The 144179-nt window shown below is 43.5% G+C and overlaps 6 protein-coding genes and 1 pseudogene across 16 annotated transcripts in view; 2 read left to right on the top strand and 5 right to left on the bottom strand.

Annotated features, from left to right (window-relative positions):
* Nucleotides 1-37270: 37270 nt before the first annotated feature.
* LOC133906098 (uncharacterized) lies at nt 37271-43084 on the bottom strand. 4 transcript variants are annotated; one of them, XM_062347880.1, is made up of 11 exons: nt 42900-43084; nt 42263-42572; nt 41817-41894; nt 41159-41721; nt 39833-40414; nt 39592-39746; nt 38980-39185; nt 38746-38879; nt 38371-38669; nt 38152-38255; nt 37271-37830 (listed from the first exon to the last, which is right to left on the bottom strand). In XM_062347880.1, the coding sequence occupies exons 2-11, from the start codon at nt 42546-42548 to the stop codon at nt 37760-37762; spliced, it is 2478 nt and encodes an 825-aa protein (XP_062203864.1). In that variant the 5' UTR covers nt 42549-42572; nt 42900-43084; the 3' UTR covers nt 37271-37759. The 4 variants fall into 4 exon arrangements, with proteins under 4 accessions (XP_062203864.1, XP_062203867.1, XP_062203868.1 ...); XM_062347883.1 differs by lacking the exon at nt 42900-43084 and adding an exon at nt 42122-42189 and having other exon boundaries at nt 41159-41728; nt 42263-42393; XM_062347884.1 differs by lacking the exon at nt 42900-43084 and adding an exon at nt 42122-42189 and having other exon boundaries at nt 42263-42393.
* Nucleotides 43085-44816: 1732 nt separating this feature from the next.
* On the bottom strand, nt 44817-47803 carry LOC133906593 (transcription termination factor MTERF15, mitochondrial-like). Of its 5 annotated transcripts, XM_062348539.1 has the most exons (3): nt 46068-47803; nt 45319-45443; nt 44817-45171 (listed from the first exon to the last, which is right to left on the bottom strand). In XM_062348539.1, exon 1 carries the CDS (start codon nt 47594-47596, stop codon nt 46610-46612), a length of 987 nt encoding a protein of 328 aa, XP_062204523.1. In that variant the 5' UTR covers nt 47597-47803; the 3' UTR covers nt 44817-45171; nt 45319-45443; nt 46068-46609. The 5 variants fall into 5 exon arrangements, with proteins under 5 accessions (XP_062204523.1, XP_062204521.1, XP_062204520.1 ...); XM_062348537.1 differs by having other exon boundaries at nt 45319-47803; XM_062348536.1 differs by having other exon boundaries at nt 44817-45443.
* A 20837-nt stretch (nt 47804-68640) lies between these two features.
* On the top strand, nt 68641-69955 carry LOC133906597 (uncharacterized protein At2g34160-like). The gene is made up of 5 exons (XM_062348543.1): nt 68641-68922; nt 69259-69307; nt 69495-69557; nt 69674-69738; nt 69857-69955. Exons 1-5 carry the CDS (start codon nt 68641-68643, stop codon nt 69953-69955), a joined length of 558 nt encoding a protein of 185 aa, XP_062204527.1.
* Nucleotides 69956-71387: 1432 nt separating this feature from the next.
* Nucleotides 71388-87653, bottom strand: LOC133906410 (ubiquitin C-terminal hydrolase 12-like). Of its 3 annotated transcripts, none has more exons than XM_062348299.1 (32): nt 87412-87653; nt 87183-87258; nt 86866-87016; nt 86601-86758; nt 85023-85288; nt 84722-84940; nt 84547-84655; nt 84345-84460; nt 83153-83251; nt 80993-81102; nt 80512-80586; nt 79876-79954; nt 79625-79771; nt 79454-79534; nt 79251-79370; nt 78724-78846; nt 78134-78211; nt 77932-78020; nt 77738-77846; nt 77430-77498; nt 77225-77335; nt 76710-76765; nt 76449-76626; nt 76242-76343; nt 76091-76162; nt 75858-75923; nt 75620-75685; nt 75399-75482; nt 75167-75283; nt 72660-72734; nt 72479-72565; nt 71388-71944 (listed from the first exon to the last, which is right to left on the bottom strand). In XM_062348299.1, exons 1-32 carry the CDS (start codon nt 87439-87441, stop codon nt 71903-71905), a joined length of 3360 nt encoding a protein of 1119 aa, XP_062204283.1. In that variant the 5' UTR covers nt 87442-87653; the 3' UTR covers nt 71388-71902. The 3 variants fall into 3 exon arrangements, with proteins under 3 accessions (XP_062204283.1, XP_062204285.1, XP_062204284.1); XM_062348301.1 differs by having other exon boundaries at nt 75167-75280; XM_062348300.1 differs by having other exon boundaries at nt 87183-87255.
* A 12820-nt stretch (nt 87654-100473) lies between these two features.
* LOC133906016 (uncharacterized) lies at nt 100474-103252 on the bottom strand (annotated as a pseudogene).
* A 4804-nt stretch (nt 103253-108056) lies between these two features.
* On the bottom strand, nt 108057-116908 carry LOC133906205 (small ribosomal subunit protein eS6-like). The gene is made up of 6 exons (XM_062348026.1): nt 116819-116908; nt 116643-116707; nt 109433-109490; nt 109232-109340; nt 108848-109120; nt 108057-108605 (listed from the first exon to the last, which is right to left on the bottom strand). Exons 1-6 carry the CDS (start codon nt 116822-116824, stop codon nt 108361-108363), a joined length of 756 nt encoding a protein of 251 aa, XP_062204010.1. The 5' UTR covers nt 116825-116908; the 3' UTR covers nt 108057-108360.
* A 22582-nt stretch (nt 116909-139490) lies between these two features.
* The window catches only part of LOC133906445 (pumilio homolog 12-like), a 4751-nt gene continuing 62 nt past the window's right edge, over nt 139491-144179 (top strand). The window contains exons 1-6 of one of the 2 annotated variants that reach the window (XM_062348357.1): nt 139491-139626; nt 140164-141819; nt 141912-142074; nt 143186-143349; nt 143445-143703; nt 143776-144179. The exon at nt 143776-144179 is cut by the window's right edge and continues 62 nt beyond it. In XM_062348357.1, the coding sequence (XP_062204341.1) occupies nt 140282-141819; nt 141912-142074; nt 143186-143349; nt 143445-143703; nt 143776-143895 (2244 nt within the window). In that variant the 5' untranslated portion in view covers nt 139491-139626; nt 140164-140281 and the 3' untranslated portion in view covers nt 143896-144179. Of the gene's footprint in view, nt 139627-140093; nt 141820-141911; nt 142075-143185; nt 143350-143444; nt 143704-143775 lie in introns of those variants that run through there. The other variant, XM_062348359.1, reaches the window with a different exon arrangement.

Genomic DNA, 144179 nt, shown 5'->3' with positions numbered 1-144179 from the left:
CAGAAGTATGCAAAGGTAGTAAATCAATAGGAGCACGGGGATTAAATCCATACACTACCTGAAACGAACTTACCTTGGTGGTAGAGTGTACTGACCTGTTGTAACTAAATTCAATATGCGGCAAACACTCTTCGCACATCATAAGATTCTTCTTTAGAATAGCCCGTAACATGATCAATAATGTGAGGTTGACAACCTCTGTCTGACCATCAGTTTGGGGATGACAAGTAGTAGAAAACAGTAGCTTCGTCCCCAATTTGTTCCAAAGTGATCTCCAAAAGTGACTCAACAATTTTGTATCATGATCCAAGACAATTGTATTAGGCACTCCATGTAGGCGAACAATTTCCTTGCAAAACAAATTAGCTATGTTTGTAACATCATCACTTTTGTGACAAGCTATAAAATATGCCATTTTAGAAAATTGATCCACAACCACAAATATGCTATCCCTCCCTTCTTTGTTCTAGGAACCCTAAAACAAAATCCACGGAAATATCCTCCCAAGGTACACTAGGAACAGGAAGAGGCATATAATGACCATGTGGATTTAAGCGATACTTAGCTTTATTGTAAGTAGTGGAGTGTGACACGTAATGTTTAACATTGTGTCTCATCTTTGGCTAAAAGAAGTGGGCAGCCAGTACATCTTTAGTCTTCTTTGCTCTAAAAATGTGTCATCAATCCTCCTCCACGCGCCCTATGCGATAACAAAAGATGAACGGAGCTAGCTGGAATGCATAGCTTGTTAGCACGATAGAGCAAACCATCATTTAGCACATATTTATTCTATGTTTTTCCTTCTTTACAATGTTCAAGTACTTTTTTAAATCTAAATCAGCAGCAGATAAGTCTGTAATGGTCTCTAAACCAAAAATCATATGATCAAGTTGAGATAACATGGTATAACGCCTAGAAAGCGCATCAGCAATCACATTATCCTTACCTTTCTTATGCTTTATGATATATGGAAATGACTCAATAAATTCTACCTATTTAACATGTTATTTATTCAGTTTAGCTTGACTCCTAATATGTTTCAATGATTCATGATCAGAATGTATAATGTTGGCACAAGAAGATATCTTGTATGAACAAGTGTGGCGAGGGCTCACTCACAGGAGTGGCTCAAGCTTGGAGAAGAAGTCGAAAGAGAGGAACACCAAATATGTTAATGGTAAAAAGGATTGGTCCTTGGCTTGATGGCTAGGGGTTTGTATTTATAGTACCAATAGTGTGTGAAATGTACAAGTATGCCTCTACAGAGATGGTGATACAAATATCACCATATCGCATGGGCCTAGAACCAATCGAATCACACAGCATGGGTCAAGGTGGAATGCACTTACTCCTAATCAGAAGATATTCTCTACTATGGCAACACAATGGTGCAAGTGGTTGGGGCGTGGTGCATAGCCGATCGCCTATTGCGGTGCCATACTACCAAGATGTCAGGACGGTCTCCACTTGCGCGGGGGATGTCAGGATGGCCTCCACTTGCATTGCATTAAATGTAGGTCACTTCCTTGCAGGTGGAGGATGGCTGGTGGGCCCCCTCTGGTTGATCTTTCTCTAAGGTCTGACGACTCACCCTCGGGGCTTTGAAAAGCCTGTCTAGACTCTATAGTGCAGGGGCTCCAAAGACTGAGGCTCTGGAAGGCGTGGGCTCCAGAGGGTTCTGCAGCCTAGTGATCCGCAAAGCTTCCAGGGGCCCGTTTGTCCGCAAGCACGGGCTGATGGTGCCAAGAGCATCAGAGGTCCTTAATGACGACCCTCAACAGTAGCCCCTCACGAGGACAATCATCGAAGTGGCTGGCCCTACGGTTTTTTGGGAGTAGGGCCCCTAGCAGTCCCTGGCTCTACAGTCGATGGCTTGTGGCTCTTTGTCTTGGCATAAATTGTTTGGAAGATCCCGTCCAACTGGGTTGGAATTTGACTGTTCGATGACACCTGTGAAAGGGGTATTAAATGCGGCCTGCGATTAGTAGGCGGTGGTGCCTTGTCAGGTGATAGGGGGACATGTGGAACCTCGTCGTAGGATTGTCGTGGGGAGCAGTTCCTCTCCCCCATGATTGTGGCCTCGTGGGTGGAAGGATGGGGGTGTGAGCGGGTTTCCGCAGGAGTAAATAACTTCCCCTTATCTTTATAAGGAGAGGGTCTTGACCGAGCGGCGGTTTTTCTCAGCACCTTGTTCTCATCTTCTTTTGCATTCGCATCCACTCGCCTATTCTATTGCAATGCTTACAGTCTCCACCATTGTTCCACGTTCCTCACCACCTCCTTGGGGCTCTCATGGCTAGTTCCAGCGATCGAGGCAGAGACGACATGTCATCGAGGGGCGAGGCCGATGAGGCACATGGGGTGGCAGTGCTTAGAAGGTGCTGATTCCTCCACCACTGCCCGGGCCGCCGCCGGGCGTGGAGCTACGCTGTGCCAGCAAAAAGTATCTCTAGCAGACTAGCATGCTGGGGGAATCTGTCATTGATGACGTTGTGCTGGATCGGATTGTCGAGGAGGAGAAGATCCCTTCTAGATCCATCATCCGGGATCCTGGGGGAGAGGAGATTCTGGAGCCTCAGGGTCATGAGACCGTGGTGTTCGAGGCCTTCCTTGATGCGGGTTTTGGATTTTTAGCCGTGCCGCTCCTTGATGGGGTGCTTCGCTACTTCTTCCCGGAGCTCTTGTAGCTCCATGCCAACGCCATCGCTCTCATGTCCATCTTCGAGTGGGCCATGAGAGCAGAGGGGTGTGAAGGAAGAGCGGTCCTCTTTGCCGCCATACATTATGCGAGCTGTCAATCGAAGATGCAGACAGAGGACAGGGTGATGAAGGCCCTTAGCTTTAGCAGTGTCAACTTCCAAATACGACTAGAGTATCATGACCTGTTTCCGACAAAAGCCATTAACAGTCGGTGGTATGCCGGGTGGTCAGAGAGGTGGTTTTACTATGATGTTGGCTTTAGACCCCCCCCCTCCATTCTACAAACCGTGACATCAAGTATTTCTCGACTTCGGTGATCGATATCTAAGATGCCCAGCTTGTTGCGTGGTTGATGCTCCTCCAACGGGTGGCTCGGAGGATGAGCATGTGTGATGTCGCAAAGGAGTTCACCATGCTGCGCGTCTGACTCCTTCGGGTTCACTGGAAATGCGTCTTTGAACAAGGTGTGGAGAAGGAGCTGAATGTGTACTCTGGGCCCACCATCATTTCTGGTAAGTCCTCATCGTTGTTTTTGTTTTGAATCCACAGATGTGAGAGCCTCTCCTTTCTTTTTTCTTCCAGAGGATTGCCTTCAGTTGGAGCGAGCGGCTGATATCGCGGAAGTGTTCTCGGGTCCACCTACTGCTGCGGAGTGGGACCAACGTGTGGGTTTGGTCGGGAGCTGGGAACAGTACAACCGCATCTACCGCTATCTTGGAGTGGATGCTCCGGCGTGGCTAAACCGTTCGGAGCCCAAGGTTGCTGGGAAGCGAGGGCGTGCGGCTTTTGGTGCCACAACCACCGTGATTCTTGCGAACCTACTCTGGGCCCAACCCCCACCTGCCTCTAAGGGCTGCAGAGCAGCTTAACAGCTGAGTCGTTTGGAGCACTGTTGGATGACATGAAGCATCAGAGGCAGCTAGGAGTGCAGGCAGCGTTGCCGAAGACGAGGCCCAACTCGGAGGGGGCGACTGGGGAAAGGGTCCGGTTCTTCAGGACCTCACCGGCCATGGCCAAAGCCGAAGAGGGGGAGGCCTCCCTGGATTTTTATTGGGTTTCATTGACTCAAATGATGAGGACATTATGAGCGCCTCTGCTAGAGGAACCAAGATCCTAGGTGAGACATTATTGCCTCGTCAGTTTATATCCTGTCATAGAGATGCACTAGGATCCTAACTTATGCTCTCAGGGTGTTTTAGTGGTTATCGAGATAGGTCCGTTCTCGGCCCCCGTTTCGGAGGCCTTAGAGTCCCAGCAAGAATTGATGATCTCTCCTGAGGTGCCCCTGATAGCCACTCTGGAGGGCGTGGTTCTTCCACCACCAGAGGCCGAGCTGGTTCATGTTTTGGCTTTGATGGCCGGTGCCGGCGGAGTTGAACCCGTTATGTGGGCCGACTCTGCATCTATTGAGGGGGGCCTCGGCCTTGAGGCCTTGACCCAGGACGACTTTGCGCTGTGCCCGGAGGCATTAAGGGCCTTCGCCTCGGCTTCTTCTCTTCTCAGGAGCAAAGGGATAGAGCAATCGGTGGTCCGGGGTCCCCTCGAGGGCTTGGAGGCGCTCCTGGAGGCAGTCCTGCAGGTAGGGAGTTGACCAAAGCTTCGCAAACCCAGTATCTGTTTCTCGGTGGCTCATCTTATCCTTCCTATGTTGTGCCTAGCAGTAGTTGATTTTGACGTGGGCGATGGGGTGCACGCGGTGCCAAGCCTTTGTTGCGGCCCATGACGAGGCTCAAGATGAGGCAACAGGGCTTTGACGGGCCTTGGAGGAGGCCAAGAAATGGGCAGAGTCTGCAGAGAGTCGTCTGTAGGAGGAGGTGATGTTTCGCAAGCGTGAGGAGAGTTTTCGATGGGAAGAGGTGGTTCGGCGGGAGCGCGTTGAGGGTCTTCGGTAGGATGCGATGGCATGGTGGGAGCGTGCAAAGGCTGAGGAGCAAAAGACTGTCAAAGCCCTCCATGAATTGGAGGCATCCCTCGAGGCGGCCGCTGCATCCTATTCGACAGCAGAGGGTGATTATGAGGTTCTCCAGATGACGATAGCCGACGTCCATTGGAAGCTGAGGGAGACTAGGGTGGGGGAGGAGATTCTGCGTGAAGAGCGTCGCAGGTTAGTCATTGGAGCGCCCGTCCAGTGGGAGTTGAGGGAGACTATTTGCGATTCTCTGAGGGGACTTGGGCTGAAGGCCCGCCCGTCCCTTCCATCTTGGAGGTGCCGGTTCTAATGCTCCGCTGGCTCCAGTCTGCTGCAAGGGCAATGACCAACGTTGTAGAGGCCTATGCGAGGTCCAATGTACGCACCGCCTTAGCTCTTTAGCTGGCCTTGCTGCATCGGGCGGGGCTCCACCAGTTTGAGGCATTGGAGCAACAGGTGCCAAACTCCACGATTGAGCCCCGGGTGGAAGCTCGTGTGACCCTGGACAACTTCCACTGGGGAGTATGGGTGAAGCATGGCTGGGCCATGACACTGCGTTATATGGCAGATCATGTGAGGCCGAGCGGTCGAGGGGCTCCCCGCGACTTTTCTGCAGGGGACTAGACGTATTGTTGCTCCGCGGGAGCAGTCTTCATGCGCGGATGATGCTTCTCTGGATCCGCCTCTCGAGGTGCAGCTCTGAGTAGGCTCCTTTTTTGTTTTTCTTCTTCCTGCGGAAGGCTGGGGTCCTAGTATTTTGATCACCTTATCCTATTTTGTGAAATTTTGACTTCGTTTGCCCCCTGGGGGAATGTCTATCTCCTGCTTGTAATTATCTGTGTTTGTGTTGTTGCTGGGGTGTTTGCGCCATGAGGCTAACTTGAGTAGGATTTGCGCATACAAGTGTGGTGACCCGAGGCCACGTGGGGCCACACCCATGTCCGGGATGTCACCTCTGGGGAGGGGTCTACTGCATCTCTAGTGTCTGGGGCCACCTTACCTTTTTAGAGGAGGCGGAGTGATCGCTTCGTTATGCTTCGCGACTTCCACAGGCGCTAAGATCCGGAGGTGGCCGCCGATATCCTGGTTACGGAAGAGCCAGAGGAGCTCAGCGCTTCCGCCTATTCCCCTGGCTTGGAAGTGTGCTTCATCTAGAACAACTGGTGGATAGCTTGGGAGGTTACGGGTCCGTCTGTCTCTCATCATTTTGTTCTTCCACAGGGCCCTGATGAAAGGGTGTCATCAGAGATCCTTGGGTTTGTCATGGACGAAGTCAAGGCAGAGGATGTGGGTGGAGCGGAGGCTTCGTTGGAGGCGCCACCAGAGGAAGAGTTGGATTTTTCGGCCTTCGACGCATACCCCTTCCCGACAGAACCTTCATCTTCCCGAATTGGGGGGGACTCTATTTTTGGCAGGAGGACTTCACAAAAGGGGTACCCGCATCGCCACATGGTGTGCCACTATAGGAGTCGATCCTCCACATCCCAAAGGACTTTTGGGAGGCATGGCGGACTGATGCCCCTGTCATCCCGTAGTACTTCGGGTAGGCATGGGAGGCTAGTGCACTGGCTAGGCCTAGATTCTATGTATGGAAGCTAGCCGAGCGTAATATTTGTGTATGCCGTGTATGAATGAATCTTGAATTTGTAATTGTGTTGGATTTACTCTTTTTGCCTTTTGATTTTGGTCTTACCGACGCTACTTTTATCTCCCCCCTTCCCAGCCCCCTCGCATTCTGCGGTGCTTAGCAGCCAGAGGGTGCGATTTTTAGGGAGCTTAGTTGTGTTGGGTTCGAGCAGAGCTAAACACTTCCTTGGCTATAAGATATCAGAGGGTGCATGCCGCCACCATCACGAAGGTTGGCTAGGCCTTCAAAATGATGGGAAGGCGGCATGCTTCATGCCACAGTCGTTACAGAGGCTATGTTTTCAAGATGATGGAGGGTCCAATGCTACTCCGGCGCAGAGGCCATGCCTTCAAGGTGCCGGAGGGTGCATGCCACAGCCGTCATGGAGGCTATGCCTTCAAGATGATGGAGGGTCCAATGCTGCTCCGGCGTAGAGGCTACACCTTAAAAATGACAGAGGGTGCATGCCACAGCTGTCACGGAGGCTAGCTAGGCCTTCAAGATGACGGAGGGTCCAATGCTCCATGCCACAGCTATCACGGAGGCTATGCCTTCAAGATGACAGAGGGTTCAATGTTGCATGCCACAACCATCATGGAGGTTGTGCCTTCAAGATGACGGAGGATCCAATGTTGCTCCGATGTAGAGGCTACGCCTTCAAGACACCGGAGGGTGCATGCCACAGCTATCACGGAGACTAGCTAGGCCTTCAAGATGACGGAGGGTCCAATGCTGCATGCCACAGCCATCACGAAGGCTATGCCTTCAAGATGACGAAGAGTGCAATGCTGCTCTGGTACGGAGGCTATGCCTTCAAGACGCCGGAGGGTGCAAGCCACAGCTGTCATGGAGGCTATGCCTTCAAGATGACGGAGGGTCAAATGCTACTCTGGCATGAAGGCTAGGCCTTAAAGACGCCGGAGGGTCCATAGTGTTCTGGCATGGAGGCTAGGCCTTAAAGATTCTAGAACGTCCATACCCCTCCGGCTCGATGCCGGAGGGTCCATACCTCTCCGGCTCGATGTCGAAGGGTCCATACCCCTCCGGCTCGATGCTGGAGAGTATTTTGAGGAAGAATATAACTCTATATAGATTTGTATGTACTATTATGAGTGAACCGCTATTTTGTGGTAGAGACCCTTCCTAGCCCGATTGGACCATTCCTAGCCAGTATGCATCAACCTAAGGCTATTTTTTACAAGCCATGTAAAAGGCCAAAGGTCAACTACCATGCTGGAACTGGATCGAAGGGGTCGACGATATGGCATACTTTATATGGGTAGGGTACCTTCGTGGAGTCCTAAGCCAGTGGGCCCCCAAATGGTATGGCGACTGGTTCACCGAAAAAGGTGAGGAGTGTTGAGGACTCCTACACATAGTATTTGCGGAGGGTTTTCGTGTTCCAACTATTCTCTAGAGGGGTCCCTTCTGTGTCTGCCAGATGGTAGGAGCCAGGCCTGTTGGATTCGAGGACAAGGTAGGAGCCTTCCCATTTGTTGCGCAGTTTTCCTAGAGCTAGGGTGCGTCGAAGCACCAGGTCTCCGGGTTCGAAGCTTCGTGCTAAGACCTTGGGATTGTACCAGGTCTTGGTTCCAGCGATGTAGTGGTCGAGATTCTGGATGGCGTGGAGCCACGAGCCTTCACATAGGTCAAGGGAGAGCTCTCTTTCCCTTACAGTCTGTGGTAGCTGTATCCAGACTGAGCATCTTTTGATATAAGTCGGAGTCATAGCTTCATCACCGAATAGGAGTCGAAAGGGGGTGAAGCCTGTGGGTCGCATGACCATGGTTTGGAGGGACCACAAAACTTTTGGAAGCTCCTCAATCCAGACGCCTCTAGTCAGGCCAATGAGGTGGCAATTCAATCTTGAGAGAATGTTGCCATTGGCGCGCTCAATGGCCTCATTGGACTGAGGATGACGGACAGCGGCGAAGCACAGTTCGATGCTGAGTTCAGCATAGAATTCTTCTGAAAGGTCCGGAGTCAAATTGTGTTCCGTTGTCGACTATGAGTTGTCACGGAATGCCGAAGTGGCAGACTATGTTTTTCCAAAAGAAACTCTGGACATTCTTCGATGTGATTGCCATGAGGGGCTTGGCCTTGACCCATTTTGAGAAGTACTCCAATACTACTATTGTGTACCGAAGGTTACCCTCGGAGTGAGGGAACGGTTCGATGAGATCCATTCCCCAACGCGCCAGAAACAAGACGGGGGTGATTGGGTGTAGGGGAGCTAGGGGTCGGTGACTCCAGTGCCCCATCCATTGGCATCCTTGGTAGGCGCGGATGAGCTCCTCTGCATCGGACATAATCGTGGGCCAGTACATCCCCTGGCGTAGTGCCTTGCCAGCCAGGGCGCAGGGTGGTAGGTGATTGCTGTAGAGTCCTCCCTGAATTTCTCGGAGAAGATCGACCCCTTCTTGCTTGGTGACACAGCGGAGGAGGGGAGCATAGACCCCCGCTTTATAAAGGGTGCCATCTACCAAAAGATAGCCCCTGGCGTGGTGTTTAATGCAACAAAGCGCGACAGGTTCATCTGGCTCCTTTGCTCTGTTTAAGAAGGAAAGGAGGGGGACCCCCCAGTCTGGGGCTCCGATAGGAAGAATGGCAGCTGTCGTCTCGTCTGAGGTGTCAACCGCTGGCCAATGGAGGACCTCGAAGAAGGCACCTAATGGCATGTCTCCATTCCCAGCAGCAGCTTTTGCCATGGTGTCTGCTTGTTCGTTGTCTGTTCATAGTATGCTTCGCACTGATATACCATGAAACAACCCTTCGGCCTTGAGGATGGCCTCGAGGTATCTAGCGAGGTCCAGATGCCGAACTTGGAAGCTCTTGTCTACATGCCCTGTGACGACCTGAGAGTCGGTCTTGACAATGATTCTGGCGGCTCCTAAGGTCCGAGCCTTCCGGAGGCCCAATAGGATTACTTCGTACTCATCAAGGTTGTTGGTTGTCTTGAACTCTAAGCGAACGGCGAACTTGGCCTGCTGGCCTGTAAGGGAGATGAAGACCTCAACGGACCCTGTGCTAGCGGAGCCATACACTTCATCAGTGTATATAGTCCACACATCTTGAGGAGGGGTCACGGGAGGTCCAGTGGGCACTAACGTCCATTCAGCTATGAAGTCGGCCAATACCTGTGACTTGATGGCCGTCCGAGTCACAAATTTTACCGTGAAGGGGGTTAGTTCCACAGCCCACCTACCGATGCATCCGGTTGCCTCCCGATTTCGAAAGAAGTCACCAAGTGGGTATGAGGTTGCCATAGTAATGTCGTGGGTGAGGAAGTATAGTGCCGGAGCTTGCGTGCGGCCATCAGGAGGGCTTCTGCCATCTTCTCAGGCTTGGTGTAGTGTGTCCTAGCCCTCGCCAGGGCCTCCGATACATAGTACACGACTCGCTATATAGAACGACCTTCTTTCCTCCTCCCGTATTAGCGCAGCACTTATGGCGGAGGTTGAGGCGGATAAGTATAGAAGGAGCCCTTCACCAGGAAGGGGTATCGCAAGTATCTTGAGGTCAGAAAGGTGGGCCTTGAGGGCTTCAAAAGCGGCTTGGCACTCTGGGGTCCATCTAAAAGGCTTGAAGCCCCTCAGCGTTTTGAAAATGGAAGGTTATGCTTAGTAGATTTGGCGAGGAAACGGCTAAGTGCTGCGAGGCGCCCGGCCAGGCGCTAGACTTCCTTCGTATTGGCGGGGGGTCACATTTTTGTGATGCCACGGATCTTGCCAAGGTTGGCCTCGATACCCCTCTGGGAGACGAGGTATCCCAGGAGCCTACCAGCCTTGACGCCAAATACGCACTTCTCAGGATTAAGCCACATGCCTGCAGCCCGGAGGCTGTCAAATGTTTCTTGGAGATCGGTGATGTGGTCGGCCTCGAGCTTGCTCTTTACAACAATGTCGTCGATGTAAGCCTTGATGTTGCAGCCTAATTGCTGCTCCAAAATCTTATGTACCAAGCGGCAGAAGGTGGCAGAGCACTTAGGAGACCAAAGGGCATCCAAAAAGGGTGATGAATGTAGTCTTGCTCTCATCCTTCGTAACCATTCACACCTGGTGTTATCAAGAGTATGCATCCAAGAAGCTCAGCAACTCACAGCTGGCAGTATGATCTACCAGTTGGTCGATGTGAGGAAGGGGGTACAGATCTCGAGGGTAGGCTTTGTTAAGTGAAGTGAAGTCGACACACATGCTTCATTTCCCACTATGTTTCTTGATTAGGATGGGGTTTGAGATCCACTCAGAGTGTATGACCTCTCGGACGATGCGGCCTTAAGTAGCTTCTGGACTTTCTCCTTTGCGGCCTCCACCTGCTCGAGGTAGAGTTTGTGGAGCCCCTGGTGCACTAGCCTGGCCTTTGGGTCAACTCAGAGCGCATGCTCGATGATGCAGTGATTGACCCCAGGGAGGTCCTGCGGGACCATGCATAGACATCTAGGTTACCCCGTAGGGTGGTCAAGAGCTGGCCTTCCTACTCCAGACTGAGGTATATCCTGATTTGGAAGGTTCGGTCAGGCTGGCCCAAACATGCTGGAACAAATTTCACTTCCCCCTTCAGTCGTGGCTTCAGAGGGCCGCGGTACCCGGGGTATGCCGATGGGGGGCCTTCGGATCTCTCTGTGGCCACGTTATGGATGTAGCGTCCATTGAGGGGGGCAGGGTGCCCATACTCGATGTGCCTTGCCATGTTTTGGTCGCCATGGACGAAGATTAGCCCCTGGTGTCCGGGCACCTTTACACAGAGGTAGTTGTGATAGGGAATAGCTCTGAATTTGTTCGGAGTCCCCCAGTCCAAGATAGCGTTGTAAGCATAGGGTACATCCATGTGATAACTTTGGTCCGTGCAGCATTGCCCTTGCCAAAGATGACCGGGGCCTCTATTTGACCTACGGCATCAAGTGGGGCCCGGTTGAACCCTTGCAAGGGCCTATGGTTCGGGGAAAGCTGGCTCTGCGGGATACGGAGCTGGTCGAAGGCATGTACAAAGAGGAGGTCTGTCGAACTACCTCCATCGACTAGTACCCTTCGGACCTCAACTTCGGCAATGCTAGCCAAGATGACCAAGGTGCCAGAGTGGGGGAACTTCACCCCTCAGAATCGTCGGAGGTGAACATTACGGGGGCGTCGGCCCATCCAGGGGCCTAGCAATGGATGTTGGTTGCACCGACATGATTCACCCACCGCACGTAGTCTCGCCACTGTCAATTTGAGGAGGAACTGGAGCTTCCTCCCTCGGTTATGGCGAGCACCACCTGCCTAGCTATGCTCCCCTTTGGGATGTACTGGTATGTAGGTGGCGGAGGTGGAGATAGCAGAGCCAGCTGGGAAGGGTTTTCCAAGTCCAGGTGATCAACCTGGCGAGCCGCTGCTGATCCACGGCCTTCGGGTCACTCACTGTCATCCCTTTCGACCCTTGCATAAGCTGTATGCGTCCCGGGGTACTCCTCTCGAAAGGTTATGAGGATCTAGCAGTCTTCAGAGCTATGTCCACATCCGGCCCCATGTAGAGTGCACCAGAGCCCTTCCTTAGGATACCAACCTGGGGCGTAGTCTCGCACAGGGAAGGCTCCAGGGCGCCCCCATCCGTGGCCCCTAGAGCGGGGCAGGTTCAGAGCCCCCTGGCTCAAGTTGATGTTGAGAATGTTGTGGTGCTATCGTAGTCATCCCGTACGGCTTCTGAAGCCGTTAGCCTCTTCGGAGCCCCATTTCACCAATAGGGGAGGAGTGTGGGAGGACCCTGATCGCGAGGCGGACTTATCGGGCACAACATTGGGGGTCGTGGTAGCTTGTGCGAGCCCCCAAAGGAGCCGCTCCTCCTCTGCGCATGCATAGTCCTCGAATTTGCACATTAGGGCCTCCACCGATCACACCAGCAATCGGTTCAGCCGATCGTAGAGGTGGCCATCGGCCAGACCCTGAGTCACAGCATCGATGACCGATGAGTCCGAAATGCCCTTAATCTGGGACTTGGTTCGGGAAAACCTCTGGAAATGATCCCGGAGGGTCTCGCCTGGCTGGTGTTTGACGTTGAACAAGCTTCCGGAGGTCACTAGCTCGATGAAGGTACCTTGGAAGTTGTTGCAGAAGAGGTCTCAGAGCTGGGCCCTGGTGTAAACAGTCCCGGGCTCTAGCGTCCAGAACCATCAAAGGGCTACCCCTTCCAAGGCGAGGGGGAAGCACTTGGCCATGGCAGCCTGTCTGCCTCTGTTGGCTTCTAGAGCGAGGGAGTACATGCAGACAAACTTGTCTCAGTCGCCCCCTAAACTTTGGTAGCTTCGGGGTTCGAAGTCCTCCGAGAATGGTGCGGCCTGCAGGTCCACCTGCAGGAGAGAGTCGTGATCATGTACCCGAGGCTTGCAATGACGAATTTGAGGCTCCAGAAACTGTGCACCGACTACAGGGGTGCCTGGTGGCGATGGGCCATGGGGATGAATCCCTCTCTAGTCCCTGGAGCCAGGGTTGGGACGGCGCGAGCCGTTAAGGGAGTGGTGGTGGTCCCACAGGAAGGTTGCTGTGCTGCCCGCAGGGCCATCTGCAGCTCCTCCAGCAGAGTCTGGAGGGCCACAATGTGCGACTGTTGCTTAGCAAAGGTGGTGTTCACGGCGACGGTGTCGACTGCATCCCCTAGGGACGCGGCGAGGCCCTCGTTACGCTACTGCTGCAGGCCCCCGAGGCTGAGCCCCCCAGCACCAACCATAGCCTTGGTCGCGACAGAGCTGCTGGTGACCACAGGGCCCTCGTTCACCCTGGATAGGGGGTTGTCGCTGGTGCGGTGTGTGGTCCTTCACATAGGCATGGTCGAGGCACCAGCCGCCTACGCTGTGGCCTCAGCGGTCTTCTTTTTGGGTGGCATCCTACCTCTCTAGCACTTCTATGTTCGTTCCCATGGACGGCACGCTGTTAGCTCAAGAAGATATCTTGCATGAACAAGTGCAGCGAGGGCTCACTCACAGGAGTGGCTCAAGCTTGGAGAAGAAGTGGAGAGGGAGGGACACCAAATATATTGATAGTAAAAAGGATTGGTCCTTGGCCTGATGGCTAGGGGTTTATATTTATAATACCAGCAGGGTGTGAAATATACAAGTATGCCTCTACAGAGATGGTGATACAAATATCACCATATCGCATGGGCCTAGAACCGGTCGAATCACACAGCATGAGTCTAGGTGGGATGTACTTACTCCTAATCAGAAGATATTCTCTACTATGGCAACACAGTGGTGCAAGTAGTCGAGGCATGGTGTACAGTCGGTCGCCTATTGCGGCGCTGCACTGCCAAGATGTCAGGACGGCCTCCACTTGCGTGGAGATGTCAGGATGGCCTCCACTTGCATTGCATTAAATGTAGGTGGAGTATAGCTGGTGGGCCCCCTCTGGTTGATCTTTCTCCAAGATCTGACGACTAACCCCCGGGGCTTCGGAAAGCCTGTCCAAACTCTGGAGGGCAGGGGCTTTGGAGACTGGGGCTCTGAAAGGCTAGGGCTTCGGAGAGTTTCAAAGCCTAGTGATCCACAAAGCCTCTGGGGGCCCATTTGTTCCCAAGCACAGGCTCGTGAGGCCAGGAGCGTCGGGGGTCCTTAATGATGACCCCTAACATATAACAAATTCTTTGGACCATATATAATGTTACCAAGTTTCAAGCACACAAACTAAAGCATACAGTTATTTATCATAGGTAGAATAGTTCAGACTTGGTCCACTTAATTTCTCGTTGAAATAAGCAACATGTTTACCTTCTTAAATTAGCACACCTCCAATTCTAATCCTGCTAGCATCACATTCTAGCTCAAAAGTCTTACCAAAATCCGAAAGTTGGAGCAATGGAGCATGGGTAAGCTTTTCTTTCAACAACTTGAATGATTTTTCTTGTGAGGATCCCCATTTGAAAACCACTCCTTTCTTTATCAACTTGTTCAATGGAGAAGCAATAGTGCTGAAATCCCGCACAAAACGCTGATAGAAACCCACAAGACCATGAAAGCTTATCACCTGTGTGATAGTCTCAGGGGTCGGCTAGCTCTTTATAGCTTCAATTTTTTGCTTCATCCACCTCTATTCCCTGTAGAGTGACAACATAGTCTAGAAAAGAGACTCGATCCGTGCAAAAGGTGCACTTTTCGAGGTTATCGAACAAACGTGCATCTCCCAAAGCATTAAAAACAGCACGTAGATGATCAAAATGTAGTTCTTATGACTTGCTATAAATCAAGATATCATCAAAATATACCACCAGAAATATTCCAATGAAAACACGTAAAACTTCGTTCATCAATCGCGTGAAAGTACTAGGTTCATTAGTTAACCCAAAAGGCATTACTAACCACTCATACAAGCCAAACTTAGTTTTAAATGCAGTTTTCCATTCATCTCCAAGTTTCATTCTAATCTGGTGGTATCCACTTCGCAAGTCAGTTTTAGTGAAAATTATAGAACCACTCAACTCATCAAGCATATCATCTAGCCTATGGATAGGATGACAATACCTTATGGTAATATTATTGATGGCTCTACAATCAACACATATACGCCAACTACCGTCTTTCTTGGAACCAAAAGAACAGGAACAGCACAAGAACAAAGACTTTCTCATACGTACCCACGATCCAAAAGTTCTTGGACTTGTCGCTGAATTTCCCTAGTCTCTTCCAGGTTAGTCCTATATGCAATACGGTTTGGCAAAGTTGCTCCCAGAACCAAATCAATTTGATGCTCAATCTCGCGAATAGGTGGTAATCCCAGGGGTACCTTAGCTGGAAATACATATACATACTCATACAAGAGGTTAGGAACAACAGGAGGTAATGAGCTAGATATATCCTCGAGTGAAACTAAGGCATCTTTGCATATCAAAGCATAGCATGACAGCTCATTTTCATAAATTTTAGCAAGGTCAGATTTAGTAGCCAGCATAGCACACCCTTTTAGTTTAATTCCATCGGATTTAGAAGTTGTTGTCACTTTCTCCTTTTTGGGTGGAAAAATATGTCTCGCTACTTGCTAATTTTCAGATTCATGCTCACACTCTTTTATCTTATTTTTAGCTATCTCTTTTTCATACTTCACAATTTCAGCAGAGATTAAAGGTAGAAAAGTTATTTTCTTTCCTTTATGCATTAGGATGTACTTATTATTTCTACCATGATGTGTTGCATCAATATCGAACTCCCATGATCGACCTTACAAAAGTGAACATGCTTGCATAGGTACTACATCAAAATCAGCACAATCATGGTATGAACCAATAGAAAAATACACCCTAGCAATTTGCATTACCTTCACCTTACCACTATTATTGAACCATTGAATATGGTAAGGGTGAGGATATGTTCTTGTTGGCAAGGCTAGCTTCTTGATTAAATCTGGACTTACCAAGTTGTTGCAGCTCCCTCCATCAATAATAACTCGAACACGGTAATCCTTTACTATGAGGAACATCTGAAATAAATTTTAGCGTTGTAGTTGTTTCGCTTGCACCATTTGAATACTTAAAACTCACTGCACAATGAGGGTCGTATAATTTTCCGTGGTAGCAGCACTAAACACTTCTTCATAGTCGATATCCATCTCATGTTCGTCCTCATCACCTGTATGGTTAGCTGTAGGAGCATAATCATCCTCGATATCACTAGTACTTACATATCCACCATCTTCTGCTGCAATGTACATTCGCTAACTTGGGCGATCCTTCATGGCATGGCCCATTCCCTTGCATCGGTGGCAAACAATCCCGGTCGAATGACCTGTAGAAGCAACCGAAGAAGAGCTCTTGACTGGAGTCTCCACACTAGCAGATTTGCTTACCTCGGGAGCGTGTGACGGTGTCAAAGATGCTGCTAAATGTGTCCTGCTCGAGAAGAGGGCAGCAGATCATGTAGCTGAATGTGGGGCTATTTTGACTTGTCTCGTCATTGATTTTGAAGAGTCGAGCTTCCAAAATTGTTCCTTGGCCTCTGTTGCCATCCCTGCAACTTTTTTTCTACCAAACATGCAAGCTGGAACAATCTAGGAACACTATTGTATTCTTTGTAAGCAACTATATCCTGAATCTCACGTCTTAACCCTCTATAAAAGCGTGTCATTACAGCATCTTCGTCATCAATAAAATCACAACGCAACATCCTAATTTGTAGCTCTTGTTAATATTCTTCTATGGATATGTCACCTTGGTTTAAGCGCTGCAATTTCTAATGCAAATCCTATTTAAAAGATGGTGGAACAAATCTATTAGGCATAGCAACTTTTAAAGCATTCCATGTAGTAGGCGTCAATCTGTCAATGCAAACTCTATTCCACCAGATGATTGCAAAGTCTTTAAATTCACTAGTGGCTTGCCTAACTCTATGCACTTCAGGAACCAAATGAGCATTAAACTTCTATTCGACTATCATCTCCCAATCTAAATACTTTTCAGCATCATAAGCACCCGCAAAAGATGGTATAGTAAACTTAACCTTAGCAAATGGGTCATCATTAACACGTTGGTTATGTTGCTGAAAATTATTACCTCTCGTACTTTGACGGTTGAAGTTCAACCGATTCTATTGTCGTGCATCAAAGGCATCTTGTTTTTGCCTCAAAATTTCATCATCCACGATAGACTCCTCTTACTCATGGGCTGCACCATAAGGATCCTCACGACCATTGTTCGGTGGCTGATTAGCCAACCTATCAAAGCGTGCATTGAGAATTGCAATACTATCATTGAGTCGTTGCAATGTAGTATTTGTTTCCACAAGCTTCTTATCGATGCCATCATTAATAGCTTGGCGGTGCTCATCCAACACTATTATGAGTTCTTCCCTCAAAACACACTCTTGTGCATTCAGTGCTTCACTTGTCATGATTAGTAGAAAATAGGAGACAACAAATATATTATCCCTATCAACTACTAGGTGGTGGAGGTGAAGGTGGAGTCACACACTATCAAGCATCTTACCACGCTCTTGCAAGTGTTCTTGCCAATCACAGTAGTTGGAACAACCAGTGGCTGGTCCGTGATATCTTATCGGGTGCGAATAAGGTAGCTACAAGGGTGGAATTGTTCTGATCAAGAGAAAGTGGAGCTCAGACAAGCAATATATCGTAGCAAGGAATAGCAATAATTGAAATCGGATTAGCAAAGCTGAATAAAAGTACATAGTACTTGTTACAGTTGCTGGCCCGAACACGTTACTAGAACTAGCTCAAGCAAGATGAAAATAGAATAGACACAAGCATAATGTAACAAAATTCACAATGTAGACAGAATTCTCTTTCTTTCCTTTTCTTTTTATTTTTTTTACTATTTGTTTTTTTGTTGGCTCTCTTTGCTTCTTGCTTTCCTTTATCTCTTTTTTTTGCACTCTTTGCTTCTTCTTTTTTTGCGAATGTGACACAAACTCAAAAATCTTCTACTACATTTTCTAGATCCAAAGAGGTGAGCAGGATACAAACTTTTTTCCAGACAGCAGGGGTATAAAGGTAATAAAAAGATATGAAACTACTACTACTCTCTCTCTCTCTCTCTAAACTTTGGCTTCCTCTTTTTTGGCTATGGAACTGCTACTCAACTTTGTTTGGAAGATTTGATATGATGGAAGTGTGTGGGTGTCTGAGAGCAACCAAAAATAGGTTGACTTCGACAAGGTTGTAAAGGCAAACCCGAGTGGGTGGATGAATTTGACTAGATGGTCAAACCTAAGTAGGTGGTCGAAGCAACTGGTGGTCAACCCGAATTGGTGATTGAACCTGACTAGTGGTCAAACTAGAGTTGATGGTCGAACCCGACTAGTGGTCTTTCTGTAATTGATGGTTGAACCCGACTAGTGGTCGAACTCGAGTTGATAGTCGAACCCAAATAGTGGTCGAACTCAAGTTGATGGTCGAACCTGGCTAGTGGTCGAACTCGAGTTGATGATCGACTCGACTAGTGGTCAAACCCAAGAAGATGGTCGACTCGACTAGTGACACAATCTTGGCTATAGCAAACAAAGTAGGTTGAGATACTCAACGACTAAAATAGCAAAGACTCAACACTAGAAACTAGAACACGATGACTCGACCAGCAACAAAGACACCGACGATGGACTCGAACTCAACGACGTGAAAACTAAAAACAAAATTGTGAAAGGAACAAAGTGGTTTGGACAGCGGAAAAACTATGATGTAAATCTTTATTTTTGTGAGTCAATTTTTCTGGACTCTAGGTAATGGAACATGATGAAACAAAGGGAATAAACGAGATTACCTAACGCGTAACCGAGGCTCTGATACCACTTGATGGGGGCAGGTGCACGATCTTCTTAAAGGTAATTAGATAAGTTGATTTAGTTGAGATTCGACGTTGATGATCCAAAGTTTCTGACCAGAACAGATTGAGAACCCTCGCAACCACTACACTACTACTCTGTGGTTATCAACCGTGCTAAGATGCAGTTAACTTCGCTAAAAAAGTTTTTCCTGCAAGCGAATCGAGAACATAAGCAAGAGCAGATAGACGAAATCTAAATATTGTTGATTACCAATGAAGTACTCAAGTTGGGGTTCTACAAACCAATATACGGCGAAACTGTCTAAAACAGAATAATCTAAGAAAAACTTGAGCTTAAACTATGATGACTACTGTATATATATAGGGGGATGTGAGGAGGTCGACCTAGAGTTGTGCAGCCGTAGATAGAGGCGTACAGAACCTGGACTCTAATCCTGACACGATTACAAGACCCGATAAGGCCCAAACGGTGATGCAGCACCTTATTTTATCGACTCTGACTAAGCTATAATGAATATTTGGTTGGGACCAAATCCATTGGAAATGGCTCGTCATAAACTTTCCAGGATCCGTTTTATGGACATGATGTTCTGGGACTCTGAGTATAATTTGTAGCTCGACTAGAGCTCGACTTTGAATCTGAGTAGACTTGGCACTCAAGTGATGATGTCTAAGTGAGCTCGTGTTGCTTCTCTCATATTGCTAAGCATTAAAACATCATAAAAATTTAATAGTAATCCATTCAAGAAAACATGGACAGCGAGAAACGAGTTCACCTGGTGGTTTAATTGTTGTACACGTGCTCTTGTAATTGGCCCTTGTACGATTTGAGAATTATTAGCAGTGTTACTCGTATCCAAAGAAGTGATGTCCTCATCAGAAACATCTGAGGCTCGTGCTGCAGAAGCTTAGGGATAACCGGTTGTATGCCAAGTTCAGAAATGTGAGTTTTGGTTGAAACAAGTTTCTGTCCTTGGTCATGTTATCTCAGTGGGAGGAGTAGATGTAGAACCAAACAAAATAAGAGATGTATTGAATTGGAAGCCACCCCAGACTATTTCAAGGATACGAAGTTTCCTTAGATTAGTAAGATATTGTTCTTTTATTTCACTTATGGCATCACTATATATATGTAACTTGATCTTAGCGTATATATAGCTACATTTAGTTTGATCTTAAAACCGGATGTCACGGATGGGTGATCAAAGTTACGAATATTATGCTATTTCTACAAGTCTAAACCAAGGAATTGAAATTTTTTTATTTGAAATCTAGGCCATGCTTTTGGGAGTTTTAGCTTCAATGGTTCAGGCAAACAACCACAAGCTTAAGCTCCATTAAAGGAAGAGAGGTGCGGCTTATCGATTTTCTATAGAAAAAGGTTAAGCTGACTTGGAACCTCCTTTGGAATAAGCCAACTTCAAGCCCTGTGCAGGAGCTTCGCAGGTGACAATATGATTCCTACAGGAATCCCATAAAATTGGCACGCCCCAAACAGAACCTTAGAATAGTTAGTTGGAAAGATAACACTAGAGCCCCTACATACAATGCAACATTCAACCCCAAACAAATAGCTATAAAATCTTTTTATTCTCTTTTTTTGCGAAACAAATCTTATTTTTTCAATGAAGGTTTTTGGGAATGTTTAGTTCATAGAAAAATATTGTCACTCAAACTAGGTTGTTTTGTCGATTTCCAGAATCGTGGTGTACCACTCTCAAGAGGTTGAGTTGTTACATGTTATTTAATAGGTACAAGCAGTCATGAAAAGTCAAATAGCATTTGACGTGGATACTGGTTTAAACAAGTAATCGGGGGCATTGTGATACACTCCCGGAGGCTAGAGAGAATCATCTATTGTTGTAAAGGAGTATGTATTGAGTGTCTAGTGCCTGAGGGTGGTGGGTATTTATAGCACATACCAACCACACCCAGTTGAGATATTTTTAAAAAAATAATATTATTATTTTCATGGAATAGAAAAATAGAAAAATATTATTCATTTTTAAATAATTTCATATCCAGTGCCCGTCGGCACTTAAAGTGCCGACTACAGACCTATTGGCACTCTAAGTGCCGACTTGGGCCTATCGGCATACGGGTTGCCAATAGGTCATTGGCCCACCGTCAACGCGATGCCATGTCGGTTGTCGGCCAACCGCAGAGTTCTGTCGGCTCGGAGTGCGAACAAGGAGCACATAGGACTTGTTGTCACTCGGAGTGCCGACAGGTGGCCACGTAATACCTATCGGCACTTCAAATATTGACAGTCCTATAACCATTAATTGGGTGTAGTCGGCCGGCTGTCTTCTTGTATTTTTTCGCGATAGAGACAGAGACCCAAGGTGGCGGTCACCGGTGCGTGAGATTAGAGGAGATAGAGAGGGTGATAGGGAGAGAGAGGGGGGCATCGGGGAGAGAGAGAGGGCGGTGGGGAGAGAGAGGGCCAGCACCCGTGCTTGTTGGCCTTCGCCCATGAGGCCTTCGCTGGTATGTTTTTTTATTTGGTGTTTTCATTTAGAGTAGTATTAGGTATATTTAGAGTAGGTAGATGTAGTGGTTTGATATTAGGTCATTCTATATTAGTATATAGGTTGTAGATAATTTTAGAGGCATTTTAGATAATTTTCGCAGTTAGATACAGTTCGATATAGATATTAGGTAATTTGTATATAATTTTAGACACAATATAAACAAATTTAGGTAGATTAGATAGAATACAAGTGGTTAGGTTGTAGGTATTTTTAGGTCGAATATATTGTAGGTATATTTAGATTAGGTGGATATAGTAATTAAATTTTAGGCACATTTGTAGTAGATAATTTTAGATAAATTAGGTATAGAATGCTTTAGGTAACGTATACTAGTGTTTACGTAAGATTAGATTTAGGGATTAGTTATTGTAGGTTCGGTTTAGGGATCTTTGTAGGGGTTAGTTATAGCGCAAAATTGTTTGCTGCTTTATGGTTAATTGAAGTTATTAGTTTTTTTGTTCGCATTAGTTTTATTTTAGCTGACCGAAATTATTATGGTTGTTGGATCAGGGATGTCGGCCGTAGTGAATTTCAGAGTATTTTACGGTCATGGCTATATCATGCATTATGACAGCGGGGTAGACTTGAGTAATTTTCAGTATGTGGATACAAACATGAGTATTTATGATCAAGATTTTGATTCCTAGGCATCGAGAAATCGGGTAGCAGTTGGAGCTTTGGGAGGAGAAAAGTTCGAAACAGTGGTAGCAATTTGTGACAATGGGGTTGACACGGGATTTTTACCATGGCATTCTTGTAGAAATGTGTGATGTTGGTTTGACAGAAGCTGAGCCTAGTAGCTCTGAAGCGGTTGGTGGAAATGTTGTCGTTGTGGAGGAAAATGTGGTTTCATAGGTTCCTGTGAGGACAAGTGCTCCAAAGGAGGTTGAGACTGCAAGAGGAGATCTTAACGACGAATCGACGATGAAGATACTCAGGGCGTGATGGCTGCTGATCAGAGGAAGCGGGATGAGGCACTTGTTGACCAAATGGAGGTGAATGGTGATGAGATCCGTACCTTTGTGGATTCCGCTGCTGGAACGAAATGGGGCATGAAAAGTGGTATACCATAGCAATGGAGAATTTGACAGTCAACGATGGACACCAGTCCACCTAGGAGTATAATTCAATTGTGGTGAGTAAAGGGCAAATGTTTCATGACAAGATACACTTGCAACATGCAGTAAAGAGATGGTATTTTTCAAAGAAGAGAGAGTTCAAGGTGGTTATGTCTAATCCTAGGGCATACGACGTGAAGTGCATAGCTGAAGGTTGTACATGGCAAGTGCATGGTTTGTTGCCGAGGTGTGAGACTGTATGGGTAGTGTCAGTTATTGAGCAGCATTCTTGCAATTTGGAGAGACCTCTTGCCTCCCACAGGAACATGACTGTAGATTTTGTGGCTAAGGAGATGTACCCAGAAGTTATGAAGACGACTGGTATGCCCCCGTTCTCCATAATACTTGCTATTGACAACATATTTGGGTATGAAATTTCATATGATGTGGCTTGGAGAGCAAAGCAGAAGGTGTTAGAGAAGAATTTGGCACATATAAGGACTCCTACCACAACCTGTCATCACGACTAGAGGTTATTCAAGGGGGAAATACTGACACATGCATTGCTACACATGACTTTGTGAGTCAAAATGGGGATAGAGTCCTTCCGCACGCTTTCTGATCATTCGGGTGTATGATCGAGGCATTTACACATTGTCGACCAGTTATGTGCGTGGACGAGATCTTTCTCATAGACAAGTATAGAGGGTAGATACTCACAGCGATTGGAGTAGATGGCGAGAACTAGGTTGTGCCTTTGGATTTTGCATTAGTGGAATGTGGGTCCACGGAGAGTTGGTTGTGGTTTCCGTAGTGGGTTAAGGGAGGTGTTGTTGGTGACAAGTCAAATGTGTGTAGTGGGTAAAGAAAGTTGTACGATGATTATGGTTTCGGTTTTATTTGTTGTAGTGTGCTATCATTTCATGGCTTACAAAAGCGTAGCAATGTGCGGTCTTTTATGTCTAAAAAGCATAGCAGTATCATGTCATTTCGGTCTAAAAAAGTGATGTTGTGTGTGGTCCTTCTTGTCTACCGACAGGCCCTATCGGCACTTGGAATGCCAATAGGTATCCTTGTATTAATGGCCGTGCCACCAACCACCGGGGGGGTGGGGGGGGGACTCGCGCCATTAGATTGTTTTGCTTTCCAGTGAGCATAGCAGAGTCGCGTGCTTGAGAGAAGATCATGGATTCCTGGAGGAACCACCTCATGGGAGTGCCACATTAGAATGAACGTCTGTTCTGTAGGTGTGGCAACCAATCTTGGATGTCAACATCTTTCGATGCGGAAACTTTTGGTTGGCGGCTCTTCATGTGTACGGACCTTGATGATTTTATGGTGTGTTCCTCTTTTTCACTTTGTTCGCACCTCTCAACTCTATATTACAAACAACACTACTAACATGATGTTTATCATCAACAGTCTTGTCGCTTCAAGAAATGTATATATTAGAGAGGCTGGAATCAAATGTGAGTACGACATTAGGATGGAGGAAGCATGCCAATACCAAGAAGCACGTTAGGAGCGCCAACAGGAATGTCAGCAGTAAGAATAGGGATGTAAGCGACAGGTCGAGGAACTTCAAAGGTGGGAATAGGAACGTCATCTGCGAGAGGACATTTTAAGGAGGTAAGAAGCAGAACGTCAGAGGTGTGAGGAACTACTACAGAGGTGTGAAGTTCTCCTACGTCGCCAAATAGAAGTGGAGCACGAAGCAGCACGTGAAAGAAGAGGAAAAAATATGGTAGGATCATCGAGGTGTATGACCAGTTCATCCTCCTCAGAAGGAGTTGGAATAGCATCAACATCCCGCTGCAAGTTGAAGATACGGTCTCAGAGGTGATGGATGTAATCTTGGATGTTCTGTTCAACAGGAGGATTGACACATCTCGTGTAGCGGCAGTTGTCGTCGTCGTCGAAGTCCTACAAGAATGTACATATTTGTTACTAATTTGTTTGAAAATAGAATCTTGAAATTGTTAGAGCTCTCACCCTCCCAAGAGGACATCGGAAGAATCGACGCCATCCATTAATGTTCCCATCATACATCTAGACAACGCAGCTGTATCCATGGGAGCATTTGGGGCACCGCTCATGTGGGTGGTCGTAAGTCCTAAGATGGAGTGGCAGATGAAACTCACTCTTTCCTTGCATAGGAAAGTTGTCAAGTGGCTCTTCATAGGCACTAGGACCAAAGGAACCCAGCCATCTCACCGGTGCCCTCCCGCAGCACTTGATCCTTGCCCTCTCCCACCTCTAATCGCCATGAAGTCTTCTGGCTTCGATTGGAAGTCAGGGGAGCCTTTTATAGATGAATGGCCACAAGAGAGCTCTGCTAACCCTAACCTTAAACCCTACGTATAATGGTAAAACTAATATTAAACCCTAAGTACAATAGTGAACCTAATATTAAAACCTAAGTCTAACACTTTTCAAACATAGGATTTTCAGATGAAACCTTTTTAGACGTAGTCTTTTTAGACGTAGACTTTTTAGACCTAGGCCTTTTAGTAGTATTTTCAAACGCAGTCTTTTCAGACGTAGGCTTTTCAGATATAGCATTTTCAGACGTAGAGTTTTCAGACATAGCCTTTTCAGTACAAATGACAACTCCAGGCAGAGGAATCAATTCTTTGTACTAACTATTTATCGTGGACTCAAACCATGAACCAACACTAATTTTTAGTATAAATAGCAGTCTAGGAGGCTACTTCTTGAGTGAAACCAAACACTTGAAGCTCTTCTACTCCTACTAAAATAGCCTCTGATCCTCTTTCAAATAAATATATGCCAGCTGCTACACCTGCTAAGGTCAAAGTTGTAAAATGCTGGTGTGAAGACCTTTGTAGGCTGAAGAAGTCCAATGACTTCTCAGACACCAACGGCAGGAGGTTCTTCATGTGTTCAAACTACGAGTACAGCCTACCGAAGGGCAGCATCCATGATGACTACCACTAGTACACATTTGTGATCAAACTATATCACAACTATCTGTCATTTACCACTTCTACGACGTCATTTTGGAAGCAACAAATGCTTTATAAGATATATGTATTTTCGTGAATATAGATATGAGGATAATTGATAAAAGAAATAATAATTAAAGAAAGCAAACAAGAAGAAAATAAAGAGAGAGGAGCAGCATCGGCCCCTCTTTCTAGCCCTTTCCTTTTCTTCTCGGGCCGGCCCACCGCAGGGCCTGCCTCCTTTTTTTCTTCCCACACGGGCTCTCTCTCTTGGCCGGCTTGAGGCCTTCCCCTCCTCCCTCTCTGCTAGTTTTTTTATTTTTATATTTTTTTGATTAAAAATTTAAATAAATAGATTTCTTGTGGAAAAAATTGCAAAACTAGACGCCTGCAGCCCCCCTGAGAGGGCGGTTAGGCCTGCTTACCGCCCTTGGGAGGGCGGGTGGCCTAACCACCCCCTCAGAAGGCGGCAAGGCTGCTAACCGCCCTCTTAGGGGGCGGGTCGGGCCTGGGAGGGCGGTTAGCAGTTCGTCAAAATTTGAAATAGGGAATTAGCAAAATTTGGAATTAAAAAGGTTGAAGAGTAGTGAAAACGGTATACTGAGGAAACGAGAATTTGGAGTATAGTATTTGTGAACAAATTGTATATGTGAAGCACTCGCAGCATATTACGTGAGTATGAGGTTGCAAATGGCGACAAACATAAGATTAAACATATGGTGGAAAACATTACATGAGACTGTAACCACGATGACGCGACGAGGAAAAGAAGGTGGCATGTACGGTTCACACAAAGACCTACTTATTAGTGCGCCGCTCCTAATCATAACATGCCATAGGGAGTGGAAATATATCGGGTTACATTAGATACTCTCTACTTAGTGCATCTAGGATATTTTCCCTTTCGGAGGGCATCGGAACCTGCCACCTTAGCACGGCGGGCTCTCTCCCGCTTCCTTGCCCTCTCAGCCTCCCAAGCCTGAGCCACGGTATGGTCGTGTGCCTCCTTCCTCATGCTCTCTTCTTCCTGCCGCTTTAGGCGAAGTTCCTCTTGGTGTTGCTCGTACTCCCAACGTGCGTAAGCTTCCCTTCTCCACCTCATGGTCATGTCGACCCATTGCTTCTGTTCCTCATTTTGCTCATTGTCTAACCATTGAATAAAATCACAGAGCGGTGGAGGGGAATGAACAAATAGAACAAGATGATCGGTTAGTAAAACAAGGTGCGAAATCGGCAAAGATGTGACTGATATTTGTTGCTATACCGGTGGATTCTCGTATGTTCCATGTTGAGACTTGTCATATTGGTAGTTGGCACACATGAAGAAGCGCAGCGCATAGATGTATGAGATGTCCTATGACTCACGAAGCCTGCAACGGTCACCACAGAAGCACATCGGTGGTTCGATACCTTGAGGGATGAAAATCCCCCAATGTTTCTTTGGTGGGCTTGGTGGAGCTGAGGAAGACATTGCACTTGAGAGATCTGAGAAATAAGTGGTGCATCAACGTATGGAGGTTCGGCTATTTATGATGGGGGAAAGCAGGAGCATTGGATTCCCTCTTGAAGAAAGGAGTGAGTGGAAGGGCTCAGAGGGTGGCAGGAGCATTGGATTCCATCTTGAAGAATGGGAAAGTTGTGGCATTAATGATGGACAGAGATTTCATGTGTATTGATACCTGTGTTGTCATTTATTTTGTGGCAAAAGCTGTCCAGTGTTGTCACTTCTTGTCTAAAGCCTGCGCAAGGAGACATGTGCTATCATTTCATGGTTAAAGTTGAGCGGTCATATCGTTTGTACAGATTACGCCAGGAAAGAGATGATGTCATTTAATGGTTGAAGTTCAGTAGTGTGGTCAATGCGTGATTAAAGTTAGACTCTCGATAGAGTTATCGAGCGTTCATTTCGTGTATTAGTAACTTTATAAGATATACTTTTCTTGGTCCGTACATGTGTGAGGACAATAGAAAGTAGCGTGTGGTCATGTTGGATTAAGAAATGCAACTAGCATGCCATCACATTGGAATAAGAAATGCAGTTACGACATGCTAAGTGGACCATAAAGATTACACGCATCCGAAAACGTAAGAGTACATCGCGAATCGAATATGCATATGTAAGTTACAAAAACAAATGTAAAATCCTAATGTTATCTCCCCCGCTGCCATCGGCCGTTCCCCCCATCGTAGTCCCGCTGTCGCGGCTGATGGTTGACCCTCACGTGGCCCCTGGAGTAGGTGAGGGGGTCAAGTGGACTGACCTTCCTGGTAGGCCTAGTAGGGAGCACCGGTGTCGAGGCCTCATCCTGCGTGGGCTGTGTCCGAAGTGGAGCACTGGGTACCTGGGACCGCTGGAAGACGTCGTAATCTGGTGTGCCCCCGAAGAAGTCCCGAACGAGGTCCTAAGCAGGTCCGAGCCAGCCTCATCCTCCTGACTAGGGTACGAAGACTGTGAAGGATCTGCTGGCATCCATGTGTACTGGCTAGAGGGGCCTATGAACAAATAATTATATTACATATGGACAATGTGAAAATGAAAGTAGTAGTACAAAATGCACAATTGTACCTACGTGGTATGCCGGTGCAGCAGAAGATGGCCAGGCGGGCGTGCCGCAGTAGGGCTCGAACGGTGCTGGTGGGATCGGGCGCGGGGCAGCTGAAGACGGGCTGGCCTCATCACCGAAATAACCTGTGGACAATATTAGATGTATTGCTGAATATATTGAATAAGCAGATGTAGTGGCGCCGAGTACCTGAGGGTGGAGGCACAGGGCTCGGTCTACGTGGTTGTGTCGAGGCGTGTGTAGGTGCACCTAATATTTGTTTAAAAATCATTGCACCAGTAAGAAATGAATATATTTCAATGCCGTGCGAATTAAAAATTCGTACCTATTTTCTCCGAGCTTGCATGACGTGGTAAAAGGGGTCGTGTGGGTGCCGACACCGATGAACGGCAGTGCACATCTGACCTCCGGGACGACTCGGTGTGGACCCAACTAGACCTTGGAGGTGCTCCAGCTACGTCTATGGTGGACTGGCATGAGATAGGCTTCAAGGCCCGTGCGGTCTTGTTGAAAACCAGCTTGACAAAGCCCGCGACATCCGACGCACTAAGGTGCACCCCTTGCCAGAGGCGGTCCACCACTGGTCGGCCTATGGCAAACTGCTCATAGGACCACAGCTGCAGAAGAAGTGGGCACCCAGCAAAAGTGGCAAGTGGCTCCTTCTTCGTGCACGCATCGCACAACGCCCAATACGTCGCAGCAAGGACAACAGATGCCCAACTGAACAGCGATACCTCCTCGCCATCAGCATCCACTATCAATCTGGCGTACGGCACAAGGATCCTCGCAACCAAGTGGCCTTGACCGCTAGTGAACATAACCCACCCAAATAGCCAAAGCAGATAGGCCTCCAAATGCCTGGAAATCAAGTTTGCGTTGGCTTGCGGGTGCATGTACGCCGGCTGCAAGTATGACAAGTGCCAATAAGGATCATAACTAGATACTTGAATAGTAAATGAGAGGTTGTATTGTATGGTACCTAGAACTGTAGGATCCACTTCTCCGTTGGCCCATGTGCATCGGACAAGAACTCAGGCACGAAGGGGGGTGCGTCGGCCATCTGCTCAACCGGGCCAAAGCGCTGATGCATGACGTTGATCCAGTCAGCATCCATGTCGATGACCCCAACTACAGCTCCCGCGCAAGGTAAGCCTAAGAGGTAGGCTACGTCCTGCAAGGTCGGGGTCATCTCGCCGCAGGGGAGGTGAAACATATGTTTCTCCGGCCTCCATCGGTTAACCAGTGCTGCTATCAGTGAGCGGTGAAAATAGAAACGATGCACAGCTACCTCAGGGTTCTCCATCGATCAGGCCTCAACCAAACGGCAAAGCGGTAGGAGTCCCGCTGCTGCCAACCTGAACAATTAGGAATATAAATAAACTGGGGAATGCAATACATCAATGATATGGCAAATTCGTATGAAATTATCAAAGTATCTGTGCTTCCACCGATCGTCGATTGTAAGTGGCTCTCCAGGGCCACGTGGTCGGAACACTCCTAACTACGTCTAGTGCTCGGTGGACAAGAAGCTGCGGTGCCTCTTGTCCACTGTAGGGTCGAGAAGCTCGGGGGTCGCCGGGTCCATCATATCTGCATTTGAACGACATGTACATGAATACATTGCAACATGTAGACAGGAACAATATATATTGAATGCAAATTCACTTTACAACTATATGCAACATGAATATATTGCAACATGTACTTACAAATGAAAGGTTCAAATGCTAGACAGAGAAGTACAATTAAGACAGCAAGCTACGCTAAATACAATCACACTAGAACACGTCATAATACTCACCTACACAACAGGTGCATTTTTAGGACAATACTTGTACGTGTGACCTATTTCATTGCACTGACTACATCGCTTGACCCTAGGACCCGCCTCAGATTCATCCATATCGTTGAGAATCCGAAGAGTTTGTCGGCGGCCAGGTGTGTTCTTTATCCATATTGTTGTCATTACTCCATACCTTGCCCACCACTGTCGTACAGCAAAGCCCATTTTTCATTTGGCTCATTACGTATCCACTGTGAAAAGCTCCTAATAGCGGAGTATCTGTTGGGAGAGGTACAAGAGCTATCGGTTCATCACCAGCGGGTACAGCCTCCGCTGTCTGTTTCAGAGTTAGTTTGTCCAGTCTTGCCCATAGGGCATTGAACTTCCGTTGCTAGTTTTGACTACACAACTCTTTGAAAAGCTTCATCAACTCTTTGTTTGTGAACTGTCTCTAGAAGTTCGCACCCATATGGCGCATGCACCACCTGCTCTTCAGGTCGGGCCACTGTGCTGCTACACCCCGTCGAACACTATCATGTTGCATATCCAGCAAAGCCTGCAACAACCCTGCATATCTATTATGAATCAGACACACATCTGGCCGGTCAAGAACAATAGCATGTTTCACCCGCTCAAGGAACCAATACCAGTTATCCCCATTCTCACTCTCCACGAAAGCAAACCCCAGTGGTAGGACTTGGTTGTTACCGTCGACCCCAGTTGCAGACAATATCTGTCATTTGTACTTCCCAGTCAGGAATGTTCCATCCAGGAAAATGATGGGTCGACAGTACCGAAATATTTTGATGGTTGCAGCGAATGCAAAGAAAGCACGCTGCAACACTCGTTTCCCGCTGCACTCCGCATCAGTGGAGGGGTAATACTTGATATCACAGTAACTGCCTGGGTTCCTTCCACATATTGTGGCTAATTGATGAGGTAGATTATGATATGAATCTTCATATGTTCCGAACCTCATCTCAATAGCTTTCTGTTTCTCCCTTCATGCCTTCGCATAGTTTATTGTGTACTGGAACCTTTGCTCAATAGCACGGATTATTGATCGTGGCTCATACCTTAGGTTGTCCACAATCTTCCTGTACATAACATTAGAAATAAAGGCAGATGACAGGTTCCGGTGGGCGAACTCTATTTCCTCAATGTGATAATTATGTTCCTTGACTATTGAGCACTACCAGTAGTCTACTCATTTCCCTCTGAATGCGTGCACCCGCCAACTGAGGCACCAAACACTTCACATCATACTCCCTTTTACTGGATTTAACAACCTTGAACTGCCTCCGAAGAGACAGCAACCAGAATTTAACTGCATCAATAACAGCCTCCTTTGTAGGGTACATAGCACATTGAGACACCTCGTTCTTATGGTACTGCCACGGTGTCCGATCAGCCTCGCTAACCACCAGCTTTGAAAATTCATGATCTCTCCACTCTGCAGGCACTGGAGCATTACCCTCGTTGTCAGATGAATCCCTATCGGCAATGCGTTCCTTCAGCTCTTGATCCTCCAACTTCATCTCTTCAATTATGCTAGGGATATGCTCCCCCTCATTGACTACACCTATCGGTTGCATCTCAAGAATATCCCCAACATCTTCCATGGTCCCGACATTTCTTGGATCTGATTCATCTTCCAATGCCTCACTTGGTCCCGCTACTGCTTCCGCAGAGTTCACCTCCGTTTGATCTTTCATGTACGCCTCAGCTAACAAAATCAAAGGCAGGTCACGTTCACAAGATATATCTATATACTGCTTCCAAGTTGATGTGGCTTCGATCGGAACCAGCTCGCCAAAGTATCCATGACTAGCACGACTGAGGACAACTTTCAACTTAAGATCATGTTGCTGCGGATCCAGTTAGAAAAATTGCATGAGCCACTTGCACACACCACAATGGCCTTCTCATTAGCTTTACTAAGACCCTTCATGACATGATGAAATTCAGATAGATCTACACTGTTAGGATCGTACATAATTTCACCCTCACCATAATATATCTGAAAAATTAATTTATCTGCCAACCCTGGAAACATTTACAAATATAACCAATGTTAAGACCGACGAACTATATTTCTCAGTATCAGAGATAAAAAATTTACCGACACCGATTCATACCTAACAATAGGTTTTTCAATAATACCCCTACCCAAACTTACCTACAAATATTACTCTATACAATCTACATTTAATAACTATCCTACCATGTCGGAATTAATATTCACAGTATACTACCATTTTCTAAACGCTACATCCTAGATCATACCATTATCAAACAGTGCTAATTCCTATGTCACACAATACTACCCTACAATTATTACTCTATACAATCTACATATTCAAAACTAACATACTACAAATAATATTCTGCATTTCATTGCTATCCTACCATGTCGTAACTAAAATTGACAATTTTCTATTAAATACAACATTTTTTAAACCCTAGGTCATACATGTCTAAAACCTATTTTATATAGTGCTACTGTATTAATTAACAACAATAAAAGTATAGAAGAACTTACCAAAAATTGATCTTCAAATCTGCGGATCAAATACAGCAGAGTTTCGTCGCGCTCTCTTCCTCTCATCTCATCTCCTCTCCTCTCTTCTCCTTTCCTGCCACTTCAGAGGTTTTTCTTTTTTTCGATTAAAATAAGAATTTCACCTTATTTTTTGCCTTTTTATAGAGGAGAGGGAAGGGGAGGTGGGCGAGCAGCCACCTTACCACCCCTCAGAGCGCGGTAAGGAGCTGTAACCACCCTCTTAGGGAGCAGTAAGGCCTCGGCTTGGGCGGGCACACTGTAGCCACCCACTGAGATGGCGGTTAGGTCACCCACCCTCTTTGGGGTGGTAAGCAGGTCTAACCGTCCTCTGAGAGAGCTGTAGCCGTCTAGTTTTACAATTTTTTTTACGAGAAATCTATTTATTTAAATTTTTAATCGAAAAATATAAATAAAAAAAATCACGCGGTGCGCTCGTCTTCAACCTCAGCCGCCGCCTCAGACCAAGCTAAATTAAAAAAAAAAAAGCGCTCATATATCTTTAGCGCTCGGGTCCTATTCTTCTCATCCATATCCACGGTTTCCCCTCTATCCCTATCCTAATTCGATTTAAATTTTCCCCCGATGGAGTTGGATTTGGGTGCGCGTCGGATTTTGCGGATTTTTAACAAATCGGGTCTCAATCTCTAGGTTCGGGTGGCCCTAAGCCGCGCGTATATATAGGGGAAATGGAAACGGGGAAGGAGGAGGAGATCGATTGCTGTGGCAGCCGAAGCCCTGTCGCTGTGAAAGCTTGTTTCTGCCGCCGATTTTTAGCTCCGCCGCCGTTGTGGTTTGACGCCGGGTTCTTCTGTGAGCATCTTCGCCATGGCCGGCCCGTCGTCTTCTTCATCATGCGTCCTCGATGGTAAGTGGTGATGGGTGAATCGATTACCTCCCTTTTTCTTGTTCTTGCTCCGGCCGGCCATCGCGCTGTCGCCATCGAGATACGTGGTGAGCTTGATCTGTTGTTGTCGCTGTCGAGGTGCTCCGGCCGATTCTGTATGCCGTCGCCGTCGAGCTGCTGGCCGGTGTGTTCTTGCTTGTCGCCCTTGAGGTGGTTGATTGATGCATCCCGGTGTTGTAGTCCCTGTCGATCGCCGGCTTGGATTGTCTGCTGTACCGGCGGTTTCCCTTTCCGTGTTCTGGCGTCGCTGTTGTTGTCGATCGCCATCGATGCGATGAGCGCCGCTGTCTCTGACCCAGGCTGTGTGCGTGTGCCGCTTTGTGCTAGCATACGCGCCGCCGCATGTCGCCGTTTTTCTCTCTATTGTAGCCTGCGTGCGTTGCCACCGCGCGTGCCTGTGGCTTGGCTGGCCTCTGTGTTTGCCACTGTCAGGATGCTCCGGCTGGCGAGAAGTTTTGCCGCTGCCGTTGAGGCACCCGGCTGGGGCGAGCTAGCGTCGAATGATGATGTGGTGGTGATCGCCAGCCCTGGCATTGATCTGTCATTGCGCTGCCTGTCGCCGTTTCTGGTCTGTTGCTGGTCACCGTTGAGATTGACCTGTTCTGGACTGTGTTACTCGCTGGTATGGGCATTGGTCTGCTGCTGGATCGGCTGTCTTCGGATGTGTGTGGATCTAGTCGCCGGTCATCAGTATGCTACTGCTGATTGCCTCCGGTTGTTGTCCTGTGATAGCCGAGAGTGCTGGTGCAGATCTGCCTCTCATCGTTTGAGTGATTCTGTTGTCGGATGAGCTCGGCTGCTATTGTCAATCTGTGATGGACACGCTGTTGCCGGCGTTTGTCTTGTGTGTTGCGGCTGGCTTGTGATGGTTTGAGCTGTTTTGTTGCTGGTTTGTGATGCTGTGGCTATCATTCTGCTGCCGGTTCTGGGTTCCCATCACCCTTTGTGCCTGTTGATGGTCACCCATTGCCGATCTTTGCCGCTGTATATAGCACATGCTGATCTTAGTCGGATTGATTTGTTGGCTCTTTATGGCTGATTGCTAAGATGACATGTGATGTCTTTCTGATGCTTATTGTTGATCGAGCCATAATGTCTCGTTTAGCACCCTTGTTTGCTCCGAGGATGGATGTTTATGCTTGTGATGTGTACTGAGGCTCGTGGTTTTGTTGCCTGCAATGGTTACCTATAATGATGCCTATGTGATGTTGTTCCCCTTTGAAGGGTTGACGCCTGGCCGATGATATTGAGGCTAGAGTGATATGTTGCCTATTGCCTAGGGTTGTCTTTTTACCGTGACCGAGGATGCTACAGGCTGGGGTCTAAGGTAGTCGTGAGAGACTAGTGGATGTTGTGCAGATCGGCGGCTCCTGTCTAGGTCGAAGGTACGCGAGATGTCATGCGTCTAGTCTTTCCCTACCTCCGGTGTTCTCTTTTGCCTGAGGTGTGTGTGTGTGTGTGTCTATATATATATATATATATATATATATATATATATATATATATATATATATATAGCAAGTCTATTCTACGCCTAGGCACAACAGTGAACTACGTTGTGCCACCCTCAGTTATTGCAGTCACCTTTGCACCACTCTCCAGTTACAACTAAGAACTAATTAGTTATGACGATACATATAGTTGAGTTACGATCATATGGTAATTACAAGACGTATTGTGGTTTACTACTGCGTCACCCCAGTTACGACTAAGAAGAATAGTCAGTTACGACGACATAGATAGTTGAGTTACGATCACATAACAAAAAGTCAGTTATGATAGCAACTATACTGCTTTTATGATCGTAACTGGGGGTGTGCGCACAGGTGACCCAGTTATGATCACATGACAAAAAAGTGCATAATTATGACTACAGAAGGTACCGAGTTACGACTATATATATTTGTAGTGACTAACCTATCTTTTGGATCGTAATTATACTGTTTTTTGGGATTGTAATTGGAGATGGCGCAACAGTGAACTACATTGCGCCTAAGTATATATATATATAGTACATAAAATTTAAAAAGGATATAGAGAAGATTGTACAAAGATTGAAAGATATCCAAATAATTGGAGAAATACAAATAAAATATTAAAAATACCAATGAAATATTGTATGTAAAATTAACATAATAAACTCAGATTATATAATCAAAACATGCCCTATAGAAGCCACTACAAAAGACATAGAAGAGTTTAAAATGCATGTTGAAGAGTTATTAAAATTAGGGGCAATAAGAGAAAGTAGAAGTCAACACAGATCAACAATATTTATAGTAAGAAATTATTCTAAAATAGTAAGGAAAAAATCACGGATGGTAATAAATTACAAGAGGCTAAATGATAATACTGTAGATGATGCATATAATATTTCAAATAAACAAGAATGGATTAATAGGATTCAAGGTAGCAGATACTTTTCAAATTTTGATTTAAAAGTCGGGTTTTGGCAAGTCAAGATAGCACATGAATCTATAGAATGGACATCATTCATATGTCCTCAAGGATATTTTGAATGGTTTGTAATGCCTCTAGGCTTAAAAAATATGCCTGCATTATTTCAGAGGAAAATGCAAAATATTTTGAAAACTCCATACTATGATATACCACATAAATAAACTGGATATACTCCTTTATCACTATAAGTATACTTATATACTCATTCTAAGATGCTCCAATGTGAACTATATGAAAAATTGAAAAGAAGTCCATCATTTTTAATAGATTCTGATAATACCTTTATATTTGTACATAAAAATGCTCTATGTACTCCTGGGGTATATACTTCCACATATGTATCTCATAATATAGGGAGTATCTTATACGATAAATAGTATATACATAGAGCATGTGAGTATATAAGATGATCACCATGATTAGTCAGATGTGTGTGTGTGGCGTATGTGATGAGTTGTACTGAAAACTTGTACTTTATGATTTAGATGAATTAATAAAGAAGCATGTATACTGGCACGTCCACGCTATATCGTATTCTAAGCAAAATGCCGTCGAGGACTTGTTTCCCTTGCGCGAAGCACCACTGATCATTTTGTTCTCCGTTGCAAGTATTCACCACCATTCTGAGACTTCGTACAATGGCTAGATATTGAGAAGAGTCTAACAGATGTGTTCATCATACACGAGGAGCACCGGATGTCATGGGGATGATTCCATCAAATGGAAGGGGGCGCGAGGACCGAGGCTGAGTGCAAACGTATGCAGGAGGAGTAGCGGAAGCCAAGCAAGGAGCAGGCCCACCGGAAGGAGAATGCCCGTGAGGCAGAGGGAGAGAAAGCACGAGAGGGCATGTCGGGCATGTCGGGCGCGTGAAGTAGGACCAGGTGCTGCGAGGAAGAGAAAAGTACCCCCAATGCACTCATTAGAGTAGCGGTAGTAATCGGCTTTTTTACATTCTCTAAGGCATATTAGGTTTAGAGTCGGTATATGGTTAGGTTAGTATGTAAGTGTATCGTATATGCTATTGTGTCTGTTGTTTGTGCAAATAAAAAAGTCCTATTCAATTGTTATTGTCGAATGATTTCACTATAATTTTTCATTAAAATATTATTTTAAAAAACAAAAAATCGATGTATTGCCTTTTGAATTAAAAAAAAATGTCGGCGCTCGACGTGCCAGCATGCATGTAGGCAATTAGAGTGCCTACAGGCCTATCGCAAGCCTGATGATGCCAATAGGCCTATCGGCCAGCCTAATGATGCCGACAGACCCGTCCCCATGATTTAGAGGACATGTTGGCATACAGTGTAACGACAGGTCTTCTCGGCACAGGTTTTTTCAGCACGGCACGTGCAGGCAAGGCCCCGGCCGACTACCCACGTGGGATGTCGGCACTAGAGTGCCAATAGGCATTTAGATATGCAATTGTTTGAAAACAAATAATATTTTTTGCAATTTTTCATTAAAATAATATTATTTTAAAAAATTCCTCAGTCAATTACAAGGATACCTTTCGTACGGAAATACTTTCCGGGGTATAACATACATTGTCTAGTGTTGTCTTTCGGGCTAATTACGACATCATACATCCAGTGCCGGACAGTCATCTTTCCGAAGTACTTCCTTTGACGTAGTCTTCGGAGGTGATCCCTGTCGTTGCCGTCTTCGGTTGTCTTCGAATAACTCCTCCGGCCACCCGAAACGAGGATGTCACAGGCTTGTCCTCCCTTAACGGAGTACCCGAAGTGACCTGAAGCCTTCGGGTTACACCCGAAGCGCGCCTGCTTGCTCGGACTTTGCCCGAAGGTGGACGGAGTACCCTTGCCCAACAACATTAATATTTTTCTTAGATTTGGTACCTTCTCGGTATCCAGACAAGAGGTTTAGACGACTGTTGTACAACTGGACTAGCAATCCAACAAAAGCACAGGCGGAGATCGGCAACCAAGATCAACTAACTAGAGTTACTATGAAAATGAACTAGGGATCCACATGTTTCACTTTTCCACAACATTCTGATAAGAGCCCAAACAAAGCAATGACAAGGTTTACATGTAACAAAAAATGACCACCACAACAAAAAAGCAATCAAAACTATGAAACACAACATTACAAATTTCACAGGCCGGTGTAGACAACCCCAGTAGCTCAGGGACCCGTCTATGAAACATGAATGGATTTGGGAACCAAATTATGATACACAGAGTATTGTGCTCATTTGATTATGATACACTAGAGTATTGTGCTCATTTCTCCGCTTATGGCAGCGACCATCCTTTGGCTATGTCTGGAGTTATTTGGCTCCGTGATCGTGCAAGAGCGTCTTTGTCAAAATCCAATACAAATGACTACATGCTTGGTCCGGTGGCTTCACACTCTTTCCAAAGGTTGAGTCCCAGACTCCAAGGTACAGAATAATACACCACTTGCGCTCATATCCTATGACCTTCCTGATGAAATGCCAGAAGTAGCATGTATCTCCAAGGAGTGCTCCGGTATGTATGTAAGGCCTGTAGGGCAACAATCACTTCTCAAGGCTTAAAATTAAGGGATATATGACATGAATCAGCAGAGAAATATCAAATGGATTTAAGACGTTTGCTAGTCTGAATCCACTATATTAACAATTCCACTTCAAGCAAGAGGAAGATTTAGCTAATCCACCCACGTCTCACAGATAGTAAGCAGAATATCAAAATTCCTTCTTAAAATTAACAATTCTGTATCTAGCTGCTAAGGTAGCAATTATTGTGTTGGCAACTCGGCATTCAACATCTAGCTGCAATGTTAGCACTTCCATTTTGCACGTTTTTTAATCACAAAAAAGTTACCTTTCTCCCTTGCGGCTATTTGAAGCGTATCAAGTGTAATGATTCCATCTGTTAATGGAAGTAGTTCAAGTTTGACAGTGGTGCTTGAACGTACCGGCACACACCTGTTATCCACATCCACCACAACAAAATGTTATACTTCTCCAGTGTTTCGAAATAGAGGTACCTAAGTTGTGGGCTGTGACTCTTTTAATGAAACAAAACAAGTAGGGTAATTACCCTAGGGGCACTGCACTCTGCAACCACAGATGAGTACAGCCTGAAGCAGTACTCATTCTCTTTCCTCCGTTGTCACTTTCTTTTGGAGACCCAGCTAGGACAGAATTCAATCTTCGAAAGCCAGTTCGATGTTTGGACAAACTAGATCTTGCTGACTCATTAAGACCATCATAAGGACTATTTGGTGTGGTTGGAGATGAGTTCAAGGATACAACTGAAGAAGAACCAGATGCTTCTGGAGCAAGTACAGTTAACGTAAGGTTTTCAGATGTCATATTAGTAGCTTCAAGGGTCAAAACCTGAAAGGCAATGATATATTAGTGTCAAAAGTGATACATGGAGATTTTGCATAACAATAAGTAGTACCAAGATAACCTGAACAGGGAGTTTAGGAACTCGAGCACTTAGACTAGGGTTTCGTAGAGACAGTTCGGATGATACAGAGATCATAAGATCACTAGCTGCACAGGGTTGCCAGCTTGTGGCCTGCTTGAAAAAAAGTTTTGATTCTACACAGATATCAAGGTTGTGAATCAGAAATGTGAACTCCATCCTTGTTTTGAAGAATCTATTCCGTGAAGAATCTATTCCGTTTAATCAACTGTTTACCTGTGTAATTGCAGCGATAAGATACCAGTACAGCATACTGGTCACTAAGAGCAACATAGGGCTCACCAACCCCTGGCGTATGAGTATTTGAAGCAGCTCCAGCCATAGTTGGGAGCGACAAAGCCGGAGGTGCATCACTGTTGGTCCTCCGATCCCTTGAGGACATAGTTGCCGGCTTGAGAATAAAAGAGTGCTGCTCGTCCCTCCTAGAAAGATAAGAAATAATGCATCATACTTAAAACAACGTTCACATGCTTTCCATATTTATTATGAGCACACAATATTAAACTGAATCTGAGAAAGAAAAAATAACTGTGGAACTTGGTTCATTACAGCGTTGAAGAAATCAAGACTCTAGAACATACAAAATCAACTATTGAGGTGTTCAAGACACGAAACTGGTAGTTTGAGGAAAATTTATAAATTGTGATCGCCAAAAACTTGTTGCAAGATTTTATTTATTTATTTATTTTGCATCTTAAGTTGGCAGGTTAGGCAAATTAAAAGGGGAATAAATTTCTTATTGCTGAAATCATATTGTGCTTCAACTTTACATAAAGCTTCAATAGCAGGCAGATCTTGAGCAGAATCAATGAGAAAAGTTACATGTACCTAAGTGCTAGATTCGGTAAGCTGTGACCATGCCCAACCTCAACACTGGTAATTGGTAGTGACAAAGGAGCCCCTCCTTTGGATGCCTCCTCAAATACGATAGTAATTGCATCAATGAATACAACTATATCTTTTGCATGAGCTGGAGCAATGTTCTGCAACAGAGATATAAGCATTAGCTTCAAATATTTATATTAAAAAGTTAAAAAAATGAGTGACGGCTATGATATATTCTTCGAACCTTTACTGTGACACACAGAAGATTTTCCACAGTACATTTTGCAGCAAAAGAATGAACCTCAATTGGTTGAATAATTTCAACTTTTTTCCGCCATCTTTTTCCTGGCAGATACACCCCTTCTAGACCACAACGTACAGAATACCGTTCAGGTTCCAAAGGAACTCCTCTAAACGAAAGTTGCCCATCATTTATAATATCAGGGGTTTTTGCAGGCTTTTCCGGCACAAAATCTTGAATTTCAGATATTGGTTGTGGTCTTATGTTGTTGGGTGGCTGAACAGAAGAGGATGAAGGCATTGAGAAACTTCTGAAGTTAAATATCTGAGACCCAGGAGCAGAATAAGATTGCTTGTGTGATATACTTGGATTGAGAGTAGGGGGTGATAAGGAACGAGGTGGTAATGTGCGATCTAAAGGGAGCAACCAACTAAGCAGCTCTCGACATGGATCATCATTACTGCCAGAAAGTCCATCCATAAGATTCTCAGGCATATAATTGCTTGATATACATTTCTCGAACTGAAGAACTTCAAGCACTGGATCTTCCAATTTGTTGACGCCAACATTCACTTGCAAAACAACCTGCATCCTTCCAACAGAGAACAAAATTACACAATAAAATACATAGGGGCATAGCTTAGTGGTAGCACCACTAACTTATACATGATTGCTTGTTTAAAAGTCATGCTTGTTTCTGCAACTAATAAATTAGTGTATGCGGTAGTCCGCAAAGAATCTGCATAGATTTCTCAAAATGTTTTAATTAATTTACGGAAGGTAATGGAATACAACCTTAAAATTTTCAGGACACATCTCACTAGTACGACTGATAAAAAGGCAAATGAAATGAAGATAGATTATCAGTGTTGCCAAATTGCTAAAACTTATGCAACGACGTGCTATTTCCGATTCAAACTAGACACCACTTTATCATTGGGTTCGCAAAACAAGGAAATGATTAATGCCCCAGTTATTTACATGTTTGCCCTTTTTTGAGGGAATTACATGTTTGCCCTTATTAAGTGGGAAGCTATTTGTATCCACAGCATTTAGATTTAGTAAGAGCATTTAGAGGAAATGTTGGCTAAATAAAGTAGAAGGACAAGTGTAATTAACTTGGTAAATTGACAATGCACATTGAATTGGAGATAGTAACAGATCTGAGTCAATTTCCAGGTAGGCCCCTGACACTTGGCTAAGCTTAGATTGAAGTATAAAGCTTGCAATTATTTATGCAACACCAATCAACATCCAGTGGACATGCAATACAAGAAGTTCTAGCATATAATGTCACACTGCAACTAAACAGGACCCTTCAAAACATACCACTATGTCTCCATTCTGCAGGGAATAGCACCTCACAGTATCTCGAGCCACTCCTCCAGATGTGCTACCATCAAAAATCCCTTTATCAGAAATGGTATTGTAAACATTACTCCTAGAAGCCTTACTATTTCCCTGGCTATCTGAATAATACCGTCCGTCTGACATCTTAGTTGCAGTTACTCTTTTCTTGGACCAGAGAGGTTCGTCTGACTCTGCAATCCGGACAAAAAAATTGGATTCTCTGAATCTCTGCAACATATGTTCTATTTGTTTTTTATGATCTTCCTTTTGAAGGAGAGATTGAGTCACCAAAATATCATGTTTCGAAGGAGAAGCTTCATCATTGAGGTCAACACTCTGCATATTATTCTCAACATCCTGACAGTCGTTTTCTCCGCTTGTTCCATCATCATGACCATTTGCACTGACAGGACTAGATTCATTTGTGGAGTGTTGCAAAGAATTTCCATTCTTAGACATCACTGCAGCAATTCTGAAGGGGGATATAACCTGTATATCTTGCTTAGAAGCTGACAGGCACGCCAGTATATGAACCTGCTCACCTGACAACTGAACCAAGTCAATTCCAGAAAATAGATAACAAGCAAGATGCAATAGCACCAGACCTCTCAACTAAGGTCATAAAACGCATTTATACCAGGAAAAAGGAAGGAGCGGTCGAGAGGCTGCAACTGCACCATTTCTGAAAAATCATTCCAATTTTCAGGAAGCGCCTCTGTAAGCAAATTGTAAATGTTACTAACCAGCAGAGATATAAAAATGCATTTAATAGCGTGAAGAATCCAGCTTTGTAGTTCAAGAGGAAAGCAAATCATTGGCTCAAAAGGTTTTGCAGGTAACTCTTGAACTGACCTTTTCACACTAAAAACGAGTTGCTGTCAACAAGTTAATAGTAAAGAAAAAAACTCAAAATGCTATATGTCAATGAAAGTTTCAATTAACCTTATCCAGATCAAGGATGCAAGTAAGGCAACATGGTGATCATTTATTTGATGAAGGATAAGCGATGTCTGATGAAAAAAGAAAAACATCAACGCAATTGTGATATAGCGAAAATGAGATGAGCAAGTCAAAGGCACCAACTGTATGGAATTGTAATCCATCCTTCGTCCTCCGCGACATCAGTATGCGTCCCCGGCGGGACTGGACTTTTGGAATCTAGAGATGCAGGATCCCCACCGATATCCCCAGGCCCATTATTAGTAGCTCCGTCTTCGCTGCGGGCCGAGGAGGGCTGGTACGGATGCTCCGCGATGAGACCCTCCAGTGTCGTAGCTGGCTTCTGCAAGGCATCCTTGTGGTGATCTTGCTCTGGAATTCGTGGCAGCTCAGGTACCGCAGGCTGCGCAGTTCGGTAGAGGAAATTCATCGATGCTACTACTCAAATTCCTTCCTGCAGAGCAAACAACAGCACCATGGTAAGGAGACAGGATCTACACTTGGTCTGCTGATTCGCAGCTCCACATCACATTACCAAACCTAAGCAGCAAAGCAGTACCAAAAGAGCATAACAAGAAAGAAAAACATTTCAACGCAGCATCTTCACGGCCATGGCAGATTGGATCACATCAATCAGTATGGTAACACAACGCAGCACCCAAATCCACAACTGAATTCGAAATGGAGATAAAGAAGGACAGATTGGGCTTGACTTGAGCACAGAACTAAACCCACGACCAACTGAATCTGAGAGGAATCCATGCAAGCGAGGATTACTAACCAGCACGAGGGAACCAGACCAGACCTCGCCTGGACGGATCTCTTCCCCCGCTGCGCTGGACCGAGAGAGGAGCGGAGGCGGAGGATCCGATCCGGCAGAGAGAGGGAGGGGCGAGGAGTCACCCGCGGCGTCGATGCGTTGGAGATGGAGCCAGGAGCGGGTGGGTACGGACTACGGACCGACCGGTGGGTCACACGCTTTTGTTTTTAAAAATGAAAATAAAGTAATTTTTAATCATTTTACATAAATGAAATGAAAATTATCGCATTAGGTCTCAGAACCCTAAGTCATGTGTTAGGTCATCTATGCAGCAAGAAGCTCTACCAAAACAGATCAATGTTCAAATTCATGTGTTAATTTTATACCTTTTGTGATAACAAAAAGTGAAACAACAACTGTTACAAGATTACAAGCAAGAACCCAAGACTGGAAGCATCAACCAGCACGAATTCTACTAAGGGTGTAATCGGGGATCGAATATGAACGGATATCATTGATTTTATATTTTGTTTCATATTTTTTTTATCGGAGTTGAAACTGGATATGAATTGTCTCGATCACGAGTATAGAATGATACGGATTAAATATACGACAAGTCAAATGAAGATAATATGGATCACGAATATTTCTTCAGATATTGAGTAAAAACAACAATCATATATATCGTATATATTATGATTATTTGACCATTTCACATGTCTAAAACTTAACTATATTAAAGATTCAACAAGCAAATTAGCAATATACTCACATAAAAGCAATTATATTAGAGCAAAATCAGAGAAGTTACAAATACCCAATATATTAACTAAAGCTTCTATTAATTATTTGGATATATAACTAACTTCAAATGAAAAAAGTATCAACTAAAAACATATAAATCTCATCGAGAGCTACAATTTTCATATAAAGATTATCTCCATCCAACTTCATATTAAAAAGTTACAAGCTCCGAAAAAAAGCTTATTGTAGGATAGTCTTCAGATATATTAGGAAAAAACATTATTAATTCCTTCAAATTGATATGCTGGCACCAGCTAAGTAAAAAAGAAAATCTCAAATGATTTTTGTTACACGCATGCGGGGACAACCATGGCACTCATCTGATCCCATATGGTAGTGAACATCATAATATGCATTTCTGAAGAAATTTACAATTTGCAACAGTAGTCGCTCTGATTTTTTTTCTTCCTTTCATCTGGTGCCCCCGGGGCATATGAGCACGAATCCCATATTTCCAATTCCGATTCCTCAGCATGGATAGTCTGAATGTTTCAAAGGTTTCAAGTCAGTGGTGTTCCCCAGATATTACAGTATGAAAAGGATGTGGTTTTTGTATGTGATGATCTGTTCCAATTGGTGTATGATCTCCCACATATCTGGCTAAGCCAGATATGTGGGCTGAAGCCAAGGTAAAGTTAGTCCTTGTACCAACTAATTTTTCCTCAACTCAGGCTGATGTCTCATCTGGAACAGTAAACTGTATCTACATCAAAATCTCCACGACAGTAGGACAGTGAAACTGGAAAAGATCTGTCAACTTCTTTAATTTAAGTACTGAAGTAAATATCTTGTCATGTCATAAGTCAAAGAAATACTAACTTCCATATGCAAATTGAAATTTTGTCAAGGACAACAAAAGCACCGAATATAGGTCATCATTTCCAGTTCACATAGTTTACGAGGCATGTGCAACACCATTTGCTGCAATTCTAAAGCATTGTGAATCATCTCTCCTGTATTAATAAATGCCCATGGGAAATGGTGACTTTAAATTTACATTTTCGTTATCCAACGAAAAGAATAATCTGATCAGGAAAGAGTTACGATGTGTGAACACATTAGGTGGACTAAATGACAAACTCTAAATTCTGTTACACAAAAATACAAAAGAACAAATGCTCTAACAAAGAAATAAGGAAACAAAAGCACGGACATTTATAAATCCTTCATCCTCGATGTGTGAACACATTAGGTGGACTAAATGACAAACTCCAAATTCTGTTACACAAAATTACAAAAGAACAAATGATCTAGCAAAGAAAGAAGGAAACAAAGCACGGACATTTATAAATCCTTCACCCTCAATAATAGATTAAAGTGATCGCACATTAAACAGTGTGTGTGTGAGAGAGAGATCACCATGTTGCATGCTGAATATCTAGAATATCGATTGATGACCTCTTCTTCCAGAAGCATCTCCATTTTGTAGCTATTTCTCATCAAGATTCCAACTTTGAAGCATAACAGCTGCGTCCAGTCGTCTGTTATTCTGCTTATACATTTCAGTTCGATTCGGTAAGAACTTCAGATGACACATTAGCCTCCAAAATCACCATTCTCCAAATAAACCATACAAATTCAGAGGTAAGACACAATAAAAAAATCAGCTCTGCAACTTATCCTGTACAACCAGTACCTTCTTGGCCAACCTTCCAATTCCAGAACTACTCCTATGGATTATCTTTAGATTTCAATGATGGTAAGACCAAAACTGTACTCTCATGAAGTTCTTTTCTCTTCATTCTGTGAGCTTTTTTCCAGCTATATTCCACAGAAGCATATATAATCAGCTAAGTCCAAATTTCTAATAGAAGGCAATGGTATAAGATATACCAGTAATATAGCATTCTTGTAAAGTACTCCCAGTTCCCTACAAAGCACTCTCCAGTTATATCTTGCAGAACACAATCTAATAAACCGGGAGCATCGGAAAAAGATGAATGAAGACAATTAAGGGCAAACTATAATACAATAGTATTTATAGACTTGTTAATTTGGTAAGATGCATCAACGAATAACTCATACTAACGTGGAACAAAAATACATAAGAAGGTAAAATACATACCACGCACAATCAAAAGCAGTCAAAGGTCTGTAAACTAACCAATGACCCCAATGCATACACAAGCACTAAGTTAGCATACACATCCTCTCAGCAGAATGTTCTAATGCTCACAAATTCCTCAAAAAATATGCAACGAGCTGCTGTTCTATCTATTCATTGATATCTTGCGATAATACTTGCATCAGCTGCCAGCTTTCCTGAACCTGTTATCTACTTTGCTCTCGACTGAAACCAGCACTGATAAGCGTATTATGATGAACCATTATAACAAAAGTCCAATGTAAATCATTTACTCCCTCAAAAAAGTGCATTTTTAATACCTTTCTTAATGTCCAATTTGAGGAAGATGTAACTAATCTTGTTGGTAGGGCAAGATTAATCTTGCGATCTGTGGTGGAATGCCTTGCCAAGACATGTTTGAGAATATCCAATGTATTTCATGTCCATTCACGTGAACTGCTATTTTTCATTGGCACACAGGCATCTCAATTGAACAAGTACCCTTTCACAATACCACCCACACTTTTCTCACCTTGACAAGTTCCTTAATGATGAAATGCTTAACCGGCTCTTCTTGGTTCAATCACAACCTGCTGGAGGTATGCTGTGAGAATAGACACTGCTACAGCGCAGCCAAAATATCATAATCATCCGAATTAGCGTGCTCTAGCCATACTACAGCGGCAACCCAGTTCAGCATTCGAGCCAATTGGTATCCTCTTGGGCACATTCCTGGTTTGTTCGCTTTTGGTATGAACAACCGAAACATTGCCGAGAAGCAAAAGGTTGATGTCAACAATTCACACTGAATTTCCTCCAGTTCCTCCCTTTTGAGAGGTTCTCGATACACCTCATAACATACCTAACGAAGTGATCCCACGAGAAGCTTCATGTTCTTCGCATCCTCATGAGTTCTCTCATGTTTCGCCGGCTTGAAGAGCTTCCAAAGCCCCGTCGGATGCCGCCGCCTCAACATCTCATCCCTCTCCCTGACCAGCCCCCCGAATATCCTCTCGCACTCAGGGTACGGCTTGACGAACATGTTGTAGAATTTCCGGCGACTGAGCCTCACATAGTGCTTCATCTCGATAGGGTCCCCAAGCCCGCCGACCGACCTCAGGTGCTCCACCACATTGTGCCGTGGGACAATCCAGTTATCGAGGTTCACCCCCAAGAACTCCGGGTACTGAATCAGCCACCCGACCTCGAACCCCATTGTATTCACCAAGAATTCCACCTTCCGCTCCACATCCTCCGGGGAATACAGCAGCGCCCGCGGCTCGGCGGCGAGGACACTCAGCGCGTCCCGCCGCGTGAGCCCGCGCTCGTGCAGGAGCTCCACCCGCCGCCGGGCGGCGACGGCGGCGCGGAGCGCGCCGTGGGCGAGGAGTTGGTCCTTCACGGCCTTCCGGCACCGGAGCTCGGCCAGGAACTCGAGGAGGCGGGACGGCTCGCCGGGATCCATGGAGAGGAGCCCGTCCGAGTCGGACGCGATGGCGGCCTTGATCTCCTGGTCCGGCAGGCGCAGGCCGGCGAGTTCTTGGAGGAGTCGGCCCAGGCGGCGGTGGGTGTGGGTCCCCGGGAGGCGGCGGAGGAGGGAAGTGGACTCTGCAGCGGTTAGTCCGGCAGTGTGGTGGAGGAGGTGCGGCAGGCTTGTGGCTGCGGCGGCTCCTCGGTGTTCTTGAGGTTGAGGGTGTTCGGCAGCGGCAGCGGTGGGGTTGTGTAGGATGCGTTCGATGCGGAGAAGCTCACGCAGGTCGGGAGGCCTGGCGGAGGTGGAGAGCGGGGTGGGGTGGGGGAGGAGGTGGAGGAGGTTGCGACGGCTGAAGGGCCGGAAGGCGAGAGCCATGGCGGCGGCGGCGAGGGAAAAAAACCCAGTTCTAGTTTCAGGAAGTGATGTGTCTCTATGAAACTGTCTCTGTGGACCCAGCTGTCAGTAACAAATTTCTGAAACAATTTTTACCTGAGCACGGTTAACTCCTAACCACAGTTGCGTGGTGAATTGACCGGCAAATTCTCGATTGCTTCCAACACTTTGGCCAATGTCTAGCTTTTCCCCATTTCCAACAACTAGCTAGAAAGTAGTAAAATGAGATGGAATGTGATGCCGCACAACGTGTCTAGATCTAGTCGATGTGACTGAAATTTCTGAATTTCCATTATTTTAATCGTCATACCCGACTATGCGTTGTCAATCTTTTTTACGGTAATGAGCACACAAGTTTCAAAAGTACATCGCATCGAAATCACAATAATAGATTTTGGGTTAATTAGATCCATACTATTACAATTTTGCCGATCTCAAAAATTAACACTATAAGTATTAAAATGGTTATTTGAACCATACTATTAGCATACGTATTTTGCACGTATTAAATATAGATACCCTCATCTTCAACATTGCATTACCATCTCTTATTTCCCTCACTGAACTACCTCCCATAGTCCCATGTTGCTGCCATCCACCTACGTCCATCCTCAACCCCTTCGCACAGGCACCTATGCTCTACCTCCACACAGGCGACGTGTGTCACAAACAAGAAGAAATCCGAGCAACAGAACTGAGATCAAAGAAGATTTGGGGAAAGCAAGAAGAACTGATACTGTTCATTGTATAAAATTTGCGAAAATGCTGCGAAGCAGACGTCCGGTTACTATTCATTAGCCCCAAAACCTAATCCTTATTTCGAACAATCAAGGGAGCCCATGGAGTCAAGAGTAATTCAAGTTATATATGTAGAGATCAAGCGAAACATAATATAGGTGAAAAGGATATGGTGACAAAGTTAAATGAATGAGATGCTGATATAAGTGACAAAGTAGCTCGAAGGATCGGAAGCGGGAAAGACTTGTCACAGTCAAGATTGTATCGGACGTTTGATTGGGCTAGCCCATGTACTCAGATCCGAAAATATTATCTTTTTAGTTAATTTATGTGTTCTCGTATCTCTAATATTTCAGATGTTCAAGTTTAATATTTCAGACGTAATAGAAATGTGTTGCAATAGTTATTTTCGTAATAAAAATTTTTTGCAATAGTTATTTTTACATGTTGCATTCCGGAATCTCTTGCATACAGATCCGAACTCGAAAAAATTATGCATTCGAGTTAATTCCTATATTTTCGCATCTCCAATATTTCAGATGTTCAAATTTAATGTTTCAGACGTTATAAAAATTTATTGTAATAGTTATTTTCGTATGTTGCATCTCGGAATCTCTTGCGTATAGATCTGGACCCGAAAAAATTATCTATTTGAGTTAATTCCTATATTTTCACACCTTCAATGTTTTAGATGTTCAAATTTAATGTTTCAGACGTTATTAAAATTTATTGCTATAGTTATTTTCATATGTTGCACTCAATTCTACACTACAAAGGTTTTGCCTGAAATGTTGCGTACAACATGACGAGATGTTGCGGTGGGAATTTTTCTCTCGGAATCGGATACATATAACGAGCTATTTTTGGTGCACTTTTTTTATGTTGCAAATATTAACTTCAGATGTTACAAATGTTATTTTTAGATGTTGCAATAGACTATTGACGGACTAATAGAACGTCCGATGAATCGGACGTCCGGACGCTAGCGTCGTCCTAAAGTTTGTGGTTCAATTACAATAAGTGATACCTTCCCTTCCTCCTGACTGGTTATATCTTCACATCAGGGTTACAAAAAGTGGAATTAACCATCCGACTAGTTACAACAGCAAGCGAGGTTAAAGTAAAAAAACAAAACAGACTCGGCCGATTTAACTATAGCAAATCTGAGAAACTAAGTGAAGAAATACCTTGATTTGCATGTGATAAGGTATTGACAATAGTTGATATATCTTAAATTTGTTTAGCATGTGTTTATGGATATTTGTTCTTATTCTTGTCTAATTCAAGTTGGTGATATTTGGAATTGACGAATTCTTCTCTATACGTAGAAAAATTACACACACCGAAATTTTCGGTGTGAACATTGGATGTTCCAATGTTCACCGAAAGTTTCGGTATGGGCAGTGTATACTCTTCAGACTATTTCTTGCAGAAAGAGTAATTTTTGGGGTGAAATTGGAGATCAATGCACCGGAAGGTCCGATAAGTGCGGTAGCTACACCGGATGGTATCACCGGAGCATTTTCAGTGCTGAAGCAAAAATGAAAGCAAACATTGGATGGTCCGGTGATGAACTTTGATAGCGCCAGAGTATTTTCTGCGGAGAGAAGATTTTTTGCGTTAAATTTGATAATGTATGCCGGATGGTCCGGTGCTGTAATTGTAAACACCAAAGAATGCACCGGAACTTTTGTTGCATAAAGGTTGAAGAAGGATGGTTCGGAGGATTAGCACATACCGGATTATCCGGTGATGGGCATGAGATCATCAGAAGCTTTCACCGGACCTTTCCTTGTCGAGAGCAAAAAGTTTCTGAAACAGATAGTGTTACACTCACCGAATGGTCCAGTGTTTAGGAGCAGAACACACCGAAACATCCGGTGTTCACGTGTTCTGTTTGATGTGCTCTGAGTTGAAGTTTTTGATTTTGTGCTAACCTGGAGATGTTTTAGAGTGTGGAGAAATGTGTTTGCTTGTTTCAAGGTGTGCAGGTGACGGATGCAACTTAACGGTCGACGGTGGGTGATCAGGGCTAAGCGGGTGCTTGATGTCGGATGATCAAGAAGGGTTGGGCGAAGTCAAGAGTGATCCTAGCTGTACACATGAAGGTCAAGGAAAGCATGAAATAGAGGATGAAGATGGCATGTTAACAAAGTCAAACGAAGGGAATGCCGATGCAAGTGACTAGGTGGTCCGAGGGATTGGATGCAGGAGAGACTTGTCGGTAGTCAAGATCGCAAGACGGAGGACATGCGTCATCATCAGAGCGCTTGCTTTAGGTGGAAGCAGGTGGCGGCTAGTCATACTTTGAGAAGTGTGCTAGGGTTTCGCGATTTGGCCTCAAAACCGTGGGAGGACTGGAGGAGTACGTGGCACTATCGTAAAGTTTGCATCAAGGTGAAGCTAAGTCGTAAATGCATTGTGGCAGTCTGATGAATGGAGAAGGAAATAGACTATAATGCTCTTTGTGGTTGATAGAAATGTACTACAAGAGATGAGTATTTTTGGAAAAAAGCTAAAAAATTTAGGGATCAAGTTTTCTAGGCCTATAAATAGAGGGGTAGGGCTATGGGAGATGATGAATTAGCCATTTGAACCCCTTGTGCCACCCATATGAGAGTATTGTGCTAGGGTTGTAGTGGAGAGGAGGAAGAGTGCTTAGCCTATGTAATAGATGAGAGTTTTGAGAGGAAAATGTTTATAATCCACCTAAAATAGGGCTGACCTATTTGAGTAATGAAGTTTATTTTGTTTCATATGCTTGAATTTCCCTCTTTCTAGTTTCCCTCTCTTGGTTCTCTTAGCTTGTGTGCAAGTTTTTCTGTTCAGTTTTGATTTTTTTTTTTGGCTGAAATTTTAGTACCTTGTGAGGTCATTCTTCTTGTTACTAGAAGCATAAAATTCGCATACACAAGCTTATATGTTAGGATCTTAAATTCACTTGCCTCTAGACAATCAATTTGGAGAGTTTCGTTACTCAATGTTCTTCTTTTCTTGTTTCTTTGCTAGTTGTGTTCTTTCGAGTGCTAAGGCACATAAATTGATCTTAAATGGAACATATGGTTCATATACCATCTTTAGAGTCATGTTGCCTCAATTTTCTCTTGATAAAACTTCTCTCGATTTTTGCTTCCGCTTGAGTTTTAAAGTGCGTTGGGTGATCCAAATTGAAGAAGGCCATCGATTTCGCAAGAAATTTATTAAGTCACCTATTCACCCCCACCTAGTCGCCACTCTCCTTCCTACAAAATCCGACAACATTAACTCTAAACAGAGGTGTAACAAAGCAGCTAGCAGTTGTCGATCCTCAACAAAGTGTTACCCTTCCATCTTAGCCATCCATTTCCATCTAGTTGTTTGGGTCATGACAATTCCACCCCTGAAATGATCGAATAGCCCAAAAGAGAGGTGAATTGGGCTCTAATTAAAAACTTATACCGATTTCTAGAACAAGTAACAATCTTAACCTAGATGAAAGGAAATGCGACTACACAAATAAGCTACAAGGCTAACAAACTAACAAGTAAGGATACTAAGAAAATTACGAAAATGAAAGCTTGCAAGAATGTAAATGCTCAAAGTTAATGTGGAATAGTAAATAGATGGGTAAGAGGACACCAGATTTTTTTTTGATTTATCGAGGAGTTGTCACTCCTCCTTAGTCCTGGTTGGAGCATCCACCAAGGATATTACTCCCCCTTGAATCACCAAGACTCAAATACTCCCTCATGATTGCCACTTTTCCATCTCTGAATTGGTGGGCATCAAACTAGTACAAACCCTTCTGGGGCTCCCACAAGAACTACAGGAGCTCACCGAGAACACCTTCAGTGTTCAAGACCGACTAAGTGTTGCCAACCGCCAAGAGTAACAAGGCAATAACTTCACTTAACAAAAATCAAGTTTAGACTACAACTACATGCACACTTGCTACTCTCCAAGCACTAATGGTATCTTTAACCTTCAATTAGGGACTTACAAATAAACTCAAGTGCTCTCTCTTGCTTCTTGATGACATACACAGTGTATGAATTCCTCTGGGTCACTAGAGAGCTTAGTGAGAGGAAATGAGGGGGTATTTATAGGCTAGAGATCCAAATTTAACCGTTGCCTAACCACCCTTTTTTTTTCTAACAACATCGGATGATACGGTGAGCATCTTCTTACTCACACCGGACAATCCGGTGAGTACAAATTTCAAAGCCTCACTGTGCCAGCTGTCATTAGCCATGACTACAGAGAATGCTCCGGTGAGGTCATCTGGTGAGCACTCCACTCACACCGGACCATCCGGTGAGTTACTCATTAAACTTCAACAGCTGCGACCTTCTCTGTTCGAATTTATCTGGTGTATTGTCCGGTGTACACAACATCTTCACCGAACCATCCAGTCAATTTATCTTCATTCTTCAGTACTTGAGATCGCCTATGGAAGAATTACTCTAGTGTAAACATTGGTCCATCACCGAACTATCTGGTGAGTAGAACCACTTCAAACTACCTGTTGCAATATTCTCTGAAAAAACACTCCGATGATTCATCCCACAGAGCATCGGACCATCCGGTGAGGTCAAATCCATTTTCTGAAGAGTTTTCACTTCTGTTCAAAATAGTCTGGTGATGCTCTTTGCTCAAGCACCGGACCATCTGGTGTAACACTTCACCTTTTTTTGGACATGTGTCGCCAAGAAAAGGCTCTGGTGATTTCATCTTCTTAATCACCGGATCATTCGATGTACTCAATAGCTTTCAGACTCTAGAGAACAAATATGCTCCGATGAGTTCACTCTACACAAGACCGGATCATCCGGTGACGCGAAAAACCTTCTGAACTCATCCAATTCAACCAATCTCGAGTTCTAACTCCTCAGCAACTGATCCATGGGCTTTTCTGTGCTACCTAGTGCTATAATTTCACAAGTGTGCATCAAACCAAGTCTAAACTCAACTAGGTCAAGCTACTACTCTTCGTCCCTCTTTATAGTACGGTCAAAAGACTAAGAAAGGAGACCTATACTACTCTAAGTGTCCTTTATCTCTTTTATGACACTTAGAACTAGAAGATCTTTAATCTTCATGCACATATCCTTTGATCATCCATGTAATCACCTTAGGGACCAATAATACCCAAATATCATTGTGAACTAATTTTTTATTCCATTTAAAATAAATTGTTAGTCATAATGATACTATTATCATTCATTACTGAAACACTTACCACTTATCTAGGGGCCTAGATGCTACAATCTCCCCTTTTTTAGTGATGGATGACAACACATATGAGAAGATAAGGATATGAAATGAAGTACACCCTATCATACTAAGCAATTTACAGCATATAATAATAAAGTAAGAGAAAGGCAAGCACTAGAACAACTTATCATGCTAGTAGAATAAGAAATAAAACTAAGCACGAAACGAAACACGGAGCAATGACAAGCGAAACACATCAATTAAGAACCAAATGGTCTACCATTACATCAAAATCCATAAAAAAACCAACATTCCGACCCTGGTCTACCTAAACTCCCCTGAGACTAAGAAACTAGAAAGCTAACTAATCATTCTAACTAGCTATCTCCATCACAAAAACTCCTCTTAACACCTAGACTCTCTCCCCCTTTGGCATCAAAGTACCAAAAAGAGCACACTCCTAGACATCAGGAGCTGGAGGAGATGAAGAAGCTAGCGCTACTACTGATGGTCGCACCTCGAACTACGAGCCTGAGTCTGAATCTAAATCCGAAAGCTCGACGATAGCGGGGTCAACAACTGGAGGAGGAGGAGGTACTAACTCTATAGGTGCCTCTGAAGCTGGAGCTGGGGCGGAGCTAGTAGGGCCACTACCATGAGAAGCCATCTCCTAGAGTGCTGCATCAAGTTCATTGAAGGCAGACCAAACCACTGGTGGAGACTGAACGAATGATTGCTGACTCGGTATAGTCGGCTGAGGTGAGTCCTCAAAGCTAAGAGGTCCAGTGGTCAGAGGTAACAACAATGAAATAAGGACTGGCCTCTGAGACATCTTGGCTGGCTGAGAAAGGACTCCAGTGGTGAAGAGTGCTGAGGGAGGAAAGTCTGATCCCAGAGTATCCAAAAGTCTACTGACACTACCTGGGAGAGGACTAGGAGCTAGAGCAGGTGTTGAAGGTGCAGCTGGCAACTGAAGACTTGTATGATGGAACATGAATGAAAACATTCGAGCGTTGTTCTCTCTGTCTGACTGAAGCGCTGAGAACATGGTCCGCTACTCCTGCTGAAGAGACTGCAAAAAGACCATCTGCTGCTTCTGCTGGCAAATCATATCAGCCTGAAGCTTCACCTGCATCTCAACCTGTGCTGCTAGCTGCTACTGAACTACCTGCTGCTTCTGCATCTACTGAAGAATGAGTGCAAGCTCTGAAGAGTATGCAGCAGGGGGCACGGAAGGAGCTTTCTCAGGTGCTGAAGAAGTAAGAACTAAGGTCTGGGGGCAGCCTGAGAAGAACCTCATGCCTCGACATCATGTGACTTAACGACTGGAGGAACACACTCAATATCGTCCGAGTGTGAATCACTGTCCACGTCAAAGATATACTATGACAGTTGTGCCTTGGCCTCTGCTAGGGCATGGTCCTCAGCTGCTACTCTCTCCCGCTCATCAACAAGGATTTGCTCCTAATCATGAAACATGACACGCTGGCCATGACGTCTGTTTATCGGAGCAGAAGGAACATACTCCTTAAAGAACCGATGGTGAGGGAGGCGCGACGGCTGGACAAAGCCAATGGAGGTGATGGACGGCGGCAGTGGTGGCTCTGGGCACGGTAGCTGCTGCGGTGGAGCGGCGGAGCAGGGGCGGCGATGGGTGGAGCTAGGCGGTGGACCTCGTCGGTGGTGGGAGGCATGGCGGCGACGAGGCAGGTGGAGGCGAGAGGGTATGGGAGACGGCATGCAATCAAAACAGAGAAGGAAGAGACCGACCGAGATGGCCTTAGATGACATGTGGGTCCCGCTGAAATTTCAAACCCTGGAAGGTCTGGTGATGCTAACACTGATCACCGAACATGGCATCGGACAAATATTTCGAGAGAGCATGTCTAATTGAAAGTATCAAATAGCCCAAGAGGGGGGGTGAATTGGGCTCTAATTAAAAACTTCTACCGATTTTTAGAACAAGTAGCAACCTTAACCTAGATGAAAGGAAATACGACTACACGAACACGCTAGAACAAGGCTAACAAACTAGCAAGAAAAGATACTAAGAAAAATGCAAAAATGAAAGCTTGTAAGAATGTAAATGCTCAAAGTTAATGTGAAATAGTAAATAGATGGGCAAGAGGATACTAGATTTTTTTTTCGAGGTATTGAGGAGTTGGCACTCCCCCAGGTCCTTATTGGAGCATCCAACAAGGATATCACTCCCACTTGAGTCACCAAAACTCAAGTGCTCTCTCATAATTGTCACTTCTCCATCTTCGAATTAGTGAGCATCAAACCAAGTATAAACCCTTCTCGGGGTTCCCACAAGAACTCCAAGAACTCACTGAGAATACCTCCAATTACCAAGACCGGCTAGATCCAACCACCAAGAGTAACACGTCAATAGCTCCACTTGACCAAGATCAAGCCTAGACTATAACTAGATGCACACTTGCTACTCTCCAAGCACTAATGATGTCTTTAACCTTCAAGTAGGGACTTGCAAATTAACTCAAGTGCTCTCTCTTTTGCTTCTTGATGACACACACAGTGTATGGATTCCTCTAGGTCGCTAGAGAGCTCAGTGAGATGAAACGAGGGGTATTTATAGGCTAGAGATCCAAATTGAGCCGTTGCCTAACCATCCATTTTTTCTGTTAACACCAGATGATACCGTGAGCATCTTCTTACTCACATCGGACAATCCGGTGAGAACAAATTTTAAAGCTCCACTGTGCTAGCTATCATTATTTATTACTGCAGAGAATGCTTCGGTGAGGTCATCTGGTGAGCACTCCATTCACACCGAACCATCTGGTGAGTTACTCATTAAATTTCAACAGCTGTGACCTTCTTTGGTAGAATTTATTGAGTGTATTACCGGTGTACACAACATCTTCGCCGGACCATCTGGTCAACTTATCTTCATTCTTTAGTACTTGAAATCGTCTCTGGAAGAATTACTTCGGTGTAAACATTGGTCAATCACTGAACTATCCAATGAGTAGAACCACTTCAAACTACCCGTTGCAATCTTCTTTGAGGTCAAATCCATTTTCTGAAGAGTTTTCACCTTTGTTCAAAATAGTCTGGTAATGCTTTTTGCTCGAGCAACATACCATCCGGTGTAACACTTCATCTTTTTCTGGACACGTGTCGCCAAGAAAAAGCTCTGGTGATTTCATTTTCGTAATCACTGGACCATCCTGTGTACTTAATAGCTTTCAGACTCTAGAGAAGAAATATGCTCTGATGAGTTCACTCTACACAGGACCGGATCATCCGATGAGGTGAAAAACCTTCTGAACTAGTCCAATTCAATCAATCTCGAGTTCTAAGTCCTCGACAATTGATACATGGGCTTCTCTGAGCTACCTAGTGCTACAATTTCACAAGTGTGCATCAAACCAAATCTAGATTCAACTAGGTCAAGCTACGACTCTTAGCTCCTCTTTATAGTACAGTTAAAAGACTAAGAAAGGAGACCTATATTACTCTAAGTGTCATTCATCTACTTTGTGACACTTAGAACTAAAAGATCTTTAATCTTCATGCACATATACTTTGATCGTCTATCTAATCACCGTAGGGACCAAGAATACCCAAATATCATTGTGAGCTAATTTTTTTTATTCCCTTCAAAACAAATTGTTAGTCATAATAATACGGTTGTCATTAATCACCGAAACACTTACCACTTACCTAAGGGTCTAAATGCTACAACCCCCCTTATGAGAACACTTTTTCATCAAGTGTGTTGATCGCCCTGGGCATCAGGTTGAGCCTCATGAACTGGACCTTGAGGCCACCATTCTCTAATGATGTTATAGTAGAAGCTTGGAAATGTAGACTTGATGAATGCCTTGTCTTCCCATGTCCCATGTTGCTTCATCTGGAGGTTAATTCTCCAATTGAATCTGCCATTGAGTAGTCAGAGAATCATTGCGTGGAAATGACATTGTCTATAGGATGGTAACGGATGAGGATTTGATATGGCCATGACTACCAATGGTAATTCATCACAAGGGACTGCATGAGTACTGATGTGCCATTTGAGCTGGTTGATATGAAACACATGAAGGATTTGACTGCAGTTTGTAAGCTATTGAGCCTACCTTCTGGATCACCATGAAAGGTCCATAATACTTTGTAGTCAGCTTGAGTGAGTTTCTCAGACCAAAATTTGATTGTATGTAAGGCTAGATTTTGATATAAACAAGGTCTCCAACTTGAAATTCCCTTTCAGAACATTTGAGATCATCATATTTCTTCATTCGGGCTTGGGCTTGTGCGAGATTGTCCTTCAATTTGGTGATCATGTCTTGTTTCTCAGATAAGAAATCCCTTGCTGAAGAGTCAGGTCCAGGAACTACTATCTCACTGATTAGGGGTGGTGGATATCCATATAAGGCTTGGGATGGGGTACACTTGAGGGATGAGTGATAGTTTGTATTGTATTACCATTCAACAAGATGTAACCAATAATACCATCTTTTAGGTTCAGAAAAAAAAAAACCATGCATCTGAGATAAGTTTCCAGGCATTGATTGGCACGTTCAGTTTGACCATCACTTTGAGGGTGGTAAGCTCCATTGAACATGAGTGGTACCTTGAGTGATTTAAACAAGGCCTGGCAAAGATCAATTGTAAAGATTATGTCCATATCAATGACTATAACAGTAGGTAGGTTGTGGAGCTTGAATATTTGATCCATGAAAGTTTGAGCCACTCCATTAGCACTAATAGGATGGGACAGTGGGATGAAATAGGAGTATTTGGTAAGCCTATTAACTACCACCAGGATGACATACATGTCATTAGACTTAGGGAGACCTTCAATAAAATCCATTGATATATGGGACCAAGCCATATCAGGGATTGGCAAGGAATCTAGTAACCAATGGTGGTGATAGTGTTCCCCTTTTGCTCTTTGACATACTGAGCAAGCTGCAAAAAACTCCTCAACTGACTTTTTTAGACGAGTCTAGTGAAACAGTCTTTTCACCCTTTGGTACGTGGCATCAATACCTGAGTGACTACCCACTGTTGAAGCATGTAAGGCAGATATTATATGGTTCTAGGCATTGGTATCCTATCTGATACGTATTCTACCTTGTATCTTAAGATATCAGAATGTAGGGTATAGGCAGAAGAAGGATTAGGAGTCAGGGCCAACTGAGCAATCAGTTGTTGATAGTGATCATCATTAGTCACTTTTGAGCACCTCAGAGACCCATAGAGGCTGAACAATAGAAATAGCATGGCAACCATGTTCTATCCTAGAAAGAGCATTAACTACCTAGTTTTCCTTCCCCTTTTTATATTCGATCACATAGTCCAGTTGTAGTAATTTCAACATTAATTTGTGTTGGATGGCTTCTATTAGTTTCTGCTATGTGATGAATTTGAGGATTTGATGGTCTATCTTGGTAATCAGTTTGGACCACGAAAAGTAATGTCTCCACTTCTTTACTGCTTCAAGAATAGCCAAATTAAGCTTCCTTGTCATAGGTGGACAGTGCCTGAGTTTTGTTACTTAAGGCTTTACTGAAATAGGCAATGGGCTATCCATTTTACATTAACACAACCAAATCCCACTTGCATCAGTCTCCAGAGTAAATGGTTGTGCAAAGCTTGGTAGAGTGAGAACATGAGCAAAAATCAGCATTTACTTGATCTCTTCAAATGCTTGTGTTTGGGAAGGCTCCAAAGAGAAGGAGTCCTTCTTCAACATGTCATGTAATGGTCTACAGATAATACCAAAATGTTTTACAAAGCATATGTAGTAGCCAACTAACCCTACAAAGCTCCTTAGCTGAGATATATTTTTAGGAACATGCCAATATCTCACTGCTTCAATCTAAATTTATCTATTGAAGGACCCTTCTCATTGATGATGTGACCCAAATACTCTATTTGTTGGACTAATCTTGCAAGGTAACAAGCTTACTAAAAAAAGGAGTAAATTACTCTTTTTTTGTAGTAAGCTTGTTACTTTGCAAGATTTGGAGTACAATTTCCAAATGTTGTAGATGTTCTTTTAGTGTTTTTCCATCAAAGAATATGAGCACAAATTTTCTGAGGTAATATGCAAAAATTGTGTTCATCATATCTTGGAAGGTGACTGGGGCATTGGCCAGGCAAAAAGGCATAACTAGGAATTCAAAATGACCAAACTGAGTCCTATATGCAGTTTTTGGTATATTCTTTTCATCCATAAGAATTTGGTGGAAACTTGACCTTAAGTCCAGTTTAGAGAAGTATATGGCTCCATTAAGTTCATCAAATAGATCATCCATCACATGTATAGGAAACTTGTTTTTAATTGTTAAGTCATTCAACTGCCTATAGTTTAAGATTCTTAAAAAAATGTAGTTACACTAGGATCATTTTGTAAATTTCAAAAAAAATTAGAGAGCCCTCTTGCTAATGCATACAACTACCAAGTACTAGTGCTGATCAAGAATCGATCAGCTTAGTTTATACTTTCTTGTTTGTTTGTGCTACAACCAAAGAAAAAAATAAGAAAGAGAAATAGAGATAAGAATTAATAAGATATGGATGGATATCGCAGTAGTAAAAGAAAAGAGGGAAAAACCCTAGACACCTCTAGGCTAACTTAGTCTCCATGTAGACTACTAGATAGAGATCAAATTAACTCAACACAGGTGGAAACTAATTGAACCACGAGTCAAGCTCTACAGTATATATTAACCTTTTTCCCTTGTTGGTCATTCTGCACCAAAAATCCCCAACAATCCAGAGCACGGTAGGGTTAAGATAGGCTGAGAAAAAACCAATGGGAGTGAAGTGATCTTGTTGCTAAGGTATGCCTCACCTCTAGCAGCGTTTTGATTCCTTACTACTCCTGATTTCCATGCATTTCTTCCTATTCATACTAGTTCCTTTCAATGTCGCATAACAATCTGTTGTAGTAGGAAGCCTCCATCAATTTTGATTAAAGAAGGGTTAGGCTTTTACATCTAGGAGTTGTGCTATTCTGTCCAGTAGCATCATGGTGTTAGAAGCTATCCACTTCATAATCTGCATGCATGCTTATGGTCCCGCTACTAGTTTAAGTAATGAAGGAACACACATCTATCTAAAAGAAATTGTTGATCCCTAACTGAACCTAAAGTTGTCATGCTCATTGGTATATGATGCTAACAGATGAGAACGACCAACATGACTGCCGACATAATGGCTGCCCGCAAGGACATAGTATATACATGAATCTATATTCAAAATAGCCTTACATTCATGAGCTCTGACCTACATATTACTATATAATTTCTATGTAGATATGTTTGATTTAATTAAACTAAATAATAATCTGATATTCACTTTCTATTTAGGAAGGAACATGGAAAATGAATTGACCTGGATGTCCTGTACATGGAAATGATAACCAAGACCTAAACTGAACTAGCATCAGTATATGCTAAAGAAGAGGAGTGCTCTGAATATTCACAATATTCAGTTATGTGACAACTATGAATGTTCGGCAGTAAACACTAGCAATAACTTCCACTAAGTGATCTAGATGTTAATATTACAAACAATATAACTAGGACATAGTAATAATCGTTCAAATGTATTTAGGTGTTGGCCTCCAAGAGTGTAAGGAAGAACACTGAACATCTAGAAGGCAAGCTGTGCATATTAGTCACTTGCTGAATATAATGTTAATTATGAAATGATTGTTATGCTATATTAACTAATGCTAACTCAGTGAAAGTTAAGAGATTATCATCGTCATAATCTGGGCAAAAAAATGATAGACTTAGCTTAAGACGGCTGTGTTCTTGAAATAGTGATATGTGGCGAGGACAATATCAGGGTTGGATGATCAATCCTCTCTCAAGTAGAGAATTTGGTGGTGTGTTTCTAAAAGATGGAGTGTTATCACTAGGTGGAAATTATGACAATTAAAATGACACCTATCTACAAAGACTAACCTAAAACACTAACCATGAATTACTCTATATCTAGCTTGTCAAAGATGATTTTCCTATGGTAAGTAGGAACCTAATGAATTGAGCAATTGTAAGCTTGTAAATACGAAACTACTTGCTAGGTATGTAAACATACTCATTGCTTGCTTCACTGATATGCATAGATTTGATTGTCAATGATTCAAAAGAGGAGGAAACTTTTGAATGGATGGAGATTGGCATTCATGAAACACAATTGTAGTAGTTAGTTTTCTTTTCCCAAAAATTTCTGATGAAATCAGAAATGAGAGTGTATTGTTGTATCCATGTAACACTTGTGAGCTTAAAATTTTAATAAATATTGATCTCATATTCTACTTGTAATACATATTGCCTTGTACACTTACGAACACTAAATTTCAAAAGTGTATGTAGCTGTCACGTCACCTCCATGAGTTCTAGTTTGGGGCGTGACATATAGTCAACACAAAACCTCCAAGAACCATCTTTTTTTCTTGCCAAAACTGAGGGTGAGGAGTAAGGACTCTCATTGGGTTGTGTCAGGACCCCGACCTCAGGCTCCCCTGTGCCTCCTATATCAATCTATAGATTAAGTAGTTGATATGCACAGAATTCTCCAGAATGATATCAAATACATACTTCGAATAAAATAAAGAAAAATAATTACCTGAACGATGCAAAAGATAGTCTTGTGGACAAGGATCCACTACAGACCAGTCAGGTAGAAAAACCTATAGCGGAGCGGAGCGAAACAAGTGGAACAACCCAATGCCACAAGCAACTCGGGTGCGGACGCGATCTTAGACTTCTTCTCTTTGACTTTAACTGAGTTGAGGTTGATCTCTATCTCAATAATCTGAAAGCGGCAAGACTAAGTACGAAAGGTACTCAACAAATCCTATACTACTTCAAGAGGTTGATAGATGCATAATAGATGAATCAAGGATAAGGCTTTACGATATAGTTTTAAGCGTAAATCAGGTTTTATGTATGTATCCAATTATATTCTCTACTGCTAATCTTTTGAAACAAAGGTAACCTGGTAACAAAGCTTTTGAAACGGTTTAAAACAAGGTAACATGCTAACAAAGCTTTTAAAATAGCTTTAAATCCATAAAATAGTAACAAATTATATCTGGGGGGTTTTCGGACCTAGGAGGGGCTACACCTCACTCTGCAGTCCCTTTCATCATCTCTGGTGTACCTCTAGTACCACACAGCTCCTGGCGGATTGAGCTAGTAATCTCATCACACAGACATCCAGTCCACACACTCACTCATCAAGACACACGCACCCGAAGTCTAGTTAAAAAGGTTCTGCCTTCGCATATCTATGACCGTGGACATGACTATTCGAATAGGTTTACACTTTGCAGAAGTTGTACATTGTACCCACGCGATATGCTCAGCATCCGACTGTTGCAAGCGGAGGAGCGAATCATAATGAGACATTTCAATAACCTTTTATGCCAAGCTTTTCTACGAGATACCCCAAGTACCAGATGCCTTGTACTGAATGCCAGCCCCCTTTTTAAGCCGTTGGCTAGTTCTCGAAACCTTCCCAAAGGGGGTCATTTCATGATTGGTCTTGTCGTTTGAGTTTCTTGGGTTCTTCATCATCAGATTTCGCCTTCAGTTCCTTCCTCGCATTCTCGCTTAAAACCTTGACTTCAAGCCTACACAGATTAACGACGAAAGCACAAAATAACTAAGCAACAGAACACCAGAACAAAACCAAAAGAAACACCAAAGTGAAAGACGAACGACTAGGAAAATTACAAAAGCTAACCTAGCAGGAAGACGATAAGCAACTCTAAGCTAAGCAAAACTGGTCTAATAATTAGAAAATTTTTGAACATGAGTGAATTTTGCTATATTTTTAAATGTTAAAACTCAGGGTGTTACATGTTGGATCAGACCTTGCTCCAACATCTGTTTGACCAATCTCTCAACCTCAACCTTTTGATAACGTTGCACCCTATAAGGTCTTATATTAGGTGGAACACCGCCAGGTTTCAAAGGTATAGAGTGTACACAATTCCTTCTTAGAGGGAGACCTATAGGTTCAGAGAGGAGTTCTGCATATTGATTAAGGAGTTATGTGACAACAGTCTCTTGTGGAGATCCTTGGGGAGTATCAGGAGACACCAGTCGTATCTGCAATATATATCCCTTCACTCCTTTGGAGGGTAATTTATCAAATTTATGGGATGTCATTAGGCAAGGATGACCACCTGATATACAGTCTGAAAAAGCATGCCTACCTAACCCCATCTTTGGTTAGAGTCAACAATCTCTTTTTCAGGTCAATTCCTATTGGACTATGCTGGTAAATCCAATCATATCCCAAAATTATGTCATAGTTCTTTAATTCTAAAAGCTGAAAAGGATTCTGGAGTTGTTCCTTTTGTAATTGGTAGGAGTAGTGCTGAACATGACCATCAGATTCTAATTCTCCACCCCTAGCAATTTTTTATTGCCTGCAGCTTTGTGTGTTGAACGTGACAACCAGCCTTGTTAGCAAAAGAGACATCTATGAAGGTATGTATACTGCCACTATCAACTAATTCTATGGATCTTTTCCCACCAATGATAATTACTAGGCAAAAGGTGGCTATGGACTTTGCTCCCTGCATGACCAGTTTAGATATTTGCATGAGCAATGGAGTTTGTTGGGTTGACCTTCACAGTTGTACTGATGCTATTCATCCAGTTCACTTCTAGATAGACTTGATCATGGGCAGCCCGGCTCGGCATACCCAACCCAACCCAACCCAACCCGAAAAAGTCCGACTTAGTCTAACTTAACTAGTGTATGGGCCGGGTTTAGACTTCAAAACAAGCTCGCGGTTTCTTTTGAGTTGGGCTTGGGCTTTAAAAACAGGTAGTTCCGAGAGAGAGTGCTCGGGGTTGTGAGAAGCGGCCCCTGAGCACTCGGTTCCCCGAGGATCCGTACAGTCAAGACCGGGAGAGAGTGCTCGGGCCATGAACAGTGGCCCTCGAGCATTCGGTTCCCTGAAGACCAAAAGGGCATTTTTGGGAGAGAGTGCTCGGGGAGGTGAACAATGACCCCCGAGCACTCGGTTCCCTGACGATCCAGGAAGCCCCCTGTCAGTGGCCCCCACAGGGGTCCAACGATGAGGTGTCAGCCAGTGAAAGGCCCGAGGCCGCATTTGAGAGCGCGCGTGGTCTGTCACCTCCAACTGCTCCCGCCATGCTCGGTGTCAGTTCATGCCATATTCTGGCAGAAGAGCGTGGGGACATTTAATGCACGGGTCCCATTCCGTGTCATCCGGCGCGCCTCGGGATAACATCGTGAGGCTCGAGGTGTTCCGTCTGCCGCGCTGCTGTAGCAGGCGAACAAGACCGGGCGGGCACGCCGGGCCGCCCTGCGGCTGCCCGGTGGGCCCTCTCCACGGCGCCCGTTGCCAGCGCCATCATGACGGCTGAAGACCGGGCGCGGGGCGCATTTTCAACCCCCGTCACTTCGCACAGAGGCTATGATGACGCCCTTTCCATTTATGGTGCCTTGGAACTCGTTCCCTCCCTTTCGGGGTACGCTACTACCGGCGGGTATTTAAAGCGGCCAGCAGCACGGACAAAGACAAGATTGAAGAAGTTAAGGAAGTAGAGAAGGTCGGGAAGTCCAAGCGCACCCAGAGCCAACAGGCACACACAGATCGAAGAACACCTTCGTACGAGCATAGAAACCGAAGAACAAGGAGCCCCAGGCTCTAGGGTAGACAGACATTCTTGTAACTAGCACATTCCTGAGAGACATTCTCAGGACATTTATAGCATCCACACAGGAGTAGGGTGTTACGCGTAGTGCGGTCCGAACCTGTCTAAAAATCCCCCAGCGCATTTACTCTTTTCTGCATTAGATCATTCCTCACCACCTGCCATCATATTTACATCCATTTATTTCTCCAACAAACTAATTCAGAATCATCCCCCCGGCCGAATCTCTAAAAAGGGGTCCCTCAGGATCCCTGCGACAGGAGCTAACCCTCATACAAATTCATTTCTTCATGTTCTAAGGTTATGGCATGGGTAGCATTTTGATAAAAAAAAAAACACATGCATTTCTGTTTATGCTTAAGTGTCCAAGGAGTTGAGCATTTCCAACAAGTTCCTGATTCTTTAGGGTTGATAAAAATGTTTGGCATCTTCTCAGGTTTCTCGGTTCCTTCCACCCTCTGGGTTGCATTGTTGACAACTACAGCTTTCTTATGGGAGATGAAGCCCTGTGGAGGCTTGCAGGAGGCCAACGTCAAGTGGATGCATTATATAGATGAATACTTTCTCAAGGCATCTTGCCTAGCCAACAGATTGTGCATCTCTGATGCTCCCTCAATGATGGTCACCCTTTCACCAGCCTTGCACGCTCGGCGGAATGATCCTGCGCCAATCGACGATGCGGGGATGACTTATGGGGCACTGGCAACACCCCGAGTTACGTGTGTCGCTAGGGCTCCCTCCACGATGCTGACAACGGAGCCACACCGTGGCACCCTGCTCTATCTCCCTTGACAGCGTCGACTCACGACAAGGTCGAGGCGGCAGTACTTGATCACTTAGATCGGTCCATTCGTGATGCGGTGGCCATTTAAAGCATGGATAAGTGTAAAAGATTTACCTCGACAACGCTCGCACGAGCGTTTCTACTGGCTCAATGACATTTGAGCCTGACAAAGCCAGCCACCCACTATGACATGGGATCCACTGTCGATGTGCTCTTAGGATGCCCATCTCTTGAGAACAATCAACTAGCAAACCATATCCTTGATGACACACACGATGCCCCTGCCACGACACTCCCTGTTGTGGTCACCTCTTCGACATCGGTAGACTGCAATGTGGCACCGCTGGATCCTCTTATATGTCAAACAAAAGGGCCAAGCTCGCTAGTGTGAGTGAGTTGGTCCATGAGCCACCTAGTCTAGCCACGAAGCCAAGGCAAGGGTGGGAGGCCATTGATCTAGGTCAGAGCACGGTGGATGCTCCCTCTTCACCAATCACTAAAGTGCGGTGAGTGGAGTACCTCATCTCCATCCCAGCGCATCCTATGCTACAACATGCCTTGCCGGATCTATGGAATGCCAGAACTTTGGCATGTCCATGGCTCGGCATAGCGCATGCCTTGCCTTGTGGCGGTCGATGATGACCATGCAACATGCCCAACACAACTTATGGTGCAAGCTTGGCCTCCTCCATTATGAACGCCAGCCTTCAAAAGCCGTTCTACAAGAGTACCTGGCAATGTTTGATGGCCCGTTGATAGCGGAAATGATTATGGCACTAATGACACTTCTCAACATCAACGACAACGCCATCATCCAGATGGATAACGCCCTTGTTGAGATGATTGGAGAAGGTGCCATTGACTTGCAAGCTGAGGTTGAAGAGGGGACTACTCCAACAACGGTCTATTATCCTAAGTGTCCTAAGCGTTTTATAGGGTTTCTAGCATGGAGCAAAGAGACACTATACTCTAGGGATCAAAAGACCATGTCTGCTTGTGGAAGGAGTGTGATACGTGTCAAAGATAAATCCACGCAACTGCTGATGGACACAAAAATAGAGGAGATCGGAAGGGGATCTTAGCTAGGGATGAAAACGGAACGGGAAAATCCCGTTCCGTCTCGGTGCCGTATCCCGTTTTTTTTTAGTTCGTTTTCGTTTTTTCCCGTTCCCGTCTATCCCGTTTTTGTTTTCGTCCGACTGAGAAAATGTGAAAGTGAAAACGGTAGGGGGTTTTTCTGACCGTTTCCGTCCGTTTTCACCTCTACGCTCATTTATGTCTTTGGTTGAGACTTATCACTTATGTTTATTATATGCTCGAGTATCGAGTTAAGGTTTATGTGGTTCTTTTTTAGAGGGGTACAAAACATGACGTACATAACCCACTTACATCACACTCACGTCTAACACGCGCGCACACGTGCATGTCCTAAGCATACACGTTACAGATATATTCTCGCTAAACGGGCACGTATGTGCATATCCCTAACTACTAAGGAAAAACCCCCGATGAGGCTCGTGGGTCGATCCTATGGATAGAACCCACGACTGGCTGTCCCTGTCAGTCTGCCACTGAGAGCCAACCAACCGAGCTATTGCTCGGTCCTAAAGCTTATATTGTTGTATCTTCGTATCTTGTATTGTTTGAGTAAAATATTGATAAAAAATGATATATCATGTGAATCGAAAAAGCATATGACATTTTTTTACTTTAATGCGACTTGCTAATTGGATTGGTTCATTAAACTTATTAGTTCAGTGTTATTTGAAGATAATGTTAAACTTATACATATTGACATGTCTTGATGGTTCTGTAGGTCGGTATTTCTATATTGTGTTTTTGAATCCCGACCGATACCGGTATTTTTCCGATCGGATTGGTTCGTTTTCGACCCTCCGATTATGTCCGACCGTTTTTGTTTTTTCCCGTTCCCGCCTATCCCCTTTTTTTTTCATCCGGTAGAGAAAATATGAAAGTGAAAACGGTTAGGGAGTTTTCCCGACCGTTCCCGTTCGTTTTCATCCCTAATCTTAGCTGGAGCCTGGCGATACACTTGCCTCTCCTAGTAGAGTTTAATATAAATAGACAGCTCTTCTGTCCTTTTCGTTTTAAAAAATAATGCCTGAAGGCTTGCGAAATTTTTTTACCAACCAATAAAAGGTCGCTGATGGACATTTGACAACATGTGCTCTGTCTATGATACTGTGTCGGTGTGGTGGACATAGCGTACATAGTGCAGTTGACACCGGCCTAACAAACAAAAAATGAGCGTAGTCCACTAGTTGCGCAATCTGCCTGCTAAATCTACTGGATTATCCAGTTAATTAACTATTTAGACAGGCCCCAAACCCGGTCCAGATCGACGTACGTACGTGCCCATGCATGCATGCATGCATGCCCGCGCCGGGGGTCGCGACTCTCGAAATAACCAAGTAACCACCGGGGCAACCGCCAGCCCCGGGCAGCCGCGCGTCCGCGCGCAACCGCCGGCGCAACGCATCGCGCGCTACTTAATTCTACGCCACCACCACCGCCCCCTCGGGTCCCTCCCGCTCGCAGCCTCCTCCGCACCGCACGAACCGCCCAGCCCCCCACCCGAGCGAGAGAGCGAGCGATCGGTGGACACCATGCAGGCGGTGCGTCCGGCGGCGGAGACCGCGGAGGAGGAGGTCGGCCAGGCGCAGCTGGTGAGGGAGGAGGCAGCCGAGGCCGAGGTGAAGAGGGAGGTGGCGAAGGCTGCGGAGGAGGTGGAGGCGGCGCCGGAGGAGAAGGATGTGGCCGTGGTCGGGGAGGAGAAGGCTGAGGAGGAGGGCGATGAGGAGGCGGAGGCGGGGGCGTCGGCGAAGAAGAACCGCATCCAGGTGTCCACCAACAAGAAGCCGCTCTACTTCTACGTCAACCTCGCCAAGGTACATCGATCCTGCAGCTATTCCCTACTGTTCGCTTAAGTACGTAGGCATGCAAGTTAATTAAAACATGCAAATGTTTTTGTGTCATCCAACTTATAGTGTCTAAAAAAATAGGATTAAGTTTTTTTAGTTTGGATTTGTAAAACTTTGTGTCACAGGAATATGAATGAATCGTTGTGTAAAACATGGACGATCGATATCTGTTAAGTATTGAATTGCTTCACGTGAAGTTCATGTGTTTAAAGCTGCTAAATAGAATAATTATTTAGGTCCTTTTTTATTTGAAATTGAAAGCTTGAGATCTCTAACTTATATCCATATGAATGTTGGCTGCAGAGGTACATGCAGAACTACGACGAGGTTGAGCTTTCTGCTCTGGGAATGGGTAATCAATTTCTACGCACTCCATCCACACCTCCCATTTTGCTCCTTGTTCTTTTCATCTTTTGCATTCTGTTTTGAAGATGCACCCATTTTTTTCACTGAACATATCCATCGAAGTATGCTTCAGTTTACATTCACTTGATATGTTCGTAGTGTATTGCATTTTCCTGAGACATGTTTGGTTGCAGCCATTGGCACTGTTGTGACTGTTGCTGAGATCCTGAAGAACAATGGCCTCGCCACTGAAAAGAGTAAGCATAATGCATGGCTGTGATTACCCTCTGAAACAAGAAACATTTTCTTCCTACAGGTTTAACATATATAGAAAATTACACTCGCTCATATCTCTTTTTCAACCCTGTGTCAGAGATCCTGACATCGACCATCGGCACCAAAGACGAGTCAAAGGGCCGGCTTGTCCGTAAAGCCAAGGTGACAGTTCACTTTTGTCAATTTTTCATTCATCTTACTTAGTTTCTTTCTGACTTCATAACCCCTTTGTATATAAGAATAGAATGACTCCTTCCTGAATATATGTTCTTGGTTTCAGATTGAGATCCTGCTGTGTAAATCAGAGAACTTCAACAGCATCATGTCCAGCAAAAAATCCGACCGCCCCAAATCCGCCGAGGAAGAGATCAAGATCTGAGTGTCTGATCTTCAACCTCTAGGCGTCCCTCCTTGTCCGGTGGTTGACGTCATGCATGGATGAAGCAGCAACCAGTAATCTTATTAAGTAGTAGTAATTAGGGTACCTTAAATATATATATATATATGTACCTTAGTCCTTGTTAAATATATATAAATACCTTAAATGATGATGATGATGATGATGGTGATGATGAAATGGCTGTAGAAATTTATCTTGGTCGCCGAGGCTGGGAGTATTATTATTCTCGGCGCCTTGTGTAATGAAGCATTATTATTTGGACATGGAGACCAACATTTATAATGAAAGGCTAAGGTTTCTGTAAGTGTGCTGCGCTTGCTAGTGATCTTCAATTGGAGGACTGTTTGTTAAATTTACACGTTGTGTCTTAAGCGGATCTCGAAATATGCAATGCAAACGTATAGTTTGCAATTCGCTAAATTATATTGGATGGTTACGGACAAGATTTTACATAAATTGAGATATCAAATTTAGGTGAAACATTATCGCATGTCATACATTCCCAACACGTAAGTACAACACATTTTTTTTGCGAGGTATATATACGGTATACATACAACATAATGAAAATAATATATAGGCAAAATTAAACATATGCCGTACCGCCAATGTTGTTGCTGCCGCACTTAAACACGCCAGTCGACGTCACGGCGATCGAGAAGCTTCCCTGTCCACCGGATAACAGACCTAGGTACTCTACGCCGATGACACACTTATACGTCAGTTGTCGCGTCCAACAACTTCCCATTCTATCCAAGGAACCTAGATGTTCCAGGCTTACGCGGACTCACAGCATTTCTTCTTCCTCTGGCAAAAGTGTGGCAATTTTTGTTCTTTCTCCTTCGATCAAAGCAAAGCAAAGCAAGTCTCCCCTGCCTCGCCCCGCCCTTCCCTTCGTCTCAGGCGGTGGGAATGCGGCCAAATCCATCTCCTCGGTCCTCCACGTTAATGGCTCCGTTTTCCTCACCCCCGCCACCAACCTCACCCATCAGCAGTCTTCCACCACCGCAGCCGGCAACGCCTCCTTGTTCCGCCAACCCGTCCTTCCACGGTTCCACCCAAAGAGCTCCCTCTAAGCCCACATGCATGGAAACCTGTCAGTCCCTAAACCGCCGAAAGCTTAATCCCGCACCATTGAAGCAGGCATCGACTACAAGAATAGCAAAATTCAGACGCCTGTTGTGTAGGAAGTGTGAAAATATAGGCTCGGTTTTGTGACTCGGGCCGGATCGTCGGCGACAGCAGTCCAAACACGCCGCTAACAGGCAGACTGACTCCACCACACGAAAATTGGTTTCACTGAATTATTGAATCAAAGTATAGCATGTTTTTTACAAGACAACGACAGGAAGATGCATGGAAAGGGATTTGCAGCCCTTTTCCTGGACGGTAAATTGGCAACAAGACGTGCTACGCTGGAACTCAAAACTGTACTAGCTGCGCAATTATCCTCTTACATTTATCAATAACACGGAAAATTAGAACCAGCACCAAACCCATTATACAATCTCTCCTGTCGTTCCCAAGCTACAAGAGGAGCAAATTAGGCAATCCGTCTCAGCTATAATCCTGTATACATGCCCCCTACCAAAATCCTTTTCTTATGTACTATGCTCTACAAATTTAGCAAACATCTATCCTAGCAGGGGCCATCATACTCGACACGACGAAAATCAACACATGCTTGGTTTGCCCCAAAGCAAGATGGAAAGCCTCGAAAAGAATACCCCGCCACCAATCACCAACAGGAGTAACATCGATGGCATCAAACATCAATGAGTGATATAGGCCTCGGCACACAAATGGCCCTATATTCCTCCGCCATTTTTCGTCTGTTGAGGTCTCTTTGTTATCCCCTTTGGCATACTAGCATGGGCGAGGCCTTTGTTAATGGATTGAAGATTTGAAGCCCAGATGGAAGGTTTCTCAGTTATAAATTTTCACAGGCTTCTCAAAGGTGTGACGATTCTGCACACAATACAAACAAACACAGAACAGTTACACCAAGATTTATGTCTGCATATCAATCAATTTAAAGGAATAACATCATCAATCACCCCATGTTCTCTATTAGTAAGCTTCACATCAAACCCAGGAACTTTTCCAATTTCATACACATTATACATACTAAAATTGAACATACATCTACCAGCACGTGTGTGGGGTCATGTGTCATGTGCATGATTATTTAGCCATTTGCTCAGTGGAAGGTATGCAACATTTTAGACCAATTAATTGCTGTTGCAAAATACCTAATCCATTCTTCTTTTTTGCAAAATACCAAAGCCATTCATTAGTTTCAAGTTTCAACAATATTCTAAATACATAGCATCAAACATATAGGAGTGGGCAAAAAATAAATAAAAAATCACAAATGCAGGTAAGTCCTGGCACGAAGATAGCAAAGCTGGAAAGGTGCACAAGAACATGACCAGGAATGGATTTCAAGGGCACATAAAACATCTCTTTTGCTCACTTCACAATCAGACAAGCATTACCTACCTGATTGGTTGTGTAAGACCGTTTCGATGTTGTATCAGTGTGCTCCAAGCCAAGGTATTGTTCCCAAGCACCATAAACGTCTCTCCTCTGTGTAATGAGAAGAAATACATCATCTCTGAGCATAGTCGACAAGAAAAGGTATGCATTTAGGCATGCCTACATGCTGAAGACAACTACTTGCCTGAAAACGTGCAGATACAACATCAGCATCCTGGAGGTACTCTGGCCGGTTCATGGATATGAATGCAAGCTTCCACTGATCAAATAAGCGTTATCACGGTTAGAAACGCATGTTGGCAGTACAAATCAATGCGAAGAGAAAATTACAATTTGCTAGAAATCCGGTATAGTATAAATCAGGTAACAGGGCACAACTAAATACAGGGAAAATCCTGAAAACAGAGTGGTGAGAAGGGCATGAAGTTACCAGGCAGGGTTCATCAATCCCAAATATTAACATACACAAGGACAAGAATGGCTGACCTCATGCTTACAAAATTAGCCCACCTACCAAGTTCCTTCATTTCTGAAGGAATAAGCTGTTCATTATTTTGCAACTCTGAATATAAATAAGGTGCACTTAACGTCTCTCAACCCCCTGAAATACAAAATCTGGTATCCATTCATATCCCCTAATATTGTAATAACTGGATGAATTAACCCCTTGATGTGGTTTTGCAGCATAGCCACATACGAGATGACATGAAGCTTTGCAACCATAATTGGGAAATCGAATATATTAAGAAAAGTTCAACCCCTCCCTTTATCCCAACCAACACCTCCGCCGCAAGGTCAAGCCAGCTGCCATCTCCTACTAGCATTGGGCCGGGATGCCTCCAACAACCAACACGCTAAACTGCACAGCCAGCACCTTGGCATTGTCATCTTCTATTTCCACCATTGTGACTTGTGAAACTGTTGGCCACCTCACAGCCACCAGCAAACCGTAGCAGCGTTTTGGCATCAACTAGCAACGAGTCTTAAACTTTACCTCTGCCGATGAATCCTTTGCCGCCGCTTCCGAAATCTCTATCACAGTCATTGCCGATTCATTCGTCACGCTATGCATGCCATTGGAGGAGCAGCACAAGGCATAGTACAAAACAGAGAATGCAAGGAGAGAAGCTGAGAGGGCAATTCAGGTGGGATGGAAAATAATAAAATGCAAAGTTCCCAATTCTCTCATTTCCAGTTCCTCTTCCTCTCTTCCCAATTACCACTGTTCTAAAAAGGTGTGAGGCCTAGTCAGGTGGCTGGGTGGTCCCTAGCAACTAGGAAGACAGACTAGGCGGTAATTAGGCACTTGACAGGAGTGTGGTGTCTAGCGCTCCTGTCTAGTGCATAGGGGCCACCTAGGGGGGCCTAGGAAACTGACTTTTGAAAGTATTAATTGCGAATGGGGATATCAATTTGACATTTTCATTCTGCACCAATTTCCTCATCAGATATGGATTATGTTTGGAGGATTTGGGTATTGCTGAATGTGATTATCTTGTTTTTGCTACTAAGACTTCGATCACAAACTTTACCACTGATTTTGGCTGCCTATTCTTTTTGCCATCAGTTCGCTAGGGACATGTTTGTTTTTGCCACTGCTGTCCAACTGCATTGTGTCTCTGTCTGTTAAGGACATGAAAGGACAATCCAAACCCTTCTCTTCTTCCCCACCATATCTCTTGTACCCTCTCCTTCCCTTCGCTGACAGACCCTGCCCTTACGGATGCCTGCTTTGTTCCTCCTTTCTGTGGCCTGGCCTCCCGCAAATCCCGGAGCCACCACCCAAATCCCAGCTGTTGTGGCCACCAGATCTTGATCATGATGACAGCTGCCTCTGAAGTAGGACAGAAGGTAGCAATCACAGATTTCAAAGCCGGCGGCGTCCAACTCTTCCATCTGATTCCGCCTTCTTCCTCTTCGCACATGCTTTGTTGGCTATGGTAATGCCCTGACCTGGTCATTATCCCGTGTCCCACTGGGTCTCTTAGACACTGAACTACTGAAGCACGCATGTTTTCCAGGTAACGTTAATTTGATTGGTCCAATGTCTTGTTTGCATTCTGCATTGTACTCCTTAAAGCATGCTTACGTGTTTTGGATTCAATCACATCATGAATCAAACAATCCAGCATGCAGGTTTATAGGTTTTGCATTCAATCTGAGAAATTAATCTATTCTTGATGTTTAATCTACAATCTGGACACACTCATCCTGGCCCTCCACTAGAGCTTTCAACCTCGTCAACCATCTCGTAGCCTGTGGCCAAGACCACCACCCCGACTTCATCGCCCTTGTGGGGCTAAAAGTCATATGTGACTGTACCATGGAGCTGGATGTTTGTTGACTTTAAGGAATAGGGAGGCAGAGGTAAAGATAGACAGCTCACAAAGGCAATTTGGTATTCATTTCAGAGTTTGGCAATGCCTCAGCTGGTAAAAGCGTGTCAACCTGACTGAAAGGGGCTAGAATGGCAAATACGGAGTGGCACCAAAAACGATTGGTAGCAAAAATTAGTGGCAAACTGATGAATAAGAGTTGCCTTTGTGCAAAAATAAAATAAGCCCGTATTAAGTTGAAACAATAGCCAGATTAGATTCAATATACCTCCATATCCATATTTTTAAAAAAAAATGGCAACACGTGCAGGGAAAATCCATTCTAAAAATATTTAGGAACATAATAATAGATTACCTTAGAGAATTCCTCATCAAGAACTCTAAGTTTTCTCTGGATGCGCTCCATTACCTCTGCAGCAGTCTCACCTTCATGGATAACCAACAAAAACGGATCTCCAAAATTCTGAATCTGCTGTTAGTCAGAACAGTAATGTCAACTGATACTGGACAAGCATACACATCTACTTTCCCATGTAACTAAATATAGACTAGTAATTAACAAGGCAATCATATGGAAATTGCAGTACCTGATTCTGATTAGGATCTTTCATGAAATGGTAAACATGAATCAACCGATCATGTGGGCCGAGGTTCTTCTCTACCTCTGGGATCTGTTTCAATTTATACAAGCAATGCCATGCAAGACAGTATCACATCAGAAGATATATTTTTACGCAAACACAACTTAAATGAAAACAGATCAAGGGGTCAACATCATCAATGACAAGACAAATGGAATTTTACAAACCTCCTCGGCCCGTAATGTCCAGTACTGATCATTTATATTCTCTATCTTCTCGTGAGGTGGAAAGATCTACAAAAAGAAAAATCATTCATAACAATGCCGAATTAATGAATAATACAAGACTAATTTCAAAAGGAAGTTCAGAAACTAATGGGCATTGCATGGAAACAAAGTAGATGGATCTTTATTGCGAAAATACTTAACACAAACCATCCAAAATTACAAATGAACATGCATGAACCTTGTAAATCTTATGGTAAAACACTTCAAGCAAGCGGAGCTCAGCATCGGGATTAGATAGTTCAACCTGTTGAGCATTGTAGACATGATTCAGCCAGAAAGAGTATATTATAGTAATAAGGTAAAGGTATTACATGGCAACCTGATAGAAACCATCATATCCAAATTCAGTTACAGTTCGAAGGATAAAAGAACTAACAAACTGAATAAACTGAAAGACAGATGAGTGGTCACCTTAGTTTTCAAGTCAGTAATCACGTCGCTGATGGTGCTATTCTTTGGAAGTCTTATGCTATGAACTACAACCTGGCAGGTAATGTGCATCAGTCACATACTTAAGCAATAAAAGATGAACGTAGGAACTTGTAACGTGCAGGCGATAAACCTCATCTTTTGTTGCATGATGGAATGCAACTTTAAGTGTTTTCAAACACTGCAGTTCTGGCAGTGGAATGTCCAGAACCTCGTAATACAAGATATCAGAAGTCTGTGAAACGTAGCAGGAAGATAAAAGTACAATATATTAGGGCCATGTTACGTTTTTTAAAAGCAGTAGTGTGCTTACTGAGTAAACAAAGAAAGAGAATTTAACCTGATTATAATGGACAAGCATATCCAGTAAATGTCCTACTCCCCGATATCTGATAGGCTGCGGTTTAGGTTGCTGAGAATAACAATTGTGAGATGTAAGCCGAATTTTTGATGGATCATCCAAGCCAAGTTGATGTGCAACTCTCTCAACAACATCATCGTAAGTATGAAGCTTCGACCTAGGTGAAAACAAGAAACACATGTGAGTTTATTATGAAACAGTAGTTCGAATATAAAATCAGTCCGGATTGCAAACGCTTACAATTCCAAAGAAAAATCATCATCCTTTGGTTTGTCCAAAGACCGAAAGTGCACAACCTATAGTACAAACAACACAAAACTTAAAAGTGAGCTCAAGGACAGAAAACTAGTTTGGACTTTACAGAAAGCAGCAGGCTACGCATATGTAATATGCTTCTGTTACAAGAGTAAAACAAACAAGATAAAAATAAATAAATATCAGTCCTGTGTCTAAGTATACTTGTACAACTAGTGGGTATAACATGACATAGCAATGGCAAACTATTGTAAAGAACAAATATTGTGGCATGAAAACAAGTCAAGGCACTTTGGTTCTTGTTTCTCCAAATATACTACTTTGATTAAAAAAGAATTTGGGAGGATCGTGCTCACCATGAATATGTAAATGAAAGAAAGAGTAGAGAGAACAGTATATCAAAAATGCAGTAAAACAAAAGGAGGGAATGGTACAGTAGAGTTTGATAAAACAATGAGACGAGTTGGAAAATAGTACACTTGATTTGTATCTGAGTATACCTGCCTATTGTGAACATACTCCAAGAATGAAGGAACATCCGGATAGCGCACTTGAGTATCACCTTCTGGAACAGGTGACTTTTGGAAACATATAATGTCCCCATCTTCAAGCTAAAGCATGTGAAAACAAATTCAGAAAAATCATAACTTTTTTAACTACAGAATTAAAAATATTTAGATCTAAAAAGAGGAATTGTGTGCAAACCTGACTAGAACGGAAAGTGAGTTTCTTGTCAATATGTTCACACATCACATTTGGCTCAAACTTAATTTCCTGCAGCATAAGAATGCCGAAAGGGTCAGTCAGAATATTCATCTTGGGAAAAGCATCGCTACATCACTATTAAGTGCATAAATATTAACTATCAAGTGACGTACACTAATCAACCACCTGAACACAACTATATCAGCACAAGGAGCACATGAGTAGAACGTGCATACTGCAAGTTAGAATGCTTTGTGTATTCTAGAGAAATAAATACATAATTGTGAAGAACTTAATGTAGCACTCACCTCATATAGCTCAATTTCTTCATTTGGGGAAAATCCAGCCATTTCATTTAGTTTTGTCAGGATTTCAGATGGCTTTCCTAAAGCCTTCACGAAAAGCCTGCCGACAAAACTGTATAACGGAGATGTCAACATGTGAGTCATCCATAATAGAATTTCAACACAATGATTGACAAATAAATTTACAAGAAACATACCGAAACTCTTCCTTTTCAGGGTTATAAAACTTGAAGAAAAGTAGTATGTCTTCTTTGGTCTTCTCAGGAGGACGAGTTGGACATGAATCCTATAAAAGTAATAATTAGATATGGTCAAGCATCTCAAATACAGGAGGCACAACAAAGAGGAAAATAGGAAACATGAAAGAAACAATGAACAGCAATTGCTTTATATTATTACCGGTCCAAGTTCTACTTCCAGAAACAGCTTCAGCTCAGCGTTGTGTGCCTTATTTGAGACCTCCCTAAGCTGCCCGACCTGTGCAGCAGAAGTAATAAATCCATCATCACAAATCAATTAACACAAACAAGTGAAAGTATAAGGCTAAGATAAGATGTTATCGTATTTTTTAACTAATCCTGCAAGGTTGTCTCATAATATATCCTAATAATTTACCATGATAATGTTACATTTAAGCAATTCAACCAAATCGATATATTATGAGTTCAAATAAACCAATGCTCCATGTTACATGTAAACAGATCTGAGTTAAGAAATGTACACAACTTCACTCACCCTCAAATTGCAAGTGATGTGAGCAGATGCAACTTACATATTGGCAAACAAAAGTTACCCCTTTCATGCTAACATATTGGCAAAAAGGAACAAAAAATAAAAAGAAAGGATCGATCAAGCAAATGACACTCAGCTGAACTAACAAAAGTTAGAGGACTTCAATAGTGATGAACCAGATGATTTTCCACCATATAAAGTACTTGAAAAGTTATAAGTGTGAACTTTCAAAAACAATAAATGAGTAAATGACTCACCGATTGTGCTTCTTCCTGGGGAGTCAACGGACGATTCGGCCGGTATGTATGATTCTGCCTCTTAGCCCACAACCAGAAGCGCTGATACTGTACAGGGATGCCATATTCCTTTGCAACTTCCTCCTATCAAACAATTCATTTGACAAATCAATGGGATTAGATACAATTCAAAGTGTGATTGATTATACTATATAGGAAATTATAGCATTAACATAGTTTATAGAGCACTCCCAACAAAAAAATTAAATAAATCTGCAATGCGAGAGCTGGAATGTTCCACATTGGTAGTAACATTAATCAGCCAGATCATAAAGCAAGTGCACTGCTTCTTATTTCCAGGTAAGTTTTCCTGTTAAAACCTAACATTAAGGTAGAAAATAAGGCCGTGTTTGGAGGGGCTTGAACTTGAGTTCAAAACCACCAAAAATGTAGAAGCTCAATCCCCTGCAAATGGGCCTGTAATATCCAAAAAAAACTAACGATGAAGCCTTCTTATGGAAAACAAGTAGTGTTTTTGGGATCATTACCTTGAATGCAGTAAAAGGCAATTGTTTCTGAATGCGGAAGCTGCGAACTTTTTCATGGTCCACCAGATCAAAATATATATTCTTACCAATCTGCTCCTTTAAATCTTCATCTCGAGCAATCTATGTTCATTTTTCGCAAACAAAGTTCTATTAAGAGGAGTCACCAAGAGAGAGAAGCTGATATGACTGAAACAAGACCAGACCTTTATGATAGTGTAGAGGTGAGCTTCTGCCTTTTCCTTCTTCTTATGTTCTTTCTCTTCTTGTTCTTTCTTCAACCTTATCTGTAGAAGCACAGTTGAATCCTTCACTATCTTCAAAGAAGATACAACATATTATATAGAAAGGGAGGACAGTAAATACAAACTACTTACCCGCAAATGCTCAGCAATATCCTTCTCATCAACATTACACATTATTTTCTCCTTGTCACTCTCGCGAATATAGACAAGCATGTAGGCATTTGAATACTTTGTGAATTTGAAAGGTGTGTTATTGAAACCAGGGTTTATTTGAGGCAACTGTTCCATAAAAAGAAGAAAAAAATAATAAATAAGCAAGATGACAGAAATCACTACAACAAACAACTGTATTGTACTTAATGAACAGTTGTTAAAAACCTTACCTCTTCCTCACCCCCATACTGCTCTTCAAGCGCCTTTTTAGTATCTTCTTTTGTAACCCGCTCATCATCGAATTTGTACCTGAAAAGTCAGTATGCAGCCAGAAAAAAGATCATAAAGAGTGACATTTGCAATATATTTTCAAGGACATGGTAACCACTCTGACACTGTGGTGTGCATAAACAAAAAACGTGATTCCATGTCGCATCTGGTTAAATAAGCTATTGTTGTGAAAGAATGCCATTTAGCACTGTGAACTGTCAATATAATGAGGCTGATAGCCATTTAACACTGTGAACTGTCAATATAATGAGGCTGATAAAAGAATAAAAGATGTTGATAAAGCTAACCAACAATTTCAGAGGATTATATTTTGACGCAAGATACAAGATGCTGATAAAGCCAGAATGGGTAGAGCGAAATTATGAGCAGATGAGAATGTAAATATACATTATACCCAGTTCAATATCAAGCATGGTATCCATAAGGGGCATTTTAAGAATTATGTGCTCCCGATAACCGACTACATGTTTGTCCAGCTTATAAATGTTTGACCACAGTAAAGAATAGCAGTGCATGGCAGCATAGGCAAAAAAAACAGTACCAGAAAAGAACTGAGACTCAAGAGACAAACGCACCACTGATCTGATAGTGTAGGGCGAATGAAAGCATAATAGTGACCACCATGTACTCCTCCACTATGAACAAGAACACTGAACAAAGAAGACAGACAACATCAGTAACCAGAAAAAATAGATCATATCTGTCTGAGCATTGTCATAATAAAAAGATAATTAATAATGTGCTCATATAAACTGACAGCACAAAAGTAGGAAGAGAGAAAATTTTCAAATTTGCACTTTTCTCAAAAAGCATCAATTTGCAAGGGTGAAAGGACAATGTTGCATACATACAGCCAGTATCTACTTTCAAGTTCTTGCCTATTCACAGAGTAGAATCTAGAAAGAGTAACTAAAATAGGGAAACCTTTTAAAGGAAAAGTGCAACATTGGTCCGAATTTCTCATCTGTACATACATGGATTAGATTTCTTGTTTTTGGCTGTTTTGCCTTTATTAAACAATTCAAAGTATTGGAACAACATAGTAAAATAAATTACCTGTGAAGAGTATAAAGGTTTCTAATACTTCTATCTGCATCTGGAGACAGATATTTTCCATCATCTCTATCAAGATCAAGTTGTAGCGGGAACTCATAACGGTCATTAATCTGCAGAAGTAGGTGTTTTCTTCATTAGCAATTCTAAATAATCTCATCCATCATTTCTTAAATAAAGGAGATATCATGTCAATTGCTAGAACAAGCCAAAGAAAAACAACAGAAAACTGGATGAGGCAAAAACAAGAACATTAAACAGATATTCCTAATCAAAAGAAGAAGAGCGACAAATATGGTCAATTCTCTGAGTTGATGGCATGTTGTACTCAGGGTAACATTTGCTTTTTTGGGATCCCCCTTATACAGTGGTGATATTTAACAATCAGTTGGCATAAGGCAAAAAAGAATGAGATAAAACAAAGTACCTACAAAGCAAGCATGAAACTGCATCCTGAATGTATTACAGCACATAGGCCATGCCATGGTTTTTAAGGCGGTAAGGCGAGGCGCGGCGACCAACCAACCAGCCCATACCCTTTCCTACCGTAATGCCTTGTACTAGCCCCCTCTCTCTCTCTCTCATCGCAGCGCCGCTGGTCGCTACTCTTCTCTCTCTCTCTCTCACAGCACAGAGCAGTGCCACCGCTCACTACCCTTCTCTCTCCACCAGCCAGCCACTCCACTTTCCAGGCACTCCCATCCTTCACTGCCCCACCCCCTGCCACATCGACCGCTGCTGCCGCCCCCTTCCAGATCGACCTCCGCCATTGTGCCAACGTCCGACGCTGGAGCCGGCGGGGATGGGGGAGGCGGCAGCTGCTTGGCCTTGGTGGCTGGTTCTCCTGCCGCTCTTTCTCTCTTTTTCCTCTCCCTCATTCTTCACTGTTTTCGGTAAGGCGTGGGGGACACCTTGCCATCCCGGAGCACCTTGTCGCCTAGGTGATGCCTTAAAACAATGGGCCATGCTAAGATTCAAATAGATAAGTGGAGCCAACTAACAGGTTTCTATGTTCATGTTTAACATATCCAAATGAGGAATGACTGATGCACGATACAAGGTGATGGAGGTGTCAAGTAACACAAGTCAAAACCATTTTTCATCCTAAAAAGATGTCTATGTTGTTCCACAGTCCTTATTCAAGCAGTCGTGTACTAAGCTACCAGCATCAACCTAAATAACTGTCAGAATCATCTATTTACTGATAAACTCGTAATTCTAAAGCAAACCACAGCGCGTAACAGATGTCTACCACTCACAAGTTACACCTCTTTCACATGTTCCCCAACAATCATGTGACTGCACCCACACACAAAATTTTATTTACTGATAAGCTCATAATTCTAAAGCAAACCACAGCGCATAACAGATGACTACCACTTTACACCTCTTTCACATGTTCCCCAACAATCATGTGACTGCACCCACACAGAAAATTGATTGCAACTAAGCTAGAACATATTCATTCTATTTTGATGCACTTCACAGCAAAGAATTGATCTTGTTGGTGCCAAATCAGGTTTAGTTGCCCCCAAAAGAGCAAACATAAGGGTGCTTATGCATACATGGTCCTATTGCAGTTTTCCTCAAGGAGTTAGCAACTGTGCATGTCAAGTACCTCTTGACGTGGAGTCACAGATACAATGAATCTTCGTTACACAAATTATTGCCAATCTTTAAAGAATTGTTGCATGTAATTTGAAAGATATTACACCTGTTGTGTTAATGTTTTAAAGATTGCTTCATGTAACTTATACTGTTGCCTTTATTATTTATTGTTTTATCATCATCTTTTTTGTTGGATCTTATGGGTTTCATCTCTAGCCTACCCCAACTTGCTTGGGACAAAGGCTTTGTTGTTGTTGTTGTTGTTGTTGTTGACTTGTTGTTGTTGTTGTAACTTGTACTATTGCACCAGTAACAGAAGAAAAATCGATACCAAACTGCAAATGGGAATGTGTTGAGTAATCTCAAACATTGAAACCATGTCTGTGTTTCATCAGCCTAGAGCCTAACAGTTTGGTCAATGCCAAACCCTCGAATCCATATGCATGCCATGATAACCAGCATTTGTGTAAAAAAAGAACTACTTGAAATAATCATGAATATGTAAAAGAGTAAGTAATTTATTAGTTTGAAGGAGAGGTTTTGCACAGTTCCAACCTTAACCATTGTATCTCGCATGTAATCATATTCAAAACGCTTCAGTTGAAGTTGCAAAACAGGAGGAAAATCAAGGAAGAGTACACCCTTCTTTGCATCCTGAAAAAAAAAAGATTGAAACTAAGGTGCAAATATAGTAACAGAAAGGTCAGAAAAAAGATAATCATCACATTAATTTCCTTCATTAAATTGAAATGCCTGCAACTTTCCTAAAACTTTGAAAATCAGGTAATTAACATCTAATTATTCTAAAATTGCCTTCATGGAAATCCTTTCAGTAAATGAATTGTGCAAGTGCATACAAACATTACACCTACAAGAAGCAAGTATTATACTAAGTCATGCTATAGGCATACATCACACCCTGGTCCGGATGATCTGACACATGCATTGCACTTGTCTTGTATGGAATACAAGCAAAAGGCACTTCGGTAAGTATGTTAGACTAGGAAGAAAGGAAAACATATACAGCTGCATACTTTGTTCCATTGGCTACTATGTGTAACTAGGACGACACTAAGATGCGAAAGCGCATACAACAAGCACATGTCCCCTCCATCTCCCTCGTCTCTGGCTTCGTCTGCCTCTGCAACCCTCCACTGCCGCCCCCGCCTCACGCTACTGCCGCCCACTACAGCCACCGACGAGTCACGGCTACCTGCCACACCACCACCGGTCGTCACCCCTTCCACGACTGGTGCCCAACAGCGTCCCCACCACCTCGTTGTGCCATCAACCGCCCGCCACCTTGACACTGCCCTCCCCTTAACCTCGAAATTGTGACGCCCCTGCCCACTGTTGTGTCAGCCTCCCTCCTAGATTCTTTGTCCATGGGAAGAATACAGGCCCTGAACCAACACCCCCCCCCCCCCGGATCACATGGTCCATGTCGCCTTCGTCACCGGCGGGTCATGCGATCAGCATAACACAAGACGAGCATGGGCTAGAGACATCCATGTCATTATATATACAAGAGTCATGCACCTTGTGGACCAGCCCTAGACTAGATGGACTACAAAGACCCAAGTCATGCAATACACATTTATCACACAAGGTTGACAACAAATGTATCAAAACAACAAATATCCCCAAAAGGAAAATGCCCACTAAGAACCTATAAAGTGTAACAATGGAAATACTACACCTAAATACTCAGCTGCAAAACCATGCATAGAACAGGATTTGTGGGAACCTGTAAGCCATATTGCTCCGCATGATATTTGTTGTCACCCTCCAGACGCTCCACTTCCACATATTTATCGAATGATGCATAGACATCACGACAACCTTTGACATCAAGTTGTAGATCTGCAAGGACATAACATAAGCAACTATTATATAATAGATAAATATATAGTTTTCAATGCAAGCACAATTCAAATGACAACACCTACCATAAAACGATTCCTTTCTGCTAGATTTGTAGTCCACGTTAATGCACTCAATGTAATTAATGTGGTGGCCTTCAAATAATTGTTCAATTGTTCCTTCCACAACAGTTCCCTGGGAAGAAAGCAAAGTTAATGAAAAGTAATCAGCTTATTGGCAATTCATTACTGTAATATTTACCTTCATCTTATCTTCAAGTTTCTCGCAAAGAACTCTGTTGAGCTCTTGCACATCATGCTGCATGAAAGAATCATAAGTGTCCCATCCAAAAGATTTGGTCAACTCTTTGGTAGCTATGCTGTTGTCACTATACTGGAGCTTGTAAAAAAGGCTCTGCAGGGCTAAGGGAATACTTCCAGATGGCATGTCATTCTCAGTAGTTGGCATATGATATACAGCCTAAGAGAACATTTCAATAAGTTAGTTCAAAATTCAGATACTCAGCAGAAAACATAAGATAGCACAAGGCATGATCTCACACCTTCCTGAAGTATGGTATATGGTACAACGTTTGTAGAAGAGAGTTCATATAACAGGTAGCACCTTGATTCTTGAGACCAACATAACCTGTTTCTTTTTTCGAGTCGTAAGTCCAGTAATCAACCATTCTGCGTACAGCAACCTCAGCTTCCACAACAACGGTGTCATTCACAAGATAGCCCCTGCTTGGGTCATACAGCTCACTCAAAGGCATAAAAGATGTGAAACCCCAGTCGCTCTCACGTGCATTAAATTGGTGCTGAGTATCTGCCAAACATGGGACCAACATATAGATTTAATCAAAAGAAATATTGTGGAAATACTGGGAAATTCAAATGTGACTCAAGCACACAAGCACAGTTATCATTAGACATAAGGAAGAATAGTAGACCGAAAGAGTCTGATAAAATGAGGCTGGAAATCAAACCCATGTCAGGCAATAATGTCAATATTCATATATCATCACTTATCAGATTGTTAGCGACTGAACCGAGGTTAGGGCTTCAAGCAACTGCGAATCTATAACTTATCAGAAATGTTTGTAGTAAGAAACAGTACTATCAGGAGTTATTGGAAAATATAAATGCATGCCTCTGCAATGTATGCAGTTTTGAAAAATGCTATTGGTTACGAGGCTGACATGTGGGTAAGACATCCAATGGAAATTTTCTAACTGCACAACTCTGTAGAGTCATTTATCCAGAGTTCTCAAAGTTTATTTAATCATTATTGAACATAATATATCATACAGTATAGAAATGATCAACGTTGTATGTGATTTATGATTTATTGACATCCTAACAAAAGTCACACTCAAAAATATCAACACCACTATTTACATAGCATTAAACAGTCCAACTAATATTTTACAACCAACCCAATAATTAAATTCTCTAAAACCAACACCAATGCAGTAAAAGGCAAAAGCACATGTGAAATTTTGAGACGCTAGTTTGAGTTGCCAGAAATACAAGGAAAATACATGCTCAGCTGAGAAACATCCTAATAAATAAAGTAAATAAATAACAAAATACTAATATAGAAGAGAATTAGCCCCCTTAAAGTTGAAGTAACTTAAAAATAACGATTCGATTGAACGTTAGTAGAACTTTATGTGCCTTTAATGTGCTACATGTGTTATGAAATATTTTATATCTTGATTCAGAAGAATGAACTATGTCTAATCATAAATTTAAAAAAAGGAACTGCAGTGTTATTTATTATTGTGTATTAGTTGTCATAAGTTATAGGCAAATAGCATGTGCATCTCATTTCAAGTTCTAATCGCATGCAACCAGGGGCACTTCTGACTCACTAGATATTGCCTCAGAACCTAGGCATGTGCTGTGTTCGCCTTCAGTCGCACCACTAACAAATCACATCAACAGCACATACACAGCTCCCCACATGCTATTGTAATAAGAGTTTGAAATTTGTCAATGATCAAATAGCAGCCAATTGCTTCGTCATGTTCAAGCTCACTTCAAGACTCCAAGTTATGGTCCCATTGAAACTTCCATGATGGCAATGGCATTTGTAAGACATGGGGAGTACAACATTAAATGAAGAAAGGCAATACCTTTCCGTATCGTATACTTGGGATGAATCTGGTTCACAACGGCTAAGCTGAACTGAGCATACCGGCTCCACCCATATGGAAGGTTACCCGAGTCCGCAACATCCAAGTACATGGAGAGGTGATCCACATTGTTCCCCTTCGGGAAAATCAGCACACGCCTGCAAGCGAAAAACAGCACAATGATTAAAACCCTCGAAACTTAAAGCACGCTCATTTTACACGTGTTTCCAGTAATGGTCACAGTGGCAAGAGATCCAAAGCTCACCATTTGTATCCTCCAACAACAAACACATCCGAGTAGTGCTTCTTCGTGTTGAGCCGGCTAAAGCTCTCGATCGTCCAGGTGAACCGCGAAGTCTGCGGGTCCTCGGCTGGCTGGCTTTCTGCGGCGTTTGTGGGCTCCGTCTGCGCCACCACTGGCAGTATCCACAACAGAAACCACCAAACGTGTGAGATGAGATTAACGGAGACCCGAAAGACATAAACCCAACAACACCCACGTAAACACACACACACACGCACGGGGAGAGGCGCACACAGAGAGGCGGGAGGAGAGCGAATCGCGAGCCTCTAGGCCCTAACCTTCCATCGGCTGGGGCGCGTCGACGGCAGGGAGTTCCTGGTGTGGCACGAGCATCTCGTCGTCCTCCTGCTGCTGCTGCGGGGAGGAGCGCGGGCGGAGGGGTCAGATCCGGTGGGATGCGTAAACCCTAGGTCAAAGCCAAACTCCCCTGATCGGCGCGGGGACCCGAAGCGGCGAGGGCGACGGGCCGCGGAGATCGGGGTGAGCGAGCGAGCGAGGGGCACGTACCTCGAGAGGGGGAGGAGTCATCATAGTCATGGGGTAGCCGGCGGCAGAGGCGGCGATGGCGGACGCGGGAGCGGCAGAGGCGGCTGGCGGCAGAGGTGGAGGAGTTCGAGGTGGGATGCGAGGCGAGGGGGAGCTGCTGATGCGGGGAACGGAGCGAAGGCAGAGGGGGGCGAGTCGGTCGCGTGGTGTCGGGGGCGATTTGGGGATTTCGTGGTCCAGCAGAGCAGGGCAGCGTGGAAGGAGCCTATCGTGTTGGACGGTTAGAGTTGAGTTTTCTTTGGAGCATGATCCAATAAATATATTGTATTTGTAGTTTATTGGTTAGTCTTGTACGTAGAGTTACTATATTTGTTTATATATTTTTATATAGTTATTATATTTATAGGTGTCGGGTTATTACATTCGTCTATATAGATAACTAAATAATTTTTTTTAGAGTTATTATATCCGCTTAGTCTATTTTTACTCATCCAAAATAAACGCTACAATTCTATAAAACTCAAACGGACAACCAAACATACCTTAGGAGGTTGGAGAGCTTCGAAATTTTTCATCTCCCCCTTCCTACATAGTCTGTGACTAGCTAGAGCTTAGAAAAAGAAGAAAGTTCACCAATGTCTTATGCTCAATTAGTTCAATTGCTCTTGTGTTACCCTGTTGCATGGTTGGAGCCTAATCTCTAGTGGCAGGTTGAAAGTGATTGGTACGCACGAATCTACTATAGCAATTATACTATAGTTTACGCAAACTTCAACGCCTGATTATCATTCGTGCGGCGAGGAGAGGGTGAGAATGTTCGTGTGATGGGCACTTTCTATTGCTTGTGGCCCTAGTGTGGGCCGTGCGTGTTGGATATGTGTTCGTGCTCCTCGTGCATTGTGAGGTGTTGTATGGGTGGTGGACGCTTCCTGTTTTGTTAGCATGGCATCTATATAATATATATTAAAGGGTTAAGAATCAGCAGCCTCTCAAGACATCAGGTTAATGTAGCTATTGTTCACCAATCACGGTGCTACACGTGGCACATATAGCTGGTGCTAAAAAAAAGAAACCACCGGAGAGACCAGAACTCCCTGCGGTTGTCGCCGTTTGAATCTTGTCAGACCCATCCCTCCCCCCGTCTGCCTCCTCCCGCCTGACGGATCTGCTCCGCAGCTCGCTGCATCAAACGTGAATGCTGCACAGCACCCGTGAAGAGGCGCACCACATGGTGGTAGTCACCACTGCTGCTGGCGAGAAGTCAACGTGACCCCATCCTTCATTTTGATGTAAGAGCCACCGCTGAGTTCCCCGAGATCGTCATAGCCGCCCCCCACCAAAGCCCGCAGGAGCCCCAAGCCCATCAGCCTCCCCACTGGTCCCTGCAAGTGCGCTAACAAGGAGCTCACCAACACGCGCAGCTTCGGGGCCACGCAATGGGCGGCGGCAGTGGCGGTCACGTAGCTCCGACAAGCCGCGCCGTGATGGATCTGGCCCCGAGGATTTGGGGCATCGCGTACCAGCGAGACGGACAATCGCAGCCGACAAGGAGATGGACGAGCCCCTCACCATGGCCGCTTGGGAGATGTCAAGTGGGGCGGCGTCGGCAGTCTACTCCGACGGTGACTCACGGAAACAATGTCTAGTGGGATGGCATCGGCGATCTACCCCGGCGGCGCCCACCGGCCTTCTTCATGTGCAAAGGGCCACCGAGGCCTCCGCTGCCTTCTCCTTCACCTACGACCCAATCTAGGGGCCGTGCCACCGAACGACAAGACCCCCCTTGCTTCATGAGCATGTCCACACGGGGCCGTCGCAAGGCCCCCCACGGCTCCATCGCACACCTCAGCGTCGCACAAGTTGTTGCCGACACCGATGAGGTGTCGAGTCAGCGCCGCTACTCTCTCTCTCTCTCTCTCTCTCTCTCTCTCTCTCTCTCTCTCTCTCTCTCTCTCTCTCTCTCTCTCGGTTGGTGCCGCTATGTCATTGGAATTTGCTCAGGGTCAGCTGCCATTTCACGCTCTCGGCCGCCGCATTTTTACTGGAGGAGACACGAAAATGAGAAGATAGGGTTAGGGTTCGGGGAAGGAGGCTTGGTTTTGATCTCGTGAAAACGATAGTGAGCTGTCGGATGCTTTTGGATAGACGAGATCGCATCTCTGTGCTGGTTGGGCCAGAATGTTAGACCGGACCACGCTCGCGAGACATGGGTCGGGCGCGCTGTGTTCCCTAAGCCGACAAGCATGCATGGGGAAAAAGTGGGCCAGCGTGCGTTTTTTGGGCCGAAAGATCGGATTTTTGAGTTTTTTCTTTTTAATTGATTTTCCAATTCATTTTCCAATGATTATGGTTCAAATAAATGATGTTTAATGTGCCAACAGTGTTTTGAGATTCAAATGAACCTCTACATTCGCAACGTAGTGTGTCAATCCACCTAATTAGCATTGTGTATGCATCGATCGGAGTGGGACATGCTAGTATCACAATACTTGCCTAGTCACATGGAATACATGTTGCTAGGGAAAATTGCCTAGTAGCATATGCCACAAAAGCTCTATGTCATATTATTTATTAGTGTTACAAGAATTAGGAAAATATTCAAGTGTTATGTCACAAAAGGATAAAAGCGGCATCCACTGTATTCCGCATCAAACTAAATATTTGAGCAATGTTAGGTTCCACAAAAGTCTTACATAACAATAGTGAATTCTCTTATGGCCCATTTGGCCGAGTAACTAGTGAAGGTACGTGAGAATTGAGCTAGGGTTTTTAATTCTCTTGTTTGATTTGTCATTGCAAGGATTTAGTCGGAAATGGGAATTTAATGGCTCAGTTCTCGCCATTTCCATTATAAATCCATCGAACCAGCAACAATTGGCATGAAACATCATTTAAAGAAAGACTAACATACTGATTAGCAGTGATTAGTCACCATTTGTGGGCACTAGGAGTTTTCGCTAGTCATTAATTGCAATTAGACATTACTCCTTTCAGTCATAGATAAGTATTTTTGACATTGGTTTCCAAAATATAATTTTGATCGCTACTTTTTTTATAATATATTGATAAAATATAGTAAAAATATATTATTATGAAAGTAACTTTCTAAACAAATCTACTTGTATCATTTTTAAATATCCAAACTCAATGTATAAAAAATAATTTATAACCAAAGTTTGAAGATTTCACTACACACAACCCAAAACATTTATTTGTGATTGGAGATGCAAACCAAGAACATGAGAAAGTCTTTGCATGTTTCTTGGGAAGAACCAACACATGATAAAGCTTGTTGAGAATGATTTCTTTTTACAAGACTTTAATCCCCACGCCATCCTCTTTATTGCTTTATAGACCTCAACCAATCCAGACGGGGCTACCATAGATATGGACAGTGTGAATAATAATGCAGATGGTGACCATGCCAAGAGAGTAATAAGACTTTATATATCTATCAATATCAATACACGGACATTCAATTAGGGTTTAAAAGAAAAATTCCTCGGTTATTAGTATTCGAGTAATTCATAGCCATAGGTTGTAGCTTTTTATTCAGAAGGCAAAAGAAAGTTGTCATTTCACTCTAAACCTAGTTCATCGTAGAGTACATAGAATTTTTTTTCAAAATAGTGATAGGAGTGCTACCGTCCATAACAAGATCATATTTTTTTACATTAACGGAACAACTGTCGAGCGAAATCGGCAGGGAGCAACGGCTAAAATGAGAACAATGGGATGGCTACAAACAATAAAAATTACTCCCACCAGTTATAAATATTTATCGCTTTTAACTTTTCGTGATCTTTGATGTACAACTTTAACTATTGTTTTCTATTAAAATATAGTTATAATATCTAATACCATATAATATTATAAAAATATTTTTTAAAATAAATCTACACACATAATTTTTATGTTTCAAAACTAAATATTCTGGAAGTTATTGGCAATCAAAGTTTTAAAAGTTTAATCTGATCTTAGTGGAAGCAATAAGTATTTATGACTGGAGGGAGTAACACCGAAGGAATGATATATAGATACAACATTGTAGCACGCTTAGAGGTTAGGCGTCATCTTTGCTCCTAATATTGTCGTGACCTCATATATCACCAGAGAAGAAATCTGAACTGGTTGTAAGCTCTTGTACTGAAAAATTTGTCTATTCATTTATTTCCAAATGTTCTAACATGTATAAATGAAAACTGAATTGTGCACGTAGGTTCTTTTATCCCATGCAAAAAGGATATGATGGATCACAAGGCAACTAAACACAAACCAAAGTTTTACTTCTGGATTCTGAAAATGTAATTTGAGTGCAATCTCTTAGTGCTTCTATTACCGTCATGGTAAAATCTTGATTCTTTGTTATTTGATGCTATTGATCTTTGGATAGATTTTGAGATATTTTAGGGATATTCCGTTATTAGAGAAAAAAAATTACGTAAGAAATCATCAAAGGAGACACATCATTAGTGATAGCTCCTTAGTACATGTCACTAGTGCACTATTAGTGACGGGTACAGTGCCAACCCGTCACTAATATGTGGCTCGGATCGCGAGCCGGCCATGACCCATCACTAAAGATATTACTGACCAGTCATATTAATGTTCGTCACTAATAATTCAGTCATTAGTGGTGATATATGGGGCACATGTTACTAAATGCAGTCTACTAATTAGTGACGGGTCGTTATGAGACATGTCACTAATATTAAAGTAATTAGTGACGGTTTGTAGTTGTTACCATCACTAATGATTGACTCATTAGTGATGAGTGTCCTTATAACCCGTCATTAATTTATATTACTCATATTTGCTCGACCACTCTTATCTGCCTATTTCTCTCTCTCGACCACTCTTATCTCCGTTCACGTCCGCTCGCCTCCTCCTCCTGCCACCGCCGCCATTCGCACCTCGCTGCCGACGCTGCCGCCATTCACACCTCACCGCCGACACTGCTGCCATCCTCCCCCCTCCACCACAGCCTGACATACGCCGTCGCCCCCCCCCTCTATCCACTAGGGTTAGGGCGATGGACCAAGGTAGTGGCGGGGATTGTTGCTGTCGTCGTGACGGACTTGGATGGATCCCGATAACTCCTCCATTGGCTCATGCACTAGGCATACTGAAAGGACAATGATGTCGCCTAGAGGATGGGTGAATAGGCATTTTTGCAAAAATTTGTCCCCTTTTACTGTTGGCTTATACTTGCAGCGGAATATAAACTAATAGATTTTTCACAAGTGAAAACTAAATATGCTAAGCTCAACTAGTGCACAATCACCCTAAATAAGTGTGAAAGTTACAATCCTAAGGTGATTCATTTTATCTAATATGGAGTCCATTCTTGTTCTTCACTCTTGGCACATATGATTTCAATTCAACTTATGGATCCTAACCCCAACTCACTCTCAAGCACAAAGCACATAGGTTAGTCCATATGGATCCTAACCCCAACTCACTCTAAAGCACAAAGCATATGTGTTAGTCCATAAAACCTAAATGACAACTTTTATACTATTAGTTACTTGATCTCTACAAGTAACTTATCAGCCTTCATGCATATTGTCAATCTTCGTATAGAAACTAACCCTACTTATTCTTAAATACATAGCACATGGGTTAGTCCATAAAACTCTATTAACAAGTCATGCATTTAGTTACTTGATCTCCACAAGTAACTTAGCTTTCAAATTTATTGATAATCTTATTGAGCTTCTTCTTCTTCTTCTTCTTATGAGCATCATTAAAATCTCAATGACTTTTGATACAATTCTTTGAACTCATGGCATTTCTCAAAGAATCTATGCTTCATCGTTTATGCATCTCCTATGGAATAACCTAATAGTAATTCTCAATATGATTGTTAGTCCATAGGCATTGTTATCACTTACCCGAGCATCACCTAGAGCTCATTCATCTCGATGTATTTTCAATCTCCTCATTCACCTATAGCTCATGCATATCTCTTATCCATGCATCACCTATGAAACAACCTACTAACAAACTAAACACCATTATTAGTCCATAGATATTGTCATTAATTACCAAAATCACACATAGGGACTAGATGCACTTTCACATACACTACCCTATAGGCGTTCCCCCACCGGCCACGATCGAGACCGATCATAGTAACCTCTTTTCTTTTTCTCCCTTATTATTAGGCTCATAGTAACACTCATTAAGACACAACATTTTAATTGAGTTTATAGTACATTAGGCTCAATTCATATCATTCTATCATGTAGGTGTTGAAACCGATCATATGGCTTAAAGAGGTAATCCCTGTGATAGGTGGTACTGTACCTTTGGTGTAATCCACTCTAGATGAAAGGAATTTTGTGAAGCTATATATCTCTTTTGACATACATTTAAGGGGAGAAAGTAGTAGGGATATTACTATTAGGGACTGTGGCAAGGCATCACCAATTTCATTGTATTTTGAAAAAACTGCCGCTAAAGGGTGCCTGAAAATGCTTGAGCATGAGTTCTTTTTGTCTGACTACAACTATTTTCGAATAAAAGTGCTTGAGCAGGATGAAGAGGATTTGGCTTCGATCAGTGAGAGGCTTGGTCAGTTCGATGAATATGATATGGTACAGTAATATATAATCTGGTTGTTTTGATATACATGACTATTAGCGTGTATTATTTTTATAATTTTATTTTCTTTGCTTATGGGATATTTTTGGTGACACCTTTGTGGTAATTAGTTTTCATGCTATCTTAGATCAAGCCATGGAGCATCTTAGGTTAAGCTTTTATGGCTCTGAGTGGACTTCACTGCTGAAGGCAACTTCCAGGCTGATATAAGGTTTCATTTAAGTGGAAATGAATCAGCTAATAAGACCTTGTTTACTGTCTATAGTAAAGTATCGGGTCATCCAAGCCAAACGAAACAGAGTGCACTAATTCATGCGCTAATGTATATCAATGAAGTATTAGGGTACATTATTGTAGATTTCAACTATATTAAATATCAGAGGTTATGTGCTCCGGTAAATGCTCAAGTATAATGATGTATGGATATTTGCATAAGTACGAAATGTATGCATAACTATATTGTATGAATGAATTGAGTTAAATTCAAGTTTCTGGATGTATATATGTGCACTTGAATGTGAAGACGGGCCAAATCCTGACATTGCTTTAGGATGTCGTCCATCAAAGTTCAGTTCAGTTCTATTGAATGGGATGTTGAAGTACTCTCTGTTTGCATACATACCTCTATTTTGAAAGTCGATCTCTTCTTGTAGAAGTCACTAGTGATGGGTCTTAGTTTTCACCCATCACTAATGTATCATTAGTGATAAGTATCCTTATCATCCATCATTAATATTAAATAATTAGTGACGGATGTCTTTATAACCCATCACTAAATATAGCCTTAGCGGCTCCCTGTCGGGACCACTCATTAGTGACGGGTTGTTATGAGACCAGTCACTAATGACTTACTCATTAGTGGCTTACTCATTAGTGATGGGTGTCTTTATAACCTGTTACTAATTAGTGATGTTTACTGTTATTTTATTGACCGAGCAACACGACCAGATAGCGTCTGTCTGCCGCGGCTGCTCGGCAAAGGGGTGATTTTTTTTGCGATTCTGTTGAGGCCGAATCAAATCTCGGTGATTTGAAGTTGGTGTCTATCCCTGGCCTTTGAAGGTTTTCCTCCTCCCTCTCCTCCTCCTCTTGCTCATATATGCATGGTGGATTCTAGGGTTTAAGTTGGAATCAACAATTTTGCTCTTTCTCCCAGATCTTGATATATATGGATTGTCCCCCTTAATTAGTGTATATGCATAACCTATGTCTCTCATTCGGGAGTGTTTGATTATAAATATTACTTGGCAACTCATTATATTTATAAGAAATGCTCCTGAATTGTCTATGTACTTTGGACAGTTTGAGGATATGTGGCTCAAGTAGTAGCTTTTTGTGCTCTTGTCTAGTTCTAGAGAGAATTTTAGTGGCGTCTCCCTGTTGTTCTTCGGATACACACCCTCTCGGCTCGTTCCCGTGACGTGTATTTGGAGAACAGCGAGGAGGTACTACCAAAATTTTCTCCAGAATTGTACAAGAGCATGGAAACCTACTCGGGCCATATATCCTCATATGGGATTAGAACTATCTTTGCCTATTAGAAATTAGCTAGGATGCTTCGCCATAGATAATATGTATCATATTTGGATGTTAGTTGTTCTCTTGAATATCACTAGAACACATGTACACACTTAATTTAGTTAAATTGAGCTAAAATTTTTATACTTATTCTATGTTCTCTGTCGTTTCTATTTAGAATTAATATTTTTTTTCAATTTGTAGATGGTGGATAGAAGTTGATGTACCTTGATTTCCGTACTTGTAATGAGTATATAAGCGGAGTGAAATCTTTCTTGACTGTCGCGGTGGCAGATATAGAAGGTCAGGGTAAAACGGTAATTTGGTGTCCATGCTGTGATTGCAACAATGAGAAGAAGTTTCTAAAACTTGACAATGTATACGATCACTTGTTAAGACGTGGATTCAAATAGAGATATCACGTTTGGAACAAACACGACGAGGAAGGCCTTAACGAAGGAGAAATAGATCAGGTCCTCCCTGATGACAATACGGATCAAGGACTCCCGCCAGCTGGTGATAGGGATGATTATCTCAGGGACGTAGATATATTAGGATTCGATGATGACTACATGAATTTTGTGGAGAATATGGACTAAATGGTGCGTGATGCTAAGGGGCACGATGAGTATAGTGATGTTTAGTTTGCCAAATTCCAGGAACTGGTGTGAGATTTGAAGACACCATTTTATCCTGGCTGTAAGGAGAAATATATGCTGCTGTTTGCGGTGCTTACATTTCTGCAATTGAAGACAACCCATCGTTGGTCTGATAGGAGTTTCAAAGCATCGTTGTATCTGCTAAAGGACATGCTACCAGAGGGGAACAAGGTGCCAAAGATCGTTTACGACACAAAGAAGATAGTTTGTCCTTTGGGATTGGATGTAGAAAAAATGCACGCATGTAAGGAGGATTGTGTCATGTTTCGTGGAGAGTATGTAGACATGGATCAATTTCCTATTTGTGAAACCTATCGATACAAGCATAGAAATGACGGTGGTGACGTGGAGGAAGGCAACAAGAGAAAATAGCCTTCTAGAAAGGTGATATGGTATTTCCCTGTAATTCCTTGTTTGAAGCGTTTGTTCCAGAACAAAAAGGAGTCCCGATTGTTGCGATGGCACAAGGAGGGTCATAAGAACGACGCAATGTACGGCACCCCGCAGATTCAGCTCAGTGGCAAACCATTGGTTCCACATTTGGGTGGTTCGTTGAAGAATTAAGAAATATTAGGTTTGCTATGAGCACAGATGGCATGACTCCGTTCGGTAACATGAGTACCTCATATAGCACCTGGCCTATTGTACTGTCTATCTACAACCTTCCACCTTAGTTTTGTAAAAAATAAAAATACATTATGTTATCGACCTTAATTCCTGGTCCGAGGCAACCTGTCAACGACATTGATGTATACCTCAGGCCTTTGTTGGATGATCTTAAAGCACTCTGGTCTGAAGGCGTTAAAGTTTGGGATCAGTACAAGTGAGAATACTTCATCCTATATGCCATGTTGTTCATCACCATCAATGATCTGTCAGCATTTCGTAACTTGTCAAGGCAAAGTAAAAGAAAAGGTGAAGCTTGCCCCTAGTGCTTAGATGGCACTGAGAGTATGTGGCTGAACGAGTCAAAGAAAATAGTGTACATATGACATCGACATTTCTTTCCAAGGAACCACCAGACCGGAAAATGAAGTCTCAATTTGATGGCACAAGGGAGAAAGCGTCACCTGCAAGGCATTTTAGCGGGCAAGATGTCTATAATAAGATTAATGGTATCAAGCTTGTCCTTGGCAAGCGAAAAGGATCCTCCACGAGTGATGAAAATGGAATGTGAAACAAGAAATCAATTCTCTAGGAGCTTGATTATTGGAAATACCTAGACGTTCATCACTGTATTGACCTCATGCACGTAGAGAAGAATATCTATGATAGTCTCCTTGGTACAATGCTCAACATGAAGGGAAAAATAAAAGATCATGAAAACACAAGAGCTGACCTTGAATAAATGGGCTTTAGGCCGGAGCTTCATGTCATGGATACAGATAAACGGAAATTCCTACCCCTATCTTGCATCACCCTATCCAAGAAGGAGAAAAAAGATTTTGCGAGTTCTTGAACGGTGTGAAAGTTCCCTCCAGTTACTCGTCCAACATTAGAAGACTTGTTTCAATGAAAGAGCTAAAAATGGTTGCTAGCATGAAAACTCATGATTGCCATGTGATATTGACGCAGATGATTGTGGTTACAATTAGAAACATGTTGCCAATTGGTGTTTGAGAAGCTATCATGAGCATGTGCTTTTTTTTTCAATGTAATTGGTTCTCGATTACTGCCTTTTTATTTGACCGGCCTAGAGTATCCAGGTGAATCCGGAATATCCGGGTTCCGAAGCCTTCGGGCCATCCTCCGGTGAATGCTCTCAGCTAGTCACTACTCTAACTTAACCTGGAACCTTCGGGCTGGTCCGGACTATCCGGGATGTGTCGGACACTCCGAGTGAGGCTCCGAGAGAGGCTCTCGGTTATTCGCTAACGCAATTACCCGGAGTCTCCGGGCTTACCCGGATTATCCGGGTAACACAGACTTGGGTTCTTCACAACTTTTCCCTCGGGTGATTCGACTCACTTTACAAATCTGTGTTACACAAACGTGTATATGCCTCATCCAAATGATTCTAAACCAATATCACACCCTAAACCATAACCAATTTTGAACACAATTCGACGAACAATTTCTGCTGAACCAGGAGTATCCGGGTGAGGTCGGAATATCCGAGTCAGCTCAAAAAAGCTGTTCTCGAGTGGATTTTTGGTCAGTTCGAGTTGTGATCTTTTCCAAGCCTAAAGGGAACATGTTAGGGGTAGTCCAAGGGTCCTGGAACTCGCTCATCAACTAGCAACACGACTCTACAACTTATATTCGCCCAAAACTCTATTTTTGCTCCAAAAAGCTCAAGAACGTCAAGAACTACTCGATTCTTCCATGAAAACAAAAATAGATTGGATAGATGAGTAGCTCATGAGCTAGAGAACACAATGGTACCACATGCATACCTTGGCTTTGCTTCTAGAGTGCGGATTCGAGGGAGGTGCGAGAGAGAGCTTGAGAGGGGGGGGCTACTGCAGCTGAGCTACTGAGTGAGGGTGTGGGGAGTGAGGGAGGAGAGAGAGAGAGGGCAGGTGGGGCTGCCCGTTTGAGTGGTTGGGATGGTGGGGGCACTTGTGGGGCCCACATGTTAGAGAAAGGAGGTATTTTCAAGCGATTTCTATTCTTTTCTCTCCCAATTTTCTTTCTTTTATCCAAATAATTTTAAACGAATTGTTCTAGAGTTACAAAACAAAGTCACATAAACTTAAACATAATACTTAAGAAGCATAATTATACTTAATTAGGTGATTACATATTTGGGACATGACAGCTCCCAATCCGGCTCTTCTCTACCGCGTGTGCTGGTGCGAGGTCGTGGCTCCCAACCATGCAAGTGCAATAGATTTATCACCTAAAAACAATGTTGTATAGATGACTAAAATCACACACATGCTTACTTGCCCTTTAAGTCCTGACAATTGAATAATCATTTCAATTATCTTACCATTTTTTCATTTTTGATACGCGACATGATACATGAAATGTTGGAGCAATTTTAGCATAATTGATGATGCCAAGAGAGCACGACATACCTGAAATGAAGTCTTAAGACAAAATCCATAGCAAATCCAGTTTTTTGTAGTTCCTTATTTTGGAGCAATTTTAGGTACTATTTGAATTATGCTTGCTGTAGCTCAAGGGGAATGAAAAAAATAGAAAAGGGAAAATAGCAGGTATTTTTAACCAAGAAATCATTTCTGTACATAGTTAAATATGGATAACTTTATGCAATAAAGAATTTTACAGTGCAAAAGGTAAACTCCTTATATGTAGATGTGGTGCAATAGAAAAGATGGGAGGGAGGAGTCAACCATAATTGAATCTCATTCGAAGCTATCCATTTGTATATGTCAAACATAGAATGAAGTCAATTACAATAAACACCTTAGAAACTCTTATGCTGGTACATTTTTCATTATTACTTTCCCACTGACTATCACCAATTTCACTCAAAAGAAAAACTGTATAGCTTCAATTGAATTTTGAAATTTAAAAATTAGAGCAATAATGAGGTAGAGAACGAATCTCACCTTAATAGCCTAAGCAAGTGAAGGCCATGACCTAGCACCATACCCACATCCCTCCAACTTGCTTAAGAAATTAGTGCAAAAACATTGGGTAGTGGCAATATCAAGCCAGATACAATCAGTAACATCGATAACTCATGCAACTTGATGGGTAGTGACAATAATGTTATTGTACAAGTCTATAGGGGTTTGCACTAAAGGAGGTGAGGTTGTGGAGCATGAAGGGCTAAAAACATTGTATCGGTGAATCTGAATAGGGTAGTGTAATTATGGGTCAACCTGTCAAGTATATCTGCATCTACATGGAAATATGCAATCCATTGTTAATGCAACATCATCCAGCATGGTCACATTCAGCATATGCAATAACATGTGCTCCATCCCACTCACATAAGTTAACACGTAGAACCAACCACACACTATCTCAACATATCAAGTATTCAAGGAAACTTCAAAGAGCCAGCCAAACAAAATCTCAATTTATTTAAACAATTGAGAAACAACAAAGGTAAAATAATCTCGGGAAGAAGCTAATTATGAACTCATACATGTTAAAGTGCTTCAAGCAACCAAACAACCCATGGATGCACTCAACCTGGACTAGATAATACAATACATGTTCTTTTAGCTGTTTATATTCAGCTAAGATTTTGTTTGGTTGATTGTATGAGGTGTCTTAACAGCACTGAGATAGTGTTTGGCCACCCACATGTGCTAGGCTACTAGCTTAACAGAAAATGAGGAAGCACAAGTGATCACATAAACTGAATGCAGACATGGGATCACTGCCCAAGCACATTGTCACACAAAGGAACATAGGATTTGCCTAGTTTTTTGTATACCTGCATACAGAGGCAACCAACCAGTCCCCAAATGCAAGCTTTCGTTCTGGGGGTCTATACTTCAATAAAATGGCATGGCTAACATCAGTAAACAGCTCAAGAGTGCCAAGGCCCCTCCAAAAATTCCCCGCACTCATACCCACCTGATTGTATCGTACATCCTCCCTCTGCAATAATACTACTGCCATTTTAGTCATCCCAAATTCCTGATCACCAGTTAACCATGAATGAAATGCAATGGTTGATGGAGAGAAGGGTGTAAGCAAGCATCTATGTGCATATACAACTACAGTTGAAACAAAGTTAAGCAGGAGCAACGGGATAATCATGTCAACATTTGATCAAACATGTTACCTGCTCGATGTTATATATACTTGGGTTTGGGAGTAGCATCTAGACTCCTAGGTAAGTGGTAAGTGTTTAAGTGATTAATGATAACCATATCATTGTAACTAACAATTTATCTTGAAGGGAATAAAAAATTTAGTTTACAATGATAATTGGGTATTCTTAGTCTCTAAGTTGATTATATGGATGATCAAAGGACATGTGCAAGAAGATTAAGGATCTTCTAGTTCTAAGTGTCACAAAGGAGATGAAAGATATTTAGAGTAGTATGGTTTGACCTAGTTGAGTCTAGACTTGGTTGGATGCACACTTGCGTATCTCTAGCGCTAGGTAGCTCATTGAAGCCCATGGTTGAGATGTTGTGAAGTTAGAGCTAAAAAAAGGTTGAATTGGACAAGCTTAGTGAATTTAGCTTCACCGGATGGTCTGTTCTTGTGAAGCTTGTTCTCACCAGAGCATGCTTTGTTTATCAAGGTAGAAAGAATGTGAGTTCATTGGATGTTCCGATGATTGAGGTGATGGAATCACTGGATGCTTTTCTGGTGACATGGGCCTAGAAATATTAGAAGTATTTCATAGGATGGTCCGGTGTTAGTTTGAAAAAAGCACCAGACTAATTTCAGCAGAAGTGGAATTGTCCAGGAAAAATGAAGTTCAACTAACCGGATTATCCGGTGATGCAATGATGAAAGCACCAGACTATTTATTCCAGAGGCGATTCCAAGTGATGAAGTATGAAGCTCAGTTCACAAGATGGTCCAGTAATCATGGTGTGTACACCGGACTCTTACACTGTAGCAATTCTTGCAGAGAAGGTTTATTGGTTCTAGAAGAAGCTATACTCACTGTATGGTCCAGTGATGTCAAAAGAATCACCAGACTAATTTTTACAGAGAAAGTTGTGACTATTTGAAAAATGAAGGTTAACAGACTGGATAGTCCGGTGCTAAAGGTATACTCACTGGATGCATACACTGGACTATCCTCAGCAGTAACAACTAATGACAGCTGGCACAGTAGGACTTTGAAGTTTGTACTCATCGGATTGTTCGGTGATTGTGAGGAGGTATTCACCAGATTGTCCAGTGTTAACAGAAAAAGTGGGTTGTTTGAGAACAACTACATTTGGATCTAGCCTATAAATACCCTCTCACTTGTTTTCAGTTGGTGCTCTTGTGACCTCAGAAGAGCTCATACATTGTATGTGTCGTCAAGAAGTAAGAGAGTGCACTTGAGTGAATTCTAAAATTCTTAATTGAAGATTAAGGACATCTTTAGTGCTTGGAGAGTAGCAAGTATGCATCTAGCTGTAGTCTAGGCTTGTTACTCTTGGTCAAGTGAAGCTATTGGCTTGTTACTCTTAGTGGTTGGCAACACCTAGCCGGTCTTTGGTAATTGGAGGTGTCTTGATGAGCTCTTGGAGTTCTTGTGAGAGCCCCAAAAAGAGCTATGTATTTGGTTTGATGCCTGCCAATCCAGAGATGGAGAAGTGACAATCATGAGTGAGCACTTGAGACTCTATGACTTAAGGAGGAGTGATATCCTTTGTGGATGCTCCAACGAGAACTAAGGGGGAGTGCCAACTCCTCGATATCTCGGGAAAAAAAATCTGATGTTCTCTTGTCCATCTCTTTACTATTCCATAATTTAATTCGAGTATTTACTTTCTTGCAAGCTTCCCTTTTCGTTTTTTCTTAGTGTCTTTGCTTGATTGTTTTTGTTGCCTTCTCCTAGCTTGTTTGTGTAGTCACATTTTCTTTCTTCTAGACTAAGGTTGTTATTTGTTCTAGATTTTGATAAATTTTTTTAATTACCCAATTCACCCCTCCCTCTTGAGCCATTCGATCCTTTCATTGGAGTCATTGGAGAGCTCAAGGACCTTAGTGAAGCGGTCCAGACAGTTCCCGACAGCTATATCGATGGTCTCCCTGAAGATCATGTACCTTCCCACATTGTAGGCGATAACCTGTGTGTTACCACCAGAGATGTAGAGCATGATAGGATCCACAACCCTTGTGACTGCGCGTCCCATCTCAATGTGCATGACATAGTGGTTGACGGTGACGAGCGGCTTCCTCCAAAGCAGCAATAGCGCGCGTACCACGGCGGCAACGACCTAGAGCAGGTCGCCCATGCTGGGTCCCTCGATGTAGCAGACATAGGCAAGGTCGACGGGGGCGACTCTGGCCTCGGCGAGCGCGAAGCGGAGGAGCGGGAGGAGGTGCATGAGATGGTGTTGCACGGTGTCCCGGGGGAGGAAGCAGTGGCCCAACGGGGTCACGTAGGTGTGGCGCGTCACGTTGAACCATGCTTCATCGTTGATGTAGCCCTCATCAGTCTCGTCACCACTATCAAGGTCACGTGAGAGCATGAGAGGCCACGCAGGGGGCCCTCATCGTTGGAGTCCACGGGCGACATAGTGGGGGAGGAGCGCTTGCCACGATGTGTGGAGAGAGCACGGAGGAGAACGGATGCTGGGGAGAAGCGTTGGGTGTGGGCGCTGGCGTGGCAGTCACAGTCGCTTGAGCTGAGGTGGAGGCAGTAATGCGGGTGTAGCGGAGGCGGCGGTGGCGGACGCTAGCGCATGGGCAAGCATCCAAATCCGTGTAAGAACCATCGAGCGGTTTCTAAATTACCATAACATACGGGGAAGGAAAGTGAGGGTAGGGATTGGGGAGAATATTTAACTTTAGACCGTTTAATCGTGTCCAATGTACGGTGTAGATCGTTCAGTTCTATCATAACTCGCATTTCACAAGAGTATAAAATTAAGGAGATGTTAGAGACATATATACCTATAGCATTTATGGAAACAGCTAAACTTAAAAACATGCAATCCATGCATTTTAAAAAGAACTGAAATGAACATTCTACCATAAATCTTGTGTCAACGGAGGGTTTAAGGAGAAGCGTTGGGTGCGGTCGCGGTCGCCTAAGCGGAGGCGGAGGCGTTAGTGCGGCGGCAATTTCGGGGATGGGGAGGCGGCGGGTTCGGGGACGGGGAGACGACGTGTTCAGCTTGAGAAGCGGTAATGCGGCTTCCAAATCAGCGTAACAACATGGAAGGAAAGCCATGGCAAGGGGAGGGGAGAATCTTTAACTTTAAGGGGAGAGGAGAATCTTTAACCGTGATCGTTTGATCGTGTATAATATATAACGTAGATCATTTAGTTCTGTTATAACTCGTAAATTTTTATAGGAGTATAGATATAGTTAGATATATATGCTATGTTGGTTAGTTAATAAAAATATAATATTATGAATTTATTTTTAAAGAAAAAACTCTTAATATAGCTGTCATACAGCTAACCTAGTTAGTTTAAACATGGTAGTTATGGAATTCTCGAAATTTTAGTGCATGGCTTCTAAAACATTAAATGAAAAGGAGCAATGTGTGCGTTCAGATATTGTTTAAAATCACTACCGTGTGAATTGCATATAGTTTTATGGGGAGGTGAAAACTTTACCTTGCTCAAAGTGAGCTGTATTTCTGCTAATTACAGAACGAATTGAAGTTATATAGTTATTAATATTTTGCTAATAATAAGTCTGCATGCGGTTTTTTGGGATCTGCTTTATTTGCAACTAATACTGTAAGCGCGTGCGTCAGTCAAGCATCATCAGTGTGATGTCATTCGTGCTCAGCGGGTGCTGTTTTACTTGGTCTCCATGGCTCCAACCTGTTTGCTTATGCGTTTCAACAACTTGTATTTACAAAAATAGTAGTATGACTCAATGCAAGTCTAGAGGATACGTATACGATGATATCAGAAACTCGACAAAGGGTTGGTGCCAAACAATCAGACTAGAACTGTAGAATATTAGGAAGGATGGGGATACTTCAAATAGAGGTTAGTCGTCTTTTCGTCATCATTCTCATTTTTAGAATGGGTACATATTTTGTGGAAATTTAGCAAATCACCAAATAAAATAAGTCACCAAAAAAAAAGAGGAATATCAAAACACAAATTTTTACAAAGACAATTTTTAACGGATCTCCTCCGGAGGGATTAAACTATTATCCAACTCGGATGTCAATGCTATAGCAGTACCAATTGTTAAGGATTGCACCTTATAATGCTTAACAATACAAATTGCCTAAACGAAAAATTCAAGTTTCGCTCGTTATAAATTGTTCAAAATTGCCATCTCTTACCACGACAAAGAAGCTAAAATAAACATCTAAATATAACACTACCAATGGTGCGTCACACTTGAACCTGCATACACATATGGAAGTCAAACTCTGTTTCCGTCTCCTGAAAAACTTTTGAAATGTATTATTTACCGTATTCATATCTCACCAGGTGTACAGATGGAAATCGCATCAATTTTGAATTGGAATCGCGTAGGAGATACATGAAGTCAAGCAGCTTATAGAACTAAAAGTACATAGATTCAAATGACCAAATTAAACATTCATGGACTTGACACTCTGATGAAATCCAAATCTGGAGGACTTCTGTACTCTGAAAGAGACCATGCACATAGTATCTAGGGCAGCTGCCAAACACTCTGCTACTGCAAAAATATGCACCGGAGGGATGACTTGGCTTGGTAGTTTGCATCATTTGCAGAAAGAACTAGAGCAAGACTGCAAGAGTATAGCTGAAAAAGAAACCATGAATCGTTTCAAAACAAAGCCAAGCAGAGTGAGTAAGATTAAGGTTCTTCCGATGGTTGGAAATGCAGCACGATATCAGACAAGAAGAAGCAGAGCTAGTTACCATTTCCCTTTTGGCAAAGTTCAGGCAGATGACGGCTGTGCACAATTTAGGATCATCTAATGATTTACGCACTGCAATATTTCAAATCTCTCTCACAATGTATCATGCGTAGGCGTCTACTCCAGTACTCCACCGAGTTGTTTGGAAAATGGAAAAAAAAAAAAGACAAAGCGAAAACTGAGTGGTATATTTACCGAAATAGGAAAAACTAAACTGAAAAGAAACTCGAAAAACAATAATGTAGTTCAGCGCCATAGAAAGTTTAGTTTTAACTTAGTTACATACACATGCTTTGTAACACGGACGCGCGGGAGCACGCGAGGCAAGCGGGTCCACATGGGAGCGGACGTGTGCGCGGCAAGTGGGCCCACGCAAGAGCACGCAGGAGTGCGGGCGCAGGATATGGGCCCATGTGGAGGAGCGGAGCGGAACATAGACGCCGAAAGTACTAAAAATGAAACACATATGAACGGAACAAGAACCACTACATATTTTTTAAGTAGTAAAGAAAAGGGAAAAACATCCCATAATAACACAAACAAACGACAAGTACTACCAGCCTCGTAGTTGGAGGACCAATCTCTTCTAACACAACCTTCCCATGTCTCGCACCACCGAGAGCACGGTGTGAGGAATGAAGCCTGGTCCGAGATCCCCAGTAACAAACACGAAGACAACAAAAGGCCCTCACCACAAGGCAAGAAAGAGCCCTGATGTTTCGCACCAAGGGATCTTGGATCAGCCTCCATTCCAGACACCCTGCTCCCCTCCTCTCATCTCTGAATCCCCTCCCTCCCTCCTCATGATTTCCCAATCAACACAACACACACAGCCACCTTAAAAAGAACCTCCAAGGACACTGCCAGACAAGCCCATCTCCTGCAGGGCACTTTTAAGCACTTAAACTAGGGTTTGATCCAGGTTAGGTGAGTGCTGTAAGCTTTTGCTCCTGCATCAGACGCTGTCTTCTTCTTGTAAGTGGTAATAGAATAGTGAGGTGTGTGAGCTTTTGTGCAGGGGTGCAGACGTGCAGTGCAGGACAAGGGGAATGCGGTGAAGGCCGGGGGGAGCCTGAGGTAGTGGGGGAGCTGATGCACGGTCCTTTCTGGCAATTTCCATGGGCATTTTCTTGCTGTTGCATAGTAAATTGGAGTTGCAGGGGGAGGAGGAGGGCAGTTGCATGTGGTGGTTAAAGTTCGGGCGGCAAGGCTTGACTGGGGTCACATGGTGTTTCTGATTAGTTTCTATACTCGTCGCACAAATCTCAAGGTGTGTCTGGGGGCGTAAGTATATCAGTTAGGTGCGCTGTGGACTCGCCTGCGCATCCTGCTAGATCCGAGCCACAGCTTAATCATGCATGCTATTGTACAAGGTAAACCATTTTAAAGTTAACACCTGAACCCAGTCTTAGCATAGCCTGTGTACATCAAAAGCGGAATAGTGAATTGTTTGCTGATTTTGCAAAGAGAAAAACAATTTCGATCGTAACTGCAGTGAGCGAAATCAAACCATTTTTTTGCTGATTCTGCAAGAAGAAGAACGGTATATCTGTACTTTCCTCTACGCTAGAAAAAGAAGAATAAGAAGAAAAAGAAGAAGAAGAAGAAGTTGATAATCTCTTAGTAGTGACTGAGTTAATGATCACCGCTGTTGAATTTCTTGTTTTTGAGACTCTTCTTCTAGCAAGGTTTGACATACCCTACCTTTGTTCTACAATCAACATGTGACGTTGCCCTTCGCCCTGACGACCATGACCGTGGCGACTAGAACCGACGGCGAAACGCCGAGAGCTTAGCTTCCGAGGTCGCCAAGTTAGTGCGCCGCCGCCGCCATCGAGCTCAAGCTTTCAAGCTATCTTTCTTTGTCGAGTGATCATGGTGCATCGAATGAGGTGTAGCAGCAGGATTATGCCTTGTTCGGCTATTATTCACCTCCACCAATGTACTAGCTGCCCATGAGTACAGCAGCAGCTTTCAAGCTATCTTTCTTTGCCGAGTGATATCATAGGAACCAAAAAGATATGCCACCGTTGAGCCAATTTACAGTCATCGAAATTCAAATTCCAGGCAATCAGGCAGAGCAGTTACCAGTCATGCTCTGAAAAATCCCAGTTCCGAAGTGACTCAAATTCAAATGTTCTGAAATTCAAATTCCAGGTAATTCCATTGCTTGAGTCGCAGAGTTCTCCGTCTGTGAAGTCACATCTCCCTGTGTGATCAAGAGCCTGAAGCAGCGATTCGCCATTGCTTGGAGCGTCAGTATTCGAACAAGTTCAGGAACATATCGCCACGAAAAAGCTTGCCGGTGGCCTGTGGGCAACCTGTGATAGAATAATTTTCTCTGTATCTCGTCAGAGTTATCTTAAATATCGTTTTACATCACTACGTAACTCGTTTGGACTTCTTTCATTGAAATGAATGAAAGAGTAGTGTTCCTGCTCATGGTTCAGAAAAACAAAAAGTCCTATCTCACATAATTTTATTTTACTAGGCATTCAGATGCTCATGGTTCAGAACACCGGTGATGAAATCCGGGCTCCGTGGTTCCCGGATTGGGAAAGGGAAACAAAAAGAAACCAACACAGTAAATCTCTGGTACTCGAAAAAATCGATAAGCCATATGTTCATGCAAAATTGCACCAATTTCACAAGGAAGCTAAAAACTAGAAGTTCGGATCAAACACAGTGCATGGGGTTCTTCAGCTATAACTTAGGTATGGGACCTTAAAACAGCCGAAGCATCTAAACATTTCTTAGGCGGAGGTTGCGGCGGAAGCCTTGACAGCGGCAGAAAGCTTAGACCTCCTCTTCGCCAAGCTCTCGCTACGGCGCTCCCTCTGCTCCTTCAGCCTCTGGGCGAGCAGCTTCTGGTACTCCGCGGCCTCAGACTTCTTCTTGGCGATTCTCTTCTTCTTCTCGGCGATTCTGGCACGCTTCCTCTGGAGGGTCTGGGGAGTCACAAGACGCTGGATCTTAGGAGCCTTGCTCACCTTCTTGCCTGCAACAAGTAACCATTAGGTAACAAGAAAGCTATAATTAGACAATATCGATAGGTACGCTTCTAGTCAGCAATATAAAAGAAAATAAAAGCCATCTCACAATAACAAATACAATAGTAACACAAAACTAAACAGGACGACGTAACCCCTTTTTCCCCAGGGGCAAAAGAGAGATGCAAACCATGAGCAATGCAATGACAATGAAGCAAAGAAACAAAGCAACTTAATGTGGTATGCTTACCATTCTTGGTAGTAAATGTCCTGCGGTATGTGTTAACATATTTGCGGACATCATCATCCTTGGAAAGGTTGAAGAGCTTCCTGATCTTGGAGGCCCTCTTGGGTCCCCTCATCCTGGGCTTCTCAGTGTCGGTCAGGCCAGGCAGATCATTCTCACCCTTCTTGACAATCACCAAGTTGATAACAGATAGGTCTTGGCTGACAATACAACCACGGACCGACTTCCTCCTGCGCTCACCATCACGCCTGCCATAACCACGGAAGCACGGAGTGCCTACAATATTCATACCAAATGTTCACATAAGAAACTCAGCGCAAGAGGGAAAAGAACAGCTGATCAGTTAAGAATACTGTGAGATGTGGAAATAAATGTAAAGTCTCTTACCCCTGTGGAGCAGAAGCCGGACACGCCCAGAAGTCAACACCCCTTGCTTCATGGGGAAGCCTTGCTTGTCACAACCACCCATGATCTTAAAGACATAGCCCTTGAATTCCTGCAAAACAAAGAAATGTTAAATATGCATATATCTGAGCATTAATTCAGCGAATGGATTAAGGCTCATGAAATAAGTTGTCAAGAAATTACCTCGCCAAGAGCATCACCACTGACCTCTTGGGAGATCCTTTTGTCAAAGAAGGCACGCCTGTAGTTGATAGAAAGGCATTAGCTATGTGAATAAAAAGCTAATGTGGCATACTAAATATACAAATACAGAAGTGGAGAAGAAGAAACAGTAGATGTGAAATATTTACAAAATAATTTAAACAGACAATTTTCCATCAATTTAGAGGGTAGAAAAGAAAGGTGGCCGCATTTTTATTAAACATCTAACACCCAAATGGTCTGCTGTCATATTGGTTTTGGAAATGTAGTTCTTTTTCAATAACCAGCTAACACCCAAACAGACTATCATTTTTTCCCCTAAATAAACATCATCATATTGTTGGGCTAATACCGTCGCATGCATGGTAGTAAATTAGCAATAAAGCCTGGCATTAAGCAGCAGGTAACAGTAGCATAGTTATGAAGGCGTCGCCTAATCAACGCTTAGGTGTCAGGGCAGTCGCCACAACCATCGACTCACCTAATGGCAATGTGGCGTCCGCCTTGCCGAATATGGTGTCGCCTTATCTCGCTGCGACGCCTTATTGCACAAGGCGGACACTGCATGGTCTAAGGAAAGCGTGCAAGGGGGAGAAAAACTGAGAGCACGCAGGGGAAAGAAGAGAGAACACACGCGCAGGAAAAGAAGAGAGAGAGAGGTCGAGCGCAGGACCTAACATCCAGAGTTGAAGCTAGAGCATTAGGGCGCACCGCCATCGCTCTTGCTTGATACCAGATCCGTCGTTGCCACCTCCCATCACCTCCGCACGCTGTCGTCGCTGCTTGCCCGCCTCCCCAATCCCCACCTCCTTCGCTACTCCACGCTCACCTCTTGCCGTTTGCTAGTCCGCCTCCGTCGCCGTCTACCCTCCTTTGCAATGGCGCCTCAGACCCGATAGATCTGTGCTCTACGCTTCTGCTAGCCTACAACGGTACATGGACTCCTCCGCAAGTCACAGTGGCGCCAGCATAGGCACATGGCTCCTCTTCCACCTTTGACTAGTCTCTTTCCATAGGGGAGGTACTTGCTCTACTCTTCCATGCCTCCTAGACTCCTTATGGCTGGTATTGCTTTGCTAGTGCTAATAGCTATTAGTTGTGTTTATGTACTATTGTGCTTGCTAATTGCTAGTGCACTACTGGTCTCCATTAGTGGTCATACATTTCAGTTTTCAGCTGTTAGTGCAGTTTTTATTTAGTAGTTAATGTATAGCTGTTAGTGCAGTTTTTATTTAGCCGTTAATGTATGGCTGTTAGATGCATGGCTGTTTGAGAAAACAGAAAAGCTGCAAGAAGTTCAACGCAGCACAAAAAATTCTGCTCGTGTTCGTGTGTTTGGCACAGGATTTCCAACATTTGGTATCAGAGCTATGTCGTCGTGAGCTCCTGGAAGCGCGCAGTTGAGGACTCCTCCGTGTCAAGGTCGCCTTAGCTCACCGACACCTCCGCGCCGACTATAGCACCGTGACGACAATGACCATAAGGTGGTCGTGCAACGTGTCATCAAGAAGGCATCGAGCTCGATGGTCCACCCCAAGCTTACCCGGACAAACTACACCTAGTAGGCGCTCGTGATACGGGTGAACCTGCAGACGCAAGGCCTTTGGAAGGCAATCTAACCCGACGGTGGTGACTACTGCGATGATAGTCTAGCGCTATCTGCCATTCTCCATGCCGTGCCGTCGGAGATGCTATCCACTCTTGCCAACAAGGACACCACCAAAGACGCATGGGACGCGATCAAGACGATGTGCGTCGGCATCGAGTGTGTTAGAGAGGTGAACATATAGAAGCTGTAGCACGAGCTCGGCGAAATCGAGTTCAAGGATGGCGAGTCTATTGACGACTTCACCATGAGGATCATGAGCCTCGCCAACAACCTCCGAGTACTAGGGGACGAAGTCACTGATGTTGAGGTGGTGCGAAAATTCTAGCAGGTTGTTCCAGAATGTCTCCAGCAGGTCACCATCTCCACCGAGACCCTCCTTGATCTGAGCATGATCTCAATTGAGGTGACCAGTCACTTACGCACTGTGGAGCAGAGATACAAGCTCGGCTCTTCAGACAGCAATGGCGGGCAGAAGCTACTCCTCACTGAGTGGCTAGCTCGCATGAAGTGCGATGGTGAGGGAGTATCCAGTAGCGGCTCCTATCGTCGTCATGGCAAGAACCATGGGTAGGAGGTAGTCGGGACAAATGTTGAAACTATAGCAAATTTGGCCATTTGGGGCAAGAATTGCCGCAACAAGCCAAAGCAAGCTAAGGCCCGCCTGACATAGGATGATGATGATGAGCCCACACTTTTAATGACCAAGGCTTATGTCGCATCGCCCGCCACGTCCACTACACAGCTGGTCGAGGCTAAGGCATCCGCACAGGTGGATCGAGAGGACCGCGACGACCGGATGTGGTACCTCAACACCGATGCCACGAACCATATGATCGGGTCGAGCGCTGCCTTCTCCAAGATCGACTCTGGAATCTGAGGCACTGTCAAGTTCGCCGACGGCTCCATTGTCAAAATCGAGGGGCGCAACACGATCTTGTTCGCCTGCAAGACCAGCAAGCACCACACGCTCACAGGGGGTGTACTTCATTCCCCTGCTGACCACCAACATCATTAGCATCGACCAGCTTGACGAGAACGGCTGCCAGGTGCTAGTGGATGGCGATGTCCTGCAAATCTAGGAATTGAATCGATGACTACTTGCGAGGGTGAGACGCTCCCCCCAACCAATTGTACATGCTTAGCCTCGACATCGTGCGACCGGTGTGTTTGTTGGCAAGAGGCTCCAAAGAGGCATGGCGTTGGCACACGAGGTACGGGCACCTCAGCTTCCAATCCCTACGTAAGCTCTCCAAGCAGGCCATGGTGCGAGGGCTGCCACAGATTGATCACATTGATCAAGTCTGTGACGGCTGCCTCGTCGGGAAGCAAATGCGAGCATGATTCCCCAAGCTGGCAAAGTAGCACAGAGCACATCCTCGACCTTGTGCACGGCGACCTCCGCGGACCGATCACGCCTATGATGCCATGCGGCAACCGCTACTTCCTGCTGTTGGTCGATGACTTGAGCCGCTACATGTGGCTCAATCTCCTCGCGAGCAAGGACCGAGCTCCAGCGGCAATCAGACAATTCCAGACCATGGCGAAGGTGGAGTCGGGAAGGAAGCTCAAAGTACTCTGCACTAACCGCAACGGTGAGTTCATGTCGGTGGAGTTTGGAGACTACTGCTCCGAGCGTGGTATTCAACGATAGCTCAAGGCCCCCTATTCTCCACAACAGAATGGGGTCATTGAGCGTCACAACCAGACAGTGGTCGCCATGACCCAAAGCATGCTGAAGGCAAAGGGCCTCCTCCGAACATTCTGATGTGAGGCCATCTCCATCGTTGTCTTCATCCTCAACCGTGCATCGACTCAAAGCGTCAATGGCAAGACTCCGTACAGGGCCTGTCATGGCGTGTGGCCAGCAGTGCAATTCCTCCGCACCTCGGCTACATCACGCATATCAAGAATGTGAAGCCTCACATAAAGAAGCTTGATGACCGTAGCAATCCGATGATCTTCATCGGCTACGAGAGTGAGTCCATGGCATACCGGGTGTACGACCCCATCGGTAGGTGCGTGCGCGTGACACGCGATGTCGTGTTCGACGAATTGGTGAAGTGGAAATGGAGCTCAGAGGAGGAACACGAGGTGAACGACGACGCCTCCTTCACTATAGAGTATGTGGTCACTAGGGGGCCAATGCGTGACACGCGTATGAGCTCCCCGAACCATGGCAGAACATCTTCTCTAGCAACACATGTGGCCGCGACGGATCAAACTCCGGTGGCAACTGAACACGTCACGCCACCCACACGACTCTGGGCTAGATGCGGCTGCCAAACGTTCCCCAGCGCAAATCGCACTGTCAACATCCTTGGTCCGACAACGCCACGAGGGTACACATCGCGCCACCTCGACCTCAACGAGCTTCACATGGTGAGCGCTAAAGAACCAAGTAGCTTCGCTAAGGTAGAGCAAAGCAACGGCTGACGAAAAGCAATGCAGGAGGAGATAGACTCCATTACTGACAACAAGACCTGAAGACTTGTTGATCTTCCTGTAGGTCACCGCACGATCGAACTAAAGTGGGTGTACAAAGTAAAGCGCGACGAGCATGGAGACATTATGAAGCACAAGGCACGTCACGTTGCCAAGGGCTACGTCCAACGACAAGGTGTGGACTTCAATGAGGTCTTTGCCCTCGTTACCCATCTAGAAACAGTGCAGCTCCTACTCGCCATTGCCACACATCAATCCTGGGAGGTTCACCATAATGATGTCAAGTCGACATTCTTGAATGTTGATCTCCGAGGAGGTGTATGTCACGCAGCCACCCGGCTTCATCGACAACATGCACAAGAATAAGGTGCTACATCTCCACAAGGCGCTCTACGATCTCTGCCAAGCACCGCATGCCTAGAACGAGAAGCTGGACGCCACTATACTCACACTCGTGTTTTATTGCATCAATTCCGAACACGAAATGTACACACGAGGTGAAAGTGGGAGTTGGTTGATTGTGGGTGTCCATGTCAACGACTTAATCATCACCGGCGACAACACCATCAGCATCCACGAATTCAAGGGGGAGATGAAGAACTTATTCTGGATAAGCGATTTGGGAGCACTCAAGTACTACCTTGGCATCAAGGTGCAGCAAAGCCAGAACGGCATCAAACTCAAGCAATATGCCTACACGCTGAAGATTCTGGAGAAGGCTGGGCTGGTGGACTGCAAGCCCTGTCAAACTCCAATGGAGGTACGCCTCAAGCTTAGCAAGTCGAGCTCATCCCCGCCAGTCGATGCTACTCTCTGCCAGAGTCTAGTCGGGAGCCTCCGGTACCTTGTCCACACCCAACTGGTCCTGGCCTACTCGGTAGGCTACGTCAACCACTTCATGGAGGTGCCATGTGAAGAGCACCTCGTCACCGTCAAGCACATATTGTGCTATGTATCAGGGAAAAAAACATTGGGTGTTCTCTACACGACCAAGAAGAATAACATGTGGCCATGTTTGTTGGGCTACTACGACAGTGATGTGGCCGACAACATCAATGATAGAAAGAGCACCTCTGAGGTGTTCTTCCTCGACGGCAACCCCATCACCTGGCAATCATCCAAGCAGAAGGTGGTGGCGCTGTCATCCTGCGAGGCAAAATATATCGCCGTGGCCTTCACGACGTGCCAAGGCATTTGGCTGGCACGACTTCTGAGTGACATGCTCAACTCAGAGCCCTAACATGCCGATCCTGAAGGTGGACAACAAGTCCACAGTCTCGTTAATCAAGAACCCAGTGCATCACGACCGAAGCAAGCACATCGACACAAAGTTTCATGTCATCAGGGAGTGCGCAGAAAAAGGCCAGATCGACAACGAGTTCATCCATATGGAGGAGCAATTGACAGATATTCTTACAAAGCCTCTCGCGCGGATCAAGTTCACGAAGCTCCGCGCAAAGATTGACATCGTCAACACCCAAGAATTGCATCAGGATTAGGGGGAGTTTGTGTTTACATGCAATTAATGGCCATGCATTTCAGATTTTCAGCTGTTAGTGCAGTTTTTATTTAGCCGTTAATGTATGACTGTTAGATGCATGGTTGTTTGGCTTATAAATAAAGGAGAAAAAAAAAGTTGCAAGAAGTTCAGCGCAACACAAAAAATTTTTGCTCATGTTCGTGTGTGTTCGGCTTGGGATTTCCAACAAACTTGTTAGTGCTCTGCTCCTCCATGCCTACTCGTACTTGCTAGTGCTCTACTGCTTTGCTAGTGCTTGTATATTCATGTGAAGTGAGTACAGCGTCACCTCCTGCCTCCTGGTACTTGCTAGTTGCTAGTGCTCTACTGCTCTGCTAATGCTTGCTATTAGTTGTGTTTATGTACTTGACTACTTGTTAGTGCTTTGCTCCTCCATGCCTCCTCGTACCTGCTGGTGCTCTACTGTTCTGCTAGTGCTTGTATATTCATGCGAAGTGAGTATGGCATTACCTCGCCTCACGCCATACTCGCTTAAAAGGTGTGAAGGTGGTCAAGCGCCTCGCCCTACCGCTGTAATAACTATGAACAGTAGCTAATTAGTTTGCTTTGATTTGTGCATTGAGCAACAGGTAACGGTAGTTAATTAGTTTGCTTTAATTTGTGCATTAAGCAGCATGCAACGGTAGCTAATTAGATTGCTTTGATTAGAGACATAATGTACTGCATGGTCTAGTTTTTGTTTCCTTTAAATAAAAGGTAACCAAAACAGAAAAGCTGCAGTCTTAGCGCACACAGAAAAATCTAGCTTGTGTTCTGCTCGTGTTTGAGTGTGATCGGCTCGGGATTTCCAACACATACATCTCAACGAACAAGTTTAAACAACAATTATCATCTCATGCCTCAATATTTATCTATACTCCATTAATGACTTCAGGAGTAGTAACATACGCCAATCATTACAGAAGGGTTGACCATTTTGACAGAAAGACAATAAAGAAACCAAACAATGAAGATGTATTTCAACAAGTCATCCCTATCATTAGGGTACACCCACCCACAAACAACAGAACCCACCCATAAAATTGAAGGTAGAGCATACCATAAAAATACTAGCAAAAGATAGCATGCTCCAAAATTCAAACAACAATTTTGGAATGTTCATCTAGATTTCTACAATAAACATTTCAACACCCTCAAAACAACAGATTAATAACTTGCGGCTGATCCATGCTAATTCCTGAAGCCCCCGTACACCAACAGCATGGAAACCATAACGCACTTCCAAATCTTTAACATATGCAAAAATTATGAGTACTACTACCACGACACTCTAAGTAACCCAAATTATCTTACTGTCATACAAGCTTAGCAAATTGCACAACTAATACTCCTAACACAGTAAATACTAGATGCCCCAGGTCAGGGAGGAAACAACACCCACAATTCAGACAAGCTAACACTTTCAAATGAATCTATGTGGTTCAACTTGCAAAGTAGTTAAACACTTACTAAGAGAAAACTAGGGTGCTAGAACCGATGCCAATCACAAACAGCCAAGAACAGTGAGTGGAAGATCAAAGCTCCCACGGATCTACATGAGACGAACGACGACAGCGGCCACGCGAGTAGAGTAGACGAGGGGAGCGGAATGGGATACTCACAACTTCTGGTCGTCATCGATCTCGAGCTTCTTCTGGCACCCGGTGGTCGGGTTCGCGATGTTGAACTAAGACCAACCAACGCAACGCAAAACAAAGCACACACGAATCAGACACCAGAATAGCCACGGATCCCATAAAACCCCTGCGTGCGCATCTACGGGAGGAGCAGCGTTTACCTTCATGGTCGCAGCGCAGCGCGAGCTCGCGGGCGGCGGGCGGCTCGAACGCTGGGGGCGGCGGCGGCGCACGAGGGCTGGGGATTTGGGCGAGAGGGCAATGAGGAGAGATGGGCGAGCTTTATATAGGGTAAGGAGAGATTAGGGCGAGACTGACGAGTGGGCCCAGGTGATCTGGGCCGTCCGTGCCTGCCTGCATGGTTCGTTCTTGCGGGCCGAAAGGATGAGTAGGTATCGGCCTGCATGAGCTTTGCTGCCCAATTTGTTTCTGAAAATACTAAAATACCCTTGCAAAATACCACTATTTGGCAGTCTGGATTGGATGTTTTGGGCGCGACTAGGGTGCTTAACTTTGATTAAAAGACTAAATTACCCTTTGTAACAGAGTGGGCCACTTTTCTGTCACTTGCCAAGTTAAACCAAGAAAATGTAACGAAATCAGAGGTTCTTAGATAACCCATTTGGATTCAAATACATCTTTAATGTATAAAACACGAATTAGTTCTTACGTTACATTTTTCTCTACTCTTTTTTATCTAATAAAAACTTTTAAAATTCAAATAATGTATCTATTTTACTATCCATCCTCATTTTTTAATCTCTTCACTTGTTACCGGATACGGATATGAGACTCATTTTACAATAAAAATATAAAAAAATTAATAGATAATCTTCTTCTTCTTTTTAACCCTATCTAAAATCAACTATAACATCACTCTTCAGTTTCATTCAACAACGCTCCTACGTATTTTTGTTATAAGGTAACTACACTTAGCTAGCTATTTATTTAGTGGTTAAACTCCAATTAATCCATGCAACTAGGGCAGCATGGTCTTTTTTCCATGTCTGCTAGGTTGACTGTGGCATTTGATTGGAGGCTCGTGGACGAGAAAAGGAGTGTGTTTAGTTGTAAAAGAGAAGGTGTATCATGTAGTTTGGTTGAGTAAAAGTATACTGGGAAGTCATATAGTTTTTTTAGAAGAGTGTTTTATTGGCTACACAAGTGGATGCAGTAAACATATGAAATTATTTAGTTATCTGTATGCGCGGATATAATGATTCTATTATTTGAGACTGACGAATAGGTCTTACTAACATGATAGTTCATGCAGCCTATATCCGCGTAAGTTTGAATGCGAGTGAAGTTCAATTTAAACTTATCTTATAAACAGGATGACTCATATAGACTATTTCTACTATGCAGATAATAAACATACTTCTATAGAAAAATACATGAGTAAATACAAATTTCTCATATATATATATATAGATTCAGATACAGATACAGCAAACCAAAGTGACCAAAGAGTTTCGGAGTGGCCGGGACGAAAAGAGCAAAAATTTAATGGCAGAAACTGGACACATTTAGAGTGGATAAAAAATCTTTTTAAGAATCCACAAAAGAAAGAGGCCCGTTTCTGACAGCCTGCTCTTTTTATATTTGGAAAGGGGCCCAAGCCCAATTAAATCTCAAACCCAGGCTAGGAGGTCTTAGTGTTGGAATTGATCTCGGCTAACGTATCCTAACTAACGAGACCGAAATATCAGTGATTCCGTACGCACCATGATCGGAGATGCAACCAACTCTTGGTTGCGGTCCCGAGTCGAGCAGCGCAATATAAATAAAGGGTCTCGGCGCCTCTCGGTGAGTATGAAAATCCCATGAGGTCCCAAACGCCCTAAAAACTCTTTCCGATCCTAAAGGGCGCTGAATCGACTCGAAGATCGTCGTCATTGCAGCAACTGATCAAGAACCGAATGGGTTCTCCAGGCTCCGGTACGTGTTCACGCTTCCGCACCAAATTGGTGTTTGATTTAGGGCTAATGATATTGTTTAAGGCTTACTTATGCATCTAACAATGGTACCAGAGCCGTCTTTAGCCCTAATCAGACCCCTGTTAGACTTAATTATGTTTATTGATGACCAATTAGTCCTGAATGATCATGTCTAAGTATAATTGATGTCAATTAGGTTCGGCTAATGTTAATTAGGGCCATTTTTGATTAAGTTTTAGCACTGTTATTCTCAATTAAGCAAGTTTAGGCCTTGATTGCTTCTGTTTAAAGCTTAAATTATATGAATTAGTCCAAATTAGTCTCGGATTATACACTCATTCATGTTTTAAAGTTAAATTCTTCCGATTTGATCATGTTTATGTGCATGCTTGTGTGTTTTGGAGCTTTGTTTGGGGCAAATAGATAGGTTTTGAGCTCGGGTAGCATTAAGAAGGAGGGGATTAGGGAAACTCTACCACACATCCTAATGAACATCCCCATTCCCCCCCCCCCCAAATCCGACTCAAAATCCCCAAATCCGAGACTCAAAATCCCCAAATCCAAACCCTAAATCCCCTAATCCGCCCCCCATTCTCAGGACAATCACTAAATTAGAGGGGATAAGGTTGAGTCTTACGCTTTTTGGTCGGCGTTGCCCGTTAGCTTCTTCTCCGGCGGGATCCCCTCCTTTTCCTTTCGGTTGCGCGCGGATCTTCCAGTTGGCGACGTCTTCTCATCTCCACCGCTCGTGCTTGCACGTCGTCTCTTCGGCGTGCTCCTCTTAGGTCACCGTGCGCACAACCTCATGGTCCACACCACCGAAGCTTTAACCAACGGAGGCACGCGCTTCTTCCTCACGTGTGCGCTCTGGCGGGTAGACCCACGGTGGCGCATTCTCTCTCTCTCTCTCTCTTGCCAGCGGTATTTTTTCCGACGTCGGAACCCTCGGACACCCGCCTCTCTCTCTCGCGCGCTGCGGCCGTATTTTTCGGAAGGGAAGAGGAGAAATGATTTTAGGGTTAGGTTTTCGGCCGACGGGGTTTTTATACTAGGCGATTTCGTCGGCCTGCCGTCGATCGCGATGAACAGCTAAAAAGCTTCGGGCCGGCGCGCGCGCGAAGGCAGATTGGGCCGTTCGCGGTGGCTGGGCCATGCCCTCGGTCGGGCCGGTGCACGCGCGAAAGCAAAAATGGGCCGGGCGCGGTGGCTGGGCCGTGCCCTCGGCCGGGCCGGCGCGTGTGCGCGAAAACAAATTGGGCCCGGGCCGTGCTGATGGGCCAAGCCAGACCGAAAGGCCTTTTTGGGCTGTATTCAATAAAGCTTTGGACTTTTCCATTTATTTGGACTTTTCATTGATTTCTAACATTTTTTTCATTTATGCACTGGAATATCTAATGAAAATAGCCCAAAGTTAATGATGATTAATGCATAAAATATTATTGTTAATTCTCTGGTTGAATTGGATCTAATGGGAAGATTTTTTCGGAGAATTTTACGATCAATTTATATAGGTTCATAATTACTTTCTGACCAAAGTTGATTGTAATTATGTGCTATTTTTATGTGTTTATTTAAATTTTTTTCCGTTTTCTGCCCAACGGTGATGCGGATTGGAGTTTTATTTTTGCATGATTTTAATCAAACCAACGTAGGGTTATTTTCATGCAAATTATTTACTTATAATAAATTTACTAATCTGGCCCAATTCTTCTCTCCAGCTCTTAACGCTTCCTCTATTGCCGCCACTATTGATGGTATAGAGCAACTTACGGGCAATAATTTTCCTGCTTGGAAAGCTAAGGTGACTGTTGTCCTTGGTGTTTTAGACCTGGACTATGCACTCAGGGTTGACGCTCTCACAGCTCCTGCCATTGGCGTGGAAAATTATGATGAATTAAAGAAAACTTATGATTCACTTTCTGAGAAGTGGGAGCGGTCCAACCGCATGTCTCTTATGATAATGAGAAACTCAATATCAGATGCTATAAGGGGAGCAATTCCAAACTCAGAAAAAGCTAAGACATACTTGGCATCTGTGGAGGAGCAATTTAAAGGCAGCTCCAAGGTTTATGCCAGTACACTGATTCAAAAGCTCCTCAACACTAAGTATAATTATGAGTCCGGTGGTATAAGAGAACACATCATGATGATGACAGACATGGCTGCCAAACTCAAGGGCATGGATATGGAAATCTCTAAGGGTTTCCTTGTCCACTTTATTATGACCTCTCTCCCACCTGAGTTTACTCCTTTTAAGATAAATTACAACACTCAGAAAGAGAAGCGGAGCATGAGCGACTTGATCGCAATGTGCGTCCAAGAGGAAGAGAGGGTGAGGGTTGAAAATAAAGATTTTGTGAATCAAGTAAGCAGCCTCAAGAATAAAAGAAAATTCTAAGGGGATTTCAAGTCTAAGAAGAAGTTGCATTTCGTTGCTAAGCACGACAAGGCAACACAGAGGGCGCCCAAGGCATCTGCTCCTTCTGCTCATGCCTCTCAAGAATCTAAAGATGACGGATGCCACTTCTGCCACAAGAAGGACCACTACCAAAAGGATTGTGTTGGTTTTCTGAAGTGGCTTGCAAAGAAGGGTAATGATTTCATAACATTCATTGATGAATCACTTTATGCTGATTTTTCCCTTAATTCATGGTGGATTGACTCAGGTGCCACTGTGCACGTTACCAACTCCTTACAGGGATTCCTTACCGCGAGAACATTAAGAAAGGGGGAGCGAAGTCTTAGAGTGGCCAATGGGAAGGAAGCTCAAATTGAAGCTATCGGATCCCTCCCATTAGTTCTTAATAGTGGCTTCACTCTTAGATTAAATAATATAGTTTATGTTCCTTCTACGAGGAGGAATCTCATTTCAGTTTCGATGTTAGATGATGATGGTTTTCATTGTAATTTTGGAGACAATAAATGCATTCTTAAATTTAATTAAGATGTTATTGGTCTTGCCATCCGACAAGACAAACTTTATATGCTTCCTCTTAATGAATTATCTGTGACGATGAATGTCTATGATGTAAGCCATAAGAGAAAGAGAAGTACAATTAATGAGACTTCTTCGAAACTGTGGCATTGTAATTTAGGCCACATTTCGAGGGGGAGAATGGAGCGTCTCATTAAGGAAGAGATTCTCCAACCCTTAGACTTCTCCGACTCTGACCACTGCATAGATTGCATTAAATGAAAATACGTTAAGCAAATAAAGAAAGGGGCCACTCGGAGCACAAGATTATTAGAATTAATTCACACGGACATATGTGGTCCTTTTCCTGTGACATCAGTTGACGGTTTTGATTCTTTCATTACCTTCACTGATGACTTCTCCCGTTACAGCTATATCTACCCCATTAAAGATCGATCTGAATCTCTCGATAAATTTAAGATATTTAAGGCTGAAGTAGAAAATCAGCACAACCTAAAGATTAAAGTAGTGAGATCGGATCGCGGGGGAGAATATTATGGGAGGCATGCCACATATGGGCAAATCCCTGGTCCTTTTGCCAGATTCCTTCAGGAAAATGGCATAGTAGCTCAATATTCTACACCGGGTGAACCTCAGCAAAACGGGGTAGCTGAGCGACGTAACCGCACGCTTATGGACATGGTGCGAAGTATGCTCAACTATTCTAGTTTACCAGTTGGACTGTGGATGGAGGCACTTAAGACAACCACACACATTCTTAATCGGGTTCCCAGTAAATCAGGTCCAAAAACACCATATGAATTATGGACTGGAAGAAAACCCTCTTTAAAGTATTTACGCGTGTGGGGCTGTGCAGCTGAAGCTAAAGTTTTTAATCCACATATTGGGAAATTAGATCCTAAGACAGTTAGTTGTCACTTTATCGGGTATCCAGAAAGATCAAAGGGATATCGCTTTTACTGTCCAGATAGGATCACTAAGTTCGTAGAAACAAGACACGCTGTGTTTCTTGAGAACGGGGATATGGAGCCAAGAGAAGTTGATCTTGAAGAAAAACGGGTTTATGTTCCTACTCCGCTGATACAAGAGTCACACATCCCTGTACCTCAGGTGGTTGCACATTCAGTAGAAACTAATGTCAGTACACCCCCTGTTGAGGTCTCTGAAATTCCTAATGATATACCTAACGATGAGCCTCAGCAGTCCCCTGCAATACCTAGTCCTTGTCCTGCAGTGCATAATGAACCAATCAGGAGATCACAGCGTGACAGGAGACCTGCCATCTCGAACGATTATGTTGTTTATATGAATGAGGATGTTAATGACATAGGGAAGATAGAAGATCCCAACTCATATAAAGAAGCCATGATGAGTAAGCATTCGTCTGAGTGGCTTAATGCCATGAATGACGAATTAAAATTTATGAGCGATAATGATGTGTGGGACCTAGTAGAAATTCCTGACGGAGCCAAAATAGTAGGCTGTAAATGGGTCTACAAAACTAAACATGACTCTAATGGGAATATCGAAAGGTTCAAAGCAAGGCTCGTAGCTAAAGGCTTCTCGCAAAGAGAAGGAATCGATTATAATGAAACTTTTCTCCTGTATCAAGTAAAGATTCTTTCAGAATAATTATGACGCTCACAGCGCATTATGATTTAGAGCTGCATCAGATGGATGTAAAAACGGCATTCCTTAATGGTGACTTGGAAGAAAATATTTACATGGCTCAGCCAGAAGGTTTTGTCATGAAAGACAACAAACATTTGGGATGTCGCCTTAAGAAATCAATTTATGGTCTAAAACAAGTGTCTAGACAGTGGTATCTCAAGTTTGACAAAGTCATCAGAAATTTTGGCTTTAAAGAAAATGAAGTTGATAACTGCATTTATATAAAATTTAAAGGGGAAAAATTCACCATCTTAGTTCTTTATGTGGATGATATCTTATTGGCCAGCAGTGATAAGGATATGTTGTTTGAGACCAAGAGATTTCTTTCCTCTAATTTCGATATGAAGGATCTCGGTGAAGCCTCTTATGTTCTTGGCATTGAAATTCATCGAGATCGGTCCAAAGGAGCATTAGGTTTGTCTCAAAAGGCATACATCGACAAAGTACTAAAGAAATACAATATGCATAAGTGCTCTGCCACGCCTGCTCCTATTGTTAAGGGCGATAAGTTTGGGACATATCAATGTCCAAGGAACCAATATGAAATTGATCAAATGAAGACGGTTCCTTATGATTCAGCTGTCGGAAGCATCATGTATGCTCAAGTATATACACGCTCTGACTTAGCTTTCGTGACCAGGATGCTTGGCAGATATCAATCAAATCTAGGACCGGACCACTGGAAAGCCGTTAAGAAAGTCCTTCGCTATTTGCAAGGCACTAAGAACTACATGCTCATATTTAGAGAATCCGATAACCTTGAAGTCATTGGTTATTCGGATGCAGACTTTGCGGGGTGTGTAGACACTAAGAAATCCACGTCAGGTTATATCTTCACCCTCGTTGGAGGAGCTATCTTGTGGAAAAGCTCAAAACAGACACTTACAGCATCTTCAACGATGCAAGCTGAGTTTGTGGCATGTTATGAGGCTACCGGGCAGGTTGTATGGCTAAAGAACTTTATCCCGGGACTAAGAGTGGTCGACAGTATTGCAAAACCACTTACATTATACTGCGATAATCAACCCGCAGTTTTCTATACGAGTAACAACAAGTCGAGTGGTGCTGCCAAACACATCGACATTAAGTATCATGTTGTGAAAGATAGAATCCAGGATCAGACAATAAGTGTCAAGCATATAAGTACTAAGTCAATGCTTGCGGATCCGCTTACTAAAGGCTTACCACCCCATATTTTTTGTGATCATGTTGCCGGCATGGGGTTATTGGAAAGCCTATGATTCTGGATAAGAGGACCATAATGCAAACTAACTCCCATTAGGAATAATGATTTTTGCCATTTCAAGATGAAATAGTGTGCTATGGGTTTTTGGGTTTCAGTGGCATTTAATTAGCCGCTGTAATCTTTAGCCTTGGTGTACTATTTCATTTAGAGTGGGCTTATGATGGTAGCCTTACGATCAAGGGGGAGAATATTGGAATTGATCTCGGCTAACGTATCCTAACTAACGAGACCGAAATATCAGCGATTCCGTACGTGCCATGATCGGAGGCGCAACCAACTCTTGGTTGCGGTCCCGAGTCGAGCAGCGCAATATAAATAAAGGGTCCCAGCGCCTCTCGGTGAGTATGAAAATCCCGTGAGGTCCCAAATGCCCTAAAAACTCTTCCCGATCCTAAAGGGCGCTGAATCGACTCGAAGATCGTCGCCATTGCAGCAACTGATCAAGAACCGAATGGGTTCTCCAGGCTCCGGTACGTGTTCACGCTTCCGCACCAAATTGGTGTTTGATTTAGAGCTAATGATATTGTTTAAGGCTTACTTATGCATCTAACACTTAGGAGCCAATGTCTCCTGGAGTCCTGGGCTCCAGTCCATTTAAAGCCCAGACCAGCCCAACTCCATTTCGATGGAAACGCAATCGCTCATTAAACCATCCTTTATTTAGGGGTAACCCCTCTAAAAAAATCAAAGGTAACCCTCATTATTTTTAAGAAACATATAACTTGTAGACATACATACTTATACCACTATACATACTCACATAGCCTTTATAGAATGTTGGAGATACGTGACTTGAAGATTGAAGTCACCACACACGTCTCGTTGTCGACAAACGTATTATCTGCTATGAAAAGGAAATTCCACCTTGATTAGGTACACAAATAGCAAACCTGAGGTTTGATTGCTAGTGGATAGGAAGTATAACAACCTACACTGACTAATGTTCACAATGAAAATATTTTGCTAACATGTCCTATCGAAACTCCTAGTTAAATAACTGGTTGCTCTAAAAGCTGTAAGAACTTCAGTTCTCTCACTTTGTGATTTCTGAAGCTAACTTGCCAGCAACAGAAATACTGAGCACATGGAGGCCAACCAAAAAACGCTAAAAAATTGAGCACTATAGAATACCAAAATGCAAAGTTTAGAAAGGAAACGGCGAATGACTGCTCTAGTGCTATTTAAATTTGAAAGCTCCCAATAAAATATATATAGCCAAAAACTTGTCATTACATTAAATATATTAATCTTAATTTGAAACTAAATAAATTTGTCAAGTAATATGAATGCAAGATTTCTTATGTAATTCGTGTAAATGACTTTTCTCTAGCCGAAAACAAATCCTACAATGATCTCTACAACATGCATAATCAGTTTAGTCCTCGGATATAGTTTGAAACCAATGTCCACTGGCTCAACTCAGTCCCCTGAGACATCCCAATTGGCTAATAACAACACCGGCATTTGTCTCTCAAAAATCTTTGGTCGTCTACAAGTTGAATTAGCGGCCGGGTTCACCCATTGCCTACAACAAGCTACATATGCGTGCGATAACTGACACCATGCACCTAATTTTTTTGCAGCAAGTAGAACTACTAACCAGAGCTTCAAAATTTTGCACGAAATCAATACATGTAACTGCTGGATCTACAAAGAACAAATACCAATCCACTTGCATCACCACACCATTTAAGGTACAAAGAGGTTTTTGTTCTATACCTTCGGTCAGAGAGACAGAAGGAACGAAGAAGCTCATAGCCCTATGTCAAAATGCCTCTTGCCAGTGTCAACCTCCCGTTAGCCCTGGCCACGGGCAATTAGCGGCAAAGAGATGCACGACCTGGTTGCAACACCTATCTTGATGAGGTTGTAGCCGCTATAGCAATGGGGATCAGAATCACACTACCACTGGGTAGGAGTGATGAGAGTTTATCTGATTTTTCGAAGGTAATATGATAAATCAATTTAGTGGAGTTTAGATGTTGATGATCAAAAGGTTCTAATCAGAACAGATCAAGAACCCTCGTAACCACTACACTAGTACTCCGTGATTATCAACTGTACTAAAACGTGGTTGACCTCGCCGTAGCTAAAGGAAGAAAAATCAACCGAGACGCCGTTAGTAGCGGCAAGCGAAGGCTTTTCTTGCAAGCAAATCGAGAACACAAGCAAGAACAGGTAGATGCAATGAAGTGCTCGAGTTTGGATTCTACAAACCGATATACAGCGAAACTATCTAAAATAAAATATATAGGGGACATGAAAAGGTCGCCCTAGGATTGTGTGGACCTAAGAAGAGACGTACATAACCTGGACTCCGTCCCTGACACGATTACATTACCTGACAAGGTCTAAAACAGTGATGCAGCACCTTATTCCTTCGACTCCGACTAAACTATAATGAATATTTGATCAAACTCAAATCCATTAGAAAGGACTAGTCATAAGCTTTCCAGTAAATCCAAGATCACCTCAATTGAACTCCATATGCAAAAGTTATGACCGCTTTACTGACATGCTGTCTGAGATTTCGAGCTGAATTTGGAGTTCGACTTAAGCTCGACTTGTTGTTCGAGTAGACTTTACACTCAAATGATTATATACAGGTGAGCTTGTGATGCCTCTTCCATATTCCTAAGCAATAAAACATCACAAAAATTTAGTAGTAATCCATCTAATAAGGTATGAACAGTGAGGTACGAGTTTACCTGGTAGTTTAATTGTTACGCACGTGCTCTTGTAATTGGCTCTTGTATGATTTGAGATTATTAGTAGTATTGCTCGTATTCGAATGAGTTATGTCCTCATTATCCTTCCCCTTTTGAATTAGAGTCGTCCTCGACTCAAGCTCATCTTCTTCTACCAAGTATGACCTCAAATTTGAAATATTAAAGTGTGACTAATCCTAAAATTAGCATATAGGTCCAATTTGTATGCATTATCATTTATTTTCTCAATTATCTTAAACGGACCATCAGCTCTAGGCATCAACTTTATTTTTCTTAATTCTGGAAACCTATCATTTCTCAAATACAACCAAACTAAATTACCTAATTCAAATTTTACTTCTTTCCTACCTTTACTTCCAGCAATCCTATATTTTTTAGTCATGTGCTATATATTCTTTTTAGTTGTTTCATACAACTTAAGAATAAATTCAGCACGCTTCTTAGCATCTAAATTAAGTTTTTTTAGAAGTAGGCAAATATAGTAAATCAATAGGAGTACGGGGATTAAGTTCATATACTATATAAAACGAACTTACCTTGGTGGTAGAGTGTATCGACCTGTTGCAAGCAAATTCAATATGCGGTAAATACTCTTCCCATATCTTCAAATTCTTCTTTAAGATAACATGTAGCATGATCGATAATGTGCGGTTGACGATCTTTGTTTGTCCATCACTTTCGGGATGACATGTGGTAGAGAACAATAGGTTTGTCCTCAATTTGTTCCAAACGGATCACCAAAAGTGGTTCAACATTTTGCATCGCCAAGTTGTCAAACAATTTCACTGAAAAATAAATTATTTATGTTTGTAGTATCATCGCTCTTGTGACAAGATATAAAATGTGCTATTTTAGAAAATCGATCCACAACTACAAATATGTTATCCCTTCCCCTCTTTGTCCTAGGCAAACACAGTAGAAATTCACGAATTAGAAATGCTATAATATATTATTTCCCAAAATTTCTCATACCAGACCAACCCACTAAAATGCAAATAAGGATAAAAAATGTGGTCAATATCACGAAGAATAATGAAAGACCGTATACACCCATACACAAATGGATGTTTTCATAAGGACGCTAATTACGTTTACGATGAAACCTAGAAATCGATCATTGATCCAATTTGACTACCTCTACGGGATATACCTCAACAGAAAACTATTGAGTAATGACAACAAGTCTTTCTCTTTGTAAGCTACTAGTTCAGATCATGATAGGAATGGTGGCCTTTGTCTTATTCATTTAGTGAATACTCAATAGCTGCCTGCTTTTGGTACTTAGCCCTAGCTTAGAAATTGGCCCGGCTTTCGATGCTGACTATTTTTGAAACCCGAGTAACTCCTTAGCCCGAGGTTCCACCTAAAGAAGCAGGGGCTATAGTAGCCGTGGAATCTTCTACTGATACATGGATAACTATTTAGAGAATACTTAATAATACGACAAAACATTTATACAAAACACCTATCACGAGCACACATAAGGGAACCATAGATGGCATCATTGTGGTAAAGGTCATAATACCAGAGGAATCATTACTAAAAGGCATAGAGGGGGAGGTCATAAGCGCCTATACCGTAATCGATTTTCGACATAATCAAAAAGGCATATCTGGTAGAATCGTAACCATAGAATATGACCCTACCAAATTGTAATACGAAATCATCTCCAAAGATTTCAGTTAGAGCTAGCATATGCCAAACATGAATACCCCCTAAAGCCACCGATATAACACCTGGCATGGATACCCAGTCTTGAGTGAAAATGATCCTTAGTGTATGGAGAGCTATCTCGTGAGCATAGGTTGAGGTTCGTCCTCAATGGGAAAATGGAGCTCCTAACAATGCATCTTCACAGACCAAGAACTATGAGATCACCATGTGGATATAGAGATATTAACCTTTTCACATCTGTAACTACATTCTTACATTTCTTTTTTGATCTTTTATGCGATTGGAAATATCTTTTTTCTAACTTTTTATGCGTTCGAACAACGAATGAGATCAGAAAGGCCATCATTGGGCAAACGATGCAATAGCTTCGGTGAGGACGAAATGGAAGAAGGGTGGAGACTCTCGAACAAGGAAAAGGATCCCTTCGCAAGAATTGAACACCTAACACAAATTCCATAGAAATATCCTCTCATGGTACACTAGGAACAAGAAGAGACATGTAAAGACCATGTGGATTTAAATGAGACTTAGCTTTATTACAAGTAGTACAACGCGACATGTAGCATTTGACGTCACGTCTCATCTTTGATCAAAAGAAGTGAGTGACCAACACATCTTCTGTCTTCTTTGCTCCAAAATGTGCCAATCCTACTATATGCATCTCCTGCAATAACAAAAGATGAATGGAGCTAGCAAATCCGGGAGTTGGAGCAATGGAGCATAGGTGAGCTTCTCTTTTAACAACTTGAATGATTTTTCTTGTGCAAGCCCCTATCTGAAAATAACTCATTTCTTTGTCAACTCGTTCAATGGAGCAACAATGATGTTGAAATCCCGTACAAATCGTCAATAGAAACCCGCAAGACTGTCACGTCCCAAAAATTTTAATCATGCAATTAAGCATAATCATGCTTTTTAAGCATTGTGTTTAATTTTGCATAATTATAATTCAGAATATTAATGCAATTCGTTTGAAATCATTTGGATGAGAGAAAGAAATCCGAGAGAGAAAATGATTGAATTCGCAGCGAAAATGGACTCCTTTCTCTAACATGTGGGCCCCACACCTCACCCACCCTCCAACCACTCAAGTGGAAGCTCACCTGCCCTCTCTCTCTCTCCCACCCTCACTCTCGTGCTCCAACCGGCCTAAGCAAGGAGAGCAAGAGCTCTCACTCCCTCTCTCCATTTCTTCTCAAATCCGAGCTCTAGAGAAGGATTGAAGGTATGCATGTGGTACCATTGCATTCTATAGCTCATAAGCTACTCATCCATTCAATTCATTTTCGTTTTCTCAAAAGATTCGAACCAGATTTGATGTCTTTTGGTGTTCTTGGTTGAAGCACAAGGAACACCGGTGTTCTTCGATTTCCCTCCATTTCCTCCACTTCTCGACGGTCACCCAACTCCACAAGCATCTTGAGTAAGTCTCTTAGGCTTCCCATAGCAAGAATTCGTGGGTTAGTTGATCGATTTCAAGTTTTAGCAAAGTTCATGAGTTCTTGAGGTTTTGGACCAAAATGAGGATTTAGATAAGTATTGAGCTAGGGATCGAGTTACTAGGTTGATGAATGGATTCTAGACTCAATAATCCATCACAAACAAGTTCCTATGTAGTTTGGAAATGATCACATTTCGATTTGGCAAGTTTCTCCCCAAATCAGGAGAGTTTTGGGAAGTGCGGAGTATCCGCATAAAAGTGCGGATAGTCCGCACATGTGCGGAGGTTCCGCACCAAAGTGTGGAGGGTCCGCACTTTCTGGAAAAATGGCATTTTGAATTGTATTCAAGATTTTCCTAGGTTTAAGCTGCAAAGTTAGTCTAGAACCGTTGGTATGGTATATGCGCAGGTGTATGTAGCATAGATTCAAGTTTGGAGTTGAATCGTTCGACAAATCGTCGAAAGACACATTTTCAGCCAGGTCCGGAGTGTAGCCAGGTCCGGAGTGTTCGGACAAAGTCCGGAGGGTCCGCACTTGTCCGAAGTATCTGGAGAAAAGTCCGGATAGTCCGGAGTTTGCCTGAGTTGCGCAAATGTATGGATGTTCCGCGGAATTTTGCGGATAGTCCGCATATGTCCAGAGGTTCCGGAGATTTCTCCGGAAGTTCCGCACTTTCAGTAACTTTTCAAATGTGTTTGAGTCCTAATGTTCTAATTCGCATGTTTGCACTTTTATCATGTTTTACGCATCATATGGCATGCATTGTTGCATTTCATCCATACTCATGGCATTGCACGCGTTATTCTTTTTAGAGAACGCCGACCCGACGATTCCGACGAGCGAGGGCGGTCCAGAGGCACCCCACCTTTCTGATCCAGGGCAGCAAGGCAAGCAACTAACATATTTCACCCATGTCAAATTTGGAAGTCTCAATTGATGAATATGCTTATGTATGTATGCATGTGTCGGGTACCCTTGGGTAGAACCTATGCCGATTGCATCTTTCTACCTTGGTCAATTGTTCAAGTAATTTCCTTGTAGCCTAGAGATGGTGTTATGTCTAGGTATGAGTACGATATACATGCTTAGCAATGCTTAGGTATTTCGGTAGAAGTCGAATGGCGGCGTTCTCCGTTGTTTGTGAGAATAGGATCTACTACTGTTTACAATTACATATTGTTGGTGATGGTATGGTTGGTGAGTGGTGAGTATGAGACGAGATGTGGGCGATGTTAGGGGTGTCGTCTGCTTCGGTGGAAAGTCTAGGGGGCAGGTCGGGAGAGGAAACCTAAGCACCATAGACCGCTTGCATCGTTTAAGGCCGATCGTTGGGGTTGTTGACTTTAGTACTTACCTTACTCACCACATGCCGATCTAATGGTAAGGTGAGCCGAATACCTTTGCAGCTGTGACTTTGTGGGTGTGAACATCAACGGTATGAGCGGGCGGGCTTGTAAGCGGTACTAGTTTGCTCCGGGAGTAGTTTTAGTATCGTCACATCGAGAGATGCATGCCCCGCACGGTTAGGGCTGGTTGGGAAAGATTGTCACGGGTACCCCCTTGTGTGCACTTTAGCGGGTGGCACAAGCCGTATGATCCTCATGTCGTGTGGGTCCAGGAGTATCCCCTGCAGGGTGTATAAACAGTTTGAACTGCCGCGCTATCGGTCATGAGCATGCTATTGTTTCATCTGCACCCGGTCGTAGAGTTCTCGTTGAGGTTTGTGGATGATGGCATGAGGTTGATGGTTGGGCATGTGATTATGGTATGGGTATGGTGGTTGGTGGTTCGAGTTGGCACTTGTTCACATTGGTATACTTGTTGTTACATTTACATATGCTCAGTTGTTGGTTAGGGCAGGGTAGTTTCATATAAATTGATTAAGTTAGTTGCTCACACCTATGTCTAGGATGCTTACCGCTTAATTAGCTTAACCATGTTTAATCCTTGCTACTAGTTAATGCATGATACTTAGAGTCAAGCTATGTATATGTGCTCTATATTGTGTAAGACTTGCGAGTACCTTCGTACTCAGGGTGCTGCCCTTAAGTTACTGCAGGTTCGCAGGTCGGCGAGAAAGAGGCGGTGTTTAGCTACTTTGTGCCTGCCAATCAGGGTGGTCGGTAGGAGTAGCACACTCTACTCCGAACTCAGTGTTCTGGTATGGAGCCTAAGGGCATGTGGCTCCATATCCTTTTGTTGTATAGCTTTTAGTTTTCCGCTGCTTAGTTCTTTTGTTGGTTAGGAGTTGAGAAGATTTTAGTCTCCTCCTAGCTCTCTTTTGCTGTAAATTGTGATAACTTGTTGCATGCTTAAGAACTTGTAATATAATGTTAATTACTTGATCTTTATTAAGCTATGTTGTGATGTACTATGTTGGAGGCATGTGTTCCGATCCTTAGGCACAAAACACGTGCCGGGACTACCGGAATGGTATTCGGGTTAATCGTCGAGGTTGGATTATGAATAATGATCCTCCTGATGATTAATTTGAATACTGTTTCGACGGTTTCTCACAAAGACCATAAAAACTTCTCACCTGTATGATTGTCTCAGGGGTTCAGCCAACTCTTTATGACTTCGATTTTTACTTCATCCACCTCTATTCCCTGTGGAGTAACAACATAGCCAAGAAAAGAGACTCATGTGATCTTTTCGAAAGGTAATATGATAAGTTAATTTGGTGAAGTATCGATATTGATGATCCAAAGGCTCTGACTAGAACAAATCAAGAACTCTCACAACCACTACTCCGTGGTGTAGTGGTTGTGAGTTCGAATCCTTTGTTGCAAATCATCTTAGAAAGTCTCGAGATCCAAGTTCAGATATTCCAAATGAAGTTGATATTAATTCAAAGTCAAATCCAAATCCAAATACATCAATTTGAATTTAAACTTAATTCTTATTCCATTTCTTTCTTTTTCCTCTTCTAGGGCCGATTTCCCCTCCCTTCTCTTTTTCTCGGCCCAACACCTGGCCTTTTTCTTTTTCCCTTCCTTCTTTCTGTGCAGCCCGACCATACTGCCCATCCGGCCTTCCTCTCTCTTGCGTGCCGCCCGCGCCCCGCACGCCGCTCAGCCATCCGCGTAGCACACGTCGCCAATCCAGCGCCAGCGCCCGCGCCTCTCTCCTTTCTCCTCCTGTAGCGAAAATGGCCCTATTAGACCATGATTGTGATTTTAATGATTAATGCCAACATAATCAATGGAACTAACATGTTTATCAATAATATATGTTAGTAGGTCTCATGGATGCAATACATGAAGAAGCCACTGAAGTCAGGACAAAATTTGGTTGAATTGGAAAAAATCCCAGGAAAAATGACTACACTGGATGGTCCGGTGTTCACATAGTTGAACACACCGGAGCATTGTGTACAGGGGCATTTGGCCTCACCGAAAAGTCCGGTGCCAAGTGTTTGCTAAACACCGGAGTATTTCTTAGTGACACGTGGGAAAAATGGACACAAGTGTTATGCCGGATGGTCTGGTGCTACGGAAGTGCACACACCGGACAATGAACAGTGCAAAGATGAAGAAGAAACAGAAGACCCCACCGGATAGTCCGGTGATTTATTCGAACACACCAGAGGAAAGCACAAGAGCATTGTTGACAAAGGGGAGAATGCAGTCCTCATCGGAAGGTTCGGTGCTCTGAAGATATGTACATCCATAATCTCTCAATGTTTACCTCATCCAAAGTAGTTGAGCACAATAAGCTCCTGCTGCAACATACTCGGCTTCGGTAGTGGATAGGGCTACAAAATTTTATTTCTTGGATGACCAAGACACCAAGGACCTAATCAAGAATTAGCAAGTCCCAGTTGTACTCTTCTTATCCACTTTGCAACCGGCATAGTCGGAGTCCGAATAGCCGATAAGTTCAAAGGATGAACCTTTGGGATACCATAAGCCAAGATATGGAGTATGAACTAAATATATAAGAATTCTCTTAACGGCTATTAAATGGCACTCCTTAGGAGCGGCTTGAAATCTTGCACATATGCACACACTAAGCATAATATCGGGTCTAGATGTATAAAGGTAAAGTAAAGAACCGATCATAGAACGATATACCTTTTGATCCACGGCCTTACCTTCTTCGTTTAGGTCAAGATGCCCATGTGCTCTCTCTACCTTATTTACGTTTCCGCATTTACTTACTTGCAATTTACCTTCTTAGATAGGTTGCAAGCGCTTTAATAGGTAGAGTAGACACACTAGATAAACCTAGAGCATATTTAGATAGAAATTGATATAGGTTTATCTTGTGTTGTTTTTGGAGCTGAAATAGTTTTAAGTGTCCTAATTGACCCCCTATTAGGACGTCACCGATCCTTTCACCTCCCTCCAGCGCGCACGCCTGTCGCCGGTCGCCATTTCCCCTCTCCGAGAAATATCCCGCGCGCCCCAACCAGCTCCGCTTCTTTGCTCTCTCTCTCTCTCTATTTCTCTCTCTCTCTCTCTCTCTCTCTCTCTCTTCTCTTTCGCACGCGCCCTCTCTCCTCCCATTCCCTGCACGCGCGATCTGCACCCACGCCCATGCTTGGCCGGCGCTGGCAGCCCATACCCCAGAAAAAAGGGTGGGCGCCGGTCGCCACCTCGCCGCTGACATCGTGTGATGGTAGCAAGCCGCACCGTCTCTCTCTCCATCCCTCTTCCCTCTATAAATAGAGCCCGACCTCTACCTCCCTCTCTTTCTCCATCTCGCCTCACCCCGCGCTCTCGCTGTCGCATCACCACCGTCGCGACCTTGCCGTCGTCGATCCACCGACCACGTGCCGCCGAGGAGCCTCAAGACCTTGCCGCTGTCCCTGTGCCGCCGCTTGTCTGCCGGAAGCCCGATGGGAGTCGTTCGCGCACGGAGCCGAGACAACGTTGTCGCCACTGGTGCTTCTCGCCACTGGCTGCCTTCCCATTCCTTCGACCCAGACGCCGATGAGCCTCTCAACCCCTTCTCGCGTCCGCATAGATGGCATGTAGGCATTCCCTGGGCTCCCTCTTAGCTTTTTGCCGCACGTCACCATGTTTTGGTCTCCGCTGCCGTGATTGCGCTTGCCGCCGGTGTGATTCTACCCTGTGCTGTGATCCAGCTATCGTGCCGTGATGCCTGGAGGTGCTATGCCTCTTTTCTTTGCAGGTTGGCCCCTCCCCATGCAGGGGAGGTGCTGCCCATTTTCCCCCGCGTTGTTGCCCCCTCTCCGGCTGTGATCTAGCACCGTTCTTGTCACCGGCCGTCGTCGACGAGCTCCCTGCCGGGTCCGTCGTATCACATAGTAGGCTGGCATGCATTCGTCCTCGTGAAACCCCGGCCGGAGCACTTCTCTAGCGAGCTTCCAGTGCGCGCCACTGTCGATTTCTCGCTGCTGGCCGATTCTCCCCTCCCCTCTGCCGCTTGCCTAGCGTCAGCATGCGCGCGCGCGCTTGAATCGGCCTCGGGCCGTGGCTCGGCCTGGCCGATCAGGCCGTGGCTCAGCCTAGTGGCCGGCTAGCCTGCCAGGCCGGCCAGCCTGCCAGGCCGGCCAGCCTGCCAGGCCGGCCAGCCTGCCAAAGGCCGTGTGTCCATGAGCCGGCCCAACTTCCTTAGCCCATTAGCCACCAGCCCAAGACCCGAGTGGGCTAGCACTATGCAGCCCATTACTGTGTATCCATGCCCGGTCTAGGCCCATCTAGGCCCTGATTCGACTCATCCAAGCCAATTTGGCCCAAACACATACTGTTCATGTGGGTCCCACTGATCATTCTTACTATCATTCAGATGAAGAAGCCAATGCCGACTTTGCCAGATGTGAAGCCAGGGATGAAGAGTAGTCTCTAAAGTCGCGTTCGCACCCTCGCTGCTTGTGACTTGGGCTTTTGCTTCCGTTGTGTGTTTTGATGGCTGCTAGGCCAGACCTGTAATATACGGTATGGGTTGTAAGCCTTTTGTACCTAGAACTTTATTATTCATGTATGAAGTTTGATTGTGATACTACAACTGTTATATTGTGCGTATCAGCTACATAATCTAGGGACCGATACAGGAGGCACATGAGATTCCGGTAATGGGGTCTTACAGCCTTGGGTAAAACATGCATACTTTTGCATACGGACTCCGATTTTGATATTTTTTTACTCTACTAACATCTACATAAAAAGTTACATTTGTTTTTCCTGCACTTCGTTGGGTTTGATGAATTTTTTAGGTCAAATTTGGCTTGAAAGATCAAGTTCTCGCTCCTGAAGTTACTGCACCGTTTTTTAAACACGCATTTATGTCCATAGCCGCCACCCCTTACATCAAAATTGAGCATAAGTATAATTGTTCCTATTCTAATACTGTTGAGGTGAGAAAAAATAAGCAAAAAATAAAAAAATATTTTGTGAAAGATGAAGTGATAAAAAGCTTATAACAAAAGAATGGAAAGATATGCTCACATACTGCACACATGTAACTAACAACCCTCTATGTCTATAAATGTATACCATTTAAAACATCGATAAATTAAAGCTTAATTTGATACTTCTTTTCTGCAATCGTGAAAAAGCTTGTTGTCTTTTTTGCCATAGCTTAGTCAATGTACATTTTTTTTTCTTTTCCTACTCAAACTGTTCCATAAAGTATTGGGCTCTTGTGCATGCTTATACATAATAGTGAATGATTTAAACAATTCAAAAAGTGACAGGTCATCCTATCATCACTTATATCATCGGTGATAGGTCATAGTCTGGTTCCGACTTGAGGCTACATAAGTTACGAGTTGTAATAATATTCGTCACTAAAAATTATTTAATGATGAGACCTAACGACCAATCACTTATATAGTCTTATTTCTTTGTTTTTCGCTTAGTGAACACAACAATTGTAGCAGGCTTGCTAAAAAAAAAAATTATAAAACGCCGAGTTCTTCTCATCCATGTGGAACAACAAAATCTTGCCAGGTTTTCTGTTTGAAACATTGAGAAAACTTTCTATCCCATGGGAATTGAACCATGATGTACTGTTAAGGTTTTGTGAATGTTCCATAAAGTAGAATCATGTGAATAACAGAACGAGTAGAACGAAAGAACGAACTCGAGCTTGACGCAAGGGACCAGTGACGGGCATGGTTAGCAGAATTGTTGAGATGAGCATCGATGAGCGTGGAGAGTGGGGGGATTAAGCTAAACTTCTCACATGGGATAAAACTGAGAACACATGGGCCTCGCAAAACTTCATCTCTACCTTCTACCATTTTCCATGCCGCTTTCCTCCCTCGCTTCTACACCTCTACCTATGCTTCTCACATCACCTAAAATCGTAAGGACCGGTCCCATCCGAAAGATACCCAAAGAGGGGCGACAAGTGCTAAAGTGGAACGCTGAATGAGGAGACATATGGGGCCTTCGACAAACGCATCAGCAAACTTCATCGACTTGCATTTCTGTAAATGGGCAAAGTGAAATTAATATCGCACTTCAACGTGCTTACTACATTAGGAAAGGGTGAAGCTTCCGGGATCCTTCGGTGAAGCTTCCCGGGTCAAGACACCGGTCAAGGCACTCGCTGAACTGCTGGAGGAAAGGTTGGAGGAAACCACAAGGTAAGCTTCCCAAGTTCATGAAAGTCCTAGTAATCCATCTTTGTATTAATTAATTAATTTTTTCTTATACACTATTCCATCCGAAAAGAGAGATGGAGAGGGATCAAGAATCCGAATCAGAGACCTCGCCTGTGAAGTAAATCATCGCCCCTACGATTCAACCAATTGGGAGCTTGCTACTTGCCAATATGTAGATAAGTGAGTGTAAAAAGTCAATATCCGACCGTGGTATAAATATATGTCGTTTTGAATAAAACATGATATTTAATATATAGTTTTAATCACTATTTTTTATTAAAATATATTAATAAAATCTATTAAATTTATGATATTATGAAAATATTTTTTCAGACAAATCTACGCATATGATTTTAAGATTTTTTAACCAAATTTTTTGAAAGATATTGTTAGTTAAAATTTTAAAAGTTTGATGAAACCTATTTACTAAAAGTTTTCCTCTACCTTCAACACCAAGAAACTAACGCGATCATTCTTTACTAAACCAACTAAAGGGACATGGCTATACGGTGCGTGCCAGCACAGATAACAGCGAATGAATTTCGTTTTCCTTTTTTGGCTAAGTTTCCCCTCCCACATCTTCCTATTTCTGGAAGTCATCTTCCCCAAACTTTCTCCATCACGTGGCCACCCCGGCATTGCTCCAGACGAAGAAATTTCGAATCAACTGTGAAAAAGCCTTCAAATCGATTAAAAAAAAACTTTCATGTCGAATCACAGAAACTTTACGAACGAGCGTATGTCTCACAGGCAACACGCATGAGAACGTCTCCGTCGATTCAACGTTCGAACCTGGGTTCGCACCTCTCCGTAAAAGTCTCTAAAAAAAGACCGGGTGAAGGGGCCTGTAAAAAAAGGGGCACGAACGGAGTGGTGTGCCGGCGGCTGGCTGTGCAGCAACGGCCTCTGGCTGGCGCAGCTGTGACTTGCCTCCGGCGTGATGCAACGGGGCGGCCTCCTCCCATCCTCGACCAGCCGCCGCGAGAGAGAAGAGTGAGACATGGAAGCAAATGACTCTAGTGTCCTGGCTATAAACATGGAGGGATAGAAAAACAACTCCTGATATTTGAGAAACAAAAATCAGAGCAAATATACATAGTTTGTTTCTTTTTTTTTTTTTGCAAAAGCATAGTTTGTTTCGATGAATCAAAATTTCCTTTTTATAAAAGATGATGAAAAATAACGAACAAACAATCTTAATAAGTTTATATCTGATCTAAATATGATTTGTGCAACTAAAAAACCATAAAAACATAAAAGCTCCCCAATTCTATAGACGGGATCCTTCGACATACCGCACGGCCGCTGACATGTAAAACCCGAACTCATGTATCATCAGACGTGCAGTAACAGTACAATAGATCAAAGAAACTGTGAGCCAATTCCACATCAGTCCCCTGCATGCCATCCGTGCATGCATGCATGATAGCAGGATCATGTCTCTCTCTCTACTCCACCCTCTCTCTCTAAAAAAATCTCTGACGACCCTGGCCCTCCAGATGGGTCCCCACTTACAGAGAAGTGAGGGGCGGAAGCGTCCATCGACATTTAACAAGAGGCGAATACGCCTCCCTCCCTCTCTGTCTCCTTTCATCTCCTTCTCCCGCAAGCCTTGCTCTTAAAATCTCCGCAGAAATCACCACCACCTCGCCCGATTCTCCGCGGCGGCGCGCGCCCTCCGAACCCTCCCCGATATCGCAGGATCGTGCGAGGGCACCCCTCCTGCTAATGCGCGTGCTTCCCTGAGGTTCTCGTGGTAATCATCTCCCACCTTTCCCTTGGGCGTTTCTTGTTTGGTTCGATCGGGATGCTGTCTGTCTCTCGATCGGTTTCATCGCGCGGTTCTCCCCAAGATCGGTTTTTTTTGCGCCGGGCTCCCCCGTTTCGCGGCTCGTTGTGGGGTTTTCTCGTGATCGGGGGTTTTTTCTTGGGGTTTTTGGCGATCTTGGCGTGCGTGCGTGGGTTTCTTGGCGACCGATTGCCATCCATTTCACAAGCGATTTTTGTGATGAGATCACGGTGGCGAAATTGAGGGTTCTAGTAAATCTCCTTCCAAAAAATGTTGCAATTTTGATATGTTTTTGGATTTCCTGGGATTTTTTGAGCGGGTGGTGTGATCAATATCTTGTCCTTCTTGCCATCTGGATACGAAAATTCTGTTTGCCATGTGGCGATTTCCAGGTTTACGCCGAACGCCCTGTTGTCTCCTGCTGTTGTCTGTATGCCAAATCATTCGTACAAATGCTTGCTTTTATTTGGTAACGATTTTGTCCGTGTTCCTGTGATCGTGTAGGTAATTTCGTTGTATTCGTATGTCACATCGAACTGTGGGTGCCGCAGGATTGGTGACTCCACCTACATTGTGCAATTGAGTTGCCATTGGCGGCTTTGTGGATTGTCGTGTTACTGATATGGACGAAGTGCCGAGTAATCAGGATAATTCAGAACTCAGTCCGTTTCTTGGCAGTGCTATGTTTGCAAATCATGGGGAACAATCTGCAGGGAATTCTTCCCCTGAGACGGGGTGGGTTCCCATTATCGCAAGAAGGCCGTCGAATTCGCAGCATGATATTGCACTGGTGGGGAGTAACCGGCTTGGTGTGGGCATCCTTGAGAATGACAATTTGTTTGATGATGAGTCGTTGACGTCAACATTTGAGAACATGAGCTTGAGCTTCATGGCTGGTGCTGCTGATTCTGCTGTTATCTCTGGCAGTGTTAGATGCAGGGATGGACGCTGTCCTGCAGGCCTTATGATTTCATCTGCTGACAACACAAGGAACGGGTCACTTCAGCCGGCATTTGCTCAGGATGATTTTGTGCCTTCATCTCTAATGATCAACAATGCTGAACACATGGAGCCAAGGTTTGGTGGGCAAAATCCTCCAGTGGACACTAGGATGCATGGCGCAGATAATGCTTATGTGAATGCAATCAATCTACTATCAGCTCTGCCTTTGCAGCAACAATGCTTTATCGATGGGTGGTCGCAAACGTATGCACCTCAGCAGATGGACTCGAAATTCAGGTGGCGTGATAGTGACCTGGAGAGGCATTCTCTCATGCAGTCCCAGTATTCTTATCAGCAGATGCCACAGGTTGCTGGCTCTGATGTTCGTTGGATTAATAGCAACCAATGTGGTGTTGTCAACTCCTCTCCCAAGTCTGCAGCTTCACCTCATCTTAGGACGCCCACTGTTCATCATCTGGGACATGGCAGTGCTGATATCTACTGGAATGGTGCTATGGTTCCTAATGGAAATAACCTACTGAATTCTACACGTGCGAATAACTGTCCTTGTATAATTTATCCTGATTGCTCATGTGAAACCTGTGAACATTGCCAGATTCAGCTATCTGAAAAGCTCAAACATCCATATGGACTCAGACGTTCAACTAAAGGTTTATTACAAAATCACATTTTGGATGAAGTCAAACCGAGATCTTCTCCTGAGAAGATCCTGATGAAGTCCGAAGGTGTAAATTCAATTAGAAATATCAAGCCTGGCTTTGCACTTGATGGGTGTGCTGAAACAAATCAAAGACTGGACCATAATCATCATCTCAATATTCAGAGCAAAGACTCCTTACATTTTGATTTGCAGAGCTCTCAGTGTCTGTCATCATTGGGATCTGAATTGGCCATGAAATCTGCCCAACTTAAGTATAATTCAGTGGATGAAGTTATTGGAGAATTGTACCTCTTGGCAAAGGATCAGAATGGCTGCCGTTTCTTACAAAGGATATTTACGGAAGGTTCTCAAGAGGATGCTCAAAAGGTCTTTGGTAGTGTCATTGAGCATATTGATGAACTTATGGTTGATCCATTTGGAAATTACTTGGTACAAAAACTACTTGAAGAGTGCAATGATGATCAAAAGATGCATATAGTTTATGAAATAACCAAAAGACAAGGCCAGCTAATTAAAGTTTCATGCAACATGCACGGGTATGGCCACTTCACGCTTTGATATTATTTGTTTCCCTTTTAATTTCAGGTTATCATAATCTTTTGATACTTTATTGAACATAAAAATTCAGGACACGTGTGGTGCAAAAGGTGATAGAAACTATTAATACCTCAGATGAATTTTCCATGGTTGTATCTGCTCTGAGCCCTGGTGCCATTACTTTGATGATGGATGCCAATGGCAGTCACGTTGCCCACTGTTGCTTGCAGAAAATGTCACCTGAGTACAACGCAGTAAGATATCCTCACTTTCACCCAAATTAATGCTGTCTGACTGTTTCTGTAAATCTTTCCTTTATCAGTTTAATAATGTCGTTATAACTCCTAACTGTGCTTATAATAGCATTTTCTTTTAAAGGCATCCTTTCTAATACATAAAGAAAGTAAGAATACATAATGAACTACGGTGGCCTGCTGGGGCTCTAAATTTTTGCTGTGCCCCATCTATGGGGTTTTTACTCTGGCTATGCCAGCTTCCTCATTAGTATTATAGGCAGCTCTCCTGCCTATTCGTTCCTGAACAAGAAAGTGTGTACCAACAGCAGTTATTGTTGCAAGGAAACTCAAAGCACTCAAAGGCCTTACTGTAAATGCTGGAAGTCTGCCATTTTTGTTCCTAATATTTTTACTCTCACCACATGCTGCGTTCCTGGAGTTTGATCTTATTCCCTAGCAAGTGCAGATCCAGGCCCATGGCTGACAGGGCTTCAGCCTGGGCCCTAGGACCAAAGAATTGGCCTAGTGGAAAAATTTAAAGTGATGGAGGACTAAAGCTCATGAAGACACAACCCGGCATGGGGCTTGGGCCGTTCCTAGATCCACCCTCCTAGTTTCTATGTCAATTGTGATTTCTGTGATATGCTTTCCGGACTGTGTTTCATCATTTAACAGAAACCCCATCTGTTTATGACTTATTCATCCTGCACAATTAAAACTTGCACTGCCAAGTTACTTGAATCACCATGGTCTGTGTCTCTGTGACATCCCTTTCCCCGAAGATTTACTAGCTATCTTTATTTGGACTTTCCTTTGACTGCTCAATTTTCTTTGTTGTACACGTCTCTAATGATCTCCAGTATTGTCATCTAAACTAATTTCTAATGTGTTCTGCATGGAATTCTTGCTTGATGAAACATAATACCGAAGAGGTTTGAATTAACCAACCAAGAAGATGTTCAAGTAAAGAAAATGTTGAAGCACATATTCATGCACTCATGCTAGTGTCACTGAAGAACAAGAAAAAGGATATCCAATATAATCTTGATTACGTAGTCCTAAATCTTTTTTTTTTATCATGGCTGTCCATTTTGTAAACTTGATTTTTTGACCGTTATTACCATCGCAGTTCCTTCTCAATGCGGCCATAGAATATTGCTTTGAGCTAGCAAAAGATCGTCAAGGCTGTTGTATCATCCAAAAATGTATTCTTCATGCAAATATGGAGCAGAAGAACAGGTTGTTGTATAGTATCACATCCAGGGCTCTTGATCTCGCAGAAGATCAGTACGGGTATGTACGTTGTATTTTTCCTTCAAAGTTCATCCAATGGTGATCCTGTTGCCGCCTTGCCTTCGAATGCTAAGCGTATGAATAACTCATTGCAGGAACTACGTAATACAGTATATACTCGAGCTCAAGGTTACATGGGCAACGGACAAAATACTGGACAAACTTGAGGGTCACTACGGATATCTATCGATGCAAAAATGCAGCAGCAACGTGGTCGAGAAATGTTTGAAAGAAGCACGGGAGCCAAAACGTGTGAAAATCATCCATGAGCTTATCAATGACCCCAAACTGCCGCATATTTTGCTTGATCAGTATGGGAACTATGTGATTCAAACAACACTCCGAGTGTGTGAGGTAAAAACAGTGCAGTATGCTTAGTATTAATTTCTAAGACAGTTTCATCCTAACCATGCTTAAAACATGCAGGATGCTACAGTTCACGCAGCATTGATTGGAGCCATTAAGCCGCACGCTGCTGCCCTTCGAAACAACATGTTTGGAAAGAGAGTTCTGTCGAAAACCTGCCTGAAGAACACGAAGTACTGATCCAGGCCTTTGAACTGCCTTTTGGAGTTCACTGCAGTTCGGGCAAGGTGCATAAGGTGCAACACTAACGTACAAACCTGTAATAAGTATAGTATGTTAAAAGATAGGTCATCATAAAACTGGGTAGATTAAGAGAAAGGATAAAAGGATGGGTAATAGTTTTGGTTGGAGGAAACCACATTTTGGGCCACCCTAGGCAATGTGTGTTGCATATTGTAGAGTTGTAGAGATTTTGTGGAAATAATTATGGGTTGTGTTACTACGTCGGTAATCTGTCAGACTCG

This window comes from Phragmites australis, chromosome 23 (assembly GCF_958298935.1).
Source record: "Phragmites australis chromosome 23, lpPhrAust1.1, whole genome shotgun sequence".
Lineage (NCBI taxonomy): Eukaryota > Viridiplantae > Streptophyta > Magnoliopsida > Poales > Poaceae > Phragmites > Phragmites australis.
Note: the sequence above shows the minus strand (reverse complement) of the source record. Positions and strands in the feature narration are given on the sequence as shown.

Bases quoted from the DNA above. Each gene is read 5' to 3' on its own strand.
- LOC133906205 (XM_062348026.1), bottom strand. The intron at 109,341-109,432 runs GTAATTTCTTGA...TTTGTTTTGCAG, and splicing joins GTGGTGATGCTCTTGGCGAG to GAATTCAAGGGCTATGTCTT. The intron at 108,606-108,847 runs GTAAGCATACCA...TACTTGTTGCAG, and splicing joins GACATTTACTACCAAGAATG to GCAAGAAGGTGAGCAAGGCT.
- LOC133906593 (XM_062348537.1), bottom strand. From the start codon at position 47,596: ATGGCTCTCGCCTTCCGGCCCTTCAGCCGTCGCAACCTCCTCCACCTC.
- LOC133906597 (XM_062348543.1), top strand. From the start codon at position 68,641: ATGCAGGCGGTGCGTCCGGCGGCGGAGACCGCGGAGGAGGAGGTCGGC. The intron at 69,558-69,673 runs GTAAGCATAATG...ACCCTGTGTCAG, and splicing joins TGGCCTCGCCACTGAAAAGA to AGATCCTGACATCGACCATC. The intron at 69,739-69,856 runs GTGACAGTTCAC...TCTTGGTTTCAG, and splicing joins GGCTTGTCCGTAAAGCCAAG to ATTGAGATCCTGCTGTGTAA.
- LOC133906098 (XM_062347880.1), bottom strand. From the start codon at position 42,548: ATGAATTTCCTCTACCGAACTGCGCAGCCTGCGGTACCTGAGCTGCCA. The intron at 39,747-39,832 runs GTTCGAAGAATA...TCTCTGTTGCAG, and splicing joins TTCTGTGTGTCACAGTAAAG to AACATTGCTCCAGCTCATGC. The intron at 38,880-38,979 runs GTAAACAGTTGA...ATATCTGTGTAG, and splicing joins TTATCGCTGCAATTACACAG to AATCAAAACTTTTTTTCAAG.
- LOC133906410 (XM_062348299.1), bottom strand. From the start codon at position 87,441: ATGACTATGATGACTCCTCCCCCTCTCGAG. The intron at 81,103-83,152 runs GTTGGAACTGTG...CTACTTCTGCAG, and splicing joins TGCGAGATACAATGGTTAAG to ATTAATGACCGTTATGAGTT. The intron at 79,371-79,453 runs GTCTGGTCTTGT...AAATGAACATAG, and splicing joins ACCTCTACACTATCATAAAG to ATTGCTCGAGATGAAGATTT.